This window comes from Phyllobates terribilis, unplaced genomic scaffold, assembly GCF_046119375.1.
Source record: "Phyllobates terribilis strain yellow unplaced genomic scaffold, ASM4611937v1 Scaffold_1__5_contigs__length_1240528914, whole genome shotgun sequence".
Lineage (NCBI taxonomy): Eukaryota > Metazoa > Chordata > Amphibia > Anura > Dendrobatidae > Phyllobates > Phyllobates terribilis.
In genome coordinates, this window is record NW_027362761.1 from 66,384,159 (window position 1) to 66,528,337 (window position 144,179).

General features: G+C 44.3%; 1 protein-coding gene across 2 annotated transcripts; it reads right to left on the reverse strand.

Moving 5' to 3' along the window:
* Nucleotides 1–5,342: 5,342 nt before the first annotated feature.
* Nucleotides 5,343–96,031, reverse strand: HSDL2 (hydroxysteroid dehydrogenase like 2). 2 transcript variants are annotated; one of them, XM_073663675.1, is made up of 12 exons: nt 95,887–96,031; nt 95,661–95,730; nt 76,696–76,859; nt 73,869–73,967; nt 72,523–72,637; nt 37,262–37,365; nt 34,485–34,583; nt 14,135–14,329; nt 13,527–13,586; nt 13,106–13,249; nt 7,605–7,733; nt 5,343–5,759 (listed from the first exon to the last, which is right to left on the reverse strand). In XM_073663675.1, the coding sequence occupies exons 2-12, from the start codon at nt 95,675–95,677 to the stop codon at nt 5,647–5,649; spliced, it is 1,239 nt and encodes a 412-aa protein (XP_073519776.1). In that variant the 5' UTR covers nt 95,678–95,730; nt 95,887–96,031; the 3' UTR covers nt 5,343–5,646. The 2 variants fall into 2 exon arrangements, with proteins under 2 accessions (XP_073519776.1, XP_073519708.1); XM_073663607.1 differs by lacking the exon at nt 95,887–96,031 and having other exon boundaries at nt 95,661–95,817.
* Nucleotides 96,032–144,179: the final 48,148 nt, after the last annotated feature.

Below are 144,179 nucleotides of genomic sequence, written 5' to 3' on the forward strand. Positions count from 1 at the left end.
TCATTTAATGTTCGCTTCATTGAAAAAAAATGTGCTTTTCTTTCAAAAATAATGACATTTCTAAATGACCCCAAACTTTTGAACGGTAGTGTATGTAAGCATGGTGAAAGGATAGGAGTAGGTTCAAAGAAAAGCTGGGAAAATGTGATAAGCAGTGCTTACTGTTCCCTTCTGGTCTCTTCTGGTTTATTCCTGGTATATTCCTAAAATACATATATTGTGGACAATACATGGGTAGCCTGAAAATATGAAAAAAAAATCACTCAAACAGAAGATTTCAGAAAAATTTCAAGGTGATTTTCGTGATCAGCAGCTCAAATTACATTAGATACACCCAGGAAGCAAAATCTTCGTTGTCCAATGACTTTTTTACATGACAAAAACCTGGCATTTTAACAGGGGTGTGTAGACTTATGTCCACTGTAGTTTTTTTTTTATAAATAAATACATAAATTCAGAATTTTTGTTTTAATCTGTAAAATATAAAAAATTATACAAGTTTGTTAATTCAAAATATATTTTTAATGGTATAAATTATTTTTTTAACTGAAGTTTTAATATTTTCAACTTTTGAACAGAAGAGGGAGCAACTGCTCTGCTGACATTTCTCATAAAAACCTAGTATTATGGAGTAATTGTGGGCAGGATCGGATCATATGTGTCTAACGTCACTCCTCCCATTCTGGGTATTTGCAAAAGGAGATAGGGGAGGATAAAGAGTTGGCTCACAGTGCAGAGCCATTCTGTTGGCGAGTGCAATTTGATACTGAAACTTGGGCAATATCACCAAGGACTGCTGGCAGCGCAGATTCTGTTTTTTCTGCTAATGGGGGTGAAAATTGAAATGGCACCCTTGCCCAGAGTGCAATATAAACATGGAGTGAATAAACACAATTCCTTCATTTTTGGCGGATCGGTGGGGCATTTAATTTACGGCATTCATTGAATGATAAAAAGGACTTGTCATAATGCTCAAGGTCAGCACGATGATGTGATACCAAACTTGCACAGATTTTTTTTATTGTAAAATTGATAAAAAAGTCATAAGTTTGTAAAAAAAAATGTTTTGTGTCGTTATTTCCTGATACCCTTAATGTTTTTATTTTTTCATCGATTGAGATGTGTGAGGGCTTGTTTGTCAATTTGATCTCTTGTTATTGCATTTACTTTTTTTTTTTTTTTTTTTAGAAAGGTGAGATATAGGTTAGTTAATTTTATATTTTGAGAGATTGAACTTTTACAGATGCAGTGATACCAACAATGTTTATTATCCTTATTTTTAATGGGGTGCAAGGGGGGGGGTTTGAAATAATGATAATTTTTTTTCTTTTTTTAGAGCAGGGTTAATAAGAGCAGTGTTAAAGAGGATGGGGGGGGGTGAACTACAGATACTAGTAGTAGTTGAAGAACATATCTGTTCCTGGGAAAGCTAGATGGCAAGCTCTCCCTGGAACAGATAGCAAGTTAAAGAACCTCAATTTTTCAGGAACAGATATATTGTTCATCTGCTGTTAGTTTGGTTTTCACTGTTCTCTGTTCTGGGAAAGCTGGTTGGCAAGCTGTCTCAGGAATAGCTTTTTCAATGGGGGCTGTTATTTAGCCCTGGTCACCCCTCACTATTACATATAGTAATCACAGAGAAGCAGTCGTATCGTTCCTGCGATCACTGCGATTAACAGTGACAGCAGTTCCAGAAATTAGGGCTGCATAGGTTCACATTCACTGACCTGTTGTCACCGCTACAGCCCTGGTTCCTGGACCTGTTGTCACTGCTCATTTCACAGTTGATTATTCTACTGCTCTACTCTACATGCCACACTGATAGAAGGAAATTTTAGCCCAGAGCATAGTGCTGAGCTACAGTTCAATGGTGCCTACAGCATAGGAGGTATGTAGAACCTATTAGAACGACTGGAGCAAAAGCCATAGTGCTAAAAAATCTGATTTTATTGAATATAATTATTAAAATTTAAGGACAAAACAATTTAAAAGAAGAATGACAGACAGAAGCTAGCCACACAGGTGTTGTTCACTAATGAATTTCCAATCCATACAATAGGTTCCCCTGTATATATCTATATAGTTCTCCATTTAATAACCTATTGTATGGATTGGAATTCATTAGTGAACAACACCTGTGTGGCTAGCTTCTGTCTGTCATTCTCCTTTTAAATTGTTTTGTCCTTAAATTTTAATAATTATATTCAAGAAAATCAGATTTTTTTTTAGCACTACTCTGGCTTTTGCTTGTCGTTTTTATAGTTTCTAAATGCCTGCTACTAAAGAAAATTAATATTTCCTGCTCCCCGCTCCCATGGGCGTGGAGAGCAATGAATATTCATTTCTCTTAATAGCCGGCACACTGGAGCCGCAGCGCGGCTCCTGCTGTCGCTTTGCGGTCAGTGTGCCTGCTATTAAAGACCATGGATATTCACTACAACCCATGGGAGTGGGTTGTAGGGAATATTCATGAGCTTTAATAGCGGGCACACAGACCGCAGAGCGGCAGCAGGAGCCGCGCTGCGGCTCCAGTGTGCCGGCTATTAAGAGAAATGAATATTCATTGCTCTTCACACCCATGGGAGCGGGGAGCAGGAAATATTCATTTTCTTTAGTAGCAGGCACAGCGTAGGCTGCAGCAGGTGGCTGCTGCCTCCTGTGCCACGCTGATCCCCCGCTGCCACTCCCCCACACCCACAGCCAGGTTTATAGTATTCGGACTATAAGACGCACCCTCCACTTTCCTCCAAAATTTTGGAGGAAAAAAAGTGCGTCTTCTAGTCCGAAAAATAAGGTAATAGAATAGATATATATATATATATATACATATACACAGTGCCTACAAGTAGTATTCAACCCCCTGCAGATTTAGCTGGTTTGATAAGATGCAAATAAGTTAGAGCCTTCAAACTGCAAACGAGAGTAGGTTTTATGAACAGAAGCATAAATCTTACAAACCAAAAAGTTATGTTGCTCAGTTGAATTTTATTCAATTTTAAACATAAAAGTGTGGGTCAATTATTATACAACCCCTATGTTTAATATTTTGTGGAATAACCCTTGTTTGCAATTACAGCTAATAATCGTCTTTTATAAGACCTGATCAGGCCGGCACAGGTCTGTGGAGTTATCTTGGCCCACTCCTCCATGCAGATCTTCTCCAAGTTATCTAGGTTCTTTGGGTGTCTCATGTGGACTTTATTCTTGAGCTCCTTCCACAAGTTTTCAATTGGGTTAAGGTCAGGAGACTGACTAGGCCACTCCAACACCTTGACTTTTTCCCTCTTGAACCAGGCCTTGGTTTTCTTGGCTGTGTGCTTTGGGTCGTTGTCTTGTTGGAAGATGAAATTACGACCCATCTTAAGATCCTTGATGGAGGAGCGGAGGTTCTTGGCCAAAATCTCCAGGTAGGCCGTGCTATCCATCTTCCCATGGATGCGGACCAGATGGCCAGGCCCCTTGGCAGAGAAACAGCCCCACAGCATGATGCTGCCACCACCATGCTTGACTGTAGGGATGGTATTCTTGGGGTCGTATGCAGTGCCATCCAGTCTCCAAACGTCACATGTGTGGTTGGCACCAAAGATCTCGATCTTGGTCTCATCAGACCATAGAACCTTGAACCAGTCTGTCTCAGAGTCCTCCAAGTGATCATGAGCAAACTGTAGACGAGCCTTGACATGACGCTTTGAAAGTAAAGGTACCTTACGGGCTCGTCTGGAACGGAGACCATTGCGGTGGAGTACGTTACTTATGGTATTGACTGAAACCAATGTCCCCACTGCCATGAGATCTTCCCGGAGCTCCTTCCTTGTTGTCCTTGGGTTAGCCTTGACTGTTCGGACAAGCCTGGCCTCGGCACGGGAGGACACTTTCAAAGGCTGTCCTGGCCGTGGAGGCTAACAGTAGTTCCATAAGCCTTCCACTTACGGATGATGCTCCCAACAGTGGAGACAGGTAGGCCCAACTCCTTGGAAAGGGTTTTGTACCCCTTGCCAGCCTTGTGACCCTCCACGATCTTGTCTCTGATGGCCTTGGAATGCTCCTTTGTCTTTCTCATGTTGACCATGTCTGAGTGCTGTTCACAAGTTTGGGGAGGGTCTTAAATAGTCAGAAAAGGCTGGCAAAAGAGATCTTTAATCCACACATGTGAAGCTCATTATTCTTGGTGCCTGAACTACTTCTTAATACTTTTGGGGGACCAAACAGAATTCTTGTGGTTTGAGGGGTTGAATAATAAATGACACTCTGAATTAACTTTTAACGTTTTAAAAAAACAAACAAACAAAAAAAAACAATATTTGCTGCAGTGCATTTCCCACTTCCAGGCTGATCTACAGTACAAATGTCACAATGCCAAGTTAATTCCGCATGTGTCAACCAGCTAAATCTGCAGGGGGTTGAATACTACTTGTAGGCACTGTGTATATCTATCTATCTATCTATCTATCTATCTACACACACATACACAGTTTCATGTGACTTCGAATTTGTCGAAGTGGAGTTAAAAATTAAACTGTAGTAACAAAAAAAACAGAAATAACGACCATTTCTTAGTACTGGTAAGTGTAGGATCCATTGCTGTAGAGTCGGTAAGCCAAACCTCCGACTCCAACTCTTCAATTTCCATGACACCGACTCCACGACTCAGACTCCCTCATACATGGCTCATGTGCAAGTGATAAATTTACTGTAGCACAGATTAATCTCAGCTAAAAGTCTAGGCCCTTAGATCAGGAATAGGACAGACATTTATAGGACACTTCATAACTTTCCCAAATTCTTATGGAAAAAAAATATTCCCCACATCCTGCATTGTACTACTGTACCCAATTTATTATATATTTTAGGAGTTGAGTCGGTCCATTTTATACAGACTCCGACTCCACCAAAATGAGCATCGACTCCGACTCCACAGCCCTGGTAGTATCAGAGATGGTGCTGTGTAATAGAGTCATCGACTTTACACAGAGCTCCATAGGTTGACATAACCCAATGATGGAAAAAAAATAAATAAAAATAAAATCGGTTGGGAAGATATTTTAAGCTCTGTTTAATTGTTTTTTTCTTTTTCTTTTTTAGTTTGGCTGGAATGTACTGGTGAATGGTTTTGCTAGGTACACATAAAACTTGCAACTTTTTTTATTTTGTAGATAACTGATGGATATTACCTAGCAGAATAATGTGAACCCTCAACAGATTGATCAAAGGCATTTGTTCTGTTCTACCTAGATTATCTATTATGTCCTAAAGAGTTACAATCCCAAGGATTATGCATTTATCCAGAAATGCTACCTGATAGATCATGGTGATACTTAATGACGGCTAAAAAGACAACAAGATCAGACTTGCTGATCTAGGTTTTTATTAGTTAAAATTGGTTTGCAATCTTTTGTGTAATACAATCAGTTGATCAGTTTATAGTATTCACTATTAGGATAGAAAGTCAATAAATGTGTTCTCTGTATTCATGCCATCCCTGTAAAACTTTTAATAGAAAAAGGTGATGTACAAATATCAGTTTTAGTTAACTTTCTATTGGGTATCTTAGAGCTTTTTGCCTTTCCTTTACCCAGGCTGTCCAGCTATAAAGCTACAGCCTGAGATCAGGTAAGGTCATTCTATTTCTAAACTTCAGCTGTAAAATCACAACTTAGAGTTCATCTGGCCCAAGAGTGCTTCTAGTTTCATTGCCAAGCCCATGTTTCCTTTAATCTTCAGATTTCCAGACATGAATGCCATTGTAGGCTTCAGCTTTCCTGCGTAATGAAAAATCCAAAATATATATTTATTATAATAGTGGAATACACAAATACAGGAAATTATTACCAATATTTAAAAAGAATAAACTAAAAATTTATGAATGTTGGTGATACCACATTGATGAAATAATACTGTACTAATAACTAGTAGAAATCTTGATAGTTATCCATTGTACATTCACGAGATACAGGTAATCCAAAAGACAAGAATGGATGAGTTTGGCTGCTCAAAATGAAGAAATGACACAAGTATGGGCATTTGCAGCTCATGTATTTTACTGTTATTATTGGTAGTTTTTACATGTATTGCAACAAAAAGAATGAGGAGACTGTTCATCCACAGTCCTGATGAAAGGATATGCTGAAATCAGGAGTGCCATTAATTGCTAATTGATAGATGGGAAGCAGACTTGTTGGAGCTGCTGTTAACAGCATTAAAGGGAACCTGTCATGTCAAAAAATTAACCTGCAGAAATCGGGTTAATCTGCAGGTTAATAACGTTGTACAGCTGTCCAGCCGCTGTACTGAGAGCCCGGCTGCCGGGAGGAAATGAACACTTTATTTCTCCTGGCAGTCTCCGGCTTTCAGCCATAGCGGCTCCGCTTCCGACCAGCTTAGTACATAGTGCAGAGGTGTGGTTATAGCCACCGCTCACTAGCTGAAGGCTAGCTCTGCACCGATGCACTACTGAGCCAGCTGTCAGTGCTATGTACTGGATGGTAACTGAAGCCACCAGTAGCCGGGCTCTCACTATGGCAGCTGTATAGCTCTAAAACGCTATAATCTGCAGATTAACTCCCTATCTGCAGGTTAATCGTTTTTTTTTTTACATGACAGGTTCACTTAAAGAGATATGCTTTATAGCAGCCACATGGACCATAGGAATCTAGTCTTGAAATGATTGACTTCTATGAGAGTGAATATAAATATGGTTTGTGAACTTTGCAGAGGTCAGTGAGAGGAAGGATGCGAGACATGCCTGTCACCTATTGTGAACGGTGTGATCCTGAGTCATCTACTGTATACGTAGGTGTCACCTTTCAGGGTAACCAGCCTGTGATGATAATGAGAGGAGTGCGGAAAGTAAGCTTTACAGAATACGAAATGTAAGCCTTTTCTAGGGCTCAGTCACTAGAGTAAAAGCTGTATGATTTCAGAAAATCACCAAATATTCTTAAATTTATTGGAACATAAAAAGTTTACATAAACAGTAGATCATTTTCCGATGGCCAATTCGATATTAATGAAGCATTCATATAATGTCATTGTTCTTTTTCATTGTGTTATAGCTTAAACGGGCTGTCCAGGCAAATTAAAATTTTGCCCAGGGAACAGGATATTTAAAAAATAAATTGTCATACTAATTTCTCGAAACCCATTTGGATCCAGCACAGGCAGTACCATGGTCTCCACAGACAGGAAACAAGGACATTACCTTCCACAAGCTGCCGGACTGGGCCATTACAGGCTGTAGCAGGCAGGTGTGTTAATCAATGTGCCAGGAGATGTTTTAGGATGATGCACTACTCAAAATCACCTGACTGCTGAAGCCAAACAGAGGGCGCAGCAATCTAGCGGCTGGTGGAGTGGTGACATTACCGATTCCTGTCTCTACCAAGACCATGGAGAGGCCTGGGCTGGATCCAAGTGGGTGCCAGTAGGCGAGTAAGATTGCATATGTTATTATTTGCATATCCTGTCTCCTGGGCAAAGCCTTATTTTGCCCGTACAACCCTTGCAATTAGGACATCCTCAACATAAATTTATTCTGAAAGCTCATGAATGACAGCTTCTGCTCTCTGGTTCATATATAGATCTTATAATGAATACTATGAACTAACCTGTAAACATCTTCACAAAGTCTTCACTGTCCATACTCATCACCACATCTGCTTTGATGGGTGGCTCACCTTTTCCAACTCCACCATTGTCATTTTTAAGGTCCATATACCATGTGCCTTCCTCAGAACCTACATAAAGCAGCAAAACAACAGTTATTACATGATTGTTGGCAGGTTCTTCTGTCTCCTACGAGTAAAATTGGCAAGTCCTAAGATTACTATTTGCATATTTTGCATTTATACTCAGATCTTCCGTTGAAATATTAGGCAGGTTTGAGTCCAAAACTTACTACTGCATGATATATATTTTTTAACTGGTTGAAAATATTGTATGACAAGGTAGTTAAATAAAATTTCTTGTTAAATGCCAATTTTCACCCTAGTATAGAAATAAAATCTTTCCACTCATCTGTCACTGGCATACACATTAACCTAGGTCATAAAACTGGACTTTTGGGCTCAAGGCAACCAATGAGAGATCAGCTTCAATGTCATCAAATGTTCTAGAAAAAGAAAAGCTGCACTGTGCTTGAAGCAGCCATGCTAGTTTTGCTATTATACAGTTTTCATAAAAAAGACCCATTATGTTTTTAATGTACGGTAACTACACTTAGAGGTTTCACGTATTTCATGAACTTTGACTTAACACTGTACATTTGACACTGCTGCAATGGCCTGGATCGGAGCTAGCTTTTCTCCCAGCAATTCAATGCCATAGATGCCTGTGGCAATACAGACCATGGCATCTAAATAATTTTGAGATACGGATGGGGCTTCCTTTGTTATTCCATTGCGACCTATGCAGCAACTGCATTTTGCAGATGAATTGTTATAGCCACTAAAGGCTTAACAAAAGCCCCCGTGTCTGCCCAAACTTCAACAGAATGCTACACTCTTCCAGGACCGCGTATGGGGCCCAGAGAGCAAAGGGGGCCCGGCCGGGCCCCCGTTTTCCTTGTTACCGGGCTCTGGTGGCAGGATTCTGCCGGTTCACTTACTGTGAACCTGCATCCTCGGACGCAGGTTCACTTTTAAAATAGTTATCAGCCACCGGCGCGCACGTCGCTGGCGTATGACGCCACTGTCATGCGCCAGCAATCATGCTTCCGGTGATGGGAGAGCCGGGCATCGCTTGAGCCCTGCAAGATAGGAAGAAACTTTTTTTTTTTGAAAGCCGTACCGTGAGAGCCTTATGGAGAGACATCGGGGGCAGAATGGAGACATTGTGGGCCTTATGGAGAGACATCGGGGGCCTTATGGAGAGACATCGGGGGCAGAATGGGGGCAGGATGGAGACATTGTGGGCCTTATGGAGAGACATGGGGGGCCTTATGGAAAAACATGGGGGGTGGGGGCCTTAGGGAAAAACATGGAGGTCAGAATGGGAAACATGGAGGCAGAATGGAGACATTGGAGGCAGAATGGGGGCAGGATGGAGAGACATGGGGGCAGGATGGAGAGACATTATTACTGTAGGGGTTAATTATGGATATTATTACCGCTGTGATGCATTTTAATTTTAAGGATACTGTTTTCAGTGAGGGGGGTCCTGTTACTGTGCAGGGCGACACTGTCACTTTTTTTCTTCATCTGGTGTAATGTAGAAGTTGGGGAAAATCGGGGAATGTGCTCAGTAAGCTGCTCTAGATAACTGTTATTTTATTCAGAGACGAGTCCTGGCTGGAAGAAGTGATGGTGGTCTGTGCTGGATGACGAGGAAAAGCGAAGACGAATGACCTCAACTAGAGACGTCACTAGTGAGTCAGTGTATTATCTGTACACTGACACTCTACACTACATACTATATACAGAGCTCCTGTGTATAATGTCACTGGTGATCCATGTATTATCTGTACACTGACACTATACACTGTATACTATTAACAGAGCTCCTGTGTAGAATGGCACTTATGGTAATATTAATATTCTGTTTTTGTTTTTTTTATTAATGATCAGTATTGTAGTATTCGGTCACTATGTGGTGGTATTATGTGATGTGGTCACGGTGTGGCGTTATTTGTCCCTTGTATGTGGTATTATTCAGTCACTATGTGGTGGTAATATGTGGTCTGGTCATGGTGTGGCGGTATTGGTCCCTTGTTTGTGGTATTATTGGTCATATTAAAAAATGTATGTGACACATTCCCTTAAATACAAATATACCTAAAAAGAATAATGGGTATTATAAGAAATGTTTAATAGGTTAGAGTAGAGTATGGCCCGGCCAGAAGAGTGTCCTTGTTGTGGTGGCGGCTTAAAAAATCTTTTGGCCAAAACAAAAGCTGCTGGCTATGTATGTGATCTGGTGTTTGATGGGAACTGTTAATGTGTGATTGGTGAAGACGTCGTACAGAAAGAGTTTTTCCAAGAGTGGCCGGTGGGACTGTAGAAGTTTCGAGGGATGGAGGCATAGCTGTGGTGGAGTCTCAAGGGGGCCCAAAAAATGTTGCCAGTATGGTGCCCCAAAATTCCTGGTGGTAGCCCTGCACTCTACAATACAAATAAAATGGCTTTTTGTGTTGTTAAGAGTTATAGGAGTTGTGCCACCATATGACATGTAGTTAAAGCCGTAGACCTCATCTAAAGAAATACTTTTGCAATTTAAACTTAGTAAAAATTATGCCACATTCAAAAGATATGTCCTTCGTACTCCTTTCACTGCTTCTCAGTTCCTCATCTCTATTTTAACAGCTCACAACTATTCTTCGCCCAACTACCCAGCTCTCCTTCCAGAGCTCCTTGGCTCCCCAGTGCTCTCCTTCCACAGCTCCTTGGCTTCCCAGTGCTCTCCTACCACAGCTCTTCGGCTTTCCAACTCATTCCACAGCACTCCCACTCTATGCATGTCATCCCACTGTTCCCTTACTTATAATTTTGTGAGAGGAAAGGGAGAGATCTGCTGGTAGAGTTTTCCCATGTTTAAACAAAATGTCCCCTTTAAAAAAGAAATATTCTAATAAATTAATTTTATAATAAACTTTTCATTTCACTTACATTTTCTAACACTAACTAGGATTGGGGTTACGAAGAAAATTAAGGATAGGTCTAGGGTTAGAATGAGTATTAGGGCTTGTTCACACTAGCGTATAAAACGGCCGAGTGCTCTCCAATATTGTGTTGGATAGCACGCTGACCAGTGTTAGACTATGGGGCAGTGCAGATATGCAATTTTTCGAATTGCGTGCACTAATACAAGTCTGTGGGTGAGTGTGAAGCATCAGTCTGCACTTGGATGTCATCTGAGTGGAGTCTGACATCCATGAACACAGACAATAGAGAAGATGGAGAAATTAAGTTCTCAGTCTTCTGCACTCCTGCAGAAGATTAATAAGTGTCATCCGAGTGTGATGCAATTCTCTTGCATGAGAGAATCGCATCACACTCAGATGACACTGATCAATATCTGACATAAGAGAACATACACCCATGTGACCCCAAGCCTTAGGATAAGAACTAGGAAGAGGGTTAGGACTAAAACTAGGATTAGAACTAGGGATACGTTTAGAATTTAAATGAGGGCTAACGTCTGCCAGCCATTATCGGTGGGTTTGGCAGTCTAATGTGTATGGGGGCCAAGAATGAGGATTTTTCGGCAACGTTAAAAATAATTTGATGTGAAAAACATTTTCACTTGTTCGTTGAGTGATTGGTGGCCTGTTTAGAAAGGTCGATAATTGGGAAATGAGCATTCCTAGGAATGATCACTCCTAGTCTAAATGTGTCCTAAGGGGTCACATTTAGCGCCTGCGTCCCCGAGCGCCTGCGTCCCACATTATGAAGCTGTGTAAAAAAAGATCCCTAACACAATAGACATGCTGCAGATTTAAAAATCTGCACTGCATGTCAATTTACAAGTGGTAAAATAAACTTGTAATATGTGTGCACATTGGGTCAGAAAACCCACAGACAGTTGTGTGAGAAAGACATGGGAAAGGAGTGTGTGTGTGTGTGTGTCTATATACATACATACCCAAGCACATACATACATACCCACGCACATACATACATACGTTGAAGCTTATGATGACAATGCGTTCGAATAGAAAGGAGTGATTTTGGGAGGAGACATAATGAGCACACATTAAATAAAAAAAAATCTTGTGAAGTTGGAATTTAGTAAGGAACAATTTGATGACAACAGTGGTGTATCTGGCTAGAAACGGCAGTGATTCGACGGCTGAGCCCATGAAGGAGAGGCACCAGCTGTCACATGGGTGTTCTTTGAATCCCTCCTACAATTCCTCTTGTTCACCATGACATGAAGGGGATAGAAATGAACAATACAGAAAAAAAGATCTTTTTTTTATTCACTGGAAACATTTTCTGTGACCATTTAGGCCTGTTCAGGAGCATTTTAACAACAAACATGTGTCGTGACACAACCTCCAAGTTTCTGTGCCGTAATATCTTATATCTTTCCAATGTGTTAGTTTAGTTCAGACACATGTAACCGATCAATAGGTTGCACAGCTGCGACTGTTATTCCATATGTTGCTTCATCTTCATTTTCAGGCCTTCATAGGTGAATTTGACATGATTTCTATATGATAATTTGTTGATATTAAGTTTCATTTAAGGATATTCGCCAAACATTTGTATGATTCCTACCTTAAAGTATGGTTGATACCGTACTTTACTTAAGCGGCTTATGAATATCAATCCATTACGAGTAAACGTCATTACTATCACTATCTACATATATTCATGTATCATAGGTTGATTCATGCGCAATTAATATACTCCATTTAAGCACTAGCCTACTGACATGGTCCCTATGACGTTGGCAGTTATGTGTATGTTTCATCCTACACCTGCACACATTGTTTATCGCAGCCGTTACGTTTTTATATGATGCTTTGGACGTATGCATACTACTGGGTCATAGGCAAACAGTTTGCCATCAGTTTGCATGACTCATCTCTGCGTGAGGTTCCATTACCGGCACTTTACTTCCCATGGATCTTCCGTGATGATGACCACCGGTAAATTTTTATTGGGTTGGTAATTGTGTATTATATACATGCCATACATTATTATATGCATGCACTTTTATTGCTTATGTCGGAATATATGCATAGACGGTGGGTGATATTTCTATTATAACTACTATATTACTGCTTCACCGCTGTGTTGCCTATTGTGCATATCTATGGTGCTTTCAGCCTGGGTTTCATCTGGGAACATTTTAGGGTTCCATTTATACACTTTTTTTGTACCTATTTATATTTGTATATTGTGTTGTATATGTATTATATATTCTTGGCTATGACGGTTATTGCCACACATGCCAGTGCTCATTGGGGTTATCTTGGTTTTTAATTGATATTAATTACGATTTTTTTGTCCTAATAAAATAAAATGATTTTTTTTTGTCACAGATGTGCTTATTGTCAGGTTTGTTTGCTTACCGATTTAGTACCCATTCCCACATTAGCTTTGCGTCTCATTTCCTGTTTGGGTTACACGTGTATAACAGCTTCCATATAAATAATAATTCCTACCTGCAAGTACAAACTGGTAAACTCCTTGAACAGACTTCACAGTCTCCTCATTGATAAATTTTCCAATAACAGTAAAAGTCTCCTCTACAGGACCTTTGGGACTTGAAGCCATTGGTTTCCCCTCCTTAAAAGCTGCAGAACCTCCTTCAGTAGTTAAAGAAAAAAGCACCTAGATTAGAATCAGTTAATGCATTACCAATAAACAGACTAATATTTACTTCTAGGTTTTTAGAGGAATCTGCTTTAAATAAGATTGTTGTTCTTTTGCTCCAAAAAGGGTAATGGTCATAGGGAAATTGTATTGAATCTGTTTAGTGCATGCCAACCCAGTTCATCAGAACGAAGCACTGGTAATAAAGCATTCAGAAGCGAAATTTTACAGGACCCTCTTTTAATAACATTAAAAATTGTGGGCACATACCGTGCTGGTCCATGTTGCTGGTGACCCCATCTAAAAAGAAATCTGGAAGTAAGGGATGTCCTACAGGGAAAAAAAATATATATATCTCTCATGTCAAATGCCATCTTAGATTTAATCAAAACTGGCTTTTCACATGTCAATCTTGATTAATTCACTTATTGCACTAGTTCCAATACACTATTGTTAAAATGTGATTACAGTAGCGAATCACTAGTTACATCAACGACAAGACTATCTTTCAGAAGGCGCTGCTGTGGCCGATAACCATCTACAATGGTCACGTGTCCATGCAAAGACGTCCTTGCCTGAGCAAAAAGAGAGCCATGGGTGAAATCGCAACGTGTCGCAACAAGAATGTCAGAAATTGGTAAGGCAAGTACGGTTTCATTGGTAATAGGACGTCACCTATTAGAAATAATAAATATATATATTTTTTCAATCTGGATAGCGATCACATCAGAATAATAATTAAAATTCTCTACTACCTAGTTATATATATATTTCTATTTTTTGTTTTCTTACAGAACTAGTTCAACATATTCTTGTTGAAGCCTGTTATTAAGTTAAGAGTGGTCACAAACTGACTGAAAATGTGTAAGAGTCCATACCTGGAGATACGGCATAGGCATCAAAATCCTTGATCCCCTCAGATTTTAGTAGTTCCTCATCAATTACAAAGTTTCCTGTATAATCCTTTGGCTTGGTCAAAATGGAGTATGCAGCATCAGCTATGATGTCAGTGGTCCTACATTGCTTTTCCACCCCAGATCCTCCCAGCATATCCATTGCAGCTGTATGTATAGCTGCGGAAAGTAGAAACAGCTCATTAGGCTAATGTTCTAAACTTACAATTATAGATATACATCTTAAAACACACATAAATATTATATACACACATATTACAAGTACGTACACAGTGGTGTGCAAAAATTTTAGGCAGGTGTGGAAAAAATGCTGAAAAATAAGAAGCTGTTGATTGGTAAAAATAAATTATCAACAAAATGCAAAGTGAATGAACAAGAAACATTTAAATCAAAATCAACATTTAATGTGACCATCCATTGCCTTCAAAACAGCATCAGTTCTTCTAGATACATATGAACAAAGTTTTTGGATGAACTCAAAAGGTGGGTTGTTGCAAAAATCTTGGGGAACCAATTTCAGATCTGCCAGAATCCTTCTGTCTCTTTGTGTAGTCCCAGACCGACTCGATGTTCAAATCAGGGTTCTCTGAGGGCCATATCCTCACTTCAGGAATATTCTAGGCTATGTTCACACATTGCGTTTTTTCAGCGTTTTTTTCTGCAGCAAAACCTAATCTCTTGCCAGGAAGGTTTGTTCAGGATTTTGCTAGTTTTTTGGTGCGTTTTTGCTGCATTTTTCAAGATTCCAAAGTTCAGCTTTGCTTCCACCACAGAAGCATGAACACAGGTCACCGATGCAAGACATATGTGAAACACCAAGGTTAATTACCGGTAGCCGGTTTTTCCTGAGCCCATGACAGCACACCTTGAGAGAGGATCCGCCCCACCAAGGACAGGAAACCGTCTGAAATAAAAGGGCGGCACCTCTCCCTCGCTTCAGTTGTTTACAGAGCATTGAGAGGACCTCCCTAAACAGGTTAGGCACATAACCAACACCACAATATACATATACACACCACCCCAAACAGTGCACACCAGGGTGTGAGAAACATAGAAAAAATAAGGGGGGGAAACTACGGGTGCTGTCATGGGCTCAGGAAAAACCGGCTACCGGTAAGTAACCTTGGTGTTTTCCCCTCCCCCATGACAGCACACCTTGAGAGAATTTTGGAGAATTTATGAGCACCCTAGGGAGGGACCACCGCCTGAAGTACCCTTCTCCCAAAGGTGAGATCAGAAGAGGATAGATCCAACCGATAGTGCTTAAAGAAGGTGGATGGTGTAGACCAAGTAGCAGCCCTACATATCTGCTCGATCGAGACGTCTGCTCTCTCTGCCCAGGAGGTTGCAACGGCTCTGGTGGAATGAGCCCTCACATTGTCCGGGGCTGGAACCCCTGTGGACGTATAGGCTAAGCAAATGGCCTCCCTGAGCCACCTAGAGATGGTACCCTTGGACACCCCGTGACCTTTCCTACACCATTGAAAGGCCAGGAACAGAGAACAGTCTTTCCTCCACAGACTAGTCATGTGAATGTACTGTAGCAGGGACCTCCTAACATCTAGGCTATGGAACCTGACTTCCCCTGGGTTCTTGGGATTGCTGCAGAACGAGGGTAGCACAATCTCCTGACTACGGTGAAATCTAGATACCACCTTGGGAAGGTATGCTGGATCTGGCCGCAAGGTGACCCTATCCTCAAAGATTTGTGTGTAAGGAGGATTAACCGAGAGGGCCTGCAGATCACCCACCCTACGGGCTGACGTTAAGGCCACTAGAAGGATGGTCTTAAGGGTGAGAATTTTTGGAGAAACCTTGTGTAGGGGGTTCGAATGGTTCACTAGTAAGAGTGTTCAAGACTAAATTCAGGTCCCAAGGAGGAACACCCATGGACCTAACCGGTCCAGCTCTGGCACAGGACTTGATAAACCTCGAGATCCACCTATTCCCAGCCAGATTACAATTGTAGAGTGCTCCCAAAGCTGAAACTTGAACCTTAAGGATCCCTGTAGCTAGACCCAGGTCCCGCCCCTTTTGCAGAAATTCCAGGATCCCTCTGATCGGAGGTTTGCTCGATAGCGGAATATCTATAAACTCTAGGAATTTACCCCAAACCCTGCTATAAATCTTAGTTGTAATTGGTTTTCTGCTCCCCAATAAAGTAAATAAAGTAGAAACTAAGCCTGGTGAAAACCCCTTGCTACTCAATAGCGACCTCTCAAATTCCATGCCGAAAGATGGAACCCCCTGGCCTGGGCATGGAATACTGGTCCCTGCATGAGAAGGTCCGGCCTCTCTGGTAGAATCCAGGGATCTGACACCGACATTAGCCGAAGCAGAGAGAACCAAGGCCTCTTGGGCCAAAAAGGGGCTATCAAAATCACCCTGGCGCCTTCCTCCCGGATCTTCCTCACCACTACTGGAATCCTCACTAATGGCGGAAAGGCATAGGCCTTCCTGAACCCCCAAGGAATCTGGAGGGCATCTACGGCATGGGGATTTTCTGCCGGATTTAGGGAGCAAAAGCTCTGCACCTTTCTGTTTGCCCTTGTGGCGAACAGGTCTATGTCTGGCTGCCCCCATAACTGGACAATCTGATGGAAGACCTCCGGGTTCAACCCCCACTCCCCCTGTCTTAGGGTATGGCGGCTTAGAAAATCTGCTTTCACGTTTTCTATCCCCTTTATGTGAAGGGCGCTGAGGGATAGGAAGTTTCGCTCTGCTAGACCAAGGATCCTGTCTGCCACCACCATCAGAGGGCGTGACCTTGTCCCTCCTTGGTGATTCACATAGGCTACTGCTGTCCGGTTGTCGGACCTGACCTGGACATGGTGATTTTGGATGTGAGGGAGGAAGCCCCTGAGGGATCTTTCTACTGCCCAAAGCTCCTTTAAGTTTGAGGATGCTCCCCTCTCGTGGTAAGCCCAGTGACCCTGTATTGAGAGTTCTGCCAGATGACCCCCCCATCCGGAACTGCTTGCGTCGGTCGTAACTACCCGATCTACTGATCTGGACCATTGAACGCCTGCGGTCAGATTTCCCCTGACTGTCCACCACGAAAGGGAATCTACTACTTCTGGGGAGAGAGAGAGAGCCTGCCTTCTAAATGCCCATTGCAGGACCTCTGTGCTGACAGGACCTCCCACTGAAGCCGCCTCATATGCCCCTGGGCCCACATTACTGCTGGGAGACAGGCCGTCATAGAACCCAGGAGGGACATTGCCTCTCTCAGAGACATCTCTGGAGCTTGAATGGCCTTCGAGACTAATGCAATTAACCTGCAGATTTTGTCCTCTGGGAGGAAGCAGGTTTGGCGACGAGAGTCTAGGATTAGACCCAGAAAGGTCTGAGTCCTGGAGGGGGTTAGTCTTGATTTTTGGAAATTTACTAACCACCCCAGCTGATGCAACACTTCCGTGACCACTAGGAGCTGACCGGAGCAGTGGGCTTCTGTTTTACCTATTATCAAGAAGTCGTCTAAATATGGCACGATCACTACATTCTTGATCCGTAGGAAGGCTGTCACTTCTGCTATTCGTTTCGTAAACATTCTCGGGGCAATGGAGAGGCCAAAGGGTAGGGCAGCAAACTGAAAATGCCTCAGCTTCCCCTGAATAAACAGGGCTACTCTCAGATACTTCTGATACTCCGGATGGATTGGGACGTGATAATATGCGTCCTTCAAGTCTATTACAGCCATAAAGCAGTTGCGATGTAAGAGCTTCACTGCCGAGCTTACTGACTCCATCTTGAAAGTCTGGTTTTCTACTACTTGGTTCAGACTCCTGAGGTTGATGATGGTCCTTAAGGACCAGTTTGTTTTTTTTATCATGAATAGTGGGGAATAGAACCCACTTCCAGCCTGGCGTCATTGGGAGGATCTCTTCGAACTCGAGGATGGTCCTCCAAACATGTAGCCCGATTCTTTTTTGGACTTGGCTTCCCATTTCTTTTTGTCTCCCGGAGGACGACCCCGGTTAAATTTTCTCCTCCGAAAACTAAATCTTCTTGGTTCCCCCGAAAATCTCGGGAACCCTTTGGTTTTATCGCCTGCTTTTTCTAACAGGTCTTCTAACTTTTGGCCAAACAGGAGTCTACCGTCACACGGGAGGGAGCACAGTTTCTGTTTCGAAGGTAGGTCGCCTGGGCAACCCTTGAGCCACAAGGCCCGCCTGGCTGCCTTGGATAGTCCCGCTGCCCTAGCTGACAGTCTGACCGAGTCAGCTGAAGAGGCGGCCAGGAAGGCCGATGCTGTTTGTATTAGAGGTAGCTCTGCAAGTATTGCCTGTCTGGAGACCTTTTTATCTTTAAGCTGGTCTTCCAGCTGTTGGAGCCACACCATCAAGGACCTCGCCACACAGGTGCTAGCCACCGCTGGTTTTAGGCCACCTGCTGCCGCCTCCCACGTGTGGCGCAGGAAGGAGTCAGCTCTTTTATCCAGGGCATCTTTTAGGACGCCAGAGTCCTCTAAGGGCAGGGAAGATCTCTTCGATGACCTTGCCACAGTCCCGTCCACCTTGGGGATCTTATCCCAAGGTTCCGCATCCTTCTCTTCGAAGGGGTACCTTCTTTTGGAGAAGGAGGGTAAAGCCCCTGATCTCTCAGGTCTCCTCCACTCCCGGTCAATGAGGCCCTGAATCTTACTGTTAACCGGAAATGAGCGTCTCTTCTTCTCTCCCAAGCCCGCAAACATGATGTCCTCCCGGGATTTAGATGCTCTCTCTTCCTCCAGACCCATGGTTGATCTTACTGCCCTAACCAGTCTGTCTGTATTCTCAATGGGGAAGCAGGGTCTACCGCCCCCCGATGAGGAAGAGGACGATGAATCCCACTGCTTCTCAGACTGGGAGGAATCAGAGACGGAGGAAACCTCTCTACGGGGCCTTTTCTTCCCTCTAAGGAACCCCTTCAGGGACCCCTGAACTTCTGCATGTACTATGGACTTTAAATTTGCAGCAAAATCTCGGGAATTCTCAACTATGGTTTTGGTCACACAGCCCTGGCAAAGTGGTTTCTGCCACTCTACTGAGAGAGAAGCTTGGCAAAGGGCACATATTCTATGCTTTTGCTTGGCACTACTCTTCTTAGGCTCCTAAAAAAGGAAGCACATAAGAGACTTCCCGTTACTAACCAGTGACATTCACGAAGCTCACTCACCCTCGGAGGTCACAAACGGGTACCGGATTCGGAGGCTGTCGCGGAACCGATGATTCCATTCTGGATGGTCCCGAGGCACTCGAAGCCTTACTCCTGCGGCTGCCACTACGATTACTCGAGTGGCTGTCTGTATACGATGCATCCCTCTGCTTTTTCTGTTGCTGAGGTGGGGGGGTAAGCTGCTGCTCCTGGCTATCTGGATCAGCCATGTCTCAGAAGCGCACCACGCTTCCAGGATAGCTCCCCCCCCTTAAATATAGGGCCATCCAGCCTCCTCCGGTCTGTGGGCCCTCCCCCTTCCTCAGGCCGGAGCTCCGTTGAAAAAAACCGGCCTGGGACGCTCCGATGGGCGCCGCCATCTTGGATCGGCGCCGCTTCCTGACGTCACCCAGCGCGCCGCTCCCAGCGTGCCCTGCGCCGTGACGTCAGGCGCGTCACACCCGGAAGCGTTCCACACTACAGGGGGGAGGACGGCGCCGCGGTCTCCGGGAGGACAGAGCCTGCCTCACCGCGTGCGCCCGCTCGGCGCAGAGACCCCAGGGGAAGCTGCGGACGGCGCTTCTGGGATACTGAACCCGGTGCACAGGCCAGTGCCCGCTCTTCCACACCGGGACAGCCCCAGGTAAGTCTTCTTTCCAGACAGGTTCCCCATCAAGGACAGGAAACCAACTGAAGCGAGGGAGAGGTGCCGCCCTTTTATTTCAGACGGTTTCCTGTCCTTGGTGGGGCGGATCCTCTCTCAAGGTGTGCTGTCATGGGGGAGGGGAAAACAATATTAACCAGGTGACCAAGATAAGATGGTAAAATCACAAAAATAAATGAGAGTTTCACATACTGCTCTACTTGCTTTTTTTCACTAAAAACACAGAAAACCTGATAACTATGTTCCCACTAGGCGTTTTTCAGTGTTTTTGTTTCACCACCGATTACTTCCAATGGGTGAAAAACGCTGAAAGAAGTGACATGCTCTATTCTGCAAAAAAACACGCAAAGTACAAAATACTGATCAAATAAAAACCAAGGTGTGTGCATTAGATTTCTGGAATCTCAGACTATGCTGGTACTGTAAAACACAGCAGAAAATGTGCATAAGAAAAAAAAAAAAAACACGTGTGAACATGGCCCAACACTGCAGGAAAATGAGGCAGATGCTGTATCTAATTTAGTGTCAGTACATGGGAACGATACAAATTGTGATGAGGGGAGCTGCCGTTCAGGCATGGCGTTAAAAGAAAAAACAGTTTTCACCTTCCTGACCAGCCCATTTTTTCCATTTTGACCAGCGTCACTTCATGTGGTAATAACTCTAGAACGCTTCAACGAATTCCAGTGATTCGGAGACTTTTTATAGTGACATGTTGTACTTTATGTTAGTGGTAAATTTAGGTTGAAATTTTGCAATTTTCAAACTTTCAATTTTTATATCCTTAAAACCAGTTAGTCATGCTGTCCAAAATAATTTATCAATAACATTTCCCATATGACTACTTTACATCAGCATGTTTTTTGAAACACAATTTCTCATTTCTACTACAAAATTTACAAGTTTATTTATTTTATATATTTTTTTAGGGACCACATCATTTGAAGTGATATTGAGGAACCTATATGACAGAAAGTACCCAAAAGTGACACCATTTTTAAATAACCCTTAAGACGCTTCACAGGAATTAAAGCAATGTGGAAGAAAAAAAATTAACATTTTAATTTTTCCAACAAAAATGTTCATTTAGCCTCAAATCTTCCATTTTTACAAGGGTAACAGGAGAAATTGCACAAGAAATTGTATGGTCCATTTTCTTCTGAGTACACTCTTACCCCATATGCGGTGGAAACCTACTGTTTGGATGCATGGCAAAGCTCGAAACAAAAGGAGCGTACGCAAAATTGGCTGGAAAAGATAGCGGACGCCATGTCGCGTTTGCAGAGCCCTGAGGTGCCTAAACAGTGGAAACCCCCCACAAGGGGGGACTCCTGTATATACAATTGCCGGTAGGACAAATTACAGTTTTCCAGAACGTCCCACCTGACAGCACCATGGAGAAAACCAGAGTACGGCATTAGGGTGGGACAACTGACTGGAGAACCTTTCTTTTGAAAGCAGTCTGCTGCCCCGACAACACATCTAAATTTATAATGCCTGCAAAAGGTGATTAGGCTGGACCACATTGCGGCCCTGCAAATTTTTTCTACCGAAGCCCCTGCTCGCTCTGCCCAGGAAGTGGAGACAGCTCTAATTGAATGAGCTTTTAAGCCTTCCGGTGGGGTTTTTCATTCTGATGAATAGGCCAGAACTATCGCAGATCTAATCCATCTCACTATGGTAGGCTTAGATGCTTTTTTCCCCCTTATTTCAACCCCCATACTAAGAATAAACAAATTAGCGTCCTTTCTCCAATCCCCGGTAGCCTCTAGGTAACAAATGACTGCTTGACTGACGTCTAACGAGTAGAAAAGCTGTTCCTTCTGATTCCTGGGTTGTTGACAAAATGAGGGCAGGATAACCTCCTGATTCATATTTGGGGTAAACCCCACTTTTGGAAGAAAGACCGGATCCAAACTGAGGACTATCCGGTCATCAAGAAAGCCGTTTTAAAGGAGAGTCTGCTGATGTTTATGTCACTTAAAGGCTTGTAGGGCTGTTTGCATAAGGCATTGAGCACTAAATTCAAATCCCATGGCGGTACTTGACTTCCTTACCAAACGTCTTAGTCTCTGTACTGCCCTAGAAAATCTGGCTAACCAAGGGTGAGAGGCTAAAGGGAACTCAAAAAAGCAACTCAAGGCTGAAATTTGAACCCTTAGTGTACTAGGTCTTAAGCCCTTATTAAAGTCTACCTGCAGAAAATCTAGTATTCTAGGGATGTTCGGAGGTGAACGGCTTTCTGCTTGCCTGAATAGTAGATATTACTTGGTCAGAGAGACCTCGGGAACTTAAGACCTGCCTTTCAGGATCCATGCAGAAAGGTGCAGCCTGTCCAAGTCCTGATGAAGAACTGGACCTTGGTGAAGGAGATCTTTCTTTAGGGGAAGCAGAATAGGCTCCTCCAAGGCCATCCTGTTCAACAGAGGAAACCAGATCCTCTTCGGCCAGAAGGGAACCACCAAAATCACTTTTGCTTGGTCCTCCAGAATTTTCTTCAGAACCCTTGAAATCAATGGTAGTGGTGGTGCAAAGGACATATTGATATTCATGCTATAGCTACTCCATTTTTGCAGCTTGCTCCTAAAATCATGTTATTACTATATACATTCTTTCATTCTTTTATCCTGCTTCACATGCAATTTTCTCACAAGAACTTTTTCTCTCAAGAACATTCTATGAGACACCCTGCTAGTCTGAGCCAGGATGTGTAACCTTGTAACTTTCCATCATGCACCGAACTAACGATAATATGACCATATGTGTGTTTCCGTAATAATTGTACTAACATTGGTTCAAGCCTGTGGTATGGCTGTAGGTGATTAGCTATGGATATACTCAAAACAATATATAATGCTAAGTAGAAATAAACTGGGTTAGAGATTCTCAAATCCTCCCATACAGAGCTTTGTCTCCATCTGGTTTCCTGATTGCAATCAACCTTGTGACATAATAATTTGACACTCACTTGGTCAACCGTGAAGGGTCATTGCTGCCCTCCCTCAACAGTGGGAACGGATAAGATAGAGCTTCACTCCAATCCTGGGATAGAGCGTCGATCCCCTTGGGGTTGTCTAGAGGTTTAAGGAGTAGAACTTTCTGACCTTTGAATTCTTCCTGGTTGCAAAGAGGTCTATTTGCGGAATCCGCCAATGCTGACACAGCATTTGGAACGCTTCCCCATTTAGCTCCCACTCCATAGGCAAAACCTTTTGCCTGCTTAGGTAATCCGCCACCTGGGTTTGAGACCCTTCTAGGTGAACTGTCGAAATGGAGAGAACCGTTCTCTCTGCCCAAAGGAAGATATTTGAGGCTAGACGCTGTAGTTTAGAATGTATTGGCCCCACTTGGTGGCGTAGAAAGGATACGGTCATTACATTGTCTGACAGAACCTTTACATGCTTGTCTATGATTAGAGACCGGCTCCGCCGCAGAACTTCCCATACAGCACAAAGCTCCCTGTAATTTGAAGTTCTGGACTGGATTTCTGGTGGCCAGACCCCCTGTAGAAAATTTCCTTCCAGGTGGGTGCCCCATCCTGACTGACTTGCGTCAGTAGTAGTTATTACACATGTGGAAGAAGTCCTTGGGATACCCTCTTGAAGGTTTTGGGGAATTGCCCACCAGACCAGAGACAGATACATTTCCTTGTCTAAGGATACTTGCCATCTGTCCCATGTTGATAGAACGGCCTTTTGAAGAAGTTCTCTTGAATGGAATTGACTCCATCGAACACAGGCTGTCATTACCCCCAGAACTCTCACAGCACCCCCCCCTGATTATCAACAATTTCTTGAGAATAGGCAAACCTTTTCTCTTACTGATCGGTTTTTCTGGCGGTAAAAAGGAAGCTCTTAGGCTGGAGTCCAGGAGAACACCCAGGAATATCTTTCTGGTCCCTGGCACAAGGTCTGATTTGTTCCAATTAATAATCCAGCCTAGTTTTAACAGCGTAGAGACAGATCTTCACCTGGTCTAGAAGCTCATTTTTTGAGTTGGCTACTAATAGGAAGTCTTCCAAATATGATACCTTCCTTCCTTAGGAAAGCCACAATTTCTGCTACCAGCTTTGTGAATACCCTAGGGGCTGAGGATAGGCTGAAGGAGAAACACAAACTGGAAGTGATGAATCTGAACCTGGGATTTTACTGCAAAAGCAAGACCTTCTGACGCCAAGGATGAATCGGGACATGGTAGTACTAGTTTTTTTTAGATCTAAAGTACACATTACTGCGTTTTTGTCTATTAGGGGAATGGTTGATTTTATCTACTCCATCGTGAACCTTTTGTATCTCACTCATCTATTTAGGGGTCTTAAATTTATTATCGTATGCAATTCGCTTGAGGGGTTTTTGATGGAGAAGAGGCTTGAATAATGCCCCCAAACTCTTTCTACACGAGGAACTGGGACTATTACTCGGGTTTTTAATAAGTCTTGTATGTCTGATCACATAGGAGAGAGAACAACTGGACACTGGGAATCTGTTAAAGCGAATCTTTCAGATAGGAACTGAACAAATGCCATCATATACCAGGATGAGATGGTCTTTAGAACCCACTGATCCTGAGATATTTCCTGCCAGTCATTTACAATAAAATGGAGCCTTCCTCCTATGCATATAGAGTCATTGTCTCTCCATACCTGATCCGGAGACAAAAAGGGAACCTCCACCCCCACTTCCTTTGGGGTAGCTCCATCTGCCCAACTTTCCTTTCCCTTTATAATCTTGTCTCTGGGAGGGACGGGACCTATGAATTGTCTGAAATCTCCTGGCCCTATCTTCAGGGAACCCTTTCTTGCTGTCTGATGCCTTCTCTAGAATCTCATCTAGTACCGGCCCGAATCCTGAGAAGGGGAGCTTGTTCTTAGAATGATTATCCCCCGACCACGTTTTTAGCCAAATAGCACAACAGGCTGCATTAGAAAAGGCATGATTTCTAGCAGCAAATTGAACAGACTCTGTGGAAGCATCTACCATGAACCCTGTGGCTAATTTGAGTAAGGGAAGGGACTCTAAAATAACTTCCCAAGGAGTCTTATTCCTCAAATGATCTTGTAAGTCGTCAATCTACAGATGCATGGATCTGGCGACTGACGTCGTAGCTATATTAGCTCTCATTATAGCTGCTGAAGCTTCCCAGGCCATCGGCCTTTCTATCCATAGTTTCCCTTAGACTTGGAGAGTCCTCGAATGGGATTGAGGTCTTTTTGGCAACCTTGGCCACTGGGATGTCTATCTTCGGATCTCCTCCCAGAGTTTTATGTCCTCTGGCTCAAAGGGCAGGGGGATCCTAAAGTCTCAGAGTATAACCAGTCTTTTCTCCGCATTCTCCCATTCTTCCATAATCGTGGCACAGATGTGATTATTTACCAGGAAAACTCTATTCCTCTGAGATCTTCGGTCCCCAAACATCTCATCCTGAATAGAATGAGACCTCAGAGATTCCTCTACCTGCACGGTATTTCTGACAACACGATGAGCTTCTGCGGGCCATCAGAGGAGAAGTAGTATTTCTTCCGTTCCTCCAGAGGGTCTGAGGCTATCTCCCCTCCATCTTGATCAGACCCGAGAAACTGTATCTCCTCTTCCGAACTTAATTCCACCTCCCATCTTGGTCTTTTAGCACAGGGCCCAGATTGAGATGCATGTGGTGAAACGAGAATGGAGATAGAAGCCTGTACCTACTCTCTAATCATGGATCTCATGTCAGTTAGAAGAGAGGGCTGTTACTCCCTGACTATCTAGGAAGTGCAGTTTACACAACTGCTTCACATGTGTTTCAGGTAATTTAACACTGCAAATGGCACATTTCCTAGGCTTTCCTGGCTTCCTTTTTAGGAGCTGCTACTGATGTGGCAGAGGATCCCCTGTCTTAAAATACACAGAATGGGGACACTAAATATAAAGGCTTCCCAGAGTAGCAATCCTTGTTTTCGGAAACTTACATGTTCCAAGGTCTGCTCTGATGGGGCGTCTGAACGGCCTGAATCCTCCATTCTAGCACAGCTTTCCACTTGGCAAACCCCAAAGACAAGTGTAATGCGTTTATATTACCTTGTCTTCAACTCCTTCTCTGCCTTATGCATTTCACCCTGGAATGCACGCTGAGCTGTAGCTTTAACAGGAAGTGCGCGCTGCCCCACGCCCCTAGATGTCGTCGGTGGAAGTGCGCCTCAGCACATGGCCCGCATCTACTGTGAACTTCAGCGTGCCGGTGGCAGGCACCGGAGCTGACAGCCCCCCACAGGAGGGAAGCAGCTCATAAACCAGGAGCACCTCTCGACTGGTTAGGGCTGAGGAAGCCCCCCTTTGAGAGGTGTCAGCTGTGCACCACTTCACAGGGGGAAGGAGAAGCTGAGCCCCCGATCTCCCTGATTCGCCTCCCAAAAGGTAACGCTGTGTAGACTCTTCTTCCTCAGTCTTCCTCTCCCTGTTTCTGTACATAGGGACAGGAAAAATACTGAAGTGTGGGAGGGGCTTTTTAACTTTTCATGTGTTTCCTGTCCTTGTAAGGCTAAGAAGGACGGCCTCCATGGTGCTGACAGGAGGGAAGTCCTGGAAAAAATAATTACAGTGGCTTACAAAAGTATTCACTCACTCCCACCAACCCCCCAGGCTTTTTACCTATTTTGTTACATTACAACCGATGTTTAAACATTTTTGTAGTCTGATATACAGTACAGACCAAAAGTTTGGACACACCTCATTTAATGAAATTTCTGTATTTTCCTGACTACAATGAAATTTGTACATTCACACTGAAGGCATCAAAACTATGAATTAACACATGTGGAATTATATACTTAACAAAAAAGTGTGAAACAACTGAAAATATGTCTTATATTGTAGGTTCTTCAAAGTAGCCACCTTTTGCTTTGATGACTGCTTTGCACACTCTTGGCATTCTCTTGATGAGCTTCAAGAGGTAGTCACCGGAAATGGTCTTCCAACAATCTTGAAGGAGTTCCCAGAGATGCTTAGCACTTGTTGGCCCTTTTGCCTTCACTCTGCGGTCCAGCTCACCCCAAACCATCTTGAATGGGTTCAGGTCTGGTGACTGTGGAGGCCAGGTCATCTGGCGTAGCACCCCATCACTCTCCTTCTTGGTCAAATAGCCCTTACACAGCCTGGAGGTGTGTTTGGGGTCATTGTCCTGTTGAAAAATAAATGATGGTCCAACTAAACGCAAACCGAATGGAATAGCATGCTGCTGCAAGATGCTGTGGTAGCCATGCTGGTTCAGTATGCCTTCAATTTTGAATAAATCCCCAACAGTGTCACCAGCAAAGCACCCCCACACCTCCTCCTCCATGCTTCACGGTGGAAGCCAGGCATGTAGAGTCCATCCCTTCACCATTTCTGCGTCGCACAAAGACACGGTGGTTGGAACCAAAGATCTCAAATTTGGACTCCTCAGACAAAAGAACAGATTTCCACCGGTCTAATGTCCATTTCTTGTGTTCTTTAGCCCAAACAAGTCTCTTCTGCTTGTCGCCTGTCCTTAGCAGTGGTTTCCTAGCAGCTATTTTACCATGAAGGCCTGCTGCACAAAGTCTCCTCTTAACAGTTGTTGTAGAGATGTGTCTGCTGCTAGAACTCTGTGTGGCATTGATCTGGTCTCTAATCTGAGCCGCTGTTAACCTGCGATTTCGGAGGCTGGTGACTCGGATAAACTTGTCTTCAGAAGCAGAGGTGACTCTTGGTCTTCCTGGGGCGGTCCTCATGTGAGCCAGTTTCTTTGTAGCGCTTGATGGTTTTTGCAACTGCACTTGGGGACACATTCAAAGTTTGCCCAATTTTTTGGACTGACTGACCTTCATTTCTTAAAGTAATGATGGCCACTCGTTTTTCTTTACTTCGAATTTGTATTATGGCAAGAAAAAAGCAGCTAACAGTCTATTCAGTAGGACTATCAGCTGTGTATCCACCAGACTTCTGCACAACATAACTGATGGTCCCAACCCCATTTATAAGGCAAGAAATCCCACTTATTAAACCTGACAGGGCACACCTGTGAAGTGAAAACCATTTCCGGTGACTACCTCTTGAAGCTCATCAAGAGAATGCCAAGAGTGTGCAAAACAGTCATCAAAGCAAAAGGTGGCTATTTTGAAGAACCTAGAATATAAGACATATTTTCAGTTGTTTCACACTTTTTTGTTAAGTATATAATTCCACATGTGTTAATTCATAGTTTTGATGCCTTCAGTGTGAATGTACAATTTTCAACGTCATGAAAATACAGAAAAATCTTTAAATGAGAAGGTGTGTCCAAACTTTTGGTCTGTACTGTATGTGTGATGAATCAGCACTAAATAGTCTAAGTTGGTGAAGTGAAGTGAGAAAAATATAGACAAATTACATTTATGGGATGAAGTAACTAAAAATTGGCATGTACATATGTATTCATTCCTTTTGCTATGAAACCTCTAAAAAATTCTGGTGCAAGCAATTGCCTTCATAAGTTACATGCTTAGTGAAAAGAAGTCCAACTATATGCAATCTGTCACCTGGTCTGTCAATAAATAATCATATTTTCTGAAAGGCCACAGAGGCTGCAATACCATTAAGCAAAAGGCACCACTAACCAAACAACACAAAGACATACTTCTCCAAAGACATACTGATAGGGAATGATGTAAGCCCCAGTGGGGACAGTGCCCATAATGTCTGCAAATTGTCAGAATTGTAAAGCGCTGCGGAATGTGTTGGCGCTATATAAATAAAAATATTATTATTATTATTATTATTATTATTATTAAAGACCCAGGAGATCTCCAAATCAGTCAGGGACAAAGTTGTTGAAAAGTACAAGTCAGGGTTGGGTTATAAAACTATATCCCAATCTCTGATGTTCCCCTGAGCACCATCACATCCATTATAATTAAATGGAAAGAACATGGTACCACAACAAACCTGCCAAGAGAGGGCCAATAGTCAGGCAAAAACCCATCCCTCACCAAACCAGCGCTTGGAACAATCACCAAAGGTCAATAAAAGGGACAAAACAACCCTATGCAGATATTACACTTCTGGACACATTTAAATACATAAGATATTTGGAAACCATCATCCAATGATATGCTCAAGGCACATCTCTAGAGAGTATATATAGCTTCAGTCCTGAACAGTGTACATCACAGGTAATCCCCTGGCATATAACAGGGAAACAAAATACATGTGAAAATTAAACAAACAGTCAAAGCCAAACTTGTGCTATATAGACAATATACTGAAAAGGATAAAGCCTCAGATAAATAATCATGACCTGATCAAAAAAGGTTAAAAAGGCCCATCTGTCCAATGAGGTTACCAACTAAGTCCAGATAAAGTATAGCCAAGTCGCCTGTTTGAATGATGTGTTAGAGAAAGGGGCATTGAGAACCCCACGCGTATCGCTACATAACCTGTAGCTTCCTCAGGGGAAGAAAAGATGCTCAGAGACTTATCCAATGTCACTTGCTTCTGAAATTACCGCAAAAAGAGGCTCTACAAAGTGCTGACTTTATGGGGGTGAATAGCTATGCACACTGAAGTTTTCAATTATTTTGTCCTATTTGTTGTTTGCTTCGCAAAAAAAGAAAACCAAATGTTCACAGTTGTAGGCATGTCCTTTACATGAATTGATGCAAATCCTCAAAAAAAAAAAATAAAAATGAAATTCCAGGTTGTGAGGTAGCAAAAAACAAAAAATGCCAAGGGAAGGGAATACTTTTGCAAGCCACTGTACATGTTTACCACAAAATTTTTGTTTTAGTGCCACATTTTACATTGTCAAAAATGGGTAAAAATGGCACCAAAGTTTGTCACACAATTTCTGCTGAACGTGGCAATATCCCTTATGTGGCTGTATTGTACTGCTTAGCCACACCGCGAGGCTTGGGAGGCAAGGGGTGCTATTTGACTCTTCGAGAACAAATTATCATAGAATAGTTTTCAGACTCTATATACAGAGCCCCTAACTGCCAGAAGAGCAATGTTCCCCCTCAAATGACCCCATTTTGGAAATTACACCCTTCTGCGAATCTACAGGTGCAGTGACAATTTTGACTCCATGGGAGTTTGCCAGAAACAAGTAGCAGTGAATGTTGCTGAGTGAAAATTGCAAATCTGCCATTGTAGTGCCCGTACATTGTAGTGTCCAGTACATTGTGCCCAGCTCATGCTTCTGGAGACATGCACCTGTAAATTAAATGGGCACTCATCGCTACAGAAATGCCAAATGTGGATGCTAACTGTGGTTTAGGCACACTGTGGGGCTCAGAATTTGCTGGATTTATTTTGGGGGGCAAGGGAGCCATAGCACTTGTTCAGAGCCTTTGTACTACCAGCAACGTGGAAGCCCCCTATATTTCCATTGACAGATGACGGACCTGAGTGGAGACTTGCTTTTTTTTGGATTGAGTTGAAGCTTTTATTGGGAACATTTCATAATATTTTAGATCACATTTATCCTGTGCTCTACGCTGAGAACTTACATCAGAGTTTCCATTTAAATCTCAGACGTGATTCAGATGAAACCCCCGAAGGATTCATTCACTATTTCGAGGCAGCCAAGTTACTCTGGACTCTGTCTGGCCTATGTTCAGAGGTGTCCTTTTCAGAAGTGCACAAAACTGGCGGACAGAGTTTTTATGCACTCTTAAAAAGACAGATACCGCCAAATTATAGGCCAGATGGTGTCCACAGTGTCTCCATTTGCCTCATTATAGGGAATCTCCTGCCGGGGGTTCCGTCTGAATCACGTATTTCGGAGATTACACGGAAACTCTGGTGTAAGCGCTCCGCATAGTGCGCAGGATAAATGTGAGCTGTGCCTTATTTCGATCTTTGGGAGACCGAATGAACAAATCAACAGCAGGTAAAGAATTGATTTTATTTTTTACGCTGTTCCTCGTGCGGTATGAGACGACTTTATTCTTCGGGTCGGTGCGATTACAGCGATACTAGATTTAGATCGGGTTTTTATGTTTGGCAGCTGTCACACACTAAAAGACCCTTTTTCTTTTTTTTTTGCAAAACAAAGTTTTCGCATCCACTTCTTTTGAGAGCTATAATTTTTCCATATATCTGCCGGCAGTCATGTGAGGGCTTGTTTTTTTGCAGGACTGAGTTGAAGTTTTTATTGTTACCATTTTCGGTCACAACGTTTTTTGATCGCTTTCTATTCTGATTTTTGGAAGGCAGAGTGAACAAAAAACAGAAATTCAGGAATTGTTTTTGGGGATTTTTTTTATATGCCGTTCCACGTGTGGTAAAATTGAGACGACAACTTTATTCTTTGGGTCAGTAAGATTAAAGCGATACCAGATTTATATCTTTTTTTATGTTTTGGCGCTTTTACACAAAATCTATTTTATAGAAAAAATAATTGTTTTTGCATCGCTGTATTCTGAGAGCTTTAACTTTATTTTTCCGATGATGGAGCTGTATGGAGACTTTTTTGCGGGACAAGATGACGCTTTCAGTGATACCATTTTTATTTACATTGAACTTTATGATCGTGTTTTATTTCACTTTTTGTTCAGCGGTATGATGATAAAAAAAAAGTTGCAAAAACTATGCTTTATTGTTTTATTTTTACGGTCTTCAATTAATGGATTAACTAGTGGGACAGTTTTATAAAAGTCAATATGTGTAATTTGTTTATTTTTGTTTTAACATAAATATATGTATTCATTAGGTTATTATTTCTTCTTTTTTTGGTTTATTTTGTGTTGATTTTATTTTTTTAAATATTTTTACAATTTTTAAAAACTAATTTTTCTTTTTACCCTGTCCCAGGATAGGACATCAACTTTCCCTGCCCTGATCGCTGATCTGTAGTGTTCTTGCATTGCAGGGCATTAGATCAATGTCTCACAGACAAGGAGGAGGCATGTCAGCTCCTGCTCAGCCATCTTTCGGCCCGAGGTCACCATAGAGATCATTGGCACAATGTGATAGCAATTGTGTTGTGCCGATCGGAGCATAGCTAGAGCTCCTTCCCTCTACGATGCTGATCGATGTCGCTGTCACTATTGATAGCAGCATCAGGTGGGGTTAAACGCCCGAGATTGGCGGTAGCACCGATCGTGGACGTTGCTGCAGGGTGTCAGCTCTCATACAGAGCTGACACCCGCATTTGATCACGTCCACGCGATCGTAACGCCATACATGTACAACAGTTTGCGGGAACACACCTCCGCGGCACCGTACATGTACGGCGGATGTCGTGAAGGGGTTAAGACAGTGTCCACTTGACAGCGTTGATTTTCACTTGACGAGCGGAAATCAACATGCTATAAATTAAAAAATAAGAACTGGAAGGTACCCCGCAGTTATTTTTATTTATTTTTTTTTAATTTCTTCTTTGTTCCGTCCATATGAATGGTATTAAGGAATTGTTGTGGAAGCAATTACCCAATATACCCTGTACAGGAACTCTAAAGGTAAAAGGCAAAATATTCTCAAGTGTTATGAAATATCTACTGGCTGTAAAAGGACATTGCCATGCTACCCTTTCCATATAAATATCACATGGAGAGCTCATCTGTTAGCAACATGGGATAGCTTCCTCAAAAAGTAGACACCCTCTAAAAGGACTTGGACATATAGCGTCCCCTGGCTATTACAGGTGAACATTGCTTAAATGGTTTTCAGTTGTGGCAAGTCAACATCAATGCACATAATAATTACAGCAGAACAAAGTTTGATCACAGGCTAAATGTTCAATCAAGGACCAGCTTATGGCACATTTACATTTTGGTCAAACATTGAAAGAAATGAAATTTAAATAAAAAAACAAGACCTTATACTAAAGACAAAAACAAGGTTAATTTTATTCTATACATTAAACAGAAGTCCATAAATAAATCAATGTGATATAATACATATAAGGCCTCTAGTTTTCGTGGATAGAACAAGATCATCTAGTATAACCACTATTACTAAAATTACCATAAGAACCTTCTGAAATGTTATCAAATGTATGCATATTTATACCTAACTTGTATCTAGTGGTGGCCAACAATTATGAGACGCTTGTATCATGTTCAGCCAAAATGTTCTTACAGGAGAACAGATATGTTAGATGGAGGTGTTTCTAGAACAATGAAATGCCTATATTTAACCTTGGAAGACTCAATGCATCTTAATCGCTTTAAATTTCACACTGTATTATACTTCAGTTTTGTACATGACAGAAAGAAGTGTTACATAACAGACTGTTCTCTTCTAAATGCAGAATTTGATGGACATGCTGGGACGTTGCCTTCACATTATGACATTTAAATCTGGGTAATAATAGTAAGATGGATCTTCATCACAGAGAAGCACTGTTAATTCCAAACGGAGAAACTGAACAGAATTAGCATAGAAACCACACATTTATTGTTAAATGATAGAAGCAACAGAGCATCATGGGGTACTACCAGACGGTGCGACCAGGGTGCCAAGACTGCACCAACTCGTGGCAGGCCAATAGCTGCACGATTGTGGAACAAAGTTGACCGGCAATTGGTCATCGCAGTTGGTAGAGCTTCGGTCGCACTGGCAATGCACTGTCTGGACCTACCCTTAGGCTATGTGCCCACGATGCAGAAATTCTCTGGATTTTTCCTGAGCGTTTCTGCATCTCCCTGGCAGAAAAAATGCATGCGGAATGTACATGTGTTTTTCCTGCCAGGGACAAGCGGATGTGAAGCGTTTTTCACATGCGATTTCGCATGCGGGTTGTCAAGCGCTTTCAGCATCACTTAGTAAGTGCTTGACAACTTGGTCACACTATATAAATCCATGCAAACAGCATGGATTTTATATAGTGTGACCAAGTTAGTTAAAAAAAAGAATAAAAATTGTAAAAAAAACCAAAAACATTATACTCCCCTTCCGATGGCCCCCGGTCTCCTTCTCCGGTCTTCCCGGTGGTGTGAAAGGACCTTCCATGACGTCATTTAGTCATGTGACAGGTCACACGACAGCCGACGTCAGCGGTCGTGTGACCTGTTACATGACTAAATGACGTCATGGACGGTCCTTTTAGACCATCGCGAGCTGCCGGGGAGCCAGAACGCATCACTAAGGAGACCGGGAGCCATCAGAAGGCAAGTATAATGTTTATTTTAAAATGTTTTTTTTTTTTTTTACAGGTACTATGTTACCCGGGTCTGGATGAGAGTCTCCTCTTCTCCAGACCCGGGTACCATCCGCACATTGAACCGTAGGATATCCGCATGTACACATGTAGTCATGCGGATATTATGCAATTCAATGCAAGTCAATGACGGCGAAAACGCCGCGAATACGCAAAATAATTGTTAGTGCTGTGGATTTTTCCGCAATGATAATCCGCAGCGGAAATTTCCGCAGCATGTGCACAGCACATGCGGATTATCATTGGGGAACATGGCAGACCTTCTACCAAGCGGTTTTTAAGCGTTTCTGTGCTGGAATTGTCGCTGCGGAAATGCTTGAAAAACGCATAGTGGGCACACAGCCTTACACGGTAATTGTAGAAGATAATACATCTCACCTGTTTTTGGCCACAAAGCATTGACGGCAATTTCTCCTTTAAATTCTTCAGACATTCCAAGAACACACATGGACATTCCATACTTTGCTATAGTATATGCTGAAACACAAACAACATGTTCACATACAAAGAACAAAGTATTGTTCTCAGCATACATTTAAGATTTGATTTCAGGTATATTGTTCAGGTTTTACTTATGACTTGTATACCGACAGTCCAATAGACAATGAGTGAAGCAGCAGTGTATAGGTGTGGTCCCACTCCATTCAAAAATGGGTCACAGGACCCTCACTCTCAGGACTGGAACCTTAGTGATCATATATTTATCACCTATACTGTTTATGAGTGAGTAGAGGAGTATATTGTTGGAGGGCCAACCCTTTTAAGTGTATAGTCTCACACTGTGGCCACGAACAATTTCAAAGTGAATTAATGGCTGCATGTTTTTTCAAATTCTAGAGTTGTTTGAGAGTGTACATGGGTACATCTTCCCAATATATATTAGGAAGCTTAAGTACAGACTATTAAACCATCCGTAAGAAAAAGATTGTCATTGCAAAACTTGCCTCATATACTGAGTCAAGCAAATGTACAATAGGCTGACCCTATTGTTTGTACTGAAGCATCTAATCAGCCTGTGCAGAAGTCATTGTGAAGGGGAGGAGGTGAGCTGTGCCATCGCCTATTGTGATTGGTGGATCCTGTGTTATGAGGTGTGTATAGAGGAGTTACCCATCATTGTAATCCTGCCTCTGATAATATGACTTCTGAAAGCACAAGTAGGAGTCTAAAATAGCCCTAGTGGCCATTGAGAAAATTACAAGATTTCCAGTTTATTTTGTTAGATTGTGATGTTAAAAAAAAAAAACACATTGCCAAAAACATTTACGGCACAAGCAAGATTTAAACAATAAGTCATTTTCTGATAAGGCATTCCTTTTATTGCATAAAGAGGACCCATTATTTTATTAGGCTTTCCAAAAAGTAACAAGCAACCAAAGTATAAAAAACCCTTATACAACTTATATAAGTAAAATTAACGCAGAACACTAAAATATTCACTTTCCTTTAGAAATAAAAGCTTTGGCCCTCCTAGATCAACGCCGTCCCTCCGATGCTGGCATTGTTATTGGAGAGGCAGTCAAATAACATTGACCATTTCGGGCAATCACTGGTTACTGATCGGCTGCAGCCTTCACTATTTCGTCAGAATAGATACCTGCTCTGACAAAACACTAGACTGAGGCTGATCAGCAGCCATTATTGGTTGCAGCGGCCACATGACAAGGTCACGTGCCTGCCGGGAGACTTGGCACAGACATCACAGGCGGTCCAGGTGGCAAGTAAACATTTATTTTTACATTTTTATTATAAACAATTAAGTTGTTATGAATAAGTACAGTAATGGACAATCCCTTTAAGAGCTGAGATGAATTGAGCTGAAATTAACTCAACATGCAGTAGTGAGCAAAGTCTAAGGGTATTTTCACATTGCATTTAGTTACAGGTTCATTTGTCCTGTTGGGGCTTGTGTCCCAACCCCACCCCCCACAAAACGGGGGGTTCAGACATATGCGCTGGGGCCATAGTCTATATTGGTGCCGGCAGAGTGAACATGTCCTCTGATGTGCATCATTTTTAGGCGTGTACTCCTACTGGAGACGGACACTCCAGTGTAGTAGACTGTGTCTGGGTGTCCGCCTCCAGTAGGCGTATACACCCAAAAATTATGCACGTCAGAGCGCACATTCACTCTCCCGGCACCATTATAGTCTATGGCCCCATTGGCGCACAAGTCCGAATCCTGTTTGGCGGTGGGGGGTTTGGACAAAAGCCCCGACGGCACCCACAAACATGTAACTAAACGCAATGCGAAAGCACCCTAAGAGGAGACAAGCGGTCCTGTGTATGGGAGAGATAGCTGCTGGCCGAACCATTGTTTGTCTGACAGCTATCTAATGTGTATATACTTTATATTCTGTGTATATTATACAATATCATCATTAGCAATAAGAGGCTGATATCTATGTATAATGGTTCACGAAATGGGTGGAGGAGGAGGATTCATAACCTAGTAAAAAATCATAAGAAGCAGCAGAGACGCAACAATGGTAAACCGTCACAGCTTCTCTCCCACATTTACCTCTGTGTGGCGCTGTAATGGGAGACTTAGGTTAACCTATTACTTGCAGCAGTCTTGCACTCCAGCACATTAACCCTTTTACAAGCAGCTGTCTCCTCTAGCTTTGCTGCATAACACACAGGGAAATCGTATTATATTGCTAATAAATAACATGCTGCATGAAGTAAAATCCTTCCATCCACAGTCAGCACCTCTCAGATGAGCAAAAAGGACCATAACATGAAAGTAGAGGAAACCGCAAGGCCGAGTTCACACAAACATTATACAGCACGTGCTCGGGATACAATTCAGGGCTTGACTACTTGTCTCCTGAACCAACAGCCTGAAATGCATACTTGATAAAGTCAGGAGACACAATCGGGCTGGGAATTGGGGCCTGAGCATGGGCCATATAATATGGATGTGCAAATTCTACCCAATATGAAGGAAAATCCTCAGATCTGCTAAAGTTATCTCACAACTGAGGGCTCCTCTATTACTCTACATGCTGGCATTTTTTATAATAAATTCATTTTATAATTCAACAAAATGATAATATTGATTTTTATGTATGATCAACCACGAAAAGCAAAGGAGGAATAACAAATCTGTAAACTTCGTGAAAGTGCCACAACATAGTCCGGCTAGGACTTACCACAGTGATTTTTGAACCAGACAGGGTTCAGGTTGAGTGGAGGGCTTAAAGTGAGGATATGTGCTACTTTGCTTCTCTTTAAGTAAGGGATGCAGACTTTTGATCTGAAAAACAAATTTACATATATTGATAGGTAATACATAGGAGATACAGGATTTATTGCAGTGGTGCAGCTATACGATGTGCAAATGATGAAGTGCAATAGAACAATACCACTAAGCATTTCAGGATTTTAGGGTGTGAGCCAAATATTACAAAGGTCACAAATGGAGAGAAAAACAAGTTGTGTAAGATTAAACAGGTGGATAGGTGTGGTAATTTTTTTTCTTTAAAGAAAAGGGTATAGTTTTTTCATAACATATGAATACGGTTTTCTACTTAGTTTGCCCAAGAGCCATTTTGCCCCACTCCCACGTTAATAAGCATTCCTGGATTAGAAGGTTAAATCAGCTACCACCCACTACTGGCACTTCCTTATGTGCAGACATTGCAGGACCTTAGGAATCCATGGTTATGACCAATAGCAACTATCTGTCACTATCAGTGGTCATAACCATGAATACCAAAAAGGTCCTGCAATGCCTGTACATAAGGAAATACATAGAAAATCCATACTACCTTACTAATTGGAGGTATTTGCTAATATTATTAGACATACTACATATTGGGATAGGATCTTGGAGATGGGAATACCTCTTTAAATCCCTTATCAAATCAGACATCTGTCCTTTTACGTATTAATAACTTTGGAGTGCCTTTTCCAATCTCAGTGATTTTGAGACTGTTCTTTTTTCATGATACATTTCAACTCCTAGAGGTGTATTTAAAAATATAAAATGCGTATTTCTTTATGAACACAGAAATTTGGCAACATTAGTTTTTTTCAAACTTTGAATTGTTATGCCTTTATAACAGATACATATGATCATAATCATAAAATACAAAATAGTTAATTCATAACATTTACAATTTATCTACTTTACATCAGCATAATTTTTGAACGCCTTTTATTTTATTTTGTTAGGATAGAAGGGTTTAAAGTTTAGCAGCAATTTTTATTTTCTCAACAAAAATATAAAATCTATTGAGGCTATGTTCCCACGATGCAGAAATGCTGCATATTTTTTCCGCTTCTCCCTGGCAGGAAAAACGCATGCGGTTTTTACATGCGTTTTTCCCGCCAGGTAGAAGCGTTTGTCAAGCGTCTTTGCATGCATTTCTGCATGCGGGTTATCAAGCGCTTTTCCAACCGATTTTAGCATCACTTGGAAAAGTGCTTGACAACTTGGTCACGCTATATAAATCCATGCAACCGGCATGGATTTATAGTAGTGTGACCAAGCTAGTTAAAAAAAAGAATGAGAATGGGAAAAAAAAAAAAAAAAAAAAAGAAGATTATACTCACCTTCCGATGTCCTCCCGGTGTTTTCTCTGCTGCGTCCGGTGTCTTGGGCGGCTCACGGTGGTGTGAAGGACCTGCGGTGACGTCACTGAGTCATGTGACAGGTCACATGACTCAATGACGTCATGGCAGGTCCTTCACAACAACGCAACCCATACAGCAGACCAGACGGAGGGGAGAAAACACCAGGAGGACATCGGAAGGTAAGTATAATCTTTATTTTTTATTTTAAATTCTTTTTTTTTACAGTTTCTATGGTACACAGGTCAGGAGGAGAGTCTCCTCTTCTCCAGACCTGGGTACCATCCGCACATTGAACCGTGTGATATCCGCTTGTGCAGATGCAGTGATGCGGATGTCACGTGTTCCAATGCAAGTCAATGGCGGCGATTACGCTGCATGTCCGCAAAATTAATGGACATGCGGCGTATTTTTCCGCAATGATAATCCGCAGCGGAAATTTCGGCAGCATGTGCACAGCACATGTGGATTATCATTGGGCACCATGGGGAACGTATTACCAAGCATTTTTTAAGCGTTTTCGCTGCGGAAATTCCGCGGCAAAAACGCTTGAAAAACGCATAGTGGGCACGCAGCCTTATGGATAGGTTTATTAAGTTTTGAAGTGACATTGAGGTGTCTGTATGTCAGAAAATCTACATAAAAGTGATACAATTGTAAAAACTGCACCCCTCAAAAGTATTCCAAACCACATTCTGGAAACTTGTTAAACCTGAAGGCACTTTACAGGAATTAATGCAAAATGGTATGAAAAATTCAATTCTTTCAATTAAAATGGTGCTTTAATCTCAAATTTTTCATTCTCACAATCTGTATGGAGAGAGAATTCACCCCAAAAAATTTGTTAAGCAAATTTTACTGAATGTGCAGATACCTCGTGTGGTTGAATCCAGTTTGTGCACACGGCACAGATAGAAAGGTGCGCCATTTGACTTCTGGAAAGCAATTTTGGCTGCAATTGATTTTGGATGCCATGTCACATTTTGCATATTCCCCAAGGTGCCAAAACAGCAGAAACGCCTCACAAAAGACGCCATTTTGGAACTTCGACACCTCAATGAATTGATCGAAGGGTGGACCTTTTTGGACTTCACAAAACTTTGTAACATTGAGACATGAAAATTAAAAATTAAGTTTATTTTTCCACAAAAATGTTGCATTAGGTTAAATTTTTTCTGTTTCACAAGGGTAACAATAGAAAAGTAATTTTGCCTGAGTACGACAACACCCCATATGTGATTGGTTTGACCTTTATCAGGAATTGAGATTGTGGATGCCATGTCGCATTTTCAATGTCTTAGGGTGCGTAACTAGCAGAACCCCACCCCCACCACCAGACGTGACATTTTGGAAACTACAGTCCTCAAGAATTTTATCCAGCAGTATAGTAAACTTTTTTTGTTTTCTCAAAAGGTTTATAACTTTTGGATGCAAAAGTTAAAAATTCTAGTTTTCCACTAAAAATATTTTTTAACCTCAAATTTTTTTTTTCACAAGGGTAATAGGATAAAATCAACACCGCAATTTTATAAAACAAATTTTCCCACACATGGTAATAACCCGTATGTGGTTGGAAACTACTGACTGAACAAACTAGAAGGCTCAGTAGGGAAGGATTAGTGATGAGCGAGTATGTTCGCTTAACCCTTTCGGCGAGTATGCTCGGGTGAGTACAGAGTATCTTCAGTGTACTCGGTGATATGTTTGAATCACTCCCGTGTGCATGATTTGTGACTGTTTGACAGCTTTAATACATGTGAGGAATACTTGATTCTTAAACATTCCGCTATCAAACAGTCGTAAATCATGCACACGGGAGTGATTCAAACATATCACCGAGTAAGCTGAAGATACTCGGTACTCGCCCAAGCATACTCGCCGAAAGGGTTAACCGAACCTACGCGCTCATCACTAGGAAGAATTACTATTTGGCTGGAATAGTTTGCTTGTGCGAGTTACAGAACCTTCAAGGTGCGAGAACAGTAGAGACCCCCCCAAAGTGACCCAAATTGGAGACTACACTCAAGAAATCCATCTAGGGGGTTTAATGAGCATTTTTATCCCTCAAGTATTTTGCCAAGTTCTTTACCATTTGGCTGTGTAAAAATGAAAAATCACATTTGTTACAATAATAGATTTAGATCAAAATGTTTCATCTTTACTATGGCAAATAAGTTACCTTATAAATTATTACGCTATTGCTCCCAAGTACAGCTGTATCACATATCACTTCACTGTTTTATATAGTATAAATATGCTCCAAGATAATTACACAGCATTTCACAGTCAAATCCAATTGGAGTAAAATGTAAAAAAAATAACTTTTATTCAATATTTTTAAAAAGATTTTTTAAGTGTCCAAAATCCGTGACAAATTTCCTAAAATTATCCTAAACATAGGACTATTGTGTAGGATTTTAATTTATCTCACCGACTTCCCATTAAGATTTATTGTCTTGTTGGGAGGAATTCAAAGGGGTGTCTTTTTGTTTATATTTATAACTCCCTTTTCAATTTAGCCTCTGGCTATTATAAGTTATGCCATCTCATTTCACCTCATTGGGAGTCTGCAGTCTGATAATGGCATTAATAATATTCATTTCACTAGGTCCTGTACTATTATCTTCAGAGCAGCTTTATAGTCCTGCCGTCATATACAGGTGCGGTGCTTCTTTCTCCTGATCTAGTAGTTTTATATTGAGGTAGCCTGGCTAATCATCTCGAATAGTCCTTAGTACTTTCTATATAAATGCTCAGCCCTACGCATTTCATCATTCTTATATGAGACTGTCATGATCATCAGGGGCTCACAGTCTATGATCTTTTTTGGTATGATACAAAACTATCGTACTAATAAACTTATCGGCAGGCCAGCAACCCTGAATATTACTAATGACATTAACAGAGAAGTGTCCTGTGTCCTCATTTGTGGAAAGCAGCGCAATCACTGCACTCCACATATACCACATAATACACCTCAGCTGCTGAAGAACCTCAGAGGGAGGGATAGACGAGGGACGGACGAAGGGAGGGAGGGACGGAGGGATGGATGGATGGATGCACACAGCACATGTAGAAGCCTTTTCCTTCCTGGTTGGTCCAGTCAGCTGCGTCATTCCCCTGCTGCCTTGCACTGTGAGCTGCATGGGAGGCTGGAGCAGGAGGCAGGTCTGGCAGAGGCTGGGGGTGGAGTCTGTAGCTGGAGTAGGAGGCAGGGGGAGGGTCTGGCAGAGACTGGGGGTGGTGTCTGTTGTGACATCACTAACTCATCTCTGCAAGACTAGAAAACTCTAGTGTGCAGCTCCTCCAGAATCAGGAGAGAGCTGCTCATATGACTAGGTGTGCTATCTAGGACACCATTCAGAATGCTGACAGGGAGTATATTACAAACTGTCAGCATTCTGCAGCCTAGGTACGCACACAAATTATACAGAAAGCCCGGACAACCCTTTTAAATTCTTCAAGAGGCATGTAAAAAACAAAAAATTTCCTTGACCATTCCTTTTTTGTCATACACTTCTTCAGTTTCTGTGCCTTTCCTTGCAGCTTCTTCTCTTTAGCATTTTTGTTATTCTTTGCTCCTGGCTCCTTCTTGGGCGCAGCTTTTTTGGTTTTGCCTCATGTTTAATGTTTAGAAGGGCAAGTTTTTTTGACAAACTTGCTGATCTTCAAGTTGGCTCATGCAAGCATCCTTGGCTTTAACATCCTTTGGAGACACTTCTTTTGGCATTGTGATCTGTGGATAAGGGCCTTACCCTGCAGCTAGATGATGAAGCTGATAGCTGTATAGAAACTACAGTCATGGCCAAAAGTTTTGAGAATGACACCAAAATTATATTTTCACATGATCTGCTGGCCTCTGGTTTTTATTAGTGTTTGTCTGATGTTTATATCACATACAAAAATATAATTGCAATCATATTATGAGTACCAATAGGTTATATTGACAGTTAGAATGAGTTAATGCAGCAAGTCAATATTTGCAGTGTTGCCCCTTCTTCTTCAAGACCTCTGTAATTCTCCCTGGCATGCTCTCAATCAACTTTTGGACCAAATCCTGACTGATAGCAGTCCATTCTTGCATAATCAATGCTTGCATTTTGCCAGAAATTTGTTGGTTTTTGTTTGTCCACCCGTCTCTTGATGATTGACCACAAGTTCTCAATGGGATTAAGATCTGGGGAGTTTCCAGGCCATGGACCCAAAATCTCTATGTTTTGTTCCATGAGCCATTTAGTTATCACCTTTGCTTTATGGCAAGGTGCTCCATCATGCTGGAAAAGGCATTGTTGGGCGCCAAACTGCTCTTGGACGGTTGGGAGAAGTTGCTCTTGGAGGACATTCTGGTACCATTCTTTATTCATGGCTGTGTTTTTAGGCAAGACTGTGAGTGAGCCGATTCCCTTGGCTGAGAAGCAACCCCACACATGAATGGTTTCAGGATGCTTTACAGTTGGCATGAGACAAGACTGGTGGTAGTGCTCACCTCTTCTTCTCCGAATAAGCGGTTTTCCAGATGTCCCAAGCAATCGAAAAGGGGATTCATCAGAGAAAATGATTTTGCCCCAGTCCTCAGCAGTCCACTCCCTGTACCTTTTGCAAAATATCAGTCGGTCCCTGATGCTTTTTCTGGAGAGAAGTGGCTTCTTTGCTGCCCTCCTTGAAACCAGCCCTTGCTCAAAGAGTCTCCGCCTCACAGTGCGTGCAGAAGCACTCACACCAGCCTGCTGCCATTCCTGAGCAAGCTCGGCACTGCTGGTAGTCCGATCCCGCAGCTGAAACAGTTTTAAGATACGGTCCTGGCGCTTGCTGGTCTTTCTTAGGCGCCCTGGAGCCTTTTTGACAACAATGGAAGCTCTCTCCTTGAAGTTCTTGATGATGCGATAGATTGTTGACTGAGGTGCAATCTTTGTAGCTGCGATACTCTTCCCTGTTAGGCCATTTTTGTGCAGTGCAATGATGGCTGCACGTGTTTCTTTAGAGATAACCATGGTTAACTGAAGAGAAACAATGATACCAAGAACCAGCCTCCTTTTAAAGTGTCCAGTGATGTCATTCTTACTTAATCATGACTGATTGATCGCCAGCCCTGTCCTCATCAACACCCACACCTGTGTTAATGGATCAATCACTAAAACGATGTTAGCTGCTCCTTTTAAGGCAGGACTGCAATGATGTTGAAATGTGTTTTGGGGGTTAAAGTTCATTTTCTGGGCAAATATTGACTTTGCAAGTACAGTAATTGCTGTTAAGCTGATCACTCTGACATTCAGGAGTATATGCAAATAGCCATTACAAAAAATGAAGCAGTAAACTTTGGAAAAATTACTATTTGTCTCATTCTCAATACTTTTGGCCATGACTGTACAGTGACTCGAGCCTAACCAACCACATACATTGGGGAAAATAAGTATTTGATACAAGGCCGATTTTGTAAGTTTTCCCACCTACAGATAATGGAGAGGGCTGTAATTTTTATCCTAGGTACACTTCACCTGTCAGACAGAATTTTTTTAAAAAATCCAGAAAATCACATTGTATGATTTTTACATAATTAATTGGCATTTTATTGCATGAAATAAGTATTTGATACAATAGATAAACTATTTGGTCTGTTTGCAATGACAGAGGTCAGAAGTTTCCTGTGGTTCTTGACCAAGTTTGCATACACTGCAGCAGCGATTTTGGCCCACTCCTCCATACAGATCTATCAGGTTTCGGGGATCTCCCTGGGCAACATTGAGTTCCAGCTCCCTCCAAAGATTTTCTATTGGGTTCAGGTCTGGAGACTGGATAGGCCACTCCCGGACCTTGAAATGCTTCTTACGGAGCCACTCCTTAGTTGCCCTGGCTGTGTGTTTAAGGTCACTGTCATGCTGGAAGACTCAGCCACAACCCATCTTCAATGCTCTTACTGAGTGAAGAAGGTGGTTGTCCAAAATCTCACAATACATGACCCCATCTATCCTCCCTTTAATACGGTGCAATCGTCCTTTCCCCTTTGCAGAAAAGCATCCCCAAAGTATGAGCCCCAGACCGAGGAAGATTGACAGTCATCTTGTTTCTTTCATTTTCTAATAATTGTGCCAACAGTTGTTGCCTTCTCACCAAGATGCTTCTTATTGTCCTGTAGCCAATCCAAGCCTGGTGCAAGTCTACAATTTTGTCCCTGATGTCATTAGACAGCTCTTTGGTCTGGGCCACGGTGGAGAGGTTGAAGTGTGATGGATTGTGTGAACAGGTGTCTCTTATACAGGCAACGAGTTCAAACAGGTGGAATTAATACAAGTAATAAATGCAGAGTAAAGAAAAACTAACAGGTCTGAGAGCCAGAACTCTTGCTGGTTGGCAAGTGATCAAATACTCAACTGCGCCGTATGGACTTCCACTTAATCAATTAGAAAAGCAGTGTATTTTAGGAAGCTTATGCACTAGGAGATCCATTTAATTTTTCAGCTCTGATTAAGAGTGGTTTCAACGGTTGCACCCAATATGCATTTTTTTTCACCAAAGCCAGATGACATGGTTGTAATGCAGTCAAAAACAGTTGTTTTTTTTTGCATGTTAACAGCCAAAAGAACTTTGTTATTACTACTGGTGTTTCATATTGATTAAATTGTTATTAGACTGTCACAAAAAAATTAGTCAAACGTATAAAAGCAGCACACCCCTTCGGGGACTGCAAAGATTAAAGTAGTGTTTCCTTTTACTATTTTTTTTGTAATCGGAGGAATATGATAAGCAAGCTGGAAAATTCAAATTTGAACTAGAGCATCTAAAGCCAATAGATTATTTCCTAGATTCAGGGAGGAACATTTATCTTTTTGCCATTTCGTGAAGCAAAAAGGTTTTAGTCTGGAAGACCCCATCTATGCACTAGGCAGGAAAAGACTTCTCGACTTTAGAGACAACTCGCCTAAAGAGGAGTGTGGCTGAGAAAATCTGATAATGAATTTTTTCCTTTTATGTGAATAGCTGGCAAAATCAAAAGTCAAAGAATTCAATCAATAATTAACAATTGTACCTGGTTCTTTTTGTCTGCAGGTTTTATAATATTTTGCGCACAATCTTGCTGATCTTCAGGCTGTGTGTGCACGATGTGTATTTGAAGCAGTAATTTCTTGTGCGTTTCTGCATCTCCTTGTCGGAAAAAACGCATGCAGATTTTACATGCATTTTTGAAGCGTTTTTGTACATCAATGAATGCTTTTTGGAGCTAAATAAAGTTATTTGGTGGGACATTGATTAAACCTTGGATTACCATCAGAACTGAGGTGAGTATATTTGTTAATTTGAATGATTAAAGAATGTGTCTGTTGTATTTCAAATAAAGTGTTTACTCTGTCTGTGTGTTTATTTAAATCTTTACTTCACTTAGTTTTGGTCATGAAAAGGTCTGATTGACACCTTGTCATAACCAAACAAAAGAGCTAGGTGTCAGCTAGTCCCATTCACCCAATTTTCATTAGCATTTCTATTCGTGTAATTTATGCAGCTGCTGTGAGGTGCTATTTTTAGCCTGGGAAGGTGCCATTTGTAAACATGGTCCCTGGCCATAATTAACATCTCACAGCTGGTTCGTTAGTCACTACATCCCCCCCGACCAGTACTCAGCAGTGATTTGGAAGCAGCATATTTTTGTTGCGTCCAAAACGCTGTGTCCTAACGCCGCATTTTTGTTGTCAGTACATGTGAATCCACCGCATTTAATGACACTTCAAAACGGTTAAAATCTGCAGCGGAGACTAGCGTGTCCATTACAGAAATTGACATGCTGCGGATGAGTTTGGGTACGTGGCCACAGTCAGGAGCTGCTGCAGGTTTGACGTTGCGTGTTTATACAGCGTCAAACCACAGCGTCCAGATGTTACAGCATAGTGGATGGGATCTCTAGAAATCCCATGTCCACTATACATGCATCAGAGGCTGCGGATCACCCGCGGACACTGACATGCGGTGCGTCTTTCAGGAACGCAGCATGTCAAGTTCTCTTGCGGAGTCGCTAGTCTAAGCAACAGAAATTTGACCATTAGAAAGTATTGAATGTGGTAAATAAGCATGGTTCAGTGAACACATGTGGATTTACCTGCGTTCAATAGAATGCAATGTTTTGGACGCAGCAAAAAAATATGAGTCCAAAGAGCTGTAACGTCCGGACTGTGGGCACAGAGCCTAAAATTAAAAAAGAAAAAAAAAAAACGTTGTGGGCTCCGGCGTAATTTTTATAACTAGCAGAGGGAAAGCCGACTGCTGGGGGCTGATATTAGTAGCCAGGGAAGGGGCCATTAGCCAACAAAGTTCCCTGGCTATTAATATCAGCCCACAACTGTTTGTTTAGCCTTTACTGGCTAGATTACAGGGGGACGCCAGAAATTTTTTTTTACGTGGGGCCCCCTATAAAATCTAACCAGAAAAGGCTAAACTAGACAGCTGCGGGCAGATATTAATACCAGGGAAGGGGCCATGGATACTAGCCCCCTCCGCGGCTATTAATATCACCCCTCAGCAGTCCCAGAAATGGCACATCCATAAGGTGAGCCAAATCTGGCGCTTAGCCTCCACTCTTCCCACTGCCCTGTAGCAGTGGCGAGTGGGATAATGGGGTTGGGGGGTTCATGTCAGCCTTGTATTGGTAGCGGACGCGCTCCATTACTAACCTGGGCTTCACGTCTATAAGACACCCCTATTACTAACTACGTAGTAAAATTGGTCGCCGCCTTTTCAATAAAAACACGGCCAGAAAAAAGTATTTTAATGAAATAAAAAACACGTTTTTAAAAAAAAAAAAAAAAAAAAAAAATTGTATGCCTCCGCGAAGCCATCGATCGTCTGAAAAAAAACGTAAAACAAGCATATTCCTCACCTGTCCACTGTCAATGACGCAGTTCTCATACCGCCGAGTGTCCCACGACGATCCGTGTCACTTCTACAGCACGGACATCAGCAATCATGATGTCAGTGCTGTAGAAGACAGCAATGTACACTGACAGGGGTGTAAAATCACCCCCTCTGTCAGTGTACATTTCTGTGCAGGAGGTCACTGGGGTTCATCAGCTGATCAGCCCCAGAGAGCTCTCACCGCCATCACCCTTGGAACTTTCTTCTGAAAGTTCCCATGGTGAGGTCACGTTAGCAATCAGCTGATCGCTGAGGTCACCGCAGGTCCTTGCAGCTCAGTACCCTGCTCCCCGCAGTATACCGCTGGGGACCAGGAGGACACCGGGGGCCGCCGGACAGATGAGTATAAAAGGTTTATTTTTTGTTTTACACAAAGTGGTAGCCGGCTTGGCTGGGAAGACTACTGCTCATCCCAGCGGGAGCGGCGGTTGGATGAGAGGAGTTGTAGTCCTCCTCTCCAACCACCTGCACCGCGTTTTTGCCGTGAATTTGCGAACATTGACTTTAATTGAAACGCAGCAAATCCACATATACCTGCGGGTTTGCTGCGATTCAATACAAGTCAATGAGTGCGAATTCACGGTGGAGAAGCCCGCAAAATGGTCATGCTGCGTTTAACGCAATCCGAATCCGGAGCCAGAATTTCCGTATCATGTGCACAGCACATCTGCATTAGCATTGCTATGCATGGCAGACGCATTAACAAGAGTTTTCGCAGCGTTTCCGTGGCGGGAAAACTGCCGCGAAAACGCATGAAAAACGCTACATGTGCACAAAGCCTCAGGTGGCTCTTGCCTAGATACTTTGGAAGCATCCCTGGCTTCAATATTTTTTGAAGACTTTCTTTTGGGCATTGTACATTGTGGCTGATGGCCTCACCTTGTAGCTGGATGGCTGTATAAGAAGCCCAGTGACTAAAGCCTAACCCACCACATACAGTTGTTGATCATGGCACAAATGCACCTTATTGCCTTCACCTTAATTAACTGGAAATGCAGTATATTTTAGGAAGATTAAGAACTATGAATGGTTATTTGTTTATTTTTTACTGTCCATAGAGCAATAGGATACGTAATTAATTGTATATTTATAAGATGATGTGAAAATATCGGTTAAACAGACTGTACGATAAAAAGGTGTGATCCAAATTAAATTCCCATCAAGCAAATGCTTTTACAAGCAGCATTCTATTGGTTCTAATACAGTGTACGTACAAAAAAGAAACAAGCATTCTTTGTTAACCCATACAGGGTAAATGAGAAAACTATTACAATCTGTTATCCTTCAGAAGTAATTGAAACGCATGTGTACTAGCAATATCGGATCACAGTCATGTCATCATTCTACAAATAGGTTATTATGTATGGACAAGGTATAAGAGCCTGCTCTTTTAGGAAGATCTGAATTAATTATACTTATCTGCTGAGCTAGGGTGTTCTGCATAGAATTCAAAACAAAGTGACCATAACGCGTCAAACAAAACATCAAATAATTAATGCTAATCATCTCCATAAATGTAAGTCACGTACCAAACCGAGCCTGGCCAATAAATGCATAAATTGTATAATTAAAAAGAAAATAATCTGCACCCAATTCAATAACATTAAGGGCACGCTCACCTGAGCATATAACTGGGACGAGAGCTATCCGAATTTTTATAGGATAGCACACTGACCCATGTTTTTCAATAAGGCAGGGTAGATGGCCAATTTTTTTCACTGACCGAATCTGTGAGAAAAAAACCCAGCATGATTTCATTCTGTATTCAGCCAAGTGTGAAAAATAATCCGTAATCTTTCCATATCATCCGTAAGTGGAAAGAACATAATTTCACCTTACAATCCAACGACAGCGACTCCGGGTATAATCCTTTTTCATGTCCATGTGGAGGCATTTGTCGGGCTAGGACAAGCATACCTCTACAGCCCTCGGACGAGCTGCATACCACAGATGGAGAACCCCATCCTCTCAAGGCTTTTCACTAAAGTTATGCCTATCCTGCACAACTGGCTCAGGTGGACATATACAAATCAAATCTAAAATACAGATCTTTATTACACTTACTATGCTCAGATAGCGCTCTTTTCTTTTTGCTCCCATCTTTTCTACCCAGGATTTATATACCTCCCAACGTGGAATTTCACAGGTTTTTTTGAGGATTTGCATCAGTTCATGTAAAGAACATGCAAACAACAAATAGGACAAAATAACTGAAAACTTCAGTGTGCATAACTAATCACCCCCCTAAAGTCAGCACTTTGTAGAACCTCCTTTTGCGGCAATTACAGCTGCAAGTCCCTTTCGATCAGTCTCTATGAGCTTTCCACATATTGGCACTGGGATTTTTGCCCATTCCTCAAGGAAAAACTGCTCCAGCTCCTTCAAGTTAGATGGTTTCCTCTTGTGAACAGCAATCTTCAAGTCTGACCACACACTGTCAATTGGATTAAGGTGTGAGCTTTGACTAGGCCACTCCAAAACATTTACACATTTCCCCTTAAACCACTAGAGTGTTTCTTTAGCAGTATGTCTTGGGTCATTGTCTTGTTAGAAGGTGAAACTCTGTCCCAGTCTCAAATCCCTGACAAACTGAAACAGGTTTTTTTTTCAAGAATATCATTGTATTTCGCACCATTCATCTAGCCCTCGACTAGGACCACTTTCCATGTCCCTGCTGCCGATAAACATCCCCACAGCATGATGTTGCCACCACCATGTTTCACTGTGGGGATGGTGTTCTTGAGGTAATGAGCTGTGTTGGTTTGATGCCAGACATAGTGTTTACCTTGGTAGCCAAATAGTTCAATTTTGGTCTTATCTGAATACAGCACCGTCCTCCGTATATTTGGGGCGTCTCCCACATGTCTTTTTGGCAAACTCAAAACGAGCCTTACAATTTGTGTAAGTATTTGTCTGCCCACTCTTCCATTAAGGCCACCTCTATTCAGTGTACGGCTTTATTGTGGTCATATAGACAGTCTCTGCTTGGGAACTCTGCAGCTGCTTCAGGGTTACCTTTGGTCTCTGTGCTGCCTTTCTGGTTAATGCCTCCCTTGCCCAGGCTGAGTTTTGGTGAGCGGCCCTCTCTTGGCAGATTTGTTGTAGTACCATGTTCTTTTCATTTAATAATAATGGTTTTGATGGGGATCATCAGAGATCAGGTTGGGTTAAATTAAAAAAAAAAAAAAAATCCCAGACTTGTACTTCTCAACAATTTTGTCCCTGACTTGTTTGGTTAGTGGTGCCTCTTGCGTAATGGTGTTGCAGCTTCTGTGACCTTTCAGAAAAGGTGTGTATGTACTGACAGACGATGTGACAGATAGTGAAAGGAAGTCCACCTGTGCACAAAGCATGTGTCTTATGAAGGTAGTGGCTTGCACCAGAAATTTTTTAAGGGCTTCATAGCAAAAGGGGTGAATTCATATGCACAAGCCAAATTTTAGTCATTTGATCCCATAAATGTAATTTATACCTAGATTATTCTCACTTCACTAACTTAGACTATTTAGTGCTGATGCATCTCACACAAATCAAGTTGTTGGAAAAATATTTAAACAGGTTGTAATGTAACAAAATAGTTAAAAAGCCAAGGCCGTGAATACTTTTGCAAGCCACTGGATGTTGCCTATAATAAGGCAGATGGAAACATTGTGGACACAGTCTGGCCTATGGTCGGGCCATGTCCATCTTTTTATGCGTGTATAAAAGTACGGTGGGCCACAGTTTTATGCACCTCTGAAAAGAAGGACACCGCTGAACAGAGGCCAGATGGAGTCCAGAGTAACGCTGCTACCTCATAGTTATTGGATCCCTCAGAGGTTTCATCTGAACCACATCATATTGGGGTTTCCATCTAAATCTCATAATAAGTGCTCAGCGTAGTGCACAGGATAAATGTGATCCAAAATGTTATGTAAAATGTTCTCAATAAAAGCTTCAACTCAATCCACAAAAAAAAGGAAGTCCCCACTCAGGTCCATCATCTGTCAATGGAAATATAGGGGTTTTCATGTTACTGGTAGCAGAAAGGCTCTGAAAAAGCGCTTTGGCTCCTCGTCCCCTTAAAAGAAATCTAGTGAATTCTGCACTCCCAAATCCAAATGCCCCCCTCCCTTCTGAGCCCCAGTGTGCCTAAACCACATTTAACGTCCACATGTTTGGCATTTCTGTAGATATGAGAACCCACTTAATTTACATGGCCCGTGTCTCCAGAAGCACGAGCATGGCACACAATGGCAGATTTGCAGTTTTCACTTCGCAACATCCATTGCTGGTTGTTTCTGGAAAACAGCCATGGAGTCAAAATAGTCACTACACCTGTAGGAAAATTCCCCGAGGGGTGTAATTTTGAAATTGGGGGTCACTTGAGGTGGGGGAGGGGGTGTGATTCTGCTCTTCTGGCACTTAGAGGTTCTGTATGTACAGTACACAAACTATTATAGGATAATTTGTTCTCCAGAGTCAAATAGTGCTCCTCCCCTCCAGAGTCTTGCAGTGTGGCTAAGCAGTACTGTACAGCCACATATGGGGTATTGCCACATTCAGCAGAAATTGTGCAACCAATTTTGGTGACATTTTTACCCATTTCCCTGTGTGAAAATGTAAATTCTGGGGCCAAAACAAAAATTGTGTAGTAAAAATTTAATTTTTTTTTCTTTATTACCCAATGGTATAAAATTCTGAGACACCCACCCAATATGATCACTGCACCCTTAGATTAATTCATTAATTAAAAGGTGTAGTTTGTAGAATGATGTCACTTATGGGGTTTTTCACTGTTCTGTCACCTCAGGGGCTCTTGCAGTGGGTCATGGCATCCGCAAACCATAAAAGCAAAATCTACACTACAATATGGCGCTCTTTCCCTTCTGAATTTTCCACTGTTGCTGAAAAGTAGTTCCCAAAAAATGCCACTGTGTTTTAATGATAAATACAACTTTCTTTCTAATTACCTTGCGCTGCTGATACTGCCTGTGAGTGGCGCTATCGGTGGCCGCTCACAGGCAGCACGTGACCCCCGGCTGCAACCGGCGCTGACATCACGACAAGTTGCAGCTGCAGCCGGGGGTCCCTCTTCCGCGTTCCACTGGTGGCTGCTGGGTTGTGGGCGGGTTATTCCCCTGCGTCACACCCGACACTGAGGAAGCGTGCGGTGGATGCTGGGTGTGACGAAGGGGAATAACCTCGCCCACAACCCAGCAGCCACCGCAGGGACCCCAGCGCTGAGTCACACCTCACTTGTCGTGACATTAGCGTGGGGTCACGTGCTGCCTGTGAGCGGCCACCGAAAGTGTCGCTCACAGGCAGTATCAGCAGTGCAAGGTAATTAGAAAGAAAGTTGTATTTATCATTAAAACACACTACCATTAAAAGTACCAGACAAACCCTTTAATTAAATTTCGTGAAGAAAGAATCCAGCACTCTATCGAGTTACAGAAAAATATCAGATTTATTAGCCAAGCAATCCAAAAACAGTGAAGTTTCAGTCAAAAGGACCTTCCTCAGACAGATTGCATATGGTACACTGCATATAACAGCGCTATGGGGAATAGGAATGCAATGCCCATAGGATCTGCACAAATCCTATGGGCATTGAATCCATATTCCCCACAGCACAGTTACCAATGCTCCCATTACTGTATACTAGATAGGGGATGTAAGCGTCTTTCAAGCCTGCTACGGGAGGTTATTTTCACTGGGAAAAAGCACAGGGTTTAGAAGCCAGTTGCATGCAATTTATTTACAAGAATGAAGATAAAAGTCCCAAATATAATAAAAGTGATTTGTAAAATTTCATAACTTTTCCATGCTTGACAAAATCATTTTTTTTAAAAAATGATCATTAAGTTATTCTTTAAACGCATGGCAATTTTATGAGTGTTTTAAAATGTAAAAAAAAAAATAGAATATGATGAAGGACATTTTTCATTGTGTTTGAGGCTATGTGCCCACGATGCAGAAATGCTCCGAATTTTTTCCTGAGCGTTTCTGCATCTCCCTGGCAGAAAAAAACGCATGCGGATTGTACATGAGGATGTGAAGCGTTCTTCACTTGCATTTCTGCATGCGGGTTGTCAAGCACTTTCCAAGCGATTTTAGCATCACTTGGAAAGTGCTTGACAACTTGGTCACACTATATAAATCCATGTGACCTAAAGAATGGTAAAAAAATAAATCTATACCTACCTTCTGATGGCCCCCGGAGTCTTTATTCGATCCGTCCTGGCTTGCCGGCAGCTCGCGGTACAATGAAGGACCTGCCGTCGTCAGCGGTCACGTGACCCGTCACATGACTAAATGACATCAGCGCAGGTCCTTCAGTCCACCGCGATCTGCCGGCAAGCGAAGACAAGCACACGGGGGGCCATCAGAAGGTAAATATATTTATTTTTCATTTTATTCTTTTTTTACAGGTTCTATGGTAACCGGGTCCGGAGGAGAGTCTCCGGAGGAGATGCTAGAGCATCTCAATAAAAAAAATAAGATCAACATTTCTATTGAGACTCAATTTAGAAAAAAATACTTTGATATACAAAAAAACAAAAAAAAAGATAAATAGGTACGATCCCTGTGAGGGCAGGATGATCTCCACGCAGATCACCAAGTTCTAGCTTTCTCTGTGGGTGGAAAGTATCAAATACAGATCTGTTGTACTGTGTTAGTTCTGGTCTCACTGCAGAGATGTGTGGGATTATGCGAGCAAACAGTCAATCATTACATGTCTCACACTGGTAACACACCATTCATTTAAAATAAGCTCTGGAGGCAGATTCTCTGGGTGATCTATATCCAGCCCATAGATCTTATAAGCACTTTTACATACAGTGGCATGTAAAAGTTTGGCCACCTCTGGTCAAAATTTTAAATTTACATTTTAAAAATTACAAAAAAGGAAAATGGGCCAATGTAAAAGTTTGGGCACCCTTGGAGATTTGTGTACTCATAACTTTGACCAAGGTTTCAGACCTTAATTAGCCTGTTAGAGAGTTATGGCTTGTTCACCATCATCGTTAAAGAAAGGCCAGGTGATTCAAATTTCCCAGCTTTATAAAAACCCAGCTTCCTTTTACCTTCTGCCAAAAAACAGCAGCCATGGATTCTTCTAAGCAGCTGCCTAGCACTCTGAAATTGAAAATGGCGGTGGCCCACAAAGCAGGAGAATGCATTAAGAAAGAAAAGCATTCTCAAGTTGTCCTTTCCCCCATTCGAAATGTAATTAATAAATGGCAGTTAACAGGAACAGTGGAGGTCAAGATAAGGTCGGGAAGACCATGCAAAATTTCAGTGAGCGGCTTGTAGGATTGCTAGGGAGGCAAATCAGAACCCCCCGCTTGACTGCAAAAGACCTTCAGAAAGATTTAGCAGACTCTGGAGTTGTGCTACATTGTTCTACTGTTCAGAGAAACCTGCACAAATATGGCCTTCATGGAAGAGTCATCAGAAGAAAACTTCTCCTGCATACTCACTATAAAATTCAGCATCTGAAGTATGCAAAAGAGAATCTAAACAAGCCTGATGCATTTTGGAAACAAGTCCTGTGGACCGATGAGATTTAAACAGAACTCTTTGGCCAAAATGATCAAAGGTATGTGTGGAGAAAAAGGGGCACAGCATTTCAGGAAAAGAACATCTCGCGAAACATTAAGCATGGGGGTGGATCAATCATGCTTTGGGGTTGTGTTGAAGCCGATGGCACAGAAACATTTCACAGGTAGAATGGCTTTGATGAAATTTCAACAAACCCCTGATGCAAGCATAACACCATCTGGAAAAAAGCTTAAGTTGAAAAGAGGATGGCTGTTACAAATGGATAATGATCCTAAACACATGGCAAAACCCACACATACATACATACATATAAAATTTTATAGAACTTTCTAGGTCCTGCATGCCCATATAGACAGCTTAAGAGGGTTTATCCTCCTGACAGATGTTCTTCAAGTAGTCACACTTCACTGTGCTTTGATACATGTCAGCGTTTTACAAGGATGCCTACTGACTATGTTCTATTTCTAGGTGGATGTCCATAGGCACAATGATGTGGATTAAAGACATCCTCATTTCACTTCATAGTCTTGACATGTGCTATATGAATAGTGAATGGTGTAATATGCTGGCTTCTTAGGGAATTCTGATGTTGGAGCGTCATGATTGGTGATGGGCGAACGCAAACGCTAAAGTTCGGGGTCCTTAACGGACACCTGCACAGACTCCGAACATAGAATTCTCACGAAAGTCCGTGTTGCAGTTCGGGTTCGGTAGCCCGAACAAAACTTGCTGAAAGGCTGCAGCAAAAGACTTGGGGTCCCCTTTATTTTTTATAACAAGCGTAGGGGGTTGATGTCCGCTGTCTAATGTCCGCTGACATCAAGCCCAGAAGCTAGTAATGGCGCAGCGTCTATCAGACACCCCCAAGTCAACAGTTTAAAAAAAAAAGACAGACATAAGAAAAAAAACAAAACAAAAAAAAAAACAATAACTTTATTTGAATAAAGACTCCCCCACACTCCGTCGTTTACCCATTTATTAATTAAAAATAAATCCAGGAAGTTCCGACGGTGATCCAAGAGTGTAATGTCCCAAGACGTCCATCGAATCCTATGGAGAACCGGCCAGTGTGAACTGAGGTAGCCTTACTGACGTCACCTCAGTTCACAGCAGCCGGGTCTCGCAGAGCGCGACCTGGCAGGGGCTGCTGCTTCAGTCTATGAAGCTGCGTTCTCTGAACAGGTATCCATAGACTGAATGAATTAGACTGGGATAGTTGTGGGACCTCTGGATTACGGCAGACCCCATGGGTTATTTTATTTTTTTTTTTTCAATAAATGGGGGAAAGAGGGAAATTGTTGGGGAGTTAGGGTTTTGGTTTTTTTTCGGTGTGTTTTCTTCACCTTTTACTTACTTGGTTAGTAATGGGGGTGGCTGATAGACGCCTCTCCATTACTAACTTGTGGGCTTCATGTAAGCAGACATCAGCCCCACAATCCCATTACCCAGATTGTCACCGCTCCATGGCAATCGGGAAGAGCCGAGGCCAAGCGCCAGAATTGGCGAATGTAATGGATGAGCCATTTCTGGGGTGCCTGAGGGCTCATTTTATCAGACTGGGAAGGGGCCAATATCAATGGCCCTTTCTAGCCTATTAACCCCTTTACAACCCAAGGTGGTTTGCACGTTAATGACCAGGCCAATTTTTACAATTCTGACCACTGTCACTTTATGAGGTAATTACTCTGGAAAGCTTCAACAGATCCCCCTGATTCTGAGATTGTTTTTTCGTGACATATTGTACTTCATGATTGTGGTAAAATTTCTTCGATATCACTTGCGTTTATTTGTGAAAAAAACTGAAATTTGGCGAAAATTTTGAAAATTTTGCAATTTTGAAAATTTGAATTTTTATGCCCGTAAATCAGAGAGATATGTCACACAAAATAGTTAATAAATAACATTTCCCACATGTTTACTTTACATCAGCACAATTTTGGAACCAAATTTTTTTTTTGTTATGGAGCTATAAGGGTTAAAAGTTGACCAGCAATTTCTAATTTTTCCAACAAAATTTACAAAACCATTTTTCTAGGGACCACATCACATTTGAAGTCACTTTGAGAGGTCTTTATGACAGAAAATACCCAAAAGTGACACCATTCTAAAAACTGCACCCCTCAAGGTGCTCAAAACCACATTCAAGAACTTTATTAACCCTTCAGGTGCTTCACAGGAATTTTTGGAATGTGGAAGAAAAAAAATGAACATTTAAACTTTTTTCAGAAAAATGTTACTTTAGACCCAATTTTTTTTTATTTTCGCAGGGGTAACAGGAAAAAATGGACCCCAAAATTTGTTGTGCAATTTCCCCTGGGCACGCAGATACCCCATATGTGGGGAAAAAACACTGTTTGGGCGCACGGCAGGGCTCGGAAGGGAAGGAGCACCATTTGAATTTGCTTGAATAATTAGCGGACGCCATGTTGCGTTTGGAGAGCCCCTGATGTGCCTAAACAGTGGAAACCCCCCACAAGTGACCCCATTTTGGAAACTAGACCCCCCTGGGAACTTATCTAGATGGGTGGTGAGCATTTTGAACTCCCAGGTGCTTCACAAATTAATCCATAAAAATGAAAGTATTTTTCTTCCCCACTTTTTCATTTTTACGAATCAATTTGTGAAGCACCAGGGGGTTCCAAGTGCTCACTATGCATCTAGATAGGTGCCTTTGGGGGTCTAGTTTCCAAAATGGGGTCACTTGTGGGGGAGCTCCAATGTTTAGGCGCACAGGGGCTCTCCAAACACAACATGGTGTCCGCTAACAATTTGAGCCGATTTTCCATTCAATTTGTTAGCGGACACCATGTCGCGTTTGGAGAGCCCCTGTGTGCCTAAACAGTGGAAACCCCCCACAAGTGACCCCATTTTGGAAACTAGACCCCTCAAGGATTTTATCAAGGGGTATAGTGAACATTTTGAACCCAGAGGTACGACACAGAATTTGATAACATTAGGTCATCATATTGAATAAGTGGTCATTAGTCTTGAGCGCAAGTGCTCGCTACTTGAGTTTGCATCGGGTACTCAGGTATGCACCATGTACTGCGTGTGCTCGAGTGACATGCTTGAGTCCCTGCCCCGCATGTTTCACGGTTATTAGACACCCAAAAAAACCATGTGGGGATCGCTCGTGCATGGCAGACAATCCCCGCAAAGTTTTTTTGGCAGCGAAGCATATGGGGCGGAGACTCGAGCATGTCACTCAAATACCCACGATACTCAATGCATACCAGAGCACCCGATGCAAACTCAAGTAGCGAGCACTTGCGCTCAACACTAGTCGCCATATCGCCATCTTTTTTTTCTTACTTTTGAAAAAAATCCCAACCCCCATCACAACCCTAACCCCAACCCCAACCCTAACCCCAACCCCAACCCTAACGCTAGCCCAACCCTAACGCTAGAGTTTATTTTTTACGCCGGTCCTCGTGCGGTATAAGTGATTAGACGACTTTATCTTCGGGTTGGTGAGATTACAGAGATACCAGAATCATATGGGGTTTTTATGATTGACAGCTGTCACACACTAAAAGACGCATTTTTTGTAAAATCTAGTTTTTGCATCGCCATATTTTGAGAGCTATAATTTTTCCATATTTTGGCAGACAGTCATGTGATGGCTTGTTTTTTGCGAGATGAGTTGACGTTTTTATTGGTGACATTTTCAGGCACGTGACATTTTTTGATCGCTTTCTATTCCGATTTTTGGGAGGCAGAATAAACAAACCAACAATTCAGGATTTTTTTTTTTTTTTTTATTCTGTTCCGCGTGTGGTAAAATTGATAATGCATCTTTATTCTTTGGGTCAGTACGTTTACAGCAGTACCACATTTATATTGTTTTTCTATGTTTTGGCGCTTTTACACAATAAAAGCTATTTTATAGAAAAAAATATTTTTTTGCATCGCTTTATTCTGAGAGCTATAACTTTTTGATTTTTCAGATGATGGAGCTGTATGGCGGCTTGTTTTTTGCGGGACAAGATCACGTTTTCAGCGGTACCATTTTTATTTATATTTGTCTTTTTGATTGCGTGTTATTCCATTTTTTGTTTGGCAGTATGATAAAGCATTGTTTTTTTTTTCTTTTCTTTTTTACCGTGTTCACTGAAGGGGTTAACTAGTGGGACAGTTTTATAGGTCAGGTCGTTCCGGACGCGGCGATACCAAATATGTGTACTTTTATTGTTTGTTTTTTTTTCATAATAATATTTTATTGATGGATACATTATATTTTTGATGGATTATTTTTTTTTAAAATATTTTTACAATTTTTTTTTAATTTTTTTTTCACTCTGTCAGTTTTTACACTTTTTTACTTTGTCCCACTCTGGGACTTTCACTTTTTTTATTCTGATCGCCTGCATAGCATAGGGATGGAGCACCATCCCTGTGCCATGCAGGCAGTCAGTGCTGCACAGTGAAAAGATTGTTTGGTCGTGCACTGCGCATGACCTAACAATGTTCCTGCTGCCTGGTGACCCGGATGTTGTCATGACGACATCGGGTTGTCATGGCAACACCCGGGAAGCCGCGGCAGACAGCGCTGGAGGCCGGAAAAGGAGGTGAGTATTGAAATCGCCTCCCCTTGCCACCGCAATGCTGCGATCGACTTCGATCGCAGCATTGCGGGGGTTAATGTGCCGGGAGCGGTGCGGGACCGCTCCCTGCACATAGTACCGGGTGTCAGCTGTGACAATCAGCTGACTCGCGGCGGCGATTACGCCCGCACACCTGTGTGCGCGTGCAATCGCGATGACGTATTAATACGGGTCAGGCTCTTAAAGCCCAGGGCACAGACGTGTATCAATACGTCATGGGCTGTAAAGGGGTTAATATCAGCCCCCAGCTGTCTGCTTTGCCTTAGCTGGTTATTAAAAATAACAGGGGGAGGGGGACACATCTTTTTTAGGGTCCCCCCCTATTTTTTAATAACCAGCCAAACAACCAGTCAGCTGTGAGCTGGACTTGTTATGCTGGGAAGGGGCCAATATCCATGGGGCTTCCCAGTCTATTAATAACAGCCCCCAGCTGTCTGCTAAAAATAAGGGGGGACCCCACATCATTTTTTTTTTAGGTTCCCTCCATTTTTTAAATAACCAGCAAAGGCAAAGCAGAAGGCTGGGGGGCTGATATTAATGGACTGGGAAGCTCCATAGATATTGGCCCCTTCTCAGCATAATAACACCAGCTCACAGTAGTCTGCTTTCCCTTGGCTGGTTATTAAAAATTGGGGGGTACCGCACGTCGTTTTTTTTCTCCATTTATTTATTAGTAATAAATGAAAAGAATCAGTGTGGGGTCCCCCCTATTTTTAATAACCAGCTAAAGGAAAGCAGACAGCTGCAGGCTTATATTAAAAGGCTGGAAATGCCCATGGTTATTGGGCCATTTCCAACCTACAAATATCAGCCTGCACCCGCCCCAGCAGTGGAGCAATATTTTTGATGCGCCAATTGTGGCACTTAGCCTCAGCTCTTTCCAATTGCCCTGTTGCGGTGGCAATTGGGTAACTGTTTTTGGGGTTAGCAATGGAGAGGTGTCAGTCAGACACCCCCATTACTAACCCAGTAGTAAAAATAAATAAACACACAGAAAAAAAAAAAAACTTTATTTGAATAAAGACTCCCCCACACTAGCCTTCGTTTGCCAATTTATTAATCAAATGATCTCACAAAGTAATCCACGTTCATCTTCTTGGTCTCCGATGCCTGTGGATAGCAGTAAAGCTACCGCTATGCACAGGTGCCGGCTGATGATTACTCTCATCAGCATCACCTGCTCTCGCTGCTATCAGCTAGAGCAGGCGACGCTGACGACAGTAGTCGTCATCAGCTGGCGCCTGACCAGCGGTAACCTTGTCACTGCCGCTGGTTCACACGCTGTCCTCTGTGTGACCACGTGGGAACCTGCAGTGGTCCGCAATACCCAGAGTCTGTCATCTCCCGTGACTTCAGTAAGGTTACCACCGGTCAGAACCACTGTTTCCCACGCTGGCACACAAAAGGACCGCATGGGAACCGCCAGCTGTTCGGGTTCCCCATTCACTTGAATGGGGTTCAGGTCTGGGATCGAGTCTAAAGTTCATCCAAACCCGACACACCCGAACATCCACGAGTCCGCTCATCCCTAGTCATGATGATATTCAAATTACTCTATGTCATGAATGCATGCATATTGGATTATAATTTTTCCTAGTCTATGATAGGCCTCCCATTTATCCTTTTTTTTTCATGTATATGATGTTGTATGTTTTTAATAATTTTTGGTTAACGACATGGATAATGTTTTACGATGATGTCTAGATTGATTGGCTAATTAATTGTTGAAATTGGTGGGATAGAGTTTACATATGTGGGCTATGAGGTCTTACTGTTATGGCTTGATCCATGAATGAATTATCAGTTTCGGCTAACAATATGGATTGACATACTGCGATAATTATATGAATGTTGCATTTTTATTATTTCAAGCCATAATGGAAGTTTGTGATAAAGCTTCAAAATGGATATAAAGAAATAATTATGTTAAAATTTCCGCATTCTCTATGTGTGTTTAATATCTATGATCTACCCCACGCTTAGAGTTAGTGGATTGTATACTTCCCATGAGAATACTTGTTTTATAGCCACAATCTGCTTAGGTTATATTACTTTACAGTGCATCAAGACCGTCTAAATGGATAATCTTGATATTCTGAAGAGGTAATATGCTTTTGGGCTATTTTTATTATTTGTCATAGCCTGGTGTTGACAAGCCATAATCTTTATTTACGGTATGTTCCTAAAACATTACTATTCAGAGCTGTATATTGTGTCAAGTAATTTGCTACAATAACTAATATAGGGAACACGTAACCTGGTGGCTCCTAGCCACTCTCAGATTTGTAATGGAAAGCAGTCCTTAAGATGAAGGGATGCAGTCATCACAGGTATATAGGAATATATTAACTAGCACATCTAACAAGGAACACATTTTTTGTTCACATTATTTAAAAGGGCATTTTATACACATTTTTCTTTTATTCAGATATTGATTGTGATACTAAATAGTGGTAAATACACTTAGCGTTGAAGAGTTGTTCACATCCATTTCATTAAATGGCAGAACCCCAGTACATTTGATCTCGGCCAATTTTAAAATTCTGTGCACAAAGCACTATGGTTATTATGATTATTTATATTGCTTTGTTCCTCCAGCTGGCAAAAGAAGCCACCTATGAAACAGTGTAAAGACACTTCAGTGCATTATCATTTTAATAAATGTGTCAAAGTGCTCTGCATTGTGTTTTCTAATGACGCTCCCCGCACAAAGACACCGAAATGAGATGGTAAAATGCATATAAAAAGGCTTTTTCTTCCTTAAGAACACTGCTTGTTTGTGAACTGTATTTAACACCTTCAAAACACGTATTGTTTCCCAGACACAGAAGGTTATGGGGTTAATTAACTATATTTTTTCCTGCATAGTTTAGTTAAAACGAGGGAGGTGTGAAAGCCCTGTAGCTTGATAGAAAAACATGATGCATATTCACAACATATAGCATGCATTAACACAATTTCGACAGACAAGTACAAAAAAGGAAAAAACCAAACACAAAGCACTGCTAAAATGGCACCTTTTCCATTTATTAGGTTAAATTTACATTTTTTTTTTTAGTTTTATAATATATACCCGAGCGATGTCAGCAGAGAGGAGAGTGATGTCTACTCTCGCTCTTGCACAGAGACAGTGCAGGTGGTTTATCTTTAGACAGCAAGCCAGCACGGTCATTCAAAATAGAAGGACTGGCCATAATCTAAAGGTGCACTGAGGAGTTTAGCCACACCAAGGGTGCACTGTTCATTACCATATTACAATAAAGATCTTTTGGGGGGCGTCAGATGAACACATTAGAAAACTAAAAGAACGACTTTTATTTTGGCTTCATCGCCTTCAAGTCTGTGTGGTTAGTTTGAAGTGTAAATTTGGGGTGACAACGCTTTGTTACTAGTTATTATACAATGAACATGCTTATTTATTGAGGTTGCTTGTATAGGGCCAACATATTCCCCAAAGCTTTACATACATCGCGAGTCTCAGAGGAATATATCTGCAGTGTGGGGAAAAAAGGTGGTTCCGAAAGCAAATCTTCATAAATACAGGGAAAATATACAAATGCTATGCAGATGCTGTCATTTGTTAGATTTGAACCCAAAATCCCAAAGCTGCAAGGTAACAGTGATAATCAAGGACTAACCATGCTGCCCTACCCACTGACCATTATGTCTCAACTTCATGAAGTGCATTGTTAAAGAAGAACTTCCACCTATTTTTTTCTATGAAATGTGTATATCTGTGCATGCAATGTAGTGTGAGTGTATTAATATACTCACATACCACTGCTCTCTCTGGTCTCCAGCGCTGTTCTGTTCTTCTTCTGAGTGACGTCACTGCAACTGCGACTAGCAGGCTTACTATGCATCAGCCGGAAGTTTCTTATACAATGTAAGCATATGGAGCCTGGTTCTGATGCTGCATAGGCTTACATTGTAAAAGTCACTTCTGGGTCACATCTCTGAGAAGAGGAGAAGAACGGCACTGTACAACAGAGCGCGACAGTAGGTGAGCATATTAACCCCTTCACAACATATTTACGTGATATGTCGTGTCCCTGCCTTTGATGTGGACTCACATTGGCTGACTTAATCAGCAATCATGTGCTTTTAACAGCCACGCGAAGAGCAGTGCTCCGCCTGCGGCTGTTATCCTGTTAAATCCCGCTGTCAATCTCTGACAGCGGCATTTAACAAGCGCCTTCAGGGGCGCACCATTACACGCGCCTATTGGTATGCCTGTGACGTGATCGCAGGGCGCTGATGGGTTATCATGATTGCCAGGAGTCTGCTGATGACCTCCATGCGTGTCATTACTATCCTCCTGTGAACACTGGCTTGTGGCCGGCGTTCATTGCAATTTCTGCTATACATAACAGTGCTGAAGCCCTGCTACATATAACAAGCGATTGGAGGATCGTAGCTTCAAGTCTCCTAAGGGGACTATTATTCATATTGAAAAATATGAATAATACAAAGAAAAAAAATGTCAAAAGCTCAAATCACTCCCCTTGTCCCATTAAAAATAAAATAATAATTAAAAAAAAACAAAAAATACACATATTTGGCATCGCTGCATTCAACGAAATGTTTGATATATTAAATTATAAAGTAAATTAATCCAATCAGTAAACGGCGTAACAAGAAAAAAAAAAAAAAAAATCGAAACACCAGAATTATGGTCTTTTAGCCGCCACAACATTGCAATAAAATGCAATAAGAAGCAAATCAAAACATTGTATGTACCCCAAAATGGTATCAATAAAAATGTCAGTTCAGGGCGCAAAACATAAGCCCTCACCCAGCACCAGATCCCGAAAATTGAAAAAGCTATGAGTCTCGGAAAATAGTGACAAAAGCAAAAAAAATTTCATAAAAAAAAATAAATAAATTGGTAAGTAGTGAAAAAAAAATCATAAACTAAAAAAACAACAACAAAAAAACCTATACGTTTGGTATCTGAGTACTTGTACTGACCTGGGGAATCATATTGCCTGGACAATTTTATCATACAGCGAGCATCTTAAATAAAAAAAATATTGTGGAATTGCACTTTTTTGTTTTGCAATTTTACTGCACTTGGAATTTTTCCCCCATTTTCAAGTACACTATGTGGTAGAATGAATGGTGTCATTCAAAAGTACCACTCATCCCGCAAAAAAGAAGTCCTCATACGGCTATGTGGACAAAAAAAAAAAAAAAAATATGGAACTTGGAAAAGGGGAAAAAAAAAAACAAAAACAGAAAATGGCCCGGGGGTGAAGGAGTGATACACTCAGTCTACATTACATGCATATACACACACATTTAATGAATAAAAAATTAGATGGGAGTGCTTCTTTAAAAGGAAGACTATATGTAGAGATAAACACATTCCAAATTATCATTTGACTGGCATATAAACATTGCCAACATCCATGTCAAGGAAATTTTAAAAGGGTTATAATATAATAATATTTATTTTTATAGCGCTAACATATTCCGCAGCACTTTACACTTTTAGGGGGGGCTTGTACAGACAAAAAGACGTTACAGAATAAGCATAACTCAGATATTAAAAGGAGTGAGGGCCCTGCTTGCAAGCTTACAGTCTATAAGGAAATAGGAGAGACACAAAAGGTAAAATATACACATATTGTATATCAATACTTCCCTTGAGAAAGCAACGCGAAACGCACGTTGGGAAGAGATTTAACAGCCCTGCACACTGGCCTAAGGGGTTTGAGGGATACTACCTTGTGGGTAAGTGGAGTTGGTCTACCGGTTTTGGTGAGAATTTTACTCGCGAATATGACATCCACTGATCTTTGGTTGCTGGCTGACTTTAGGTTTACTATTGGAATGGTTTCCTGTGCTCCTACTATGACCACTAGGGTAGGGTGTAAACTGTAATTTTTAGGCCGACTACCTACCATTGGGTAAATGATTCCCAATTACCCACCCCACATACTACACGGGTTACCCTAATCTTATCTCCAGCTGGCTAGTCTTTAGGGGTTATTCTGCACTACTTCATTGCACACTGACTTTATATAGCTATATGTTTTTTGTATTTTAATAAAAAAAATTTTTTAATAAAGTTGTTTTTTTCTGTGTTTGATGGAGTTGTGTTGGGCACACTCTTACCCATGTATGTTGATGTGCCCGATCTAACATGTTTTTGGGAATTTTTCTAATATATTGTATAATACAGCCATAATATGCTAAATAGGGTAAGTACATAACACTACATGAACTGGTCACCAGCCAGTATGTGTACAGTCCAGACAGATGCTATTAAGTGCTTGGATGGTATGAACATGATTTTAAAGAAAATTTTAATATGGGCCATACTGGGACAGTTGGGTAACTATGTTGAGGCAATAGGCCACTCTACAGAAATGGGTTTTTAGGGAATGCTTAAAACTGTTGGTATTGGGAATTAATCGAATTGTCCTGGGTAGTGCATTCCAAAGAATTGGCACAGCAGGTGAGAAATCTTGGAGATGGGAGTAGGAGGTTCGGATTATGAAGAATTTTAGTTTTAAGTCATTAGCAGAACAAAGGGCATGAGTAGGGTGGTAGACTGAGATGAGGGAGGAGATATAGAGTGATGCTGAATTGTAGAGAGCTTTGTGGGTAAGAATGATAAGTTTATATTGAACTCTGTATTGGATGGGCAACCAGTGCAATGACTGGCACAGGGAAGAGGCATCGGTGTAGCGGTTGGCGAGGAATATGATCCTGGCTGCTGCGTTCAGGATGGATTTGAGAGGGGAAAGTTTAGAAAGAGGAATACCGACTAGTAAAGAGTTGCAGTAGTCCAGACGAGAATGAATAAGAGCTACAGTAAGAGTCAAAAGGTAAGAAAAGTTCTGATTCTAGATATGTTTTTGAGGTGTAGATGGCATGAGCGAGCGAGTGATTTGAAGTGATGATTAAAGGAAAGATCTGAATCAAATATGACCCCAAGACAGCGGGCATGTTGCTGGGGAATAATGGTGGAGCCACAAACGGAGATGGCAATATCGGGTTTAGGTAGGTTAGTGGAGGGAGGAAATACGAGTTGGGTTATCTCACTACCGAGACTTGGCAGACAACAGATTTTCCAGGCAAAGTTGCCATTGGCTGAAGTATTACATGGTGGCCATTGAGAGCATGTTAGACCTCTTCAGTTTGTTTCATAGAAGATGGTTTCCTAGCTGACAACTTCCCTATTTAACTTCAGTATGCAGTAATAGGACATGGACAACCACTATACCTTAGAATAAGAAGAATAAAACTTGTTAGACACTAGCATTAAGCTGTAATTGTCCTGAAGAAAAACAGAATACATTTAATAAAATTTGACGTGCTTGTGCTTAACTTTAAAGGAATTTCTTGGATAGGAACCTCTTTATAAATTGCTACTTTCCAAATTTCTCATTTTTCAAGCTGCAACCTTTTGGGAACAGAAGAAAGCAGACAAGGACAATATGCTTCCTAAAATCTGTCAACGAAATGAAACAAAATCTGACACGGTATGCTTGATGCAATCAAGACAACTTCTGTCCACTCTCGGATTTGGGCTACAGCTTATATCAGGAATTTTCAACGTGGCCAAGACCCCTTTAAAGTCAGGTTGTAGGAACAACACAGGAGGTATTAGCTTTAGCAAGCTGGTGTCAATCTCATCTAAACATCAGTCTACTGCAGGGCTGTGGAGTCGGAGTCAGTGTCCATTTTGGTGGAGACAGTCTGTATAAAATGGACCGGCTCCAACTCCTAAAATATATAATAAATTGGGTACAGTAGTTCAATGTAGTTTGTGGGGAATATTTTTTTCATAAGAATTTGGGAAAGTTATGAAATGTCCTATAAATGTCTGTCCTATTCCTGATCTAAGGGTCTAAGACCAGCGTTTCCCAAACCCCATCCTCACGGCCCCCCACAGGTCATGTTTTCAGGATCTCCTTAGTATTACACAGATGATTGAAGTATCAAGGCATCAGGAATTCTCTCCCTGTGCAATACTAAGGAGATCCTGAAAACATGACCTGTGAGGGTCCGTGAGGATGGGGTTTGGGAAACACTGGTCTAGACTTTTAGCTGAGATGAATCTGTGCTACAATAAATGTATCACTTAACCGGTTCCCGACCGCCCACTGTAGATAAACGTCCGCGCTGCCTGGGCACTGTGCAGCGCCGACGTTTAAAAACGGTGGGTGGTCTCGCAGTGCTCAGGACCCCCAGGGTCCTGCAAGCGCTGCGATTCCGGTGCAGAGCGTTAGCTCTGACAGGGGACATCATCGGGACCTGATTGGATCAGGTCCCAGTGATGTTAACCCTTTGCTATGTTCTATATGCCGCGATCTATAGTGATCGCAGCATATAGAAGATAGAAGGAGGAGAGGAGGTCGTCTTACTTACCTCTCCGACGACCCCTGATAGCTTCCAGGACCTGGGGTTGCTATGGCAGCTGGAGGTCACATGACCGCCTCCAGCTCTGCCATATATGTTGTCCTGCCTGGCTCAGCCTGCAGCTGAAGCCAGGCAGGAGACTGACTGTGAAACAGTCAGCGAAGATCTCATGTAATGTAATACATGTCTATTACATTACATGAGATCAGTGATCAGAAAAATAAAAATTAATGTCCCATACAGGGACTAAGTAAAAAAGTAAAAAAAAGTAAAAAAAGTTTAACTGTTAAAAAAAAAAATAAAATAAATCACAAAATAAATAAAATATTAAACCAATAAATCCGTATATTTTCACAAAACCAAAAAAAAGTACACATATTTGGTTTCGCCGCGTCCGAAACAACCCGAGCTATAAAACGGTCACACTAATTAACTCCTTCTGTGCACACCGTAATAAAAATAAATAAAAAACGGAGCAAAAAAATATGCTTTTTCATCATATCGCCAAACAAAAAGTGGAAAAAAATGCGATCAAAAAACAAAATAGAAATAAAAATGGTACCGCTGAAAACGTCATCTTGTTCCGCAAAAAAAAAGCCACCATACAGCTCCATCAGCCGAAAAATAAAAAAGTTATAGCGCTCAGAATAAACCAATGCAAAAAAAAATATTTTTTTCTATAAAATTGTTTTATTGTGTAAAAGCGCCAAAACATAAAAAAAAAAAAAATACAGTAAGTGTAGTATCGCGGTAAACGTACTGACCCGAAAAATAATGCTGCCTGATCACTTTTACCACACGCAGAACGGCATAAAAAAAAAACTCAAAAAACAATTCCTGAATTGTTTTTTTTTTTTAATTTTACCTCCCAAAAAACGGAATAGAAAGCGATCAAAAAATTCACGTACCCAAAAATGGTACCAATAAAAATGTCAACTCGTCCCGCAAAAAACAAGCCGTCACATGAGTCTGTCGGCCGAAATATGGAAAAATTATAGCTCTCAAAATATGGTGATGCAAAAACTAGATTTTGCAAAAAAAAAGCATCTTAGTGTGTGACAGCTGTCAGTCATAAAAACCCGATATAAATCTGGTATCTCTGTAATCGCACCGACCCGAAGAATAAAGTAATCTAATCAGTTATATCACACTAGAAACGGCGTAAAAAATAAATAAAACCAATTCTTCACCTGCTACTGATTTGTTTATTATGTCTCCCAAAGATCGCAGTAAGGCTCTGCTCACATTTATCCTGCGCTCTGCGCTGAGCACTTACACCCGAGTTTCCGTGTAAATCTCTGAAATATGTGATTCAGACAGAACCCATGACGGAAGATTCCCTGTAATGAAGCAGATATAGGGCACTGTGGATGCCGTCTGGCCTGTGATCCCACGGTGTCATTTGTTTTAGGCATGCATAAAAGTGCGGTTGGCCACAGTTTTGTGCACTTCAGAAAAAAAGGACACCGCTAAACAGAGGCCAGACGGAGTCCAGAGTAACTCTGCTGCCTCATTACAGTAAATGGATCCGGCAGGGGTTTCATCTGAATTACATCACTTGGAAATTTAGATGGAAACCCCGATGTAAGTGCTCAGCCTAGAGCGCCGGATAAATGTTACGTAAAATGTTCCCACTCAGGTCCGTCATCTGTTAAAAATATAAGGGACTTCCAAGTTACTGGTAGCAGAAAGGCTCTGGAAAAGCGAAATGGCCCTTGCCCCCCAAAAGAAATTCAGAAAATTTTGTGCTCCCAAATCCAAATGCCTATTCTACAATAATTTGTTCTCCAATTGTCAAATAGCGCTCCGTCCCCCCCAGATCTCGCCGTATGGCTGAGCGGTACGATACAGCCACATATGGGGTATTGCCACTTTTAGAAGAAATTGTGTGACACATTTCGGCACCATTTTTACCCATTGCCCTGTGTGAAAATGTAAAATCTGAGGGTAAAACATTTTTTTGTGGTAAAAATATAATTATGCTTTTTTCACTGCCCAATGGTATAAATTTAAAAATTAAAAAATACTCACTACTTCCCTAGATGAATTCCTTGAGAGGTGTAGTTTACAAAATGGGGTCACTTGTGGGGGTTTCTGCTGTTTCGGCATGTCAGCGACTCTTCAAATGTGACATGGTGTCTGCTGCCTATCCCAGCCAACATAGCGCTCCTTTCTCTTCCGAACCCTGCCGTACACCAAAGCAGTGGTTTTCCCCCACATATGGGGTATCGGCGTACTCAGGAGAAATTGCACAACAAATTTCATGGTGCAATTTATCCTGTTACCCTTATGATAATGCAAAATTAGGGAATGAAAAACATTTTTTTTGTGGGAAAAATGTGAAAATTGTATTTTTACGGCTCAATATTATAAACTTCTGTGAAGCAGCTGGGGGTGCAAGGTGCTCACCACACATCTAGATAAGTTCCCTAAGGGGTCTAGTTTCCAAAATGGTGGCACTTGTGGGGGGTTTCCACTGTTTAGGCACATTAGGGGCTCCCCAAATGCGACATGGCATCCGCTAATTATTCAAACAAATTTTACATTCAAAAAGTCAAATGGCGCTCCTTCCCTTTCAAACCCTGCCATGCGCCCAAACAGTAATTTGCCTCCACATATGGGCTATCGGCGTGTTCAGGAGAAATTGCACAAAAAAATTTGGGGTCCATTTTTTCCTGTTACCCCTGTGAAAATAAAAAAATTGGATCTAAAATAACATTTTTGTGAAAAAAGTTAAATGTTCATTTTTTTCTTCCACATTCCAAAAATTCCTGTGAAGCACCTGAAGGGTTAATAAAGTTCTTGAATGTGGTTTTGAGCACCTTGAGGGGTGTAGTTTTTAGAATGGTGTCACTTTTGGGTATTTTCTGTCATAAAGACCTCTCAAAGTGACTTCAAATATGATGTGGTCCCTAAAAAAAATGTTTTTGTAAATTTTGTTGGAAAAAAGAGAAATCGCTGGTCAACTTTTAACCCTTATAGCTCCCTAACAAAAAAAAATTTTGGTTCCAAAATTGTGCTGATGTAAAGTAGACATGTGGGAAATGTCATTTATTAACTATTTTGTGTGACATATCTCTCTGATTTAAGGGCATGAAAATTCTAAGTTTGAAAATTGCAAAATTTTCGCCAAGTTTCCGATTTTTTCACAAATAAACGCAAGTTATATCGAAGAAATTTTACCACTATCATGAAGTACAATATGTCATGAAAAAACAGTCTCAGAATCAGGGGAATATGTTGAAGCGTTCCAGAGTAATTACTTCATAAAGTGACAGTGGTCAGAATTGAAAAAATTGGCCCGGTCACGAAAGGCAAAAACAGGCTCTGGTGCGAAGTGGTTAAACATGAGCCATGTATGAGGGAGTCGGGAGTCGGGAGTCGTGGAGTCGGTGTCATGGTAATTGAGGAGTTGGAGTCGGAGGTTTGGCTTACCGACTCAACACCCAGTAAACAAGGGCTGTGATGAGTATGTGCTGAAATCTCTTCTATTTGAGCCTTACACGTCTCTTCTCCTCATTACTAGACATAAACCAGAAGTGATGCCAATTAAGGTATTTGATAGGATAGGTACAAGTAAAATGGAAGACTTATGAAAATAACTAGCAAATTAGGGCTTTCTCTCATTGTGATGTAGGATGTGAAAATCCGAGCGCTCCCACCCAGTACCTGTACCTGCATATTTTTTATTCCGCACAATTTTCAAGATATTGGTTTGCAATTGGTGAATAACACTTGGGGTGACATTCAGAGACTGAAAAACCTGTACTTTCCTAGCTGCGGTCTCAGCTGAGAAGTGGCAATTGTCTCCCACGCCTTATATTTTATTTACTTATATAGCGGCATTAATTCCACCGCGCTTTACAGACAATATCGGCACTGTCTCCAATGGGGCTCACAATCTAAGTTCCCTATCAGTATGTCTTTGGAAGAGTGTGGGTGGAAACCCATGCAAACATGGGGAGAACATACAAACTCCTTGCAGATGTTGTCCTTGGTGGGATCTGAACCCAGGACCCCAGCGCTGCAAGGCTTAAGTGCTAACCACTGAGCCACCGTGCCGCCCTTATATGCCTGGACTCCAGAACGATATATAAGAGATTTGTGCATGGAGCACACACTGGAGACAAGTAGTAGATGTGTATTTGCCTCCGCATACTAATAACAGAGCTGTCATTCACTCATATCAATCTAATATATTTTTAATTTTTCACCATTAACTATATATGCAGAATTTCTCATTAATAAAGTAAATAACCATTTTCCTTTAATATTATGCAAAATGGAGATATCTCCCTTACATAAAGTTGTTGACAGATAATAAAGCAACCTATTAGTAATTACTGATAATGCAACAAAGTAATACTATAACTTGTCATATGTTTTAATGTGAAAGTTTTTGAAGTGCTACCTACGTCAGATATGTTCCTCTGGTATTGATGCCCATCATGAGATCAACTTTTTTCATTGGAGTATCCACAGTGTTGGTCAGGCTGATGGCGCTAGCATTGTTCACCAAGATGTCAATACCTATTTAAGTAAATAAATAATAATAAAAAAGTATTAGTAGACATTTGTTATCCTTGACTGAAATATATAAGGAATTGCAGGTGGTAGTTAAGGGGTTTTTCTGATCTTCAGAAATGGTATTGTCAATTAGTGCTTGTAAATACAAGCACATTTTGCAATTCGCTGCTTGCTAAAATTTTCAACTGTTGTTGATATACTAATAGTTTTCTTTAATTTACAGCTTGTTGTCTTGGAGACCGACCACCACCACTAAACAGCAGGACATGTGCAGTGCTCAGATGCTCATTTCTATTGAGCTTGTAAACGCTGTTTTGAAGGTAACCAGGCTCTGTTGAGTGTGCCGATACCTCCTAATCATGGGCAACTTCAGAGCACTGCTTACATGGTACACCACAGCAATGTTCGGTCTAGTAGGCAACGAGCTGCCTAAAAAAAAAAAAAAAAAAAAAAAGAAGAAGTGTTCATATCTAGAATGGCTGCAAATTTTAATCAATTTCCATCTATGGAGATTGGAATTGCCCTTTAAAGGAATATCATGATATGAACCATAAAAATAAACACATAAGGCAAACTTTAGTATGATCAAAGTTATAGAATTCAGCAAGAAACTGGATCTTCAAAAGGGGTATTCCACTTCAATCAGTGTTTGTCCCTATAAATGGCCCTTCTTGAAGGGAGGCCTGACATGCCTTATTAGATTGTCTGTAGATTCCACCAACAAGACTGCAATGGTCCCGGAAAGCGATCACATGCCGCACATGGAAACAAGAGAATGATTCACAGGTCCTCATTGCAGTTTAATTTGTGGACGGAATACAAGAATTTTCACAAATAAGTCATTTTAAAACATCACTTCTAATTCTCAACTATACAATATCAGTAATTATCTGTACAGCAACCAAACAAATAGCAATGATACTATATAGCATTAAGCCAAAAAGGCTGATTGGCACTTTATGTTGGATATTCAGATATTTACTGGAGCTCAGGATTAGCAATACCCTACCATTAAACCTTTTTTCTGTCAACATTAAGTCAATTATCCATAAAATTACTGCCATTCGAAAGAATAAAAGATTAACATTATTGGAGTATTACAGTTATGTCTACAAGCATACTGTTATTGCTACACAAGTCTGCTTGTTGTTACATGTGTGAACAAGACATAAGAAATGGCAATTTGTTTTGATATAGTAAGTAAGCCCGTACAATGCTAAAAGAGATGGAATACCTCCAAATGTTTTCACTGCCTTTTCCACGGCTTCGCTGATCTGATTTTCATCTCTCACATCGACAATGCATGGCAAAGCCTTCCCACCAGCAGCTTCAACTGTACAGAGAAAATACATGGAGTAGTCAAGTTATACTATATTACATTCCCAAGACATACTAGCCAGAAAACGTTCTACAGACTAGATGGAGCGTATCAGTATTGTTGGATAAATTGAAGATTTCCACCCCAAAATAATAGTATGCCATCTACTGATCAGAAGCTACATCAGTATTCATCATGCAATACCATCATGGAGGCCTCCAATTGGCTTCAAATGTATTTTACAGCAGATCAAAAAACCCCAAATATACAGCCAATGTCATTAAGAACTATCTGCAACATAAAGATGAACAAAGAGTCCTGGAAGTGATGATATGGCTCCCACAGAGCCCTGATCTCAATATTATATAGAGTCTGTCTGGGATTACATGAAGGGATAGAAACATTTGCACAAGCCTACATCCACAGAAGATCTGTGGTTAGTTCTCCAAGATGTTTGGAACAACCTCCCTGCTGAGTTCTTTCAAACTATGTGAAAGTGTACCTTGATGTTTTGATGCTATGAAGGCAAAGAGTGGTCACACCAAATATTGAATTGATTTAGATTTCTCTTTTGTTCATTCACTTTATTTTTATCAATTCACAAAATACAAAACTATTAACACTTGTACTTTTGAAATCATTTTAACTTTCCAGCATTTTTTCCACATCTGGGTCAAACTTTTGCACAGTACTGTAAAGCTTTTTCATGGATTATAAAAAGGTCATTTATGTGCCATACACTTACTTTTAAGTATGAAAACAAGTTACAGTACGCGAATTAGCCAAGACTAGTCCGGTTGGGCGCCAATTTCCCCAAATGTGTCCTGCCTGGAGGGGGGGGGGGGGGGGGGGCATATTTAACAACCACCACACAGATGAAGTCACCATCAGGGCTCAACAACTCTCACATTATGTACTGCCTTCCTGGCCATACGCAATGAAGTCAGGTGTATGCTCTCCGACTTCTGGACTGCACATGACTAGGCAGGCATTACTGACGCCAATCTTACTTTGCAGCCTGGCTTAGTGAAGCAGGATCCATGTCACTAATACACTGTTCATGCCCAGAGAGGTACCAATGAAGCCAGGGAGTGTACACCTGGCTTCATTGAGCATGGCAAGGAAGGTCAAACATCTTGTTCATGCATGATAGTTGGTGAGCCAAACTGACATCATCTATGTTGTGGATGTTAAATCCCGTTCCCACAGGGAGTGATAAGATCCAAGGCAGGACTAGTCAGGGGAAATCAACCACCGCTAAGCTAGTCCTGGCTGATTTTTAGACTGTGTGCCAGATTTATAACTTGATTTTTCTGACTTAGAAATATGTATCTTCTTATAATCTGGGAATAAGCTTAAATAAAGTTATGGTGGCGGGTTAGGAGGGGCTGAGAAGTGGACAGGTTCCCTTTTAAAAAAAATCTGCAATCAGTCCTTTTCTTTATGGGACACCATTCTGCCTCTGATCATTCCCCTTTTGCAAAGACAACAGTTATTAAACTGGTCAAGTGCAGATGGGATGTCCAAAGAGAATTTCTTCAATGTTTGATACTACTCAATTTATTGAATTTTCCAAAGGTTAAAAATAGGAAGTGTAATGAATATTTGCCTAATGAAAGGGACAATACATCAGCAGCTTTTAGCACTACCACAACTGGAATGAATAAGGTAAAAGATATTACCAAGTTTTCACCTGTAACCTCCCACAGTCCAAATTTAATCTTTACTATAGGTATCAGAGTGGCCCATTGGCACAGTTCTGCATATTTCCATGTATCTACATAAATTGTCTCACAAATGTAATACGAATTTCTAGTAACCCCAAAGTTAAGGCAAAGTTCCCAGCACAATCGTAAAACCAGACATAATATTGTGACACCACATCATATAATTAGCTGGACTAGTCCAAGAGGTGTGCTCTTAGTGTGGGCTAGTCAGTCAATATCATACCCACAGGGGTGTGATTGACATCTCTGGAGTGCCCTCACCTATTCCCTGTGGACTATATCCCACTAATGCAAAGTTATAGCTGTGATTTCTGGTTCAGCATTATAATACAACAGTATAGTGTGTCTGTCGTGAGTTCGTAAGGAAAATCACTCAGCTTGTCAGAGTTTTGGGGCATGTAGTGTGACTCCTAGGCAGAAGTTCACTGAGCGTGCACGCAGTTAGGGCTGTATCTGTGCATGCGCAGGATTTAGGGTGCAGGGAGGAGAGGTCACTGCAGAGACATCAATCCCACTTCTGTGGGTGTGATATAAGCTGGCTTGTTTGCACTAAGTGCATGCATCTTGGAATAGCCCAGCTAATTAAAAAATGGGCAAAACACTGGGGTTGCTAGAAAACAATGATAACTTAAGGGCAAATCCTATGGAATAACCCATGCTTGAGGGAGCTCAGTCAACTGGAAGGGTTCGGAGAATGGAGGAAACAAGGGCTGAAATATTTATAATCAATTATATTTGGATGGACACTTCTGAACATTTGATAACCTAAAACAGAAGACAAAACTCTAATTTTTACAAATATATACAGTTAAGACACTATAGGGGCCCAGGTAAACATATCATATCTCACTATCTCTTCCAACAGGCTTCTGGACTATGTTGTACAAGCAAAAGCAACTAGAAGCTTGACCAAATGTATACATCCTTCTTTCCGGTTCCCTTTAAAATCTCCTCTATAAAAAGGTATAAATGTAATTCCAGTATTTATTCAACAGATAAGACACTTTGAGACATACTTTCCTCAGCTGCTGTATAGATTGTTCCTGGGAGCTTAGGGTGCGGATCTGCAGTTTTCGCTGCTATCACCACGTTAGCACCATCTTTGGCGGCTTTTAAAGCTATGGCTTTTCCAATACCACGACTGGCACCAGTGATAAACAGAGTACATCCCGCAAGTCTCCTGTAATCAAATACAAGATGGTCAAACAGTTGGTTCAATACCTCAGTGTTGGTTTAACCTTGGCATATTTACATGATGATGATCATTAGGTATTATCTAATATAATACGGCTTTATATCTACAGTTGTGCTCAAAAGTTTACATACCTCGGCAGAATTTTTCCTTTCTTGGCCTTGTTTCAGAGAATATGAATGATAACAAAAAAACTTTTTCTCCACTCATGGTTAATGGTTGGGTGAAGCCATTTATTGTCAAACTACTGTGTTTTATCTTTTTAAATCTTAATGACAACCAAAATTGTCCAAATGACCCTGATCAAAAAGTTCACATACCCTGGTGATTTTGGGCTGATAACATGTACAAAATTTGACACAAATGGGTTTGAATGGCTACTAAAGGTAACATCCTCACCTGTGACCTGTTTGCATGTAATCAGTGTGTGTGCATAAAAGCTGAGTGAGCTTCTGGGATCCATATCCAACTGTATATATCTGACTAGGAAACAGCCGTGAATGTTTCCCCATGTTAGTGCATGCATTGTGACTCTATCCCATATAAAACTCAAAAACATTAGCCCTAGCATGTCCAGCCATCCGACATCATGCCCAAAGCCACAAATGACCAGGTCTATCACTGATACTAAGGGAGCAATAAAATACATGTGCAGAGCTCAGAGACACTGGGAACATTATTTCTGTAATATACTGCTAAGTATATGTGGGGCTGCCATAAGTCCCCTTCACCCAACAAGTGGGATCCTTCTACTTTAGCCAAGTTTTTGAAGTCAAAGACGTTCACTGGAGCAGGTAGAAGAAATGCTCTGATTCGATTCTGTGACTCCACCATGCAGCCTACTTACAGCATCCAAGAAACACGTCACAGCGTTCTCAGAGGTCCGGTACTCTGGATCGTTTTACCAACAGCTGCAACCCTGCCTAGTCACAGATGAGACAGTATACAGGACGTAACTCCTTTGTCTCCTCCAGTGGGAGCTATTGGTTCGCAGCAGTAAGGGGGGAGCGAGTTGGACACATGGAAAGGGGTCTCCCAGTGGCAACTCCCCCTTTCATTAAACTTTAGCTGTGGTGGCAGATTCTCAGGGAGATCAGTTTCCAGCCCATGGTCCTGAACAGCTCATTTACATATGAGAAAAAACATGGATTTTATTCAGCTTCCTATGACCTACAGTGCTGGCCAAAAGTATTGGCACACCTGCAATTCTGTCAGATAATACTCAGTTTCTTCCTGAAAATGATTGCAATCACAAATTCTTTGGTCTTATTCTCTTCATTTAATTTGCTTGCAAGGTAAAAACACAAAAGAGAATGAAGCAAAAATCAAATCATTGATCATTTCACACAAAACTCCAAAAATGGGCCAGACAAAAGTATTGTCACCCTCAGCCTAATACTTGGTTGCACAACCTTTAGCCAAAATAACTGAACAACAGCTTCCGGTAACCATAAATGAGTTTCTTACAATGCTCTGCTGGAATTGTAGACCATTCTTCTTTGGCAAACTGCTCCAGGTCCCTGATATTTGAAGGGTATCTTCTCCAAACTGCCATTTTGAGATCTCTCCACAGGTGTTCTATGGGATTTAGGTCTAGACTCATTGCTGGCCAGTGGCCACCTTAGAAGTCTCCATTGCTTTCTCTCAAACCATTTTATAGTGCTTTTGGAAGTGTGTTTTGGGTCATTGTCCTGCTGGAAGACCCATGACCTCTGAGGGAGACCCAGCTTTCTCACACTGGGCCCTACATTATGCTGCAAAATTTGTTGGCAGTCTTCAGACTTCATAATTCCATGCACACGGTCAAGCAGTCCAGTGCCAGAGGCAGCAAAGCAACCCCAAAACATCAGGGAACCTCCGCCATGTTTGACTGTAGGGACCGTGTTCTTTTCTTTGAATGCCTCTTTTTTTTTCCTGTACACTCTATGTTGATGCTTTTTCCCAAAAAGCTCTTCTTTTGTCTCATCTGACTAGAGAACATTCTTCCAAAACGTTTTAGGCTCTCAGGTAAGTTTTGGCAAACTCCAGCCTGGCTTTTTTATGTCTTGGGGTAAGAAGTGGGGTCTTCCTGGGTATCCTACCATACAGTCCCTTTTCATTCAGATGTCGACGGATAGTATGGGTTGACACTGTTGTACCCTCGGACTGCAGGGCAGCTTGAACTTGTTTGGATGTTAGTCGAGGTTCTTTATCCACCATCCGCACAATCTTGCGTTGAAATCTCCCATCAATTTTTCTTTTCCGTCCACATCTAGGGAGGTTAGCCACAGTGCCATGGGCTTTAAACTTCTTGATGACACTGCGCACGGAAGACACAGGAACATTCAGGTCTTTGGAGATGGACTTGTAGCCTTGAGATTGCTCATGCTTCCTCACAATTTGGTTTCTCAAGTCCTCAGACAGTTCTTTGGTCTTCTTTCTTTTCTCCATGCTCAATGTGGTACACACAAGGACACAGGACAGAGGTTGAGTCAACTTTAATCCATGTTAACTGGCTGCAAGTGTGATTTAGTTATTGCCAACACCAGTTAGGTGCCACAGGTAAGTTACAGGTGCTGTTAATTACACGAATTAGAGAAACATCACATGATTTTTCAAAGGGTGCCAATACTTTTGTCCACCCCCTTTTTTAGGTTTGGTGTGGAATTACATCCAATTTGGCTTTAGGACAATTCTTTTTGTGTTTTTTCATTGAAGACAAATTAAATTAAGAGAATAATAACAAAGAATTTGTGATTGCAATCATTTTCAGGAAGAAGCTGAGTATTATCTGACAGAATTGCAGGGGTGCCAATACTTTTGGCCAGCACTGTATATGCCCATATAGACCAGGAGGGTTGATCCTACTGACAGATTCCCTTTAACCCCTTTTTGACCTTGTGATTTTCCGTTTTTTCATTTTTTTCTCCCCTCATTCCAAGAGCCATAACTTTTTTATTTTTCCATCTCCATAGCTGTACGTATGGGGGGGGGGGTGGTGGTGTTTTTTTTGGGGGGGACAAGCTGTACTTTTGAATGACAACATTTATTTTATTTTTATGTGATGCACTGGAAAACAGGAAAAAAATTCCAGGTGCATTGGAATTGCAAAAAAGTGCAACTCCACAATAGTTTTTTGGGGGTTTTATTTATTATGTTAACTATGTGGTAAAACTGACCTGGTAATATGATTCTCCAGGTCAGTTCAATTAAGCAGATACCAAACATGTATAGAATTTTTATATTTAAGTGGTGAAAAAAAATATTCAGAAATCTGTAAGAAAGTTTTTTTTGCTTATGTGGCCATTTTCCGAGACCCATAGCATTTTAATTTTTAGGGATCTGGGGCTCGGTGAGTGCTTATTTTGTGCACCCTGAGCTGACATTTACGATGTTTTGATCACCTCTTATTACATTTTATTGCAATTCAGCAGCAGTCAAAAAGAGTAATTCTGGCGTTTTGATTTTTTTCTCGCTACGTCGTTTACCGATTGGATTAATTTATTTATTTTATATAGCGGACTTCTATGAATGCAGAAATACAGAATGTGTATTTTTTTAATGTAATGTTTTAATTTTCGTGGTGCAAAATGGGGGTGATTTTAACTTCTGTGTTTTTTTGTTTTTTTTTAAAAAAACATGAAACAAAAAAAAATACCTTTCACAGGATTTAATGGTCCCCTTAGGAGACTTGAAGCTTCGATCCTCCGATGGCCTGTGCTAAACATAACAGGGCTTCAGCATGGCTATGTATAAACAGACATCACGATCTCCTATGAACACCGTTCACAGGACAACCGTGATGACAGAAACGGGGATCAGCAACTGACCCCCGGCAGTCATGACAACCCAGTGTCGCCCCGCGATCATGTGGCAGAAGCGCCGATGGGCGGGATGAATGACGTGCTTCTGGCCAGTGCGTGTAAAATCCCGCTGTCAGTGATTGACAGCAGGATTTAGCTGGTTAACAGCTACGAGCAGAGCACCGCTCCACCAACCACTGTTTAAAGGCACATGACGACTGACAAAATCAGTCATCATGTGCAGGGAAAAATGCGGGCTCGTCGTGTGAGCCCACCTCAAAGGCAGGGTCACGACCTTTGAGGTAAATATAACTCAAAGGTCAGGAAGGGGTTAAGGACAGGGCAAATTTTACTTTTTGCACTTTCATCTTATTCCTCTTCTTTGAAGGGTCATAACTTTTTCATTTTTTCACCGACATAGCCATGAGGTTTTGCTTTTTGTTGGACGATTTGAACTTTTGATTGACACCATCTATGCTACTATGTGATGTATTTTTTTCCCGTGTTTGAGTACGAGTGCTATGAAAGTGCGCAACCCCGCCCCCCCAAACAAAAAAGCGATTCTGGAATGTTTTTGTTTTTACGTTGTTCATTCAGCAGTAAAAATGACTTTGCAATATGGATTCTCCGAGTTAGTAGTAAGAAAAAAGGTTTGCATTTAAAAGGAACCGGTCACCATGAAAATGCAGTTTAATCTGCAGGCACTGTGTAATAGAGCAGGGAGTGGAGTAGACTGATCTATACAGTGGATACGGAAAGTATTCAGACCCCTTTAAATTTTTCACAATTTGTTTCATTGCAGCCATTTGGTAAATTTTAAAAGGTTCATTTTTTTTTTTTTTTCATTAAAGTACACTCTGCACCCCATCTTGACTGAAAAAAAAACAAATGTAGAAATTTGCAAATTTATTAAAAAAGAAAAACTGAAATATCACATGGTCATAAGTATTCAGACCCTTTGCTCAGACACTCATATTTAAGTCACGATTTCCATTTCCTTGTGATCCTCCTTGAGATGGTTCTACTCCTTCATTGGAGCCCAGCTGTATTTAATTAAACTGATAGGACTTGATTTGGAAAGGCACACACCTGTCTATATAAGAACTCACAGCTCACAGTGCATGTCAGACCAAATGAGAATCATGAGCTCAAAAGGAACTGCACAAGGAGCTCAGAGACAGAAGTGTGGCAAGGCACAGATCTGGCCAAGGTTATAAAAGAATTTCTGCATTACTCAAGGCTCCTAAGAGCACAGTGGCCTCCATAATCATTAAATGGAAGAAGTTTGGGACCACCAGAAGTCTTCCTAGACCTGTCCGTCCAGCCAAACTGAGCAATCGTGGGAGAAGAGCCTTTGTGAGAGAGGTAAAGAAGAACCCCAAGATCACTGTGTCTGAGCTCCAGAGATGCAGTAGGGAGATGGGAGAAAGTTCCACAAAGTCAACTATCACTGCAGCCCTCCACCAGTTGGGTCTTTATGGCAGAGTGGTCTGACGGAAGCCTCTCCTCAGTGCAAGACATATGAAAGCCCACAGAGTTTGCTCAAAAACACATGAAGGACTCCCAGACTATGAGAAATCAGATTCTCTGGTCTGATGATATGAAGATAGAACTTTTTGGTGATAATTCTAAGCGGTATGTGTGGAGAAAACCAGGCACTGCTCAATACAATCCAAACAGTGAAACATGGTGGTGGCAGCATCATGCTATGGGGGTGTTTTTCAGCTGCAGGGACAGGACGACTGGTTGCAATTGAAGGAAAAATGAATGCGGCCAAGTACAGAGATATCATGGATGAAAACCTCTTTCAGAGTGCTTTGGACCTCAGACTTGGTCGAAGGTTCACCTTCCAACAAGTCAATGACCCTAAGCACACAGCTAAAATAACAAAGGAGTGGCTTCAGGACAACTCTGTGACCATTCTTGACTGGCCCAGCCAGAGCCCTGACCTAAACCCAATTGAGCATCTCTGGATAGACCTGAAAATGGTTGTCCACCAACGTTCACCGACCAACCTGACGGAACTGGAGAGGATCTGCAAGGAAGAATGGCAGAGGATCCCCATCCAGGTGTGAAAAACTTGTTGGATCACTCCCAAGAAGACTCATGGCTGTACTAGCTCAAAAGGGTGCTTCTACTCAATACTGAGCAAAGGGTCTGAATACTTGTGACCATGTGATATTTCAGTTTTTCTTTTTTAATAAATTGGCAAACACTTCTACATTTCTGTTCCTTTTTTCAGTAAAGATGGGGTGCAGTGTGTACTTTAATGAGAAAAAAACATGAACTTTTTAGAATTTACCAATTGGCTGCAATGAAACAAATAGTGAAAAAGTTAAAAGGGGTCTGAATACTTTCCGTACCCACTGTAGTTTTGTGAGAAAAGATTTAGTATAATTTGTGTTTCAATCATTTAAACCTCTGCTCTTTCTGGGATTTTTGGTCCAGTGGGCGGTCCTATCAGTGACTGACAGCAGTCTCTGTAAGTACAATTATATAAATAAAGCTGTCAGTCACTGATAAGACCGCCCACTGGACTAAAAATCCCAGAAAGAGCAGAGGTTAAATGATTAAAACACAAGTTAAACGGAATTTTTACTCAGAAAAATATCAATTTGCTCAGTTCCTCCTACTCTACAACATGGACTCTGCAGATTATACGGCATTTTAATGGTGACAGGTTTCTTTTAAGTGTTGCCATACTGTTTTCATTTTTCAGTTGATTTTTTTCAAGCTGGTGTTGTTATTGATACCATTTTGGGGTAGATATGATGTTTTGATAGCTTCTTATGGCATTTTTGTGGAGTATGCAAAAATGCAATTCTATAGATTCAATTTGTTTTCTCTTTACAGTTTGGGTTATTTTATATTTTAATAGATGGGATTCTTACAGATACAGCTTTACCAAATAGGTGTATTTTTTTTTTAATTAACTATATTCTTGAATAAAGGGAATGTGTCATGATTTATAGCTTTCTACTAATAATTATTGATTATATAATCAATTTTTAATAAAAAATAAATGGCATGTACAATTTTAATATCCATTTACGTATTAATTTTTTCTGCAGCCACTGGGGGCTGCCATATTTCTTTGCTGATATGTAAGCATCTGAATACGATACTTACTCAAAGAAAATAAGACAGCCCCTGGGTATTGGAGATTGCGGTGGGTGTCCCACTGCATCTCCTATTCCTTGGATGCCTCATCTATGAATTGGGCACACCCCGTGCCCTCATTCAGCTGTGTGTGTGCAGGGACGTCTGAATGAGGCTTTACTGCTGCATATTTAAAGTGCAACAGAAGTCTAATGCGCTTTGCAGATGCAGCAGTAAAGCCTCATTCAGACGTCCCTTAAGTACAGACATCTGAATGAGGCATTACACTGAGAAGAGCCATGCATTTCATCCTCTCATGTGCGATACGTCCCACTGAGCCGTGCAGCTCATCCCATCCTGTGTGATATGGCCCGATGAGCCGTGCACCTCATCCCATCCTGTGTGATACATCCCATGTATCTAAACTAATCATGTGATACACTCTGCTGAACCCTGTGTGTAATCCCATCCTGTATGATACAGTCTGTGTATCTAATCCCAGCATGTGATATAGTCCGCGTATCCAATCCCAGGGCATTATACACTCAGAGTATCTAATCCCTTCTTGAGATATAGTCCGTTTATCTAACCCCAGCGCGCGATACAGCAAGCTGAACCAACTAACAGAATCGGTGCTGCCAGCCGTCCTCAGTGACTGCCCATATCGCAGTATCACTTTGCAGTCATTAGTAATATCTTCGCACTGTGATCCCAAACACATCCTCTTATCCTTGCGCAAAAACCCAGAAGGACAGGGGGAGGGAGTGAAATCACACACATGGGAGCAGACCCCGCCCCAATTTACTGCAGTCATAATGTGAGCTAGTGGTACACTAGGTTTTCATGGCAAATATCAGCAGCTGCTCCCCCTAGTGTTTGGAAAAGATCAAAACAGATATATTAAAAAAATGTATTTTAAACCATTACAATGTTATTTAAAAAAAAAAAAAAATTTAATACTTTACATTTTAACAATTGTTCCAAAAAAAATAATTATTTTTTTTATGACACATGCTTTTTAATGGGGGGTACACGAAAGTCGATTTAAACATTTATTATTTGTAGTATTTTTTTAAAACATTTTTCTTTAAAATTTATTTTTTTGTCCTTTTAGAGGTCTTGAATTATCGATCGTCTGATTGCTTATACTACACACAAGTGAAAATATATAGTACAACTTGTGAGCTGCTATGAACTCCACCTGCAAGCTGGTCTTCAAAGGGGCACAATCATAGTAGACCCCGGCTGCCACGCCAACCCATGAGCACACCACAATCTCACTGCAGGTGAGAGATGAGCGATTAGAACAGTGCACCTGGGCCTCGCGCTATAGATGCGGCTGTCAGAGATTGACAGTAGCATTTAACAAGTTAAAAGGGACTGTCAGAATGACTGCTGAAACCAAGTACAGGTGCTCAGTGCATCATGGTGTGGTCAATAATTTATAGACACCTTCCCACCTGCTTGGTTTCCATCTTTCTCCTCCCTTCTCTGGTCCTATAAAGCCAGAGCTGTCGAGAGGGGGAGATAGATAGAAAACAAACAGGTGGGAAGGTGAATGTAAATATTTGGCCCCACCATAATGCCCCGAGCGCCTGTACCTTGTCTGCACTGAATGACTGTTCAAACTGTCTCTTTAATCCTTTTACCACCTTGGTTTTTTCCGTTTTTTTGCGTTTTCGTTTTTTGCTCCCCTTCTTCCCAGAGCTATAACTTTTTTATTTTTCCATCAACATGGCCATGCGAGGTCTTGTTTTTTGTGTGACAAGTTGTACTTTTGATCGACACCATTGGCTTTACCATATCGTGTACTGGAAAACTCCAGGGTATTACGAGTTTTTAGACACCAAACATGTATAGGTTCTTTTTTATTTAAGTGGTGAAAATAAAAAACAAAAAGTTTGTCAAAAATAAATGGCGCCATTTTCTGAGACCCGTAGCGTCTCCAGTTTCTGGGATCTGGGGCTGGGTGAGGGCTTCTTTTTTGCACGCCAAGCTGACGTTTTTATTGATACCATTTTGGGATAAATACGATGTTTTGATTACCAGTTATTGAATTTTATTTCAATATTGCGGCACCGAAAAAAAACGTAATTCTGGCATTTTTAATTTTTTTTCTCATTACGCCATTTACCAATCGTATCAATTCTTTTTATATATTAATAGGACCCAGCCTATTTTGACCCTAAAGACCTTGGCATTTTTGTCAATTCTGACCAGTGTCCCTTTACAAAGTAAAAACTCTGGAACACTTCAACGGATCCTGGCAATTCTGAGATTGTTTTTTCGTGACATATTGGGCTTCACGTTAGTATTAAATTTAGGTCGATAATATTTGCGCTTATTTGTGAAAAAATCAAAAATATGGGAAAAATTTTGAAAATTTCACAATTTTCAAATTTAGAATTTTTATTCTGCTAAACCAGAGTGATGTGACACAAAATAGTTAATAAATAACATTTCCCACATGTCTACTTTACATCAGCACAATTTTTGAAAAAAATAAAATAAAATTTTGGTTGGAAGTTTGAAGGGTTCAAAGTTCATCAGGAATTTATCTTTTTTCCAGCAAAATTTACAAAACCATTTTTTTTAGTGATCACATCACATTTGAAGTCCCTTTGAGGGGTGTACATGACAGAAAACACCCAGAAGTGACACCATTCCAAAAACTGCACCCCTCAAGCTACTCAAAACTACATTCAAGAAGATTATTAACCCTTCAGGTGCATCACAGGAGCTAAAGCAACATGGAAGAAAAAAATGAACATTTTAATTTTGCTAACAAAAATTTTCTTTTAGCCTAAATTTTTTAATTTTCACATGGGTAACAGGATAAAATGCATCCTAAAATTTGTTGGTCAATTTCTCCTGAGTACACTGATACCTCATATGTGGTCATAAGCCACTGTTTGGGCACACGGCAGGGCTCAGAAGGGAAGGAGCACCATTTCACTTTTTGAATGGAAAATTAGCTCCAAAAGTCAAATTGCGCTCCTGTACTCAGGAGAAATTGCCCAACAAATTTTAGGATGCATTTTATCCTGTTACCCATGTGAAAATTAAAAAATTTAGGCTAAAAGAAAATTTGTGTGAAAAAAAAAGTACTTTTTTGTTTTCACAGATCAATTTGTGAAGCACCTGGAGGTTCCAAGTGCTCACTATGCATCTAGATAGGTGCCTTGGGGGGTCTAGTTTCCAAAATGGGGTCACTTGTGGGGGAGCTCCACTGTTTAGGCACATTAGGGGCTCTCCAAACGCAACATGGTGTCCGCTAACAATTTGAGCCGATTTTCCATTGAATTTGTTAGCGGACACCATATCGTGTTTGAAGAGCCCCTGATGTGACTAAACAGTGGAGCTCCCCCACAAGTGACCCCATTTTGGAAACTAGATCTCCCAAGGCACCTATCTAGATGCAGAGTGAGCACTTGAAACCCCCATGTGCTTCACAAATTAATCCGTAAAAATAAAAAAGTTTTTTTTCCCACTTTCATTTTTACGAATCAATTTGTGAAGCACCTGGGGGTTTCAAGTGCTCACTATGCATCTAGATTGGTGCCTTGGGGGGTCTAGTTTCCAAAATGGGGTCACTTGTGGGGGAGCTCCACTGTTTAGGCATATCAGGGGCTCTGCAAACGCAACATGGTTCCAATTTGTTAGCGGACACCATGTCGTGTTTGGAGAGCCCGTGTGCCCAAACATTGGAGCTCCCCCACAAGTGACCCCATTTTGGAAACTAGACCCCCCAGGGAACTTATCTAGATGCATAGTGATCACCCCCATGTGCTTCACAAATTGTGTAGTGTATATCAGGTTGGTGTGCGGTGTGGTATAGTGTAGTGTATACACCACACACACACACACACACACACACACACACACACACACACACACACACACACACACACACACACACACACACACACACACACCTGACATAGCCTCCTCAGCTGAGTACGCCCTAGACTGGGATGAGCGGGACGGGCGGGACATTTTGTGTGCTGTGTGCTGTGTGCGTGTAAAAAAAAAAAATGAAACTTTATTATAGTGTGAGTGCTTGGTGTAAATCACGTGTGGGGGCGGTCAGGCGTATGTGGCGCAGGAGGGGGCGCACTCAGGCATACGGGGCGCAGGAGGGGGCTGAGGAGATGGAAGAGCCAGCAGCAGCAGGGGGGGGTGATCACTGGGGCAGAAGGGGGGCAGGAGCCGGCAGCAGCAAGGGGGGGTAGGAGCCGGCAGGCAGTAGCTGGCAGCAGCAGGGGGGGGTGATCACTGGGGGTGGGGGAGATCACTGGGACGGGGGATGGTGGTATGATCACAGGCGCAGGAGATTTACACCGAGCCTGCTGCTGCCTGTGATCACAGTCCACCGGCTGTCAGATCCTCCATGTCACAAACGCTGTGACACGGGTCGGGAAGGGGTTAAAAACAAACAAACAAAAAAAAAAACACAATTTGAGCTTGGTTTAAGTTGGTATGCATGCAGCATATAAATGCATGTTTCACAATGGCCGTGTTTTTTTTTTTTTTTTTGCATTCTGTGCAAACCTGGGTGTGGCCTCCCTTTCTTGAGCTGGATGATAGCCTAAATGTATGTGCCCACGATGCAGAAATGCTCCAGATTTTTCCTGAGCGTTTCTGCATCTCCCTGGCAGAAAAAAAACGCATGCGGATTGTACATGCGGATTGTACATGCGTTTTCCTGCCAGGGACAAGCGGAAGCGAAGTGTTCTTCACAAGCATTTCCGCATGCGGGCTGACAAGCGCTTTCCAAGCGATTTTAGCATCACTAGGAAAGTGCTTGACAACTCGGTCACACTATATAAATCCATGCAACCGGCATGGATTTATATAGTGTGACCGTAAAAGAATGGTAAAAAATAAAAAATAAATCTATACTTACCTTCTGATGGCCCCCAGAGTCTTGATTCGATCAGCCCTGGCTTGCCGGCAGCTCGCGGTACACTGAATGACCTGCCGACGTCAGCGCAGGTCCTTCAGTCCACCGCGAGCTGCCGGCAAGCGAAGACAAGCGCATTGCGGGCCATCAGAAGGTAAATATTATATTTATTTTATTCTTTTTTTTTTTTTTATTAATTATTTATTATTATTATTTTTTTTTTTTTTTTTTTTTACAGGTTCTATGGTACCCGGGTCCGGAGGAGAGAGTCTCCTCTTCTCCACACCCGGGTACCATCCGCACATTGAAACGCATGTTATCCGCATGTAGAGATGCAGTGATGCGGAATCCATGCGTTCTAATGCAAGTCAATGGCGGCGAAAACGCAGCACTTCCGCAAAATAATTGGTAGTGCTGCGTTTTTTTCCGCAATGATAATCCGCAGCGGAAAGTGCACAGCACATGCGGATTATCATTGGGGGACATGGCAGGCCTTCTACCAAGCGTTTAAGCGACGCTTAAAAAATGCATCGTGGGCACACAGCCTAAAAAAGCTTCATAGTTTGGGGCTTGGGCCTTTGTCTGCCTTTATTCACACTGAGGTCAACTTCGACACATGGTAAGGTTTTTAACCCCTTAACCTTGGTTTTTCCATTTTCATTTTTTGCTCCCCTTCTTTCCAGAGCCACAGCCTTTTTTAATTTTTCGGTCAATATGGCCATGTGAGGGCTTATTTTTTGCGGGACAAGTTGTACTTTTAAACGCCATCACTGGTTTTACCATATCGTGCACTGGAAAATGGGAAAAAAAATTCCAAGTGTGGTGAAATTGCCCAAAAAAATAAATAAATAAATTTCACAGTTTTTTGTTTTTTACCACGCTCACTGAATGCTAAAACTGACCTGCGATTATTACTTTCCAGGTCATTACGAGTTCGTAGACACCAAACATGTATAGGTTTTTATTTAAGTGGTGAAAAAAACAAACAAAGTTTGCTTAAAAAAAAAAAAAAAAAGCGCCATTTTTCAAGACCTGTAGCATCTCCATTTTTCGGGATCTGGGGCCAGGTGAGGGCTTATTTTTTTGTGCGACAAGCTGACGTTTTTATTGATACTTTTTTGGGGCAGACGTGATGTTTTGATCGCACGTTATTGCATTTTATTTCAATGTTGCGACAACCCAAAAAAAATGTATTTTAATTTTGAATGGGGCGATTTAAACTTTCATTTTTTTTAATATTTTTAAAAACATTTTTTTCCCACTTTCTGCATGCTTCAATAGTCTCCATAGGAGACTAGTAGCTGCAGTTATCTGATCGTTTCTGTTACAGAGGCGATGAGCAGATCGCCTCTGTGTAGCAAAAATGCTCACTTGCTATGAGCGCCGACCACTGGGTGGCGCTCATAGCAAGCGAGACATGACAACCACAGGGGTCTGCTGCAGACCCCGGGTTGTCCTGATCAAGTATAGGTGACCCGCAATCACGTGACGGGGTCACCGATGGGCAGGGCTAACGCCGCGCTTCCGGTGCAGCGCTGTTAAATGTCGCGGCACTATTAAATGCCGCGGGTGGATCGCGGTTCAGTGCGGGCTCAGCGCTGGAGCCCCCTCTGAACCGGGGGTGATGGCCTGGGGCGTACAAATACGTCCTAGGCCATTAAGGGGTTAATATTAGACAGTGTAGGTCTATCCCAAACGGGTTCACCTTGTCGCTGCTGGGATAGCTTTTATACTATTTTTGATCAAAACAGTGTTACTAAGATCCCTTTTATTTAAATGCACTTTTGCTTTTTATTTATTTACAGCAGGGTTTTTGTTAATTTTGCTTCTTGTAGGTTTTTCTTTTTATATATTGATAGAGTGGGTGATTCTGAACACTGATACCAAATATGTGTATTTTTTTATTGTTTTATTTTGAATGGGGCAAAAGGGAGGCGATTTGAACTTTTATAGTTTAAAAAAAAAAAAATTTCTATTCTTATGCAAATTGTCTCTTCAGAGAGGAAGAGGACTAGAGCTCTAGTGCAGTCTATAGGAAATAGCAATCCTAAAAGTCAATATCGACCCTTTAACGAGTCTTGGCACATGACTTAGGATAATAGCCAAAACCAAAATCTCAATTTGCAGACACTGTGTTTGGGTATACTGCCCCTCGTCAGTGCAAAGTGTGAGAGGCATCTGACTGGTATCCAAGGGGTAATGTTTCTCCTTGCAGAGAGAGTGACATGTTAAGCATGTCAAGGATTTATATTTTTAAAAACTTCCCCCCGTCCCCCCACATGCTTCAATAGTCTCCATGGGAGACTAGAAGCTGCAATCATCTGATCACCTGTGTGACACATAGCAGGGCTTCAGCCCGGCTATGTGTAATAGAAATGCTCATCTGCCATGAATGCCAACTACGGGGTGGCGCTCATGGCAGTTTGGCAATGACAACCACAGGGGTCTCCTGCAGAACCTGGGTTGCCATGCCAACCCATCGGCACCCCGCGATAATGTGACAGGGGTGCCGATGGGCGGGACTTATGACGCGCTTCTGGTAAGCGCGAGTTAAATGCTGCTGTCAGATTGACAGTGGCATTTAACTAGTTAACAGCCACGGGTGGACTGATTCCACCTGCGGCTGTTAGGGGGACATGACAGCTAATCAGATCAGCTGTCATGTGCCTGAAAACATGCGGGCTCAGCGCTGGAGCCCGCATGGAGTTCAGGGCCATGACCTATGACTTACCTATACGTCATAGGTCATGAAGGGGTTAACAGCAGCAAGAGGAGCTCGGCTCCACGCCACTGTTAGGGTATGTGCACACCAGGGCTGTGAAGTCGGAGTCGTGGAGTCTGTGTCCATTTTGGTGGAGTCGGTATAAAATGGACCGACTCCTAAAAGATATAATAAAGTGGGTTCAGTAGTACTACTATGCAGGATGTGCTGTAAATGTTCTCATAAGAATTTTGGGAAGTTCTGAAGTGTCCTATAAATGTCTGTTCTGTTCCTGATCCAAGTATCTAGGCTTTTAGTTGAGCTGAATCTGTGCTGCACTTTATGTACACGCTCAGTAGTGAGGCAGTGATGGGGAGTCAGTCTGGGAAATTGAGGAGTCGGATTCAGAGTCGGTGGTTTGGGTTACCGACTCCACAGTCCTGATCCACACGTCTTTTTCAGGCAGGTCAGCTTTGTAACCCACTTTAAAAAGTGCTAAAGAAATGAGAAAAAGATTGAAAACTTGCACCGCGATGTAAAAACGACACTCTCAGTAGCACAAGACAATTTGCTGTAGTGACTGATTATATTTAAGCAAGTTTAAAAATCATTTCAATCGACGAATGAACATTTTACTTGTGCATTGGGTGATTGACAGCCTGTGTAGATCGGGAACCGATCAGTTGCAGTGTTAATGCACCTTAAAGAGTAAATAGTAAATTAACTTTTTAGTCCGTTTTTAAAAAACGGATCTCTGCTGGATCCACTTTTTAACATTAAAGTCTATGTAAAACAGATCTGTTAATTAGCCAATAGTTTTTCTATCTTTTGTAAAGGATCCATTTTTTTTGCTTAATGGATTCGTTACAAATGGAAGAAAACGAATGGTTTTAATGGATCCATTTTCCCATAGACTTAACGTTTTTTTTTTTTTTTAGGACTATAAAAGACACACTGGACCATAAGACAAACCCCAGATTTAGAGTTGGAAAGTAGGAGAATTTATTTTTTTAATGAGAAAATGGGGGTCCGTCTTATAGTTTGAATTTAGCTTAACGGGGGGGAGCCCTAGGTGTTATTATTTTACAAAGGGGAAAGATAGGGATTCAGAAAGGGGCTGTACTAGTAGTGGACAAACCCTTTAATATGTTTTGCTGAATTTTTTCCTAACTGGTTTGGTTTTGGTAGCAGTGCAGAATAGCGAACCTATGTGCAGATACTGCTTTTTAAGTTATACAACTGGCCAAGGTCATTACATTTGTGTGTGGCAGAGACAGATTCATAATGTACTTTGCTGTACAGACATAGTGAGTAGCGCTACTTTCCAGTAACACGGTGTGGAAATAAATCTATTGTTATTAAAGGGCACTCTGGCGGTTTATTTTTATTTACCCCCCTCTGTTACCAATCATTAGCACGTGTGTACTGATAGTATATAAATACTTACCCGTTGTGGTCTTCTGTTTATAACGCTGCTCCTTTCCTCCCCTCCATCACATGACTGCATTTGTGACCACCCAGCTCCCACTACGTCTTCTGTGTGGACCAGAGGTCACTTTCTCAATGTTAGTCTATGAGATTCAGACCAAGGCTCTATCACATTGGGGAACTGACCTCCAGTTCACACATAAATGTTGTGTGAGTCAGCAGCTCAAAATTCTGACCAAGTGATGGAGGAGAGGAATGAAGCAGCATTGGAAATGGTAAAAGACAGCATCAGGAAAGTATTTTAATACACTTACATTAATGATTTATAACAGTGGGGCGGGAATAATAAAAAACACTATAATGTGACAGTATGATATTAACCCCTTTACCCCCAAAGGTGATTTGCACGTTAATGACCAGGCCAATTTTTTCAATTCTGACCACTGTCACTTTATGAGGTAATTACTCTGGAACGCTTCAACGGATCCCCCTGATTCTGAGATTGGTTTTTCGTGACATATTGCACTTCATGATAGTGGTAAAATTTCTTCGATATCACTTGCGTTTATTTGTGAAAAAAAAAAAAACGGAAATTTGGCGAAGATTTTACCAATTTTGACAATTGAACGTTTTGAACACGCAATTTCGCACGTGGGTTGTCAAGTGCTTTTCCAAGCGATTTTAGCTTCACTTGTTAAAGTGCTTGACAACTTGGTCACACTATATAAAGCCATGCAACTGGCATGGATTTATATAGCGTGACCAAGTTACGATACTGCAAATGTAGCATCAATACAAAAAAAAAAATCATTATACTCACCTTCAGATGGCTCCCGGTCTCCTCAGCGGCTCCCGATGCTCTAAAAAGGACCTTCCATGACGTCATTTAGTCATGTGATGGTCACGCGTCCATCACCTGACAGCTGAAGTCAGCGGTCACGTGACCGTCACATGACTAAATGTCGTCATGGAAGGTCCTTGCAGACCACCGCCGGAAGCCAAGGAGACAGCAGCACCGCTCAGAGGAGACCAGGGGCGCCAGAAAGGGGAGTATAAGGTTTTTTTTATTTTAATTCTTTTTTAAACTACAGGTACTATGGTACCCAGGTCTGGATGAGAGTCTCTTCTCCAGACCCGGGTACCATCCGCGCATTGAACCGCATAATATAAGCATGTGCACGTGTAGTCATGCGGATGTTATGCGGTCCAATGCAAGTCAATGGCGATTACGCTAAATTAATGGTAGTGTTGCGGATTTTTTCACAATAATCCACAGCGGAAATTTCCACAGCACGTGAACAGTACATGCAGATTATCATTGGGGAACATTGCAGACCTTATATCAAGTGTTTAAGCGGCGGAATTGCCGCTGCAGAAATGCTTCAATAACGCATAGTGGGCACACAGCCTTACTCTATGTCTTTGGAGGGAGGAAGCCGAAGAACTTGATGATGTAGTTACAAGGTCTGCTGTAAGATGATGTCTCACTCCTCAACGCTGGGTTCACACATTGCAGATTTTACGTGTGGATTTTCAGCAAATAAAATCCTCAGCGTTTTACAGTACCAGCATAGAGGATGACTTAGAACTTAAAGCATCACTCCAGCGTTTTGGTTTGTTTTTTTTATTGCATTGCTGGACTGGTGCTGAAGCTTCACCGAAAAATCTGTGAAGACGCCAGCGGGTGAGTATGTGAGCTTTGGGATTAGATTTAAAGCGCCACTCCAGTGCGGAATAAAAACAAAGAACGCTGGAGTGGTGCTTGAAGTGGATAGTCCAGGTAAAACAAGTGATTACCTATATGTAGAATAGGTGATAACTGGGACCCACACTGAACAGCAGATTGGGAATTTTTTATTCTTATCTCCAAAATGAAAATTTTTTTCCCATTACAAAACGGTGCCGCAGGTCAGGCGCCCAACCACCGCGCCATTCATTCTCTATTGGGCTGATGGAAAAAGTATAGAGAAGCAGCGCCGCCTGTCCATGTTGACAGGTATAGAAATTCCCTGTTCTGCTGTTTGGTGCACATCCAGGATTCAGACCACGGCCGGTCAACAGGGTATCACATGTGGGTCAGCGGTGGGTGCATAGATGATAACTTGTTTCCACTGGAGAACCTCTTTAATCTCATCTACATGCTGAGTTTTTCTTGTTTTGTTTTTTCCTGGTGTGGAATCTGCATGGAAATTCATTAAGCTTCACAACGGTGGCGCAGTGGTTAGCACTGCAGCCTTGGGGTCAAATCCCATCAAGGACAACATCTGCGAGGAGTTTGTATGTTCTCCCGGTGTTTGTGTGGGTTTCCTCCTGGTTCTCCGGTTTCCTCCCACAATCCAAAGACATACTGATAGGGAATGTAGATTGTGAGCCCCAATGGGGACAGCGATGATAAGAAATGCATTAAAAAATAATGACAATATCAATTGTGGAAACTGGAAACTCTCCGTTTTGATCCAGATTTTACCCATTCATTTCAATGAACGGACCCTTGGGTCACAGGTTATACTGCTGCATGGGCATTGGTGTGCACTAACTACGTGTGGATTTTAGATGCAGAAAAGCTACGGATATCAGTTTAGCAATCCACGCCTAAAATCCCCACCAGTGACGTGACCCTGGCATAGCCGCAGCACTGCCCAGGGCATAGGAAGGCTGGTAGGTGCGGAGAACACACTGCTATAGCACTGCCTGACAAGTGTTGGGGTATCGGATTAGTGGGGTAACACCTTCTTGTGGCCCCCACATCGCAGGCACCCTGCACAACATACTGAGCCTGGTCTGTGACTAAAGAAAGCTTCCATTCCCTGCCAGCATGCAGAGATCTGAGCCATAGCCAGAGTGCAGGAAGAGGCATCCCCTGCTCTGCCACTTACCCAGTGTTTGGCAGCATGGTGCACCCGCTCCTGCCCGCTGTCAGCCTGCACAGTGACTTCTTGCTGGAGACTGTGTATAGGAAGGAAGAAGTTAGACTATAACCTTTACCCTACATATCCAAGTACACCTGGCACGTCATGTGGTAAAGATAAGCGCCCGTGTGACCCGAAAGCCGTCACTTCCGGCATAGTGCACAGGCTCGGCAGCTCTGCGGCCACACGTTACCTTGCACTGGGCTCAGAGCTCCGCACCGCACTGTGACCGGTCACCTAGTTTTGGAGCCCACTTGTCTAGAATGGAGTTGCTCCTGTGAGGGATGATGTCATACGAAGGGGCGGGGCCTCCTCCAATTAGCGCAGACTCAATACCAGGAAGCAGTGTTAACTTGTGACGAGCTGAGGTTGCTGGAGATTAGATGACTGTGGAGCTGTGCGTAGAGGAGACGCTGAGCAGGACGCGGGAGCTGTGCGTAGTAGAGGAGACGCTGGGCAGGACGCGGGAGCTGTGCGTAGTAGAGGAGACGCTGGGCAGGACGCGGGAGCTGTGCGTAGTAGAGGAGACGCTGGGCAGGACGCGGGAGCTGTGCATAGAGGAGACGCTGAGCAGGACGCGGGAGCCGTGCGTAGTAGAGGAGACGCTGAGCAGGACGCGGGAGCCGTGCGTAGTAGAGGAGACGCTGGGCAGGACGCGGGAGCCGTGCGTAGTAGAGGAGACGCTGGGCAGGACGCGGGAGCCGTGCGTAGTAGAGGAGACGCTGGGCAGGACGCGGGAGCCGTGCGTAGTAGAGGAGACGCTGGGCAGGACGCGGGAGCCGTGCGTAGTAGAGGAGACGCTGGGCAGGACGCGGGAGCCGTGCGTAGTAGAGGAGACGCTGGGCAGGACGCGGGAGCCGTGCGTAGTAGAGGAGACGCTGGGCAGGACGCGGGAGCCGTGCGTAGTAGAGGAGACGCTGGGCAGGACGCGGGAGCCGTGCGTAGTAGAGGAGACGCTGGGCAGGACGCGGGAGCCGTGCGTAGTAGAGGAGACGCTGGGCAGGACGCGGGAGCCGTGCGTAGTAGAGGAGACGCTGGGCAGGACGCGGGAGCCGTGCGTAGTAGAGGAGACGCTGGGCAGGACGCGGGAGCCGTGCGTAGTAGAGGAGACGCTGGGCAGGACGCGGGAGCCGTGCGTAGTAGAGGAGACGCTGGGCAGGACGCGGGAGCCGTGCGTAGTAGAGGAGACGCTGGGCAGGACGCGGGAGCCGTGCGTAGTAGAGGAGACGCTGGGCAGGACGCGGGAGCCGTGCGTAGTAGAGGAGACGCTGGGCAGGACGCGGGAGCCGTGCGTAGTAGAGGAGACGCTGGGCAGGACGCGGGAGCCGTGCGTAGTAGAGGAGACGCTGGGCAGGACGCGGGAGCCGTGCGTAGTAGAGGAGACGCTGGGCAGGACGCGGGAGCCGTGCGTAGTAGAGGAGACGCTGGGCAGGACGCGGGAGCCGTGCGTAGTAGAGGAGACGCTGGGCAGGACGCGGGAGCCGTGCGTAGTAGAGGAGACGCTGGGCAGGACGCGGGAGCCGTGCGTAGTAGAGGAGACGCTGGGCAGGACGCGGGAGCCGTGCGTAGTAGAGGAGACGCTGGGCAGGACGCGGGAGCCGTGCGTAGTAGAGGAGACGCTGGGCAGGACGCGGGAGCCGTGCGTAGTAGAGGAGACGCTGGGCAGGACGCGGGAGCCGTGCGTAGTAGAGGAGACGCTGGGCAGGACGCGGGAGCCGTGCGTAGTAGAGGAGACGCTGGGCAGGACGCGGGAGCCGTGCGTAGTAGAGGAGACGCTGGGCAGGACGCGGGAGCCGTGCGTAGTAGAGGAGACGCTGGGCAGGAGGCGGGAGCCGTGCGTAGTAGAGGAGACGCTGGGCAGGAGGCGGGAGCCGTGCGTAGTAGAGGAGACGCTGGGCTGGAGGCGGGAGCCGTGCGTGGAGGAGACGCTGGGCTGGACGCGGGAGCCGTGCGTGGAGGAGACGCTGGGCTGGACGCGGGAGCCGTGCGTGGAGGAGACGCTGGGCTGGACGCGGGAGCCGTGCGTGGAGGAGACGCTGGGCTGGACGCGGGAGCCGTGCGTGGAGGAGACGCTGGGCAGGACGCGGGAGCCGTGCGTAGTAGAGGAGACGCTGGGCAGGACGCGGGAGCCGTGCGTAGTAGAGGAGACGCTGGGCAGGACGCGGGAGCCGTGCGTAGTAGAGGAGACGCTGGGCAGGACGCGGGAGCAGTGCGTAGTAGAGGAGACGCTGGGCAGGACGCGGGAGCCGTGCGTAGTAGAGGAGACGCTGGGCAGGACGCGGGAGCCGTGCGTAGTAGAGGAGACGCTGGGCAGGAGGCGGGAGCCGTGCGTAGTAGAGGAGACGCTGGGCAGGAGGCGGGAGCCGTGCGTAGTAGAGGAGACGCTGGGCTGGAGGCGGGAGCCGTGCGTGGAGGAGACGCTGGGCTGGACGCGGGAGCCGTGCGTGGAGGAGACGCTGGGCTGGACGCGGGAGCCGTGCGTGGAGGAGACGCTGGGCTGGACGCGGGAGCCGTGCGTGGAGGAGACGCTGGGCTGGACGCGGGAGCCGTGCGTGGAGGAGACGCTGGGCTGGACGCGGGAGCCGTGCGTCGAGGAGACGCTGGGCTGGACGCGGGAGCCGTGCGTCGAGGAGACGCTGGGCTGGACGCGGGAGCCGTGCGTAGAGGAGACGCTGGGCAGGACGCGGGAGCCGTGCGTAGAGGAGACGCTGGGCAGGACGCGGGAGCCGTGCGTAGAGGAGACGCTGGGCAGGACGCGGGAGCCGTGCGTAGAGGAGACGCTGGGCAGGATGCGGGAGCTGTGCGTAGAGGCATGGCCGGCTCCAGGTTTTTGTGGGCCCCGGGCGAAAGAGTGTCAGTGGGCCCCTCTAGCACATACCACGATTCATGATGCACAGATACGGTGGAGAAATATAGGTATACAGCACAGGGCCCAGCCTGTCCCCTCATCCTTCACATATGCCAACATGCACGCGCACGCACACACACAGTACGCAGACGCGCACGCACACACACAGTACGCAGACGCGCACGCACGCACACAGTACGCAGACGCGCACGCACACAGTACGCAGACGCGCACGCACGCACACAGTACGCAGACGCGCACGCACACAGTACGCAGACGCGCACGCACGCACACAGTACGCAGACACGCACACACAATAGCAGACGCACATGCACAAACATGAACATGGTACACAGATATACACACACAATACGCAGACACGCAGATACATACACATACATATTTGAACACATTCTTAAAAACACATAAAACACATAAATATATATACACAGTCATACACACTGACATACACAGACATTCGCATCATACATGCACACACACATGAGATATTTTTTATATGGGGATTGGGGAAGCTCGCTCACCTGCCCCCGGCCTGTGTCCCATCCAGCTCCTCAGTCATGTGGCTGTGCAGGGCCTCAGGTATGTCACATGGCCCTGGACCATCAGGGGGGCCCACTCGTTATCGGTGCCCGGGCCGCTTCCCCGGCATCTGTGCAGGGCCGCCGGTGCTGTTCAAGCCCTGCTCTGCTTCATGCAGCAGCATAATCAGGCCCAGTGCTGTCACTTTCAAGACATGGCTGCGCGCTGTGCGGCTGTGTCTGGTAGCAATGACGCGGCAGGTGCGACACACAAGCACAATTAAAGGCACAGTGTTGCCCCTGCGTGTCATTACTACCAGACACAGCCGCACATCACACAGCGCATGGCCATGTCTGGAAAGTGACAGCACTGGGCCTTATTGGTGGAGCAGCAGCACACTGACCGCACACTGCTGCTGCTGCATGAAGCAGAGCAGGGCTTGAACAGCACCGGCGGCCTTGCACAGATGCCGGGGAAGCGGCCCGGGCCACGATAAGGAGTGGGCCCCCCTGATGGTCCAGGGCCCCGGCACTTGCCCGGGTACGCCGGGTACTGTCGCCGGCCCTGCGTAGAGGAGACGCTAGGCTGGACGCTGGAGCCGTGCGTAGAGGAGACGCTAGGCTGGACGCGGGAGCCGCGCGTAGAGGCATGGCCGGCTCCAGGTTTTTGTGGGCCCCGGGCGAAAGAGTGTAAGTGGGCCCCTCTAGCACATACCACGATTCATGATGCACAGATACGGTGGAGAAGTATAGGTATACAGCACAGGGCCCAGCCTGTCCCCTCATCCTTCACATATGCCAACATGCACGCACACACACAGCACGCAGACGCGCACGCACACACAGTACGCAGGCACGCACACACAATAGCAGACGCACATGCACAAACATGAACATGGTACACAGATATACACACACAATACGCAGACACGCACAGATACATACACATACATATTTGAACACATTCTTAAAAACACATAAAACACATAAATATATATACACAGTCATACACACTGACATACACAGACATTCGCATCATACATGCACACACACATAAGAGATATTTTTTATATGGGGATTGGAGAAGCTCGCTCACCTGCCCCCGGCCTGTGTCCCATCCAGCTCCTCAGTCATGTGGCTGTGCAGGGCCTCAGGCATGTCACATGGCCCTGGACCATCAGGGGGGCCCACTCGTTATCGGTGCCCGGGCCGCTTCCCCGGCATCTGTGCAGGGCCGCCGGTGCTGTTCAAGCCCTGCTCTGCTTCATGCAGCAGCAGCAGTGTGCGGTCAGTGTGCTGCTGCTCCACCAATCAGGCCCAGTGCTGTCACTTTCAAGACATGGCTGCAAATTTGACATGGTGGTGCAAATTTCTCCAATCTATTTTTCCATCATCCTGTGCACGCCACAGTAGTACCTCCATTTTATCATTGGTCAGCTGTCCAGCACGACTGCTACCACTCTGGAGTGCTGATAGCCCCACAATCCATGCAAGGTTACTGAAAGGGTGACCTTGTGGGCGTCCGATGACGTCAGATAGATGAGTACAATCCTCAAACCCCCCCCTCTCTATTTCTATTGGCTTGCTAGAGTTTGTCCTTTGGGGGCCTCCCACATTTTTATCCTCTTTAGGCCATTACTTTCTTCCCTTTTGCTGTCTTTTGCTTTACAGCTCCTTTCTGTACTTTCTTGATGCTTTTCTGTAGCATTTTTCTGGGGCTCTGGTGTTTTTTTGTGCGATTCTAAGAGGCGTTATCAGTGGTAAGGGGACCACCCAGGTCCCATTCCTTTTGACCAGTGGCCTCTTTTCTTTTTTTTTCCAGCCTCTGGTCAACCTCCACTGGTTTCTGTTCCAAGGGTGCTTAGCTGCTGGATAGTGTCACTAATTGAGGCTTTTCTCAGTTAGTGCAAATTTTGTTCCTCCTATGGGATGGCATGATGCAACTCCAACCTACCCACACGGCTTGGGGGCAGTGGGAAGGAGGGCGATGGCTCGTTAGTTATTTTTCTCTCTTCAAGCAGTTTTTACCAGGGATGTGGAGTCTGAGTCGTGGAGTCGGAGTCGGTGCTCATTTTGATGGAGTCTGAGTCGGTATAAAATGGACCGACTCCTAAAATATATAATAAATTGGGTACAGTAGTTCAATGCAGAATATGCTGAATATTTTTTCATAGGAATTTGGGAAAGTTATGAAATGTCCTATAAATGGCTGTTCTATTCCTGACCTAAGGCTACATTCGCACACAGCGTTTTTGCTGCGTTTTTTGAGGATACGTTTCTCAGCTGCAAAAGCAGATCAGCTTTTTAAAAAAAACCGCATCACCTGAAAGGTTTTTAAGCTCATAGATAATGTTTTCAATAGCAAAAGCAGAGTAGAAAAACGCCGCTCAAACTGACATTCTCATTCTTTGTGAGGATCCATTTTTGAGCCCAAAAACGGATCCTCACAAAACGATGCGTCTGAATGTCATATCTTGAAACCCATTGACTTTTCTGGGATGCCCAGAGTCACTGCATTTTACTGCAAAAAAAGGATCCGCAAAAACTTGTGTGAATCATGGCCGTAGCCAGCGAGGGGCAGGGGGGACAGCTGCCCCCCCCCAGAAGCAGGGGCACGCACCTATCAAAACTCGTATGCTGCAGTTCTACCGTCCTGCACTGGCTCCAGACTGCAGGGGGCAATCTCCCCTCCTCTGTCCTGTCTTCTGCCGTCTTCACCCGAGAGAGGAGGGGGAGGGGTGCCTGCCCTGTACAGGATCCGATTCCTGGACCCCGAGCTGGAGAAAGTGAGAAAGTGAAAGTACTACTGCTCATCTCTGTCACAGGAAGGTAACTAATGCTAATATTGTAGGTGATTATTATGTGCTCTCTGTACAATGTGTGAAGTATATGTGCGATATGTGCAATGTTCTATTTGCTGTCTGTATCTGTTATCTGTCTCTCACACTCTATCCATCCGTTCATCTATCCTTTCATTTATCCCTCTATCTATCCATCCATCCCTCTATCTATCCATCCAGCTATCCATCCATATGGCTATCTATCATCTATCTATCCATATATTTATCCATCCATCCCTGTATCTATCTATCTCTCCATCTATCCATCCCTCTATTTACCTATCCATCCCTCTATTAATCTATCTATTCCTCCATCAATCCCTCCATCTGTCTATCCATCCATGACTTTATCTATCTATCTATCCCTCTATGACTTTATCTATCCATCCATTTATCCATATCTGTCTATCCATATCTTATCTGTACCAAAAAGAATGAAGCTCTGACTGAGGTAGCAGTTAGGATGAGTGGCCTACAGGAGGACTGCCAGGCGCAAGAGGACTTGGGTCCTGACAGTGCTACTGCTGCCATATCTTCATCCTCATCAGATGAGGAGTTTGACTTTGACAAGTATTTGGATGACATGGAGCAGGCAAAGTGTTGCCGCAAGGAAAAAGATTTCACTCCGTCTCCTATAGCAAGCAGATTGACCATATTTTAGCAAAATGTTTCACTTGCTCTCAAAGAAATAGAAAAATTCAACCGTTTATCGAAACTGACTGTGCATGAGGCAATTCCTTTATACCCGGAAATTTTTTAGAGATGTTGCCCATGTGGTTACGGCTTTGCCTCCAACCCACGTTAGTGTAGAGAGGTTGTTCTCTAGCCTTAAAATTATTAGGTCAGATTTGAGGTCATCTATGAAGGAGGATCTTATGGAGGCAATTCTATTTCTTAGAACAAATTCATAGACTGCACAAATGTTATTTAGTATGTTTTTGTTGAAAACTGTTTTTTGCCACCTGCATAGTTTATTATACATATTCTTATATATATCTATATATATTCGATATTACATAGTGTATTACATATTTACAATTTATTAGTTTTTTGTGATCTAAAGTTGTATTGCAATAAATATATATTATGTTCTATCTATCTTGATTATTGTATCATAAAAACGATTAAATGTCTGATGTTCACATTGTACTACAATAAATTTTTCACTTAAGGCTGCGTGCCCACGATGCGTTTTTCATGCGTTTCCGCTGTGGAAATGCATCAAAAACGCTTGGTAATCCGCACCCCATGGTCCCCAATGGCATTCCGCAATGTCAATGCACATGCTGTGGATTTTTCCGCAGCGTTTCTGCAGCGCTCATAAATCCGCAGCATGTTCATTAATTTTGCGGAAGCGCAGCGGAATTGCCGCCATTGACTTGCATTGAGACGCATATAATCCGTGTCTGTACATTTGTACACGCGGATTATATGCGTTTCAATGTGCGGATGGTACCCAGTTCTGGAGGAGAGAAGACTCTCATCCAGACCTGGGTACCATTGTACCTGTAAAAAAAAGAATAAAATAATAAATAAAGTTTATATTCACCTGTCCGGCGGCTTCTCTCTGCTTGCCGGCAGCGCTTATCTTCCAGGACCTGAGATGACCGCAGGCTGTCTCGCGAGAGCCCGGCAACCAGGAAGAAGCTAGGACGAGCACGACAGCACACGCGGCGGGGCATCAGAGGTAAGTATAGCTTTATTTTTTTATTTTTACGGTCACACTATATAAATCTATGCCGTTTGCATGGATTTATATAGTGTGACCTAGTTGTCAAGCACTTTCCAAGTGATGCTATCGCCTGGAAAATGCTTGTCAGTCCGCATGTGGAAACACATGCGTTAACGCATGTGAATCTGCATGTGAATCCACATGTATTCTGCAGGAAAAACGCATGCACAATCTGCATGCGTTTTTTTCTGGCAAGGGAGATGCAGAAACGCTGCAGAAATTTTCTGCTTCATTTCTGCATCGTGGGCACATAGCTTAAATATAAGCAATATATGTGGGAGTCGCAGTTGCTTACCGACTCCACAGCCCTGGTTTTCACAGTGTTTACTTGGAGAGAGACGTCTTTTCCTTGGTTTTCTTTCCCTGCTCCAGGCTGTGTTTGCACTGCTGCAGATACTTATGCTGCCAATTTTGTCCTGGCACTTTCCCTTTCCAAGAGCCTCAGCAACCATCCAGACAGAAGATCCAGGTGCCTTCTGTGACCATTGCCATTTGGGACACAGTCCTGTGGTTTCACAGTTCCTGCACCTTTAATGGTTAGCAATAGGTGCCACGACAGCAGCAAAACCTCTGGGAGTGAATATGTGGAGGAAGCCTGCTTCGTCACAGCACAAAGAAATGCAATAAGTAACCAGTGCTACAGGAATGCTGCCTGTGGAGCACTCAGGAAGAGGACATGGTGCCTGGAAAAAAAATTAAATAGGCCCAGGAGGACTCCTATTCCTACAGGAATGACTTCTCGACCCTGCAACTCCAGGCACCCCTCATTCAAGCTAGACCTTCCTGCCAACATGTTTCAAGGCCACAAAGCTTCCACTTCCATATCCTCCACCACGTGAAGGTCTCTTTTCCACCATCCCTCTTCCCATTCAGCTGGTTGCAGGTGTTCTATGGCCCCTCCCTGTCTTGGCCTCTTTTTTTCACAAGGTCCTCTCTTCCACCCGATTTTACCACAGCTGCGTTAAAAAATGTAGCTGTCGAGGTTCTAAGATCTAAGCGACTGTTTTACTTGTTTATCGAGAACATGCTCAAGGCTCGTAAGCCGCAACCTTCCAAGGTTTACCACCGTAACTTGAAGTCCAAAAGCTGGAGCGATCAGAGGAACTTCCATCTCATGGTTTTCTCCATTCCTATGATACTTTTCTTTTTAGCCTAATTTGGATGTTAGCCTCAGCCTTTCCTCCTGGAAGGGACATGTTTCTGCCCATTCTATACTCTTTCAGCATATGTTGGCTTCACAAACAGGTTAACATCATCCTTCAGAGGGTGGCTCATTTGTGCATTTTTTACGTTCACTCAGTGGAACCTTGTCCCATCTGCTTTCCATGAGTATTCCTTTGTGCATCTTAGGCAGTATCTCCTCGTAGAAGCTGTCATTTCTGGGGCTCATACACTCCATTCGCAAGGTGTCGGAGCTTCCTTCCCTTTCCTGCATGGTTCCCTTCCTCATTCTCAATCAACACAAGGGGGTCTGGCATGGGTCGCAATAGTTTTTTTCCAAAGGTGGTCTTTGCCCTCCACATCAATGAGGAATTGTCCTCCCCTCCTCTTGTCCATCTGTAGTTCATCCCTGGGAGCTTACTGTCCATCACTCAGGGCCTTTAGGCCTATCTTTTGGTTACAGAAGCCTTGTGGCATTCAGATTTTTTTTTTCCGTGATCCTTGATGAGCCACGCAAGGGCATGTTCGCTTCAGAGACAACCATAAACAAATGGATTAATTTGGCTGTTATGGAAGCCTACTAGGGCAAAGACAAGTCTCCACTAGTGATGAGCGAGCATGAATTGTTAACCCAGCCGTTTGCGGCGTGCTCGGCATCGATGTTAGTGTTGCCGCGTGTGTCACGGTTGTTAGACAGCTGTGACACATGCAGTGTTTGCCCGTTTGAAGTGAAGTGACTTTGCCATCGCGACTAGCTGACTCACTCTGTACTTTGTATATAATTTATAATGAAAGACTGTGGAGCCTCATTCGGACACACCATAGGTTTTCGTTGTAAAAGACTTCGGGTCACACAGAGGGTTGACGTAACAGAATAACGGTGCTGGACACCAGGCAGCGGTGGTAGGTGAGTATATTAATGCATTCACACTACATTACACACACACTTACTGAATAAAAAAAAAGTTAGTGGGAGTGCTTCGTAAACAGAATCTGTCAGCAGGTTTTTGCTACTTTTTCTGAGAGCAGCATAATATGGGGCACGAGACCCTGATTACAGGGATGTATCCCTTATTAGGCTGTATTGTATTTTCAATGCAATCCGCATTTTCTCAGCAGGAGATTGTCACGAGAGGACTACAGCTCACACGCAGCCTAGTCCAGCTAATGTGTAACCCCACCAGTGAGTACCAGCTTGTTAATGTACAGTGTACACAGGGAGCTGGCAGTCAGGGGTGTGGATGGGTTACACACACATCAGCTCTTAGCTCTGCTACACCAAGCAGCCCAGTAAGTGATACATCCCTGGAATCAGGTTTTCTTGCCCGATGTTATGCTGCTCTTAATTATATAGAAAAAAAACTGGTTACATATTCCCTTTAATTGTATGTATTGATTTTGCATATTTATATGTATAAATATATTTATATTTGAATTACTTATATATTTGGTTTAATAAACCAGTTTGAGAACTATGGGTTGAATTCTCATTTCTATTATGAAACTTAGTGTGTCATTGGTGAAAAGTAAGGGTACGTGCACACGGTCAAGAAACCCTGCGGATTGGACGCAGTGCACTTGCGCTGCGTGCAAACTGCAGCGATCTACATTACAAGCAAAATGGATGGGGTTTCAAGAAATCCCATACCCACTATGCGTCTCCGTGCTCCTGCTGATCACCCATCTTTCCAGACCGCAGCATGTCCATTTCTCTGCGGAGTCGCTGGTCTCCGCAAGAGAAATTAGATCACTGTAATTTATTGATTGCGGTGAATCCGCAGGTTCAATGAACACATGCGGATTCACCTGCGTGCAGCGCTTTGGACGCAGCATAAAGTATGCTGCCTTCAAAGCGCTGACAGTATGGATCGTGTGCACATACCCTAACTGCTAGTTGTATCTGTATCATGGTGTTTTCACACACAGTTTTCCCAACAAATTACAATTTTATTATTATTAATTATTATTATAGCGCCATTTATTCCATGGCGCTTTACATGTGAAAAGGGGTATACATAGCAAAAACAAGTACAATAATCTTGAACACAGTGTGACAGCGACTGGTACAGGAGGAGCGAGGACCCTGCCCGCGAGGGCTCACAATCTACAAGGGATGGGTGAGGATACATTAGGTGAGGGTAGAGCTGGTCATGCAGCGGTGGTTACTGCAGGTTGTAGGCTTGTCGGAAGAGGTGGGTCTTCAGGCTCCTTTTGAAGGTTTGCACGGTCGACGAAAGTCTGATGTGTTGGGGTAGAGAGTTCCAGAGTAGGGGGGAAGCACGGGAGAAATCTTGTATGTGATTGTGGGAGGAGGAGATAAGAGGGGAGTAGAGAAGGAGATCTTGTGAGGATCGGAGGTTGTGTGCGGGTATGTAACGGGAGACTAGGTCACAGATATATGGAGGAGATAGGTTGTGCATGGCTTTGTATGCCATGGTTAGGGTTTTGAACTGAGTTCTCTGAGCAACGGGGAGCCAGTGAAGAGATTGACAGAGAGGAGAGGCCGGGGATTAGCGGGGGGATAGGTGGATTAGTCGGGCAACAGAGTTTAGGATAGATTGGAGGGGTTCAAGAGTGGTAGAAGGGAGGCCACAGAGCAGGAGGTTGCAGTAGTCGAGGCGGGAGATGATGAGGGCGTGCACTAGTGTTTGTGCAGATTCATGGTTGAGGAATGTGTGGATCCGGGAGATATTTTTGAGTTGGAGTCGGCAGGAAGTGGAAAGGGCTTGGATATGTGGTTTGAAGGAGAGTTCCGAGTCCAGGGTTACTCCAAGGTAGCGAGCTTGTGGGACTGGGGAGAGGACAGCCATTGACATTGATAGATAGGTCAGTTGGGGGGGGGGGGTGAATGGGATGGCGGAAAGATGATGAATTCTGTTTTGTCCATGTTAAGTTTTAGAAATCTAGCAGAGAAGAAGGATGAAATAGCAGACAGACATTGTGGGATTTTGGTTAGTAGGGAGGAGATGTCGGGTCCAGAGAGGTAGATCTGTGTGTCATCAGCATAGAGGTGATAATGAAAGCAAGCTGTGAGACTCTATGAGCTGTCCCAGGCCTAAGGTGTAGATGGAGAAGAGCAGAGGTCCTAGGACTGAACCTTGAGGGACACCGACAGATAGGGGGCGAGATGAGGAGGTGGTGTGTGAGTGGGAGACACTGAATGTCCTGTCTGTTAGGTATGAGGAGATCCAGGATAGGGCTAAGTCTGTGATGCCGAGAGTTGAGAGAGTTTGTAGTAAGAGGGAATGGTCCACTGTGTCGAAGGCAGATGACCGGTCTAGGAGGAGGAGGACGGAGTAGTGTCGCTTAGATTTGGCGGTTAGTAGGTCGTTGGTGACTTTAGTCGGTGCAGTTTCAGTAGAATGGTGCGGTCGAAGAGGGAGCAGGAGGAGAGGTGGGAGGACAGTTCAGAATGGACGTGGTGTTCCAGTAGTTTTGAGGCATAGGGGAGAAGTGGAGGGCTTTTTGAGGATGGGTGTGATTGAGGCATGTTTGAAGCATGAGGGGAAGACACCAGTTGTTAGTGACAGGTTAAAGAGGTGGGCTAGGGTTGGGATGAAGATAGTGGTAAGGTTTGGGATGAGGTGGGACGGGATTGGGTCAAGTTCACAGGTGGTGAGGTGTGATTTGGAGAGTAAGGAGGAAAGTTGATCTTCCGTAATGGTGGAGAAGGTGGTTTTGGAGGAGGAGGGTTGAGTAGGTGTGGGGATAGGCTGTGGGGGCTTTAGGCAAAAGCTTTGTCTGATGGTGTCAATCTTCTTGAAGAATGAGGCAAAGTCTTCGGCTGAAATAAGAGGAGAGGGAGGAGGCACTGGGGAATGGAGGAGAGAATTGAAGGTGTTGAATAGTTGCTTGGAGTTGTGAGACAGGGAGGATATGAGAGATGCGAAGTATGTTTGTTTTGCTGCAGTGAGTGTGGACTTGAAGGTAGTGAGGGATTGTTTGAATGCAATGAAGTGCTCATTGTAGTGGGACTTTTTCCATCTATGCTCAGCAACCCTGGAGGCCCGTCGCAGTTCTTTAGTTAGGCTGGTGTGCCAGGGTTGTCTGTTGATTGTGCAAGCCTTGGTATGTGTGAGGGGAGCGACCGAATCGAGAGCTGCAGCTGTTGTGGTGTTGTATAAAGTGGCAGCAACGTCTGCATCATGTAAGGAACTAATGTCTGTAAGAGGGAGGAGGGATTCAGAGAGTGAGTGTAGGTCAAGGTGTCTGAGATTTCTGCGAGGGTGTGCAAGTTTGTGGAGTGGGGATTGTTGACCTGGAGAGGAGAGGGAAGAGAATGTAAGTAGGTTGTGGTCAGAGAGAGGGAGAGGTGAGTTAGAGAGGTTAGATAGGGAACAGAGGCGGGTGAAGATGAGGTCCAGTGTGTGGCCGTCTTTGTGGGTGGGTGTGGAAGACCACTCAGTAAGACTGAAGGAGGAAGTGAGGGATAGAAGTTTAGAGGCAGCTGAGAGGGAAGTGTCAATGGGGATGTTAAAGTCACCCATGAGGATAGTGGGGATGTCAACGGAGAGGAAATGAAGTAGCCAAGTGATGAAGTGGTCAAAGAAAGTGGTGGTTGATCCTGGGGGTGATAAATGACAGCTAGTAGGAGGTTGGAGGTGAGTAGATACGCACGCAGTGCACTTCAAAAGAGGGGAGAGTAATTGAGGGCGGCAGTGGGATATGGGTGAAGGAGCAGTTATCTGAGAGGAGGAAACCTATTCCTCCACCGTGCTTGCCGGTGGGGCGGGGGGTATGGGAGAGGTGGAATCCGCCATACGAAAGTGCAGTAGGAGAGGCCGTGTCAGAGGGGGTGAGCCAGGTTTCAGTGATGCCGAGGAAGGAAAGTTTGTTAGTGATGAAGAGGTCGTGAATGTAGGAAAGTTTGTTGCAGACAGAGCGAGCGTTCCATAGAGCTCCTGTTAGTGGGACTGGGGAAGCAGGGGCTTGGCGTATAGGTATAAGGTTTGGGTTTGATCGTGGGTAGGAGGTGGAAGTGATTGTAGGGATGTGGTGAGGAGGGCCAGGATTTGGAGAGATGTCGCCGGCAGTAAGGAGGAGCAGAGAAAGTGTTAGTAGGTGGGAGCAGGAGAGGGCATGAGGTGGCTGTCTGTGTTTGGAGGCAAAGGATTGTATGTTGAGGAATAGCTCTGAGGAGGAGGTGAGATGGGTGGGGAGAATGGAGGGAGAGATGAAGAGTTCCTTACTAGGTGTAGGGATTAGGGGTGGTTGTAAGAAGTGAAGGATTAAAGGGGTGAGAGTGAAAACAAAGACAAACATTGTTTACTGTGACTTAGTATCCAGTTACCTTCAGTTCACTTCAGGTTCAATTCAGGATTAATTCTTATTTCTCATACTTCAGCTAATGGCCATACTTAAGGTAATGGCCACAGACTAACCTAACAGACTAACCTAACAATCTGCCGTAAAGCCCTTACCAGTATACCCACACTAAAGTGTTCAGATCTCGCTGACAATTTCTTTTGTCTTCAACAGCACTCTTTAAAAAAATATATATATATATATCTAATACTCTTTCATGCAGCCAATTTATTAGGCTTTGTTTCTTGATATCTTTGACCTTTTGTGGCAACTTATCAATCCATGTAGCTCATACATCCTGATTAGTTGTATAGGTCATATGGGATCAAACCCTTATTTTACAGAGGCGCCCTGACTGTCATAGAACAGACTCTATCAGTGATTGCACTACATATTTTGTAGAGGGGTAAAAACACTTCTTAGTAATTTTGGCAAGCTTTTTTTTTTTTTTTTTTTTTAGCCAAGAAGGAGTAAATAATTTGCAGTAAGTGAAATCTATAGTATATAAATAGGTATATATAATACTAAGATTTCACTATTTATAAGGAGAAACTATCTTATAACGATGCTTGCAAGCATGAGTAGAGAGAACTTGTTTTCACCGGACATCTCGTTTATCACCTTTCCAAGTTGATTGGCAGAATGGGGCACTTATCTCTTAGAATTGAGCAACAGTGCACATGCTCAGTCTATGCGCTATTCTTGCCCTATGGGGCTGCCAAGTGCTGCTCTTTGCCTTTTCTGGCAGCCCCATTGAGAATGAATGAAGCAGTGGTGTGGCATCCAACTAGCCGCTCCATTTTGTAACAGGGATAAAAATTCCTTGTTTTGCCGATCAGTGTGACTCCCAGCAGTCTCACACTCACTGATCAGCAGGTTATCACCTGTCCCACGGATAGGTGACCACTTGTTTCCACTGCACAACCCCTTTAAAGGGACACTGTCAGCACAGAATAACTGTAAGGCTATGTGCCCACGTTGCATTTATGAAGCAGAAAATTTCTGCTGCATAAATGCAAGTCCTCTCCCGGAAAAACGCATGCGGAATTCCGCACGCGTTTATCGCGCATTTTTCGCGCGTTTATCACGCGTTTTCCACATGCGGAATTGCCTTGCGTTTTTTATGCATTGGACTAAGGCAATTCCGCTTGCGGAAACGCAAAATTAAATGACATGCTGCGGATTTTTGAACGCGGCATAAACGCTGCGGAAAAATCCGCAGCATGTGCATAGAAGTTGCGGAATCCCATTGGGGACCATGGGGTGCGGATATACATGCGTTTTTCAAGCGTTTACGCTGCGGAAATTCCGCAGCATATACGCTTGAAAAATGCTACGTGGGCACACAGCCTTAAAACCAAGTACAGGTGCACCTTTGGCATGGCTAAACATTAAAGTGTACCTTTTTGTTTTCTCTCTATTTTGATTGACAGCTCTGGCTTCATAAAAGCCAGAGAAGTGCAGAGACTGATGGAAAACAAGTGGGAAGGAACACTGAACTGCCATGCCAAGGGTACACAGAGCACCTGTACTTGGTTTGAGCAGTCATTCTGTGCCAACAGACCCTTTAAGGCCCTCAACCACTTTAGATTGCCAAACAATTGCATGACTGACAGCTAACAGTTATTTCTTCTGATTATCACATACTCAGGAGTACTTGGCCAGCCAAATGTTCTTGTATTCTCTGTCAGCAGATGGCAGGGTCTGGTTACTGCTTATCTTCAGAGCGAACAGAAAGATCAATTATTGGAATGCCAACTCGCAGGATCCTTCCCTCCCCTGACAAACGATCAAAGGAGAGTTGAGAAACCTTCCATACACATCAGATTGTTAGTCTAATCTTTAAAAAGATAAAAGCGCAATAGGGTCTCATCTGGGTATTAAGGTTGGAGATTTAGTTGAAATCTGCTTACCTGTAGGAGTGACAAAGCCACTATCATAGCCTAGTTGTCAGCCGCTGCAACATCCACAGATTTGTATATACTAGAAAGCCAGAGTAATGCACTGCCTATTCAGAAACAATTCAGAACAAATTAAGGTGGTTTATTTGTTAATGCGTTTCAGAGTCAAATCCGACTCCTTCCTCAGGACAAGCGCATGTGAAAGTCCTGAGGAAGAAGTCGGATTTGACTCTGAAACACGTTGACAAACCCCATTTAAATTTATTCTAGGATTTAGTTTCTGAATCAGCAGTGCACTTGAAGCACACTTACTCTGGCTTTCTATTAGCCTAACCTCCATACAGAAACTCCCATCTAGTCATCGCTGTAGTAGGACAACTAAAATGGAGTTGCTGTACAGAGGACGTCCTTATAGACAGTACTGTGCGCACAGAAATCATGAACCTTCATGCAGCAACTCCCATCTAGCCATATCTGTAGTGAGTCAGCGAGAATGGAGTTGCTGCATGGAGGAGGTCCTTCTAGGCAGTACTGGGTGCACAAAAATCATGAACCACATCATGAATGCACTAACTACTATCTAGACATCTCTGTAGTGAGACAGTGAACTGGAGTTGATGTGTGGAGTTTCATTATTTCTGGGGAGACAGTTATACAAGATAACAGCCCCGATTCATGAAAACTGGCATTTTGCTTGCCAGTCTTAATGGAGAGTTAGCTGGAGAAAGGTGTGCATTTTTCTTTTTGCAATTAGACTATGTGCACACGAAGCGTTTTTACTGCATTTCCACGGCGGTTTTTCCTCCGCGAAAATGCTTGTTAATAGGTCTGCCAGCTATAGCAATGGTAATCCTAATATGCTGAGCACATGATGCGGAGATTTCCGCTCAGGATTACCATTGCGATAAAAACCGCAGCATGACAGGAAGCCAAAAAACTATTAGACTTGGGATATAGACGTTATCTCCAGGTCTGTAGCAGTAAGTTCTATGAATATAGCAATAAATGTGGACGCATGCTAGCGAGAGCTCTAAAATCCCAACAAGCCCAAAATCACATCCCAAAAATAAAAGACAACTCGGGTCAAATGCTAAACAAAACTGAAGATATTACAACTGAATTCCATAAATATTATACTCAACTATACAATCTCGATGGTATACCAAACAACACATCCTCTGTTAATACTTCCTTGATTGGGACCGACACGCCTGAAACACAAGCACAGAACCCTTTAAAAATGTCTCCCGCCACATCTCTAGATGAACCCTTAACAGAGTCCGAATTGCAGTTATCTACCCAGTCGTTAGCGAGTGGAAAAAGTCCAGGCCCAGATGGATATACAGTCAAATTCTATAAAACATTCCTTCCGCTCCTTTCACCTCTCCTGCTGGGAGGATTTAATCACGCATCCTGCACAAACCCCTTCCCTCCCCAAACTACAGAGGCACATATCACTGTTCTCCCAAAAAAGGGTGGGGACTCACACTTATGTTCTAGCTATAGACCAATCTCTCTGCTGAACATGGATCTGAAGATCTATGCGAAAAAATATTGGCGAATAGGCTGCAACCTTTCTTAACCGCACACATACACTTGGATCAGGTGGGATTCCTCCCTGGGCGGGAAGCTCGGGACAACACTTTAAAGACAATTGACATTATTCATCATGCCCAATCAAGAGGTATCCCTCTACTGATACTCTCTTTGGATGCTGAGAAAGCATTCGATAGAGTCTCCTGGCACGCCATATATTACTCTCTTAAAAAGTTTGGGGTAGGGGACCCTTTTATAGCCAAAATCATGGCCCTGTATCGCAATCCGTCAGCTAGGCTGAAGATAAATGGAACATTATCATCACCTTTCATAATAACCAATGGGACAAGACAGGGATGTCCTCTGTCCCCTCTGTTATACATCCTAGTGATGGAGCACCTGCTCTCATCAATCCGCGATAATCCCAATATTAGGGGGATTGGGGTGGGAGGCACCGAGTACAAGTGCTCTGCATTTGCTGATGTCCTGCTATATATCACTCAACCACATATATCCATCCCTGCTGTTATGGCTGAAATAGATCACTTTGGTACATGGTCAAATTTTAAAATCAATGCAGCGAAGTCTGAGGCCCTCGGTGTTTCCCTCCCCAAATCCATACAGGATTCCATCCAGTCCAACTTTCCCTTTGCCTGGCCCTCACAGGGTATCAAATACTTAGGAATTCGTATTCATAGAGACCTCTCCCGTCTATTTTATCTTAATTTTGGGCCCTTTATTGAACAACTCCATAGAGATCTTACTTCTTGGACGGTGAAGGATTTTTCCTGGTTCGGCAGAATAAATATACTAAAAATGAAAGTCCTACCTAAACTCTTATACCTCTTCCAAACCATTCCCGTGGTAATTCCCTCAAATTTTTGGAAAAGACTGCGCAGTAGCTTTTGCAGATTTATCTGGGCAAGTGGGCGTCCACGCATTCGGGGAGATGTTCTGATCAGACACAAACAAAAGGGGGGCCTTAGCCTTCCGGATTGTAGAAGGTATTACATGGCAGCAGTACACGCTAGAATCCTGGACTTCTTCCATTATTCGGAGGGGAAGTTATGGGTCAAAATGGCTCAATCCATTTGTCCTAAAGCTCTTACCACTCTCCCATGGTGCGCCCATTTAACTGTCCCCTCTCTTGGCCTTATGTCATATAGTACTTATGCCACTGCTCTGGCTTTGAGATCCCATAAAAAAAGCTTATCCTTAATCGACCCCCAGGGCCCCTTGCTCCCGATTTCAGATAATCCGGATTTCCCACCAGGACTATCTGCAAATAGATTTCTCGGTTCAAACAAATCCCATCCGATATTCTTTTCTCATGTCATCTCCAACACTTCGCTGCTCCCCCTCAATGACTTGTTACAGGGAAGAGCCACTTCCCCGAAGGCTAATTTTGAATATAGTCTATTACAACACTTCTATTCAACTGTGAAGAAGCGCACACATCTTCATAGAGATCTCACAAACTTTGAAAAATTGTGCCTATCATTGTCACCCCCTACACACTCCATCTCCCTACTGTATAATCTCCTCATTGCCCAGGTAGCTGACAATAGGCCAGGATTCTGCGGTGCATGGGAAAGGGAACTGGGGAAGTCCTTCTCTGACTCACAATGGGATAAATGTTTCTTCCTAACACATAAAACCTCAATAGGGTCCAAAGCTCAGGAAACCTCCTTCAAAATTATTTTTAGATGGTACCGGGTACCAGCAGTCCTTCATAGATGGTACCCAGTGGTCTCAGACAGATGTTGGAGATGTGGGGAGGGGGAAGAGACAATGTCACACATATGGTGGGGGTGCCCTATAATAAATGCATTTTGGGCAAAGGTGGTTCCCATGATTGAGAAAATAACTGGTTTGACTATCCCTAATACGCCAGAAGCCCTCCTTTTATCAATGTTACCAATAAGTAAACGTAGTTATAAAAGGTCATCAATAGGCTACCTAATACAGGCGGCTAAGAATGTCATTCCACGACACTGGAAAAGCAGAGACCCACCCACTGTGGAGGAATGGTTTGCGGAGATCTCCCTCCTTAATAGGATGGAGCATCTGATTGCCATCTCACCGGCTGATGTTGATAGACACTGTGTGACTTGGAGGGATTGGATGGATTTCCAAAACTCTGACGCCTACCATCTAGCCCCCAACTAAAGTTATCCGGGATGTCGACACAACAAAGATCATAATCACACTCTATTGATTAGTGGTCTGCCGTGGTCCGCTCCCTCTCTCTCTATCTTTCATATGGAAAAATACATGCTTGATCTGGATATTGATGGAAAACCCTCCCTGTACCCCCCCAATGTACTGTAGTTATGCATAGATTTATAGTTACGTTACCCCTTTTACTATGTATATTGTATTTTCTTGTACTTTTTCAACGCAAAAAATAAAAAAAAACTTGAATTTGAAAAAACCGCAGCATGACCATTGTGCGGGCGTTTCCGCCTCAAATTCACGCCCATTGACTTACAATTAAAGCCAATAGCCGGGAATTTGCAGGGGGAACACGGTGCGGGTGGTACCCGGGTCGGGAGAGGAGGACTACTACTCCTCTCATCCGACCGCCGCTCCCGCTGATAACAGCGAGAGCGGGTCATCTGGGGGGAGCAGTAGTCTGCCCCGCCGAGTTGGCGTGCTCGCGGTAAAAAAAAAGTAAAAATTTAAATTAAACACTATACTCACCTGTCCGCCACCCCCTGGTGTCCTCCTGGTCCCCGGTGATGTTCTCCTCCCGGCGATACACTGCGGGGAGCACGCTCGCTCCCAGCAGCGTACTGCGCTGCTAGGACCTGCGGTCATCTGATTGCTCATGTGATCTCACCGTGGGAACATTCTGAAGAATGTTCCCATGGTGGTGAGCTCACCGTGGCTGATCTTCAGCTGATGAACCCCAGTGACCTCCTGCAGCAGCAATGTATACTGACAGGAGTGATTTTACACCCCTGTCAGTGTACATTGCTGTGTTCTACAGCAGTGACATCAGAGATTGCTGATGTCACTGCTGTAGAAGTGACCCGGATTGCTGAGCGACAATCGTTGGTGTAATCGTGGACTGCGTTGTTGACGGTGGACAGGTGAGGGATATGGTTCTTTTTTTCTTTTCTTTTTTTCAGAAGATTGATGGCTTTGTGGACGGAGTGCAATAAAAAAAAAATTATTAAAACCATGTTTTTTATGGAATTAAAATACTTTATTCTGGCAGTGTCTTTTATTGAAAAAGCGGCGACCACTTTACTACGCGGTTAGTAATGGGGGCGTCTTATAGACACCCTCCATTACTGACCTGGGCTTCACCTCAGCTGCCAATATAAGGCTGACGTGAACCCCAACCCCATTACCCCACTCGCCACCGCTACAGGGCAGTGGGAAGAGTGGAGGCTAAGCGCCAGATTTGGTGCATTGCATGAATGTGCCATTTCTGGGACTGCTGAGGGGTGATATTAATAGCCACAGAGGGGGCTAGTATTCATGGCCCCTTCCCTGGCTATTAATATCAGCCGGCAGTTGTCTGTTTAGCCTTTTTTGGTTAGATTTTTATAAAGGGGCCCCTGTCAATTTTTTCCTGGGGTCCCCCCTGTAATCTAGCCAGTAAATGCTAAGCAAACAGCTGTGGGCTGATATTAATAGCCAGGGAACATTGTTGGCTAATGGCCCCTTCCCCGACTACTAATATCAGGCCCCAATGGTCGGCTTTCCATCTGCTGGTTATAAAAATGACGCGGAAGCCCACAAATTTATTTTATTTTTATTTTTTTTTATTTTAGGCTCGGTGTCCACGATCCGGACGTAGCAGTGTTTTGGACGCATATTTTTTGCTGTGTCCAAAACGTTGCATTCTTTTGAACGCAGGTAAATCCACATGTGTTTACTGAACCATGCTTATTTACCGCATTCTATACTTTCTAGTGCTCAAATTTCTGTAGCGGAGACTAGTGGCTCCGCAAGAGAATTTGACATGCTGCGGTCCTGAAAGATGTGCCGCATGTCAGTGTCCAAGGGTGATCCGCAGCCTCCGAAGACTTTCATCACCAAACCTAGTAAAAGTAAAGTAAAGAGTTAAATAAATACACAGACAAGAGAGAGACAATTTATTTGAAATACAACAGACACATTCTTTAATCATTTAAATTAACCAATATACTCACCCCAGTTCTGATGGTAATCCAAGGGTTTAAGCAATGTCCCACAAAATAACTTTATTTAGCTCCAAAAAGCATTCATTGATGTACAAAAACGCATCAAAAAATGCATCAAAAACTGTGCAGTTTTTCAGCAGCATTTTTCCTGCCAAGGAGATGCAGAAGCACTCAGGAAATTTCTGCTTCAAATCCTGACCGTGCGCACATAGCCTTAAAGTTGGATATTTTATTATTACTTTTCATAATATATAAAATTACATCTAGCCCTCATTGTTCAGTTTTGCCATAGTTCAACTTTTGCTGCACGTACAATACATCAAAACAGTCATAAGTCCCAAATGGTATCCATGAAAAAGTTAAATGATCATACAAAACTCCAAACATGTATATCAACAACTTGCATGAGGAGGATTAGTCCAAATAGCAAAAAAATGAGTAGACTAGATCATAAAATTCCAATATTTATTAGTTAGATTATTAAAAAAAAAAAAAGTAAATTAAAAACAAATACCCGTACTTCATAAATAGGGTAGCATAACCAACAGCATCCAATAGTCATAAATAAATTACCAGGCTATAACAACAACAGATGTAATGAAACAGTACATGTAGAAAAAGATGACTATATCATACCCTGTAAAGGTTAAAGTTTGCTGTGCAATCTACAAATTACATCATGGGTATTCATAGGCATCACATATAAAAGGCATTAATAAGTGATAGTCATTACCTGGGACCAAAATTGAAAGTATGGGGCCGACCCTACCGCTCCGACGCGCGTTTCGTCGAGACCCCTGAAGAAGGTGTACATACAGCAAATGTCAAATTCTGGGAAAACTGAAGAATTAGGGCTATGTTTAAATTGTTTTATATTACGAAAAACAATAAGAAAAATGCAAGTTGTTGGCCGTATAGAAATACATTTAAAAGAAAATTATAAAAAGAAAAAAAAAACTAACGATTTTTTGGTGTTTGTGGCTTTAAAAGCTTTAGCAATTCCCCAAAAATGTATTAAAAATCCATGAACTAATTACATTTACTACATTTTAGCCCGTTCTGTAATGAGGCGGCTAGAATGGAGTTTCCATGAGGAGCTCCTGGAATCAACTGCATTCTAATCGTTTCAGTAATGTATTGATCGAAGTTTCTCCTGTGAGGACTCCTCCATCATCACCTCGGTACCGTGAAGACTCCACTCTCGTCATCTCGGTACTGACCTATTTAGATTGTAGTTACCTCCACTCTAGACACCTCACCAGTGAGCTATCTAGAATGAAGATGCTGGAAAGACGTCTTCATTGGAGCAACTCCTTTTTAGACATACGCCATCCAACAGGGCTTCACCAGGACCAATAGCTAATCAAAATCACATCAATCACATGTTTGGCTTTCAGGCTTTAATTCTGAAAGTGAGGCTTGAAACACTGGAAACTGCTGCTTTGGTCTGGGACTACTCTCTTTGTACAATGGAAGGTGGATGTGACGCGCCCCCTGGGCCGTGTGTGCACGTGTGTGGGTTACCCGGAGCCGAGTCTCTGGGGGTTGTAGTCTCCATGGCGGTGACCCGGTCCCGTGGCTCAGGGTGGTCAGACCAGTGGCAGTCTTTTATAGGGTTTTTATGATTTAATGTCCGACTACGCCACCCGTGGATTGCGGTCAGGGTGTACCGCCGCTGCGAGGCAGACCGCTGAGGCTGGTGTGGTGTGCGCAGCAGAAGATGGGACAAGTATAGCCTCAGGGCAGTGAGTGTGGATGATGGGAGTGATGGTGCACGGGTGAAGCAGGAACGACTCAGAGTCTTTGCAGTGCAGTTCAGGGTCTTTACTGATGATGATAAGGCAGACCCTCCCGGGAGTACTGGCTAGCATAAGGGGCCTGGTCAGTCTGTGAACAAACAGGAGTTCCCCTGGCCAGGTGGAGTTGTAGGCCTCCCCGTCTATCTGCACTCTTCCTGGCTACCTTGCTGTAAGCGAGTGGAAGTAGCCCACGTCCCTGAGTATACCGTGTGGTGCTCACCCGTATGGCTGGTGACTTGGACCCTCTGGTAGCTTCCGCTCCTCGATGGCAGTACCGGTCCCTTGTGTGACTGAGCCTCCGGGCTTCCTATGGCCAGAGGACCTGAAATCCCCTGCCGGCTGGTTTCTGCTGCTGGATATATAAGTCCTCACAGCCTCGGACTCCTGTGTCCGGTCGTAGTGTCTTCAGCCAGGACGAGCAATATCTGCTTCCAGTCCCTGGCACTCAGCTCCTGCTCCTACAGAGCTCCTAGCTGTTGCTCTCCCTGTGTCTGGAACTACAGGCTCTGACTGAACTAACCTCGCCCCAGATCCAGTTTATATAGGGCAGGTTCCTCCCCTATCTGGTCTGGGACAGGAGGTGTTGCATGTTTAAGGGCTCCTGACCAGGGAACCTCCCACTTGCCACAGATGCTTGCACAATATGGTGTCACATCTACTGAGAGAGTTCAGTACTCAGGTATTTCTTGGCTAGGAGACTTAATGTCTGCTTGTGGCTAAGAAGAAAGTTTTCAGTTGATTTAAAAACTTTATTTGGTGATGTATTGGTTTGTACTGGAAAAAATTGGGGTGGGGGTTGCCCCTATTTAACTTGTTGAACCCACACTTGTATATTAGGAAACTACAAAAATCTTCAGTTTCCTCTAATATTGCTCCTTTTACAATAATTAACTGACATTTATTTTCGATACAGAACTATGCATATTGCAGTTGTTACTGCCCCACACACCTTGCGGCAGCTTATGCAAAAGTCATTACACAGTAAGGGTCAGTAATGCGAAAAATTGTACCTCAACGTAAAAACCGGGGAGAAGGATTTAATTTAGGGACTCTCTCCCCTACAAAAAAAGCTTTTTATCAGCAAATATGGGGTTAATCTACAGGTAGCATTAAAATCATGCCTGGATGCCTTACTGAAGCAGTGACATCAGGGAAAAATGAAGTTATATTTTCCCTGCAGCAGCTCATTTACAGTCACAGGGGGCGGTGCAGGGGGGCTGTTACTGATGCCACTTGCTACACAGTGAGTGTGCTGTAATCGCTCCTTGGCACTGGGACCGAATGTGCTCATTCACAGAATAGTGAGCGGTCAATAACCACTCCCTGCATTGCCCCGATGACTGGAATCAAGTGGCTGCAGTTAGGGCATAACTTAATTTTCTTTTTGGTAGCTGTTGCTCCAGTAAGCCCACCAGACATGATTTAAAAAGACTCTACCAGCAAAGAATGACTGGTCAAGGCGCTGCACCATGGTGTGGCCAATCATTTAAGTGCAGCCTCCCACCTGCTTGTTTTTCATCTAGCTCTTCCATTCTCTGGCTCTATGAAGCCAGAGCTGTCAAAACAAGAGGGAAGGGTTCAGATAGAAGGAAAACAAGCAGGTGGAAAGGTGTAGTTAAAGGCCACGGTCCCACTTTCAGTATTTGGTCAGTATTCGGTCAGTGATTCCTCTCAGGAGTGGGAGCCAAAACCAGGAGTGGGTGATAAATGTAGAATTGGTGACTTGTTTCTATTATACCTTTTCTCTGATTGTTCCTCACCTGGTTTTGGCTCCCATTACTGAGAAAAAATACTGACCGAATACTGATAGTGTGGGACCGTGGCCAAAGGGGTCTTCCCATTTCCATATGTCGTAGGTGTAATAATAATATTAGCAAATACCTCCAATTAGAAATGTAGTATAGTTCTTCTATTGTTGCTTACCCCATGTGCAAGGCATTGCAGTAGCTTAGGTATCCATATAGTGACAGCTAGTTGTTTGTGGTCATAACCATGGATATCTAAGCTACTACAATGCCCTGCATATGGGGTAAATGACTTGCCAAATCAGAAGAACTATACTGCATTTCTAATTGGAGGTATTTGCTAACATTATTATTACATCTACTACATTTGGAGATTTGTAATATTATTACACCTAGTACATATTGGGATAGGATCTTGGAGATGGGAATACTCCTTTTTAAATGTTTGTCTGTGCCATGGTGCAACTTTACTTGGTTTGAACAGTCACTCTGTTCTGACAGTCCCTTTAAGTGCTATTTACCGTATTTTTCGGACCATAAGGCGCACTTTTTTCCTCCAAAATTTTGGAGAAAAATGGGGGGTGCGTCTTATAGTCTGAATGTTGTATATGGGTGTATATTTATGTGGGGTGTGGGGGGAGCAGTATCGGTGGAGGAGCGGGGCACAGGAGGCTGCAGTTGCCTGCTGCAGCCTACACTGTCCCCGCTGCTAAAGAAAAGGAATATTCACTGCTCCCCGTCCCCGCTGCTAAAGAAAATGAATATTCACTGCTCCCCACGCCCATGAGGCGTGGGGAGCACTGAATATTCATGCTCCTTCATAGCCGGCACACAGCGGAGCCGCGCTGCGGCTGCTGCTGCTGCCGGCTATCTCCTGTGCCCGCTGTTAAAGGGCATGAATATTCAACCTCTCTCCACGCCCATGGGCATATGGAGGGGGTGAATATTCATGCCCTTTAATGAGCGGGCACAGGAGATAGCCTACAGCAGCCACAGTGCGGCTCCGCTGTGTGCCGGCTATGAAGGAGAGTGAAGTCACTGCTCCCTGCGCACACAGACCTGGCGTGGGGAGCAGTGACTTCTGGCAGCTGATCTCTCCATGTGAGTCGCGCATGGCAGTGACGTCATGTGCGGCTCACATGCAGAGATCAGTGCAGGCAGACCGGACGCAGCGCTGGAGGAGAGAAGAGAAGTGAGTATGAGTGTTTATTTTTTTTTATGTGCAGCCTGATGGGGATTAGGAGGACATGGATTAGGGGTGCCATGCATACCAGGACAGGGATTAGGGGTGCCATGCATACCAGGATTGGGGATGAGGGGAGCCATGCATAACAGGATAGGGATTAGGGGTGCCAAGAATACCAGGACAGGGATGATGGGTGCCATGCATACCAGGATAGGGATTAGGGGTGCCTGCATATCAGGATAGGGATTAGGGGTGCCATGCATACCAGGACAGGGATGAGGGGTGCCATGCATACCAAGATGGGGATTAGGGGTGCCTGCATACCAGTATAGGGATTAGGGGTGCCTGCATACCAGGACAGGGATTAGGGGTGCCATGCATACCAGGATAGGGATTAGGGGTGCCATGCATACCAGGACAGGGATTGGGGTGCCATGCATACCAGGATAGGGATTAGGGGTGCCATGCATACCAGGACAGGGATGAGGGGTGCCATGCATACCAGGACAGGGATGAGGGGTGCCATGCATACCAGGACAGGGATGATGGGTGCCATGCATACCAGGATTGGGGATGAGGGGTGCCATGCATACCAGGATAAGGATGAGGGAGCCATGCATATCAGGATAGGTATGAGGGGTGCCATGCATACCAGGATGGAGGGATGCCAGGCATACCAGGATGGGGATGGGGACCACATATAAAAGGAAGGGGGTGGCATATATACCAGGATGGGGGATATTGTCAGAATTGGGGGACATTACCCCTATACCAGTGTCAGCAGAAGACCCCCTCTCCCTTAAAAGTGCATCATGACCACATTTTTTGCTTAAATTTTTATTTTCCTCCTCTAAAACCTAGGTGCGTCTTATGGTCCGGTGCGTCTTATAGTCCGAAAAATAAGGTACTTGCAGATTACGACTATATATACAGGTAAATTGCATTTTTTGGAGGTGATGGGCTATGTTTAACAATGAAATACATATTTATGAACATTTTAAAGGGGTAATCCACTGCTGGGACCCCACTGATCCTAGTTCACCCTTGGTTGCAGAGTATAATGGAGTACCAGATTGCACATGTGCTCTACCCCTCCATTAAAATGCATGTCGCTGATAAAGATAATGAAGCGTGGTGCTTGGCTATTTTCTGTGCCCTATACTGGAGCTGAGTGGAGCCAGAGAGGAGAATTAATTTTGCTGCCGGTAGGATGAGGGACGTATGTTGGGGCCCCAACAACTACTTCCCTAACAGTTGTCACCTTAGATCAGAATACCCCTTTAACTCATACTTGCTAAACCTACCAGAATACTTGCCAAAGCTCCCCGGCACTGCAGTATACTCCCAGAAAGCTGCCTTTCCCAACATTTTTTATTTTAACTCCTTACCAACATGTGATATACAGTTAAGTCATATGCCGACTTCCTGACTAGCCCGGCAGATGGCTGTGCTCTAACAGCCGCGCCAGCATGGGGGTTATTCCATGCACCAATGTGATGCTATCGCGGGTCACCGATAGATTGCCTTGACTGGGGGTCTGCTGAATATGACTGAACTTCTGGCTAGTATTTATAGGAGACTGTGATTTTTGCTATGCACAGCAGTGCTGTAGTATTACTGTGCACAGTACAAGCGACCAGATGGTTGCAGGTCTCAGTCCCCTGAGAGGACTAACAAGTACTGTGAAAAGTGGGGGAAGGGCAAAGTTTTAAAAATATAAAAGTTCAAATCACCCCCTCTTTTGTCCCATTAAAAATAGAGGAATAATAAAATACACATATGTAATGCAGGTGCCGGAATGCAACGCACAGAGACACAAGGCGAGAACAGTCAGAGATGATTGTAAACAGTTTTATACAACAGGTATACTGAAACAAGGGATTAGCAACAAGGGTAATGAACAGTGGTTTGAGATATCAGAAAAATACGAAATTTCTCAAAGTAAGGCACAGTCTCTCAAAGTAAGGTGATGCCCTCAATCATGGGAGACACCACGCAAGTTCTTTAACTGTGCATTTGGCCCTAGCGGGGGTCACCGGTTAATACCGCTAGGCCGTGAGTCTCTTCCGGATAAATTCAATTAGGTTTGGCGCGCTGGCCTCTTATCTCCCGGAACTCCTTCCTGGAAGTCACCTGATCGGGTCCAGCGTTTGAACCTGCTCTCCCTGCAACTTCCCTTGCATATTTTGGTTCCGCTTGACTGTATCTGGCCAGTAGATGGCAGTCTCGCTCCATCCTTGAAACGTCCTGTTGAAGTTCTTTTACAAGCTTTCTTGCCTGTTCTACATTCCTCCCTCCTTTTTGCTCACCAGTCCTCGGGCGAGTGGACTTCTCGCAGAATTGATGTCTCCTTCCAGGCAGTGCAAGCTCAGACAGGAGTTGGGCACACTCCTGCGTTTTCTGTTGGATTCGAGACCAGATAAACTCTTCCTGAGCATACCGGTTAGGAGGAATTCCAGCATTAGCCCGCTCAGTTCTGCGGGGCTCTTCTTGCAGAGGAGACTCCGGGAGATCCGAGGAATCAACTACAGGGGATTGCAAATCATTTCCCGACTCATTCTGAGTTCCACTCGGGAGTGGCACCAACGGTTCTGCATTGTGACCCATCCTTCTTCATCCCCCAAGGTTCCTGTATGTGGCACTTCAGCCAACACGTCTGAGGGCCCAACCCCGTTACAGACTTCTGCTTCAGAGGAGCAAGGTCGCAACATATTACGGTGGAACACCCTGGATGTCGCGGCGTCATCCCCTTCGGGCCTAACCTCGTAGACGGGGTTGTCTGGGTGAACCTTCTTCACCACCCGATATGGTATTGCCTCCCAACGATGGTACAGCTTACTCCCAAATCGTTTAGCCCTCACCAGCACTCGGTCTCCTGGCTGAAGCGATCCACCTGTGGTCGGGGGCCGAACTGCATGCTCTACTTCCTGAAACTTCTGAGCAACCAGTCTTCTCACGGTATGGAGTCGACGCTGGTGTTCTCGAATCCAGGTACTTGGGCTACTGCCCGGGCCGGGGTCTTCTGAGTCTAGCTCCAGTTCGGTGATTTCTCGGCCACTTCTTCCAAACAGCAACATGTAGGAGGTGTAGCCGGTGGTTGCATGATCTCGATTATTATACACCCACACCAGCTCGGACACAAATTCGGGCCACTTCATCTTTTTGTCCGCTTCCAGTGTTCGCAACATTTGCAACAGGGTTCGGTTAAAGCGCTCGCATGCACCGTTCCCTTGCGGGTGGTAGGGCGTTGTCCGGGAACGGTCGATCCCATAGATGCGGTATAGCTCATCCATCACTCGTCCTTGGAAGCAGGCTCCCTGGTCAGAATGTATTCGCTTCGGGCATCCATAAATCCGGATGAAATCTTGACAGATGGCCTTGGCTGCGGCTTCTGCCATCTGATCTTTAGTGGGCGTCACTACTGCGAACTTGGTGAAGTGATCAGTCATGACTAAACAGTGTCCATAACCGTTGTATGAAGTTCCTACCATCAGGTAGTCAATCATCAAGACTTCCAAAGGGGCAGAAGTTCGGATGGTCTGAATGGGAGCTCTTTGCTCCGGGGGCTTGTTCAACTCACACTGGTGACATGTTCGGCAGACCCCCTCGACTTCTTGCCGCAGTTGAGGCCAATACACCAGCCGTTGCAACCACCGAAAGGTCTTTTCTACTCCGAAGTGAGCACCTCTTCTATGAGCTTCTTGGGCTTGCTGTGTTACTAGTGCTCCTGGAACTACCACTTGCCAGGTAACATCAAACTCTCGAGGCAGCTGGATTCTTCGGCATAGCAAGCCGTCCTTCAGGAGGAGCCTCTCCCACTGGCCTAGGATTTGTAGGGTAGTTGGAAGTGAAGCGGCTCTGGTTTCCTGGTCGGGTCTCTGATTAAGGGCGACCCATTCTCTCAACTTTGCTAGCTCCGGGTCGGATTGCTGCAGATGTATCCATTCGTCTCTTGAATGGCCCAGAATCTGAGTGGGCCTCGGCTCCTCTCTGGTCTCTTGGGCATCGACCACAGCAGCGGCGAACTGGCTGAAATCCGGGATCTCGTCGCCTTCGAGCTCCTCATCTCTGTCCTTCTTCGGCTCCGCCTGAGTGACCCGGGACAGGGCATCTGCATGTGTGTTCAGGGCCTTGGACCGATAGGCGATTTTATACTGGAATTTGGACATCCTTGCGACCCACCACTGTTCTAACGCGCCCAGTTTGGCGTTCTCCAAGTGGGCCAAAGGGTTGTTATCTGTCCGCACTTGCACTTCTGACCCTGACAATTACTCAGCAAATTTCTCGGTCATGGCCCACACCAGTGCCAGTAGCTCCAGCTTAAACGAACTGTAGTTGTCCGGATTCTTCTCCTTATCTCGGAGTGACCTGCTGGCATACGCGATCACTCGCTCTTTCCCTCCTTGTACTTGAGCCAGCACTGCTCCCAGCCCATGCAAGCTTCCATCAGTGTACAACATGAAAGGCTGCGAAAAGTCAGCGTAGGCCAGAATTGGGGCATCTGTTAGCGCCATTTTCAATGCTCGGAATGCCTCTTCTTGTCATGGGCCCCACTGAATGGGCTGCCGCTTGGCTCCCCCGGCCGTTCCTCTCAGCAATTCATTGAGCGGGATCGCAATCTTAGCGAAGTCTTTAATGAATCTGCGGTAGTATCCAGCAAGCCCCAGGAACGCCCTTAGTTCCCTTAGATTGGCGGGCGCGGGCCACTTCTGCACGGCAGCTACTTTCTCCGCAGTGGGGTGCACCCCTGCACTGGACACAGTGTACCCCTGATATTCAATTTCTCGTTTGAAGAGACGACACTTACGAGGCTTAATTTTCAGGCCGTGCCTTTGTAGCCGTTCTAACACTTGTTCCAATCGGCGGAGATGATCCTCAAACGTAGCGGAATAGATAATTATATCATCCAGATATATTAAAGTGGCTTCAAAGTTGAGGTCCCCCAAGCATCTCTCCATCAGCCGTTGGAAGGTTCCTGGCGCATTTGTTAGTCCGAACGGCATTCGATTGAACTCAAACAGGCCCATAGGGAGAACAAAAGCTGTCTTCGGACGATTTTTCTCAGCTACTGGGACCTGCCAATAGCAACTGGCCAGGTCGAGGGAGGAGAAGAATTTGGCGCTCCCTAGTGCAGATAGAGACTCTTCGATTCGGGGGAGTGGATAGGAGTCCCGTACTGTACAGGCATTCAGCTTTTGATAGTCTATGCAGAATCTCAGGGTACCATCCTTTTTCGGACCAGCACGATCGGAGCCGCCCAGGGGCTCTGGCTTTCACGGATCACACCGTTTCGCAACATGTGGGCCAACAGCTCTTTCACCTCCTGGTACATTTGAGGCGGGATCTGCCGATATCTCTCTCGGATGGGAGCAGTATTTCCGGTGGGTGTTTCGTGCTGAATGTCCCGAGTGCACCCGAAATCATCTTCATGCTGTGCAAACACTCCCTGATATCGCTGTAGAAGTTGTTCGATCTGCCTTACTTGTCCGGCAGAAAACTCAGTCAGGTTAGCCTCCATTTCTTCCAGGAGGCGGCGTCCAGCCAACGGTTCTCTTTCATGTTCCTGGCTATTGAGGGACACCTCTAGGGTCCATGGCTTTCCTTCCACAGGTGCCAGCCCTATAGCGTCAGCTCTAGTAAGGGCCTCTGGCGTTATGCACACTCGCGCCACCTCTTGTCGGGGCAACAACTGTAAACTGGTGCCACTTAAATTGATGCAGCGCACGGGTACTCGACCGTGCCGCACGGTGGCCAGAGTTCGAGCAATCAGGAGTCCAGAGGGCGCTTCTTCTCCCTCCATTGGTTCAATTTGAATGTCCACGCCCTCTAAGGACACATGTGCCAGCACCGGCAAAGTGAGTACAGTCTGTCCCACCGGCAGTGTCATTGTGGCTTCGGGTGGTATCGATACCTTACCAAGGTACTGAGAGGTAGTAGGCAACTTTTGAATCTGACTGACCCGCACGAGGTGCTGGAACACTCTCTTGTTAGCTGGGTCTCGAGTGGCGCGGGTCCAGTTGTTTTTGCTACAGCCCTCAGCCAGGAACTGTCCGACTTCTTTCAGCACATTCATGCCCAGGGTTACAATGGGCCCATCGCCTCCGGGCCCTGTGGTCAGTACGATCCCTTTTCGACAGAGGTCCTTTCCACATGCCCGCACGGACATCCATACTACTCCCGCTACTGGGATAGGTAGTTGATTAGCCGCCACCAGTTTGACAGTGGGTTCCCGGCAGGAACGAGCGACTTCAGGAAAGTGACTTTGGAAGTACGTCTCAGACATAGTGGTCACTTGAGACCCGGTGTCCATCAAACAGCGGATCCGCTGCCCATTGAATTCAGCCCAGATAATGGGCCTCTCGGAGACAATGTCTTCAGAGCTCCCTCTTCTACTCTCCGAAGCTCGAGACCCCACGGTATGCTCCACAACCATGGGGCATTTTAGTTTAACGGATGTCCCCTCTTCCTCCTTTCTCGGTTGGGACAGTCTTTGGAGATATGCCCCCTACCTCCGCAGGTCCAGCACTCCGGTCCTCGTTCTGCCGATAGGTCGGGTACATGTCGTGCTGGGGCCGGATAGGAACGTCTTTCTCGTTCTGGTCTCCGTCCGCGTTGAGCAGTACGGTCCGTCGGCAAGGGGGCAGTAGGAGTCTTCCTAATAGCATTCAGCTCACCCCAAATGTCTCGAATTTCCTGACGTATTTCCCGTACCCAATCAGGCTCTTGGATGGTGAATCCAGGAGCAATTGCCTCATGACTTCTAACTGTGGCTTTGAGAACAGGAACTTCTCTCTCCAGGAGTCTAGCTTCAGCCCCTACCTCCAGGAAGCCCATATCAGGGCTCAATCACAGCCAATCCTTCAGGATCTGCCTCAGGGAAGGGTCTTTCAAGCCAGCAATCAGTTGGTCACGCAACACCTCATCCAATGCTCCCAGTCCTCGGTTCCCATCTCGAGTTTTCTTAGTGATATGGGCCGTCACTTCCTGTAATGCATTAACATACTGATTTACTGTCTCATTTTCCTCTTGGACCCGCTGAAACAACCATAAGCGCAAGTGTCCCAAATCTGTAGTATCACCGTGCATGTCCTCTAGAATTTTTAGCACTTTATCCACGGTGTCACGGTCCCCAGTTGGGCGGTACATCACAGTCTGTCGGTCCTCTCCATCAACGGTTAGGAGGGCCAGCTCCGCCTGGGCTAGAGGGTCAAGGGGATACATACGTAGCATACTTCTCAGTCTTTCTGCCCAGTCCCACAGTGACATGCCATCCCCTGTAAACTTGGGAAGATGGCTGAGCATAGCCCCCAGGGGTATATGGCTCCGGCCGGACCAAGCCACAGACTGATCCGCCATCTCTGCGTCTGAATATTGCATCCTGCCGACTACGCCAAATGTAATGCAGGTGCCGGAATGCAACACTCAGAGACACAAGGCGAGAACAGTCAGAGATGGTTGTAAACAGTTTTATACAACAGGTATACTGAAACAAGGGATTAGCAACAAGGGTAATGAACAGTGGTTTGAAATATCAGAAAAATACGAAATTTCTCAAAGTAAGGCGCAGTCTCTAAAAGTAAGGTGATGCCCTCAATCATGGGAGACACCACGCAAGTTCTTTAACTGTGCATTTGGCCCTAGTGGGGGTCACCGGTTATTCCCGCTAGGCCGTGAGTCTCTTCCGGATAAATTCAATTAAATCACGTTGTGCTACTTTAGCCCCAACCGTTCACCTCCAAACCTGAGTACCTAAACCCAATTATCCCCGGTACCGTGGGTGAACAGTGGAAGTGACGGCCCTGCCCACGTATGCAGCTCCTCTGCCTCCGCTGGCGTGACTTTCCTGGGGCAACCGTCTCTCAACTCCTCTCTGCTTGGCCGTTGGAGGCAGTCTCTCGAGCCTTGGATCCAGGCCTCGTCTGTCGGCGGGCGACGTCGGGTTCCGCGAACTCACTCAGCACCGCGATCAGGTTCCTAGTCTCCTCAGTAGGCACAGCACTCAGGTCACAACTGTGAGGGATCCGGAACTCTTTTACCGGTGCCCGGCTGGAGCACCTCTCAGGCCTCTGGATTTGGCCGGTCACGCGGGGTTTCTCAGGACGCAGGGAGCACGTCTGCTCCTTTCTGCTGCTTGGCGCCAAAGACCCCTCAGGTTTGGCGCGCTGGCCTCTTATCTCCCGGAACTCCTTCCTGGAAGTCACCTGATCGGGTCCAGCGTCTGAACCTGCTCTCCCTGCAACTTCCCTTGCATATTTTGGTTCCGTTTGACTGTATCTGGCCAGTAGATGGCAGTCTCGCTCCATCCTTGAAACGTCATGTTGAAGTTCTTTTACAAGCTTTCTTGTCTGTTCTACACATATGTGGCATCGTTACTAGCGATGAGCAAGCACTAAAATGCTCGGGTACTCGTTGCTCGGGTCGAGCAAATTGGAATGCTCAGGTGCTAGACTCGAGCAACGAGCCCAATGTAAGTCTATGGGGAACTCGAGCATTTTTCAGGAGGCTCCCTCCAGCGGTCTGCAGAGGGCCTAAAAATTGCCCAAATTGATGGGAACAGTGCTCAAATGACATGGGAACAGCATGGGGACGACCCCTGGAAGCATTTCTGACTCCCAGATCACTGCTGTCAGCAACGTGGTCAGAGTATTACACCACTTTTATGGACTCACAATAAAACGTACAAAAACGAAACCAAAATGGATTTTCCTGGGAAATATGTTAAGGAACATCCTTTCCAGGGTAATGACTTGTATATAAGCCAAAATAAATAACCAAAAACAAAAATACTCCTCCACAACTTGGGCTATGTTCACACGTAGCGTTTTTGATGCGTTTTTGCACTTTTGCATTGCTTTCAACCAAGACAAATGCATTCACTGGGAAATGTCATTTTAACATTTTACAACCTTATCTGGCCATGTGGTGTGTGACACATCATCAGACACATGCATACAGTGTTGAAAAGACATGGGAACAGCATGGGGAAGACCTCTGGAAGCATTTCTGACTCCCAGGTCACTGCCTAAAAGTGTGCCCATCATAAGTGATCCTTGGCACACGCGAAGATGCCTCCCGCCATGCACCTGTCGTTGCAGACTTGCAAAAATCACCATCCACGTCCTTGTCCCAGTGCAGCGTTCAGTTGTCCCTACCCCATTCCTTGGAATGCAAGCGCAAGTATGCAGCCAGCCAGCCCCCCACAGGCTGCAATACTATACTGCCAAATTTTTTACAGCTGCTTGCACTTTAAATGTGGCCTTTTAGGCTTGTGGAGGCGGAAGCTGTCCGCAATCTTATGGCGGCGGCGACCGGGTATCCATACTCAGTTGCCAGCCGCCACTTTTTGTCCTGGTGTCGTCTCCACGTTCCACAAGCACGGGTCCCACAACATTACCCATGCCCTCCCCAGTGCACTTACTGGGAAGGACCGCCTAACCACAAACACGTGGACAGGTGAATGTGGCCAGGGACGTTACGGAGTCAGAACACAGCTTTTTTTGCTGAGAGTTGTATTTCACCACAGCCATATTCTTTAGCTTGGTGAAAGGACTGGCATAGAGGGAAACCGTATCTACTCTGGGTGTCATTTCTCCCAGGAAGTCTTCAAATGCAGCTTGTTGCAGAAGCAATGGCAGCCCGTTCAACATCAGCTCGCACTTGTCGGTGGTGCTTTGATACACAAAGATCTTTCTTTGCACATTTAATTTCATGACTACAGAGTTGGGCAATGGCCTGATCTGCAATGCGGTTTGAGAAGTAACATGCATAAGCACGTCCGATCCACATTAAAAAAGCAGCCATAGAGTGTCCGGGAATCGTCCCCCACACTTTTCTTAGCCAGGGCTGCTTCTTGACAGGGTTGGATGGGCCCACCAGAGAACCGGAGACTCCTCCGGTGGGCCCTGGTTTCTCCTTCAGGAGAGTTCATAGTGCCGAGGTGAGGCCATGATGATGATAGAGGCCACCATCTGCTTAGTTTTCTGTTACTTGGAATGCAAGTGCAAGTATGCAGCCAGCCAGCCACCCACCCACAGGCCGCAATACTAAACTGCCAGATTTCTGGGCAGCTGCTTGCACTTGACATGTGGCCTTTCAGGCTCGTGGAGGCGGAAGCTTTTCACAACCTCATGCCGGCGGCCATGTGTCCATACTCGGTCCCCAGCCGGCACTATTTGTCCCTGTGTCGTCTCCGCCTTCCACAAGCACGGGTCCCACAACATTACCCGTGCCCTCCCCAGTGAACTTACTGGGAAGGACCGCCTACCCACAAACACGTGGTCAAGTGAATGTGGCCAGGGACGGTACGGAGCCAGTCCACAGCTTTTTTTTTGCTGAGTTGTATTTCACCACAGCCATATTGTTTAGCTTGGGAAACTATATCTTCTCCAGCTATCATTTCTCCCAGGAAGTCCTCTAAAGCTGCTTTCACTTGAAATGTGGCCTTTTAGGCTCATGGAGGCAGAAGCTTATCACAACCTCATGCCTCGTGTCCATACTCGGTCCCCAGCCGCCACTATTTCTCCCGGTGTTGTCTCCGCCTTATACAAGCGCGGGTCCCTGAACATTACTGCTGGTACTTTTCTGTGGGAATTTGCTTGCCTCCTACCAGCCTGGAATATTTCCAGTAAACTATGGTACGATGCCATGGTATTAGCACTGCCCCCAGTACCAGTAGCGAAGTCATCCCCAATTTCCTTCTCAGGAATTCTATTTGGTAGACTGAGTGGCTGCCCAAATACATTAGTTTCTCACAAAGGAGCTGAAGATAGAGTGACAGTAGGTGGAAGTTTCTCCAGCCTATTAGATATCATAGGGTGAACAGCAGCACATTGGATCAGCGCTGGGATCCTGGTTTCAAATCCCATCAAGGACAACATCTGCAAGGATTTTATATGTTCTACCCGTGTTTGCGTGGGTTTCCACCTCAGTAAAAAAGCAACCATAGAGTGTCCGGGAACCTTCCCACACACTTTTCTTAGCCAGGACTGCTTCTCGGCAGGGTTGGACGGTCCCACCAGAGAATCTTCTGGTGTGCTTTGGCTTCTACATCAGGAGATTTCATGATAGCGCTAACGTTGCAGCTGCTATGGGGCTCTTGAGCGGGGGAGAAAGGTGAGCCCTCAGAATCAAATCCTCTGGTTGGCCCAATGTTTTTCAATCTGAAACAGCTTCTCAGTGGGAGTTGTATTTCACCACAGCCATATTCTTTAGCTCCGTGACTGGCATAGAGTGAAACCGTATCTACTCTGGCTGTCATTTCTCCGTCACCAGGTTCCGCCCATTGTCACATACGACCATGCCTGGCTGTATGTTCAGCGGTGAGAGACACAGATCAGGCTGCTGTGTTACAGCTTTCAACAACTCTGCAGCGCTGGGCGGTTTGTCACCTAAGCATTAAGCATGTTATCTTCAACACAGCCTGTTGCCGCTTGACCAAGGCAGTGCTGCAGTGCTTTCAGCTTGTGACTGATGTGGTCATTTCGGAGATGGAGGAGGAGGTGCAGGAGCTGAACAATGTTATTACATTGAGGTTACATTGGCGACTCTGTCTTTTATACTAAAGAAAGATCCTACTTTTTTTTACGTTATTTTTTAAGACAAATGTATTCACCGGGAAATGTAATTTTAACATTTTACATCCTTATCTGGCAATGTGGTGTGTGACACATCATCAGACACATCCTGTTTCATTTATGATGGAGGGACTCTGAAAATCACAAAGCCTATTTTTATAGGGCCATCAGGCGGCCCTTACTATTCTTAAAAGGCCAGCAGTCGGCTCTCGCTATTGTTAGAAAGCCATCAGCCGGTTATGCTTTGTTGTTCCCATTATTAAGGAGTGGGTCTCCTATACTGTTATTGCGTAAGCAGTGACTGCAAGGGCTGGCAAAAATTCGGATGCAACCCAATACCCCTTTGAAGAGACATAGAGGAGGGTCTCAGTAAAAAGAAATGTTCCCATTATAAAGGAGCGGGTCTCCTATAGTGGTAATGCCCATGCTGTGGCTGCAAGAGCTGCCTAAATTTGGGAAAAACCCCACTAACAATTTAAAGACACATAGAGCAGGGACACAGTAACGAGTACGACATATTCCCATTAGAAAGGAGAGAGTCTGCTATACAGTTACAGGGCATGCAGTGAGTCCAACGGCTGACCAAATTTAGGAAAAACCCCACTAACAATTTAAAGACACAGAGAGCAAGGCCACAGTAATGACAAATTCCCATTAGAAAGGAGAGGGTCTCCCATAGTGTTGGCCTATGCAGTGAATGCAAGGGCTGCCAAAAATTGGGAGGCACTCCAATGCCCCTTGGAAGAGAAGTGGAGGAGGGCCTCATAAAAAATGTTCCCATTAGAAAGGAGCGGGTCTCCTATACTTGTAATGCCCATGCCCACAGTGTGTGGGCTGACAAACATTTACCCCTGGAGGGTATACATGAACATACTGTATAAAAAAAATTTTTTACGGGCATCATAAACACCCTTTAAAAAAATTATGTGTGTGTTGCATCACGGACCATGGTCACCCTGATGATATGGAGGTGGAGGATGAGGATGAGGAGAAGGAGGAGGACAAGAGAAAATAGCCCAAATCAGGAAGCGTATACCCATGTGCGAGTGTGAAAAAGGTGAATGGAAATACAGCTCCCAAAAAAAGACACTGGATTTGAGTTTATGTTACGCTGCTATCATTCGGTGGTGTTGAGAAGTCTGGCCCAATCCAGCCCTTGTTTGTTTTTATAAGAGTCAGCCTGTCAGCATTTTCAGTTGACAGGCGGATGCGCTTATCAGTTATAATTCCACCAGCGGCACTAAAAACCCGCTCCGATAAAATGCTAGTGGCAGGGCAGGCCAGGACCTCCAAGGCGTAGAGAGCCAGTTCATTCCACGTATCCACCTTGGATAAGGCACAGAGGAATCACAGAGGATGTTGGTACGGTCGGCAAGGTATTTCCTCAGCATCGTCCCAAACTTTGCACTTCTTGTGAGAGTACCCCGCGCCTCAGGGCTTGTGCGATGGGAGGGACTGAGAAAATTCTCCCAGAACTTTGGCAGTATTCCCCTGCCCCTGCTGGATTGGAGTTGTTTCTCTCGCCTGTAGTCCTTGGTTGTCCAACGAACTATGACCTCTGCCGTTAGCGTTTTCAGATGGGAATTTTTTTAATAGTTCCGCAACAAGGGCCTTCTGGTACTGCCCCATTTTTGTAGACCTGTCCACCTCAGAAATAAGAGATATAAAGTTCTCCTTGTAGCATGGGTCTAGAAGTGTCACCAACCAGTAATGACTGTGACCCAAAAATTTGAACATGCGAGGGTCATGGGAAAGGCAGCGTAACAAACTCAACCATGCATGCCAGACTACTAACAGGCAAGACTTTCGTGTCCTCACCAAGAGGACGAGTGACCATGCTGTCCTCAGGCCATCCACGCTGAACAGACGGTATGAAAGTTGTTCAGGTAGTACCGTCTATAGTGCATGAAATTAGCACCTGTTCTTCCTCGTCATTGTCACCCAATCCACGCTGGGATGAGATGAGGCTGGGCTGTGTGTAATCACCCTGTATGGTTCCTTGCTCCATCTCATCGTGCTCCTCCTGCAATGCATCCTCTTTGATTGTGACCAGAGAGCGTTTCAGAAGACATAGTAGCGGGATGGTGACGCTAATTATGGCATCATCGCCGCTCACCATCTTGGTGGAGTCCTCAAAGTTTTGGAGGATGGTACATATGTCTGACATCCATGTCCACTCCTGAGGTCTTGTGTGGAGTCTGAACTGAATACCGACGGCCTTGTTGATGCTGGTACTCAACAACTGCCCTCTTCTGCTCACAAATCCTTCCCAATATCTGCAGTGTAGCGTTCCAACGCATGGGGACATCACACACCAGTCTGTGAGCCGGAAGTTGCAAACACGGCACGGGCGACGGAAGCTGTAGCTGACTTTCTAAAATGGGCACACAGGCGGCGTACTTTGACAAGCCTATCCGGCAGCTCCGGGTAGGATTTGAGAAATCGCTGAACCACGAGGTTAAGCACGTGGGCCAGGTATGGTACGTGTGTGAGCTCGCCTCGCCTCAGAGCCGCAACCAGGTTCCGGCCATTGTCACACACGACCATGCCTGGCTGTAGGTTCAGCGGTGTGAGCCACAGATCTGCCTGCTCTTTCAGAGCTGTCCACAACTCTTCAGCATTGTGTGGTTTGTCACCTAAGCATATTAGCTTCAACACAGCGTGTTGCTGCTTGGCCAAGGCAGTGCTGCAGTGTTTCCAGCTTGTGACTGATGTCATTTTAGAGATGGAGGCTGAGGAAGATGAGGTGCAGGAGCTGTAGACTGTGGGGGCAACCCTGATTGACCTAGGGCCTGCGATCCTTGGTGTCGGGAAGACGTGTTCTGTCCCAAGGTCCGACTGGGTCCCGGCTTCCACTATGTTAACCCAGTGTGCCGTCAGCGAGATGTACCGTCCCTACCCACAAGCACTTGTCCACGTGTTCGTGGTTAGGTGGACTTTCCTGGTAACTGCGTTGTTGAGGGCACGGCTAATGTTTTGGGACACGTGCTTGTGTAATGCGGGGATGGCACACTGGGAGAAATAGTGGCGCCTGGTGACCGAGTACCGAGGAACAGCCGCCACCATCAGGTTGTGGAATGCTTCTGTCTCAAAGAGCCTAAAAGGCAACATTTCTAGCGCAAGCAGTCGCGAAATGTGGAAATTTAGTAGTGTGGTCTGTGGGGTGTTGGCTGCGTATTTGCGCTTGCGTTGCAAGGACTTGGGGTATGGAAAACTAAACGCTGTGCTGGGACAAGGACGTGGGCGTGCTTCCTGATGCTTCTACTTGAGAGTGTGCAATGACAGGTGCAAGGCAGGAGGCATCTTCGAATGCACCATGGACAGGGAATTGGCTTGCATGCACAACAGCGGAAGAAGCAGTGGTGCCACCCGCAGACACTGTTCCTGGACTCTGGTGTTCAGCCCACAGTCGGGTGCTTTGCTGCCATGTGCCTGATCATGCTGGTGGTGGTCAGGCTGGTCGTTTTGCCACCCCTGCTGATGCTGGCCTGGCAGGTGGTGCAAATGGCCTTTTTGGGGTTATTGGCAGAGTCTTTAAAAAGCAACCAGACTTGGGAAGACCTAACAGTTGTATTGGCAACTTCCTTCGTGTTGGTGTTACGGGAAACGGTTGCCTGCCTTCTTTCTGCGGCCACCACACTGCTTCTTCTTGGCATTGGGGTGCTCTGCCTCCCTCCCCCTGTGTGCTGCTCTCCTCGCTCTGCATGTCCTCCTGCGAGGTTGTGTCAGTTAATATATCCACCACCTCTTCGGAGTGTCCAAGTGTGGGATCAGTTGTCTCTGGGCATTCGGCATGGTGGGAGGAAGGAGGTTCAAGGTGAGGAATATGCGGTCCAGACTCACAACTACTGAGACTTGACCGTGTGGAAGACAAGGTGATGGTGGTGGCTAAGTGACTGGAAGCTTTATCTGCTATCCAACCAATAACCTTTTCACACTGCTCTGTGTTCAATAGTGGTGTTCTGCGGTCCCCTATTAATTGGTACAGGAAGGTCGAGCGAGAAGATGTGGGTGTTTGTTGTGGCACAATTTTAGCTTGCCCACGGCCTCTGCATGCACCATCACGTCCAGTTCCCCGTCCCTTGCCACGTGCCTTGCCCATTTTAAATGGAGGACAATATCTTCCACGCTCACTACAAATGACTGAATTTGGAGCAAACTTATATGTGATCCGTGTGACGGACAAACCACAGTTTTAAATACCTGGTCTGTAGGTAACTATTTTGAACAGCAAACTGGTGTCAATTGCTTCACTGAAACAAATTTTTAATGGAGGCCAGAAATGGCAGTATTTTCAGCGCAATTATGTGTGATCCGTGTGATGGACAAACCACAGCTGTAATATGGAAAGGACCTGGCTGTATTCTGCAGTGCCAACAAGCAAATGGTGCAAACAACGGTGTTCTCTGGATTCCTTTTTCAGCAAATAATGAGGATTAAGATCCCAAAAAAAAATTATTCCTGAGACCTGGGCCTATTTCTAGAAATATCTAACAGCAGCAGCAGACAAAACTGTAATGGAGCCTCTGCAGTCTGCTAAATACCCTGCCTGCCTGCCTATATACACTGCCTGCCTGATATCTCTGCAGATGGATTAGTCCTCAGAAGGACTGTTTGTTGAGATGGATATGTGTCTCTAATATAGTTTGGTACACCTACACTAACTAGAAACAAGCAAATCTCTCCCTAGCTCAGCAGCTGCTCTCCCTACACTGTCTGATCCGGAGTGACTGTGACGAGCATGGCGGCACCAGGTCTGATATAGACCTGATGACGCTGTGCGGCAAGCCAATCACTGTAATGCCACAACCAACATGGCTACGGCATTACAGTGAGTGGCAGGCAATCCCTGCATGTTCATTGGCTCTGTAAAGAGCACCAAACATGCAGGGAGGACACCCGAGCTCCCGCCGAGCAACCCTGGAAATACTCAGCGAGCGCCGAGCATCTCAAGCAGTGAGATGCTCAGGCGAGCACCGAGCAGTAGCGAGCATGCTCGCTCATCACTAATCGTTATGTCAGTAGAAGTCCAATTTATCAAAATATATAATTATTTAACCCAACCGGTAAACGTAGTAATGAGAAAAAAACTGAATACATCAGAACTGCATTTTTTTGGCCGCAGCAACGCTGCAAAAACTGTAAGAAAAACACCGCATCTACTCCAAAACTAAATTAATAAAACATCAACTCTGGGTGCAAAAAGCAAACTCTCACACAGCCCCATTGACTAAAAATGTAAAATGCTATAGTTCTTGGAAAATGGTGACACAAATTTTTTTTTTTACAAAACAAATTACCATTTGTAGGGTGGCGGTGTTCACACCATGCAGTAACCCAAGCAAGTCCAACATAAGCAGCTTTATTCACCAAAACTTACAGGTAAACAGAAAGTTCTCCGGTTCGCAGCCGGGTTAACACAAGTCCGCGCCGGACTGCTCAGAGCCTAACGGGTGCAGAGCCTTCCCAGGCGTGGGTTCAGCTGCTCACAGGCCCACCTAGCTTTCCTGCTATGCTCCTAGTAGGTCCCAACACTGAACAACACTAATCCTTAATGCAGGGTTTTTAAAGAGCCACTGGAAAACCTGGGTTGGAGGGAAGAGGCCGCCCCACTGCCTTCCTGTAGCCTCCTCCAAGAAATGAAGGCACTACCGGGTTTTACTTAATCTGCCTTAGCCAGATAGCCTGACCAGGTCAATGCTTACCTTCATTCCCGCAGCTGTGTCTGTGACTGCAATGCCCTACAATGGGTTTAATAGGTGTCTGTACACACTCTGTGGGATATATACCGTCCGTCGTATACGATCCCAGTCACTGCCTCACATATACCCCCCCCGTTCAAACTTGTGGGGTTGAACATTTGTCACCATACAGGGTGCACGGGACAGGCATCCGCGTTTGCCTGCGAATTCTACAGAGAAACTGAAATTTTGCTGTGACAGAAACCACCTGGTGACTCACACGTTCCTCTCCTTGGCGTTGGACAAAGGTCCAACTCCAACTTCGACACTTCATTTAATTTCCGGAAATCGTTACAGAAGCGGATCGATTCGTCTGCTTTTGGGAACAGTACGATGGGGCTAGCCCATTCACTCCGTGATTCCTTGATGACTCCTAACTGGAGCATTTGTTTTACTTCAGCCGTGCCGGCTTGCCTCCGGACTTCGGGTCCCCAGTATGGTCTCATTCGTACCTTGTCACCGAACCTGGGGTAAATGTCATGTTGGAGAACTGCAGTCGTTCCCGGTAGCTCTGAGACCACGTCGGTATTCTGCTGCACCAGCGAACGAGCCTCCCATCGCTGCTGTTTAGTAAGAGCATCACTTATCCTGACCTCTCCCCCGGACGCACCCCTGGCAGAGGGTACACGTACTACCACCCGATCACCCTTGTTAAAAGACCTCACCGTGGCTCTTTTATTATATGTGCGCCGACGTGCTGCCTGGGCATCTAAGAGATGTTCTTTCACGATGGGCATGACCGCCGCGATCCGGTCCTGCATACTAGCCACGTGTTCAATTATACTCCTATGTGGAGTTGGCTCTTGTTCCCATGACTCTTTGACTACGTCCAACAGACCCTTGGGTGTCTGCCGTACAATAACTCAAAGGGAGAGAACCCTGTGGAAACCTGGGGTAACTCACGGACGGCGAACATCAAATAGGGTAGTAACATGTCCCAATCCCTTCCATCCTTAGAAACCACCTTTTTTAACATGGACTTTAGGGTTTTATTGAACCGTTCTACTAGCCCGTCGCTTTGAGGGTGGTACGCCGATGTGCGCAATTGTTTTATTTTTAGCAGTTTGCACAGTTCTCTTGTCACCTTGGACATAAAAGGAGTCCCTTGATCCATCAGGATCTCCTTAGGTAGCCCAAGGCGAGAGAACATGGCAAACAGCTCCAGTGCAACCAGTTTTGCCAAGGTGTAACGTAGCGGTATAGCCTCCAGGTACCAGGTGGCACAGTCGACGACCACAAGTATATGTTGGTGGCAACGAGGGGATTTTACAATGGGCTCTACCAAGTCTATTGCAATACGCTCAAAAGGTACCTCTATCACTGGCGGAGGTACCAATGGACTACGGAAGCTTGCGGTGGGCGTGGTCAGCTGACACTCAGGGCAGGATTCGCAGTACTTTTGAACCTCTGCGTAAATCCCCGGCCAAAAGAACCACTGCAAGATACGCTCTTGCGTCTTTTTAACCCCTGAGTGTCCACCCAGCAGGTGTGTGTGCGCGCCATCTGCAGAACCGTCCGACGGTACGACTGAGGTACCACTAACTGTTCCACGATCTCGTCCCTGATTTTATCTACCCTATAGAGCAACTCACCGTTGACTGTGGAATCACAGTATCTACACCGGGCTGTTGAGCTACACCATTTACCTCTAACACCCTTTTTCGTGCCTGAGTCAGGGTGGGATCTTATAGCTGAGCTGTCCCAAACGTGCCCTGGGACACCTCCAGCTCGGGGATCAATGGGATCTCCTCGACCTCTCCTGCCAGCACCTCTAAGGGAAACCTATCGGGGTTACACTCTGTCCCTAGGTTGGACACCCCTACGGCAGGTACCCCTGACTCGGGTTCTTTGGGTACAACACCCGTAATAAATTTTTCCGGGGAAGAGTGATTTTTGTTTTCCCACAGAGTCCAGAACAGGGGCAAGTCTCTTCTCAACACAGTCCCATAGGGAAGAGTTTTTACCACCCCCACCACATGTTTCGTGTCCCCACATGGCGTGGACAACTCTACCTCCGCGGTTGGGTATTCTCGGAGGTCCCCATGGATACACACAACCCCGACTGTCCGTCCTCTGGGGTTGTCTCCTGCTATCAGCGACTCATGTACCAAAGTCACTAGACTTCCCAAGTCTAAGAGGGCCTCCGTTGGCTACCCATTAACTGGCACAGTTGGGGTTCACTGTCCAGGGGGTCGGCACTCACAGAGCAGACGGTCTGGGTGTACAGTGAGACCTGGCGATTATACCCGCAGTCCATGGGCTCTGTAGTCAGGGGGCAGTTAGCAACCACATGTCCCGGCCCCTGACACCGCCAGTACCTAATGGCGGAGGTACTATTAGACCTTGTGACCTTTTGGGAGGGAACTGGTCTCCTGCCACTCTCACTCTGGGGTACCCCTTCAGCCCGGGTACGGTGCTGACTGTCCTCAGCAGAGGGATGCAACCTCCTTCCCGGTTCCTGCTCTGGCAGGGTCCGTCGTGACAGCCGCGAGGGGGCAGAGTCCCGTATAAAGTCCTGAGTGGCCGAGTACCGCTCGATCAGGCTGACCACCTGGTTGAGGGTGCCGTGGTCCCCTTGCCCCACCCAAGGTTGGATAGCGGCCGGCACAGTCCTCACCAGCCGGTCGACCACCACCCTCTCGATCATCTGGGCTGGAGTCAAAGACTCAGGCTGGAGCCACCTCTTTACCAGCTGCAGAAGGTCATAAGCCTGAGACCGGGCGGGTAGGATCTCCACATAGGCCCATGAAAATACGCGCTGAGCCATTACGTATGTATTGACCCCCAGTCGGGAAAGGATCTCACCTTTGAGCCTCTGGTAGTCCTGGGCGTCCTCCTGACTGAGGTCGAAGTAGGCCTTCTAGGCATTTCCGACCAAAAACGGAGCCACCACTTCTGCCCACTGGCCGGCTGGTAGGTTTTCCCACTCTGCCGTGCGCTCGTAGATGGTCAGGAAGGTTTCCATGTCATCCTCCGATCCCATTTTCCTCAATGCTGAGCGAACCTTATCCCGGGCCTCTCGATGTTCCGGGATCGGCGTCGTAGCTGTTTCCCACAGGGCAGCAATCTGTTGTAGCAACAGTTCATTTGTTTTTTGCTGCTGCTGGTACAGTAGCTGCTGCTGATTGTTCTGCTGTTCCCGCTCCTGCTGCTGCCGCTGAGACTGCAGCTGCTGCTGATTGTGCTGCTGTCCCCGCTCCTGCTGTTGCCATTGGAGATTTTGGTGCTTCTCCTGCAGTTGCCGATGAGACTGCAGCTGCTGCTGCTGGGTGAGTACCAACTGCTTTAACAGCTCCTCCATTTTGTCCACGGGGTGGGGCTGAAAAGTGGCAGGCCGGATTGTGGTCATGCAGCTGCCGGTGGGGTATGCCTCAGTCACAATGCCCACATTCTCTACCAAGCTGTAGGGTGGCGGTGTTCACAACGTGCAGTAACTGAGGCAGTGACCCAAGCCAATCCAAAAATAAGCAGCTTTATTCAGCAAAACTTACAGGTAAACAGAAAGTCCTCCGGTTCGCAGCCGGGTTAACACAAGTCCATAACAACAGCTGCCAGGGGGCAACGGCCGCGCCGGGCCACTCAGAGCCTAACGGGTGCAGAGCTTTCCCAGGCATTGGTTCAGCTGCTCACAGGCCCGCCGAGCTTTCCTGCTATGCTCCTAGCAGGTCCAAACACTGAACAACACTAATCCTTAATGCAGGGTTTTTAAAGGTCCTGTGGCAAGTGCCACGGGTTGGAGGGAGGAGGCCGCCCCACTGCCTTCCTGTAGCTTCCCCCAAGAAATGAAGGCCCTGCCGGGTTTTACTAATCTGCCTTAGCCATGTAGCCTGACCAGGTCAATGCTTACCTTCATTCCTGCATTGCAGCTGCAGCTGTGTATGTGACTGCAATGCACTCCAATGGGTTTAATAGGTCTCTGTACACATTCTGGGGGATATATACCGTCCTTTGTATACGATCCCAGTCACTGCCTCACACATTTTATTATTATTTTTTTTTAATGACACTTACCGAACATGTATAGTTGTTTTGTTTTATCTCAGTAATCATACTGACCTGGAGAATCATATTGCCAGTTCACTCTTTACCATATAGTGGAAATGGTGTTTAAAACAATTGCACTGCTTTCGCAATTTTGCCACACTTGGAATTTTTTCCCCAAAAAACGGCTATGTCGACGGGAAAATAAAAAAAGTTATGGCTCTTGGAAGAGAAGGAAACAAAAAAGGAAAATAGCCATGTAGGGGAGGGGTTAACCCCTTTACGATCTATGACGTATAGGTACATCATAGGTTGCCTTCCCCTCTTTGATGCGGGCTTCGGCGATGAGCAGCTGTCAAGTGCCCCTAACAGCTGTGAGTGAAATCACGATCTACCAGCGGCGGTTAACATGTTTAATCTCTGACAGCGCCATTTAAAATGCG

What these genes read in the sequence shown, in the direction of transcription:
- HSDL2 (XM_073663675.1), bottom strand. An exon ending in CTGGTTCAAAAATCACTGTG is followed by an intron (nt 34,584 to 37,261) that starts GTAAGTCCTAGC and finishes TTTGTGTTTCAG; the next exon opens with CATATACTATAGCAAAGTAT. An exon ending in TTACCAGTTTGTACTTGCAG is followed by an intron (nt 7,734 to 13,105) that starts GTAGGAATTATT and finishes TGCTTTATGTAG; the next exon opens with GTTCTGAGGAAGGCACATGG.